Genomic DNA, 139,657 nt, shown 5'->3' with positions numbered 1-139,657 from the left:
GCATGTGTGTGTGTGAAAATTGTTGAAATCTTTACTCAATATACAGTTGGTCTTCTGTGTACAAGGTTAATTGAAAACTAATCTTAACTGGGAAGGGGAGAGAGAGGAGGAGGAGGGGTAGGAGTGTGGGTGGGAGGGCTGGTATGGTGGGGAGAATAACTATATTCCTAAAGTTGTACTTAGGAAATTTGTATTCCTTAAAAAATAAATAAAAAAAAAAAAAAAACAAGGCCACTCAGGATCAAGGTGACAAGGGGCTCAGGGCAGCGTGCGTGCCCCCAGCTCATATGCTGAGACCTCAGAGTGTGAGGGGAGACCGTGTTTAAGGAGATGGTCAGGCTACAAGAGGCGCAAGGTGGGCCCTCGGCCTGTGACGAGGGGGGAAGGGGCGGGTGCCAGGGAGCAGTGAGTGAAGCCGCCGTTTGCAATGCTGATGTCCCATGTCAGAGCACCAGGCCAAGCCCCAGCTGCTCCACTTCCGATCCAGCTCCCTGATAATGGGAAAGCAGTAGAGGATGGGCCCAGTGCTTGGGCCCCTGCACCACATGGGAGAGCTGGAGGAAGCTCCTGGCTCCCAGCTTTGGCCCGGCCCAGCCCCAGCTGTTGCAACCATTTGAAAACTGAACCCGCAGATGGAAGATATCTCTCCATGTCTCTCTAGCTCTACCTTTCAAATAAATAAATCTTTAAAAAATTTTTAAAAAAGCAATCCAGTTAAGAAATGGGCAAAGGACTTGAACAGGCATTTTTCAAGAGAAGAAATCCAAATGGCCAAGAGCTGTTGGAAAAATGCTCAGGATCATTAATGCACAAGACCACAGTGAGGTGTCACCTCACCCAGTCGAGTGGCTGTCTACAGAAATCAACCAACAACAGATGGTGAGGACGTGGGGGGAGGTGCCCTAATCCAGTGTTGGTGGGAATGTGAACTGGTGCAGCCACTGTGGAAGACAGCATAGAGATAGCTCGGAAATCGGAATCTAGGGCACCGTATGACCCAGCCATCCCACTCCAGGGAATTCTCCCAAAACAAAAGAAACCAGCCTACGAGAGTTACCTAGGCCCCCGTGTTCACTGCAGCACAATTCACAATAGCTAAGATACGGAATCAAACCAGATGCCCAACAACAGACGACTGGATGAAGAAATGATGGGCTATATACACTACGGAGCACCACTCAGCTGTGAAAAAAAAAAAAAAAAAGGAATCCTGTCTTTTGCAACAAGACGGATGCAACTGGAAACCATTACACTCAGTGAAATAAGCCAGTCCAGACAGACAGGTGCCATAGGCTTCCCTGACTCGAGGTAGCTATCAGAGCACCTGAAATGCAGTGTATCAGAGTGAAACGGACATTTTCAGATTCGTTGATTGCTCACGGCCCTTGTCTCCTCCGTTGAGGAACAGTGTTGTTTTCTTCATGCTGTCTGTTGAACTCTTCTTCTTAGTGTAGGGTTAACTTTATGATCATCAGATGAACTGAAATAGACCATTGTAAGAACTGGGAGTGGGAATGGGAGAGGGACAGGGAGGGGGGAAGTGACACTATGCTCCTAGATCTGTATTTAATACACGAAACTTGTATGACTTACGTAGAATTAAAAAGAAACACAGAGGTTGTGAGGGCACAGCCGCACACAGAGGGGCGACCCGGGGGGGACCCGGGCACAGCCTCAGGGGAAGCCGCTCAGCCTCCAGCCTGTGCGCTCCCGCTGACCCCACGGGGTTAGGACGGACACCCTGCCCACTCTGCCATGGGATCCACACCCGACCAAGGCCCAGCCAGAGGGGACAGAGGGCAGAGGGGGAGGGGGAGGCGTGGCTAGGGGCCCTCTCCTGGCACCAGGAGGGGCGGGTGAGGCGGGCCTTTCAGGAGCACTGCACCTGCGAGGCGCCGGGGATCTGCACTGTGCGGTGACTGTGGAGGGAGAGGCCAGTGCAGAGGGCGGCGGGTGCAGGGGCCTCCCACCCGGGGGACACCCAGTAACGTCCCTCACGCTTGGCCAGGGGCTGGGACATGGGACAGCACAGAGACCCCACGGGCTCCTCCTCCATCTCCTGCTACCAGGTGGGGCAGGGAGCAGGCTCCAGGCTGTCCTACAAGCTCTGGACGCTGACACCTGTGGGGTGCAGGAGGGAGGGAGCTCTGAGGACGCAGCCAAGGAGACTGAGCAGTGGGACCGCCCTGGGCCAGGGGTGTGGCCGGGCAACCCAACCTGTGCAGCTGCAGCCACCCCCAGCCTGGTGCTCTTCCCTGATGGACAGGACAGGACGAGCCAGGGCCTGCCGAGGGCGGCACTGCATTCCCCTGCAAGGAGCGGCCAACCCCCTGCCCGCCCGCCACAGCTCCGGGAAGTCAGCTCCCACCTGCTGCCCCCAGCTCACAGCTCACACAGGGACCCTGACCTCTGTCCCTGTCACACAGGGCTCCCTGACCTCTGGCCCTGTCCCTGTCACACAGGGCTCCCTGACCTCTGGCCCTGTCACACAGGGCTCCCTGACCTCTGACCTCTGTCCCTGTCACACAGGGCTCCCTGACCTCTGGCCCTGTCACACAAGGGCTCCCTGACCTCTGTCCCTGTCACACAGGGCTCCCTGACCTCTGACCTCTGTCCCTGTCACACAGGGCTCCCTGACCTCTGGCCCCTGCCCAGCCTCACAGGAGCTCCAGACCCTGACTGCACTGTTGGTGGGGGCAGCCATCGCTTGGGGGACAGACAGTGCACAGGCTCAGAAGAGTGGCCCCGTACATGTGGCCAGGCATAGACACTGGGGGCCATGCTAGGTATTCATCAGTGAGCGCCCCACTCTGGGCAGCTGGCATGACTCTGAGGCCGATGGAGAGGTGCTGGGTTCCACCTCCCACGTCCGCAGGCTGCTGGACCATCCATGGGCCCCACGCCACCACCACCTTGGGCTTCAGCATGCGCACCTGGGGAGCACAGGTATCCAGACCTGGGCACCTGCCACCGGGCGTCCCCTCTGTGCCGTGTGGGGACAGGAGGGGCTCAGGCCCCGGCAGACAGCAGCCCACCGGCCTCAGTGTCTGGGATGCCCATGTGATGGGGATGCCCAAGCTCACTCTCCGAGGGGCCGGCTCCACCTCCTGCAGGGCCTCCCCCCTCCCGGCCTCCCCTCTCCCCGCCTCTCCTCCTCCCCTCTCCCCCCCTCCCGGCCTCCCCGCCTCTCCTCCTCCCCTCTCCCCTCCTCCCTGCCTCTCCTCCTCCCCTCTCCCCGCCTCCCCTTCTTCCCTCTCCCCCCTCCCAGCCTCCCCCCTCCCCACCTCTCCTCCTCCCCTCTCCCCTCCTCCCTGCCTCTCCTCCTCCCCTCTCCCTCCCCCCCCGGCCTCCCCGCCTCTCCTCCTCCCCTCCTCCCTGTCTCCCCTCTCCCCGCCTCCCCTCTCCCCTCCAGCACACATTTCCAGGAGCAGAGGGACCTGGGCAGAGAATCTCTCAGGATTGACGGAGATGGCCTGTGTCCTCAGACCCCCAGCCTGCCCCGGCCAAGCAGCAGGCAGGGCGGCCCCAGGGCAGGTGCACCAGCGCCCCCGACACCCACCCCAGCACCTCGCTCTCCCCACCTGCTCCCAGGCTGCTCGGCCCCACCTCACACAGCCCGCGGGACCCTGGCACCCTGGAGCCAGGCGGCTCCGTGCTGACCCCACCCCCTGCCCACCCCAGGCCTCCAAGCCCCAGCGGAGCATGAGGCCCAGGCATGGACGCGCAGAGCCCAGCTCATGGCAAAGGGGTCTGAGGGTGCTCCTGACCACAGACGCAGGGCAGGGGCCTGAGCTGCAGAGCTCACGGCTGGTGGGCAGCCGGGCTGGGCGGCCACCTCGCCAAGCACAGGGCTGACTCGTGGCCCCTTCCTTGGGGGCCTCGCTCACAAGCCCTGTCCCCCAGCAGACACGGTACCCTGGGCGCCAGTCATCACCTCCGTGGGGCCTGGGAGGAACCCTGGGGCTCCCCCCCTGCCCTCACTTGTCTGGGAAGAAGCGCACTGAGGGACCCCATGAGCCGCAGCGCCTGACTCGCACCAGCGACACCCCAGGGAGGGCGCCCCGCCAGCCACACCTTCGCCATGCAGCAAGCTCCAGCGGCTGGGCCACGGACACCTGCGGGCGCCCCACGCCCTCAGCTCGCCGGCCAGTCCCACGTCCACTCGCCCTCCCTCCTGCGCAGCCTACAGCCTCGGCGGTCCGGGGCAGGGGCACGGTGGACCGTGTGAAAGAGGGGAGAGCTCAGAGCCCCCACAAAGCAAGTGTGAACAGAGAGGGCACACCCTCGTGGAGCCAACACCCCCCTCCAGCGTCCCCTGGAATGGACACATTGCCCACCCTGCCAGGCCCTCTCCCAGGCTTCCTGGGGTCCCCACCTGCACCCTCGTCCAGGCTAGGCTGGTGCTTTGTTACAAAGTTCCCCGTGTGCAGAGCGACCTGGGAAGCCCCGGGGGTGCCGCAGGGGGTGGGGGGCTCTGGGCAGGATCCCACCCTGGGAAGCCCCGGGGGTGCCGCAGGGGGTGGGGGGCGCTGGGCGGGAATCCCACCCTGGGAAGCCCTGGGGGAGCCGCGGGGGGGTGGGGGGCTCTGGGCAGGATCCCACCCTGGGAAGCCCCGGGGGAGCCGCAGGGGGTGGGGGGCTCTGGGCGGGATCCCACCCTGGGAAGCCCTGGGGGAGCCGCAGGAGGGTGGGGGGCGCTGGGCGGGAATCCCACCCTGTGTTTCTGCTCCTCGTGGCTGTGCGTCCTGGGCATCGCTCGGCGGTCCGCCCCAGACACAGGAAGCACACGCCCACCTCAGACCTGCACTCACTTCATACTCAGCTCTGCCACTTTGCAACCACGGCCAGCGAGTGGGTGCATGGGGGCCATCCACGTGGCCACACATGGCCCGGCAGGCAGCCCGGCGTGGATGAGCCCCAGACACGATGCCGCTCCCAGAGGCCCAACCCCGTGCGTTTCTGTTTGTACGAAACGTTCGGAACACAGCTGCGGTTGCCAGGGCCGGGCTGGGCACGGGGATTAACCGGACCGCGCTCAGGTGAAGGCAATGTTCCGGAAGTGGTGGCGACGGTGGCCGCCCGGCTTAGTCAGCTTCCTTAAAGCCACTGAATTATGCACCCGAAGCAGCTAAACCCTGGCGCAATAAAGACGCCCTAAAGAAACAGAAACCAAACGCGGTGCAGGGTGTGCCAGCAGGAGCCCCGCGGGGCTGGCCTGGCCGCCGCCTCCGGCCCGCGGGGTCCCCAGGAGCCAGAACACGGCTCTCACCTGGCCGCACACGGGGCTCCTTTCCCCGTACCTCCAACAGGAGGCACTCAGCAGACAAGCGACAGAGGTGGAGGCGGGGTATGTACCAGGCCCCTGGGGTGCACCTGCAGGTCCGAGGCTGCCACCCAGCACCCCCTGTGGACTGTGACCCAGCACCCTGCACCCTCACGGAGATTTTATTCAAGCTCTCCTTTGTTGCAGAAAGAGAGGGAAACAACGAGATCTTCCGTCTACTGGTTCAGTCCGCAGACGGCTGCAACGGCCCCAGCCAGGCCAGGCCCAACCCAGGAGCTCCATCCAGGGCTCTCATGTGTCCGGGCCACCCTCGGCCACTCGCCCGGGCCAGCGGCCCCACCCCCTGGCAGGTGGACAGCAGGGCCAGCGGAGTGTAGTGGTACTGCCCCCGCAGGTGGACAGCCACACGGGGCGGGCACACGCGCTCCTGCCACACGGGGTGGACATGCGCTCCTGCCACACGGCGGGCAGCCTCCTGCAGACTGCCCAGGCCCCCTGAAACAGGGGTCTGAGAGACGGTCCCAGCCAGGAGGGTCCTGGGGTATGGGGGCGGGAGGACTTGAAGCCGCATGGCATCCTGGGGGGATCCTGGCAGAGAGGGGCCGTCAAGGAGACCGAGGAGATCTGACTCAGGCTCGGGCTGCAGTGTGCGGCCGCGTGTGGATCCGTATCGATCGGTGGAACTGTCGTCAGAATGCAGACGGGGCGACGGGAAGTGACTGCGACCCTGACACCGTGCATGACGCGGCTCACTGAACAAGGGCAGCTCTGGCTGCTCTGCCGAGCCAGGGCGGGGCCTCCCTGAGCCCAGGGGTGAGAGGCAGGCCCCCAGTGGCCGAGGGAGGCCCAGCAGTGGGCAGAGGAGGGAACGGAAGCCCTGGGGGTGGGCAGTCCCGCGGGCTGAGGGAGGTGGACGGCCCTTCCGGGGGCCACAGCGTAGGGGCAGGGCAGGTGCAGCCCACGTGCAGGTGCTCCTGAGGACCGGACAGCCGGCGGCCAGGCTGCCTGGGGACGAGGGCACCCACGGGAGCAGGGGCCTCACACCACTTCCAGCACCCCCACTCACCGGCCCCACCCCCGCCCCCGCGCCCTGCAGGCCGGCCCTGAGCTGCCGGGTGCACCTCTGGCTCCGAGAGACGCCGGAGACCCCGGCGCCCCAGGCAGCCCCTGCGGGTGTTCCTCCGGCGGCACCAGCTGGCTGGGCAGTGGCCTTGGCACCGCTGCTGGTGTCCATCCGGCTGTTTTCAGCCAGGGCACAGGGAACAGGACGTACCCCTGGAGGCAGCGGGGGCCCCCCCGGAGGGGAGCGTCTGTGGGTGGGCCTGGCGTCACCCAGGGAAGGTCCCTGTGCACCTCGCGAGTGGGCAGCCGTGTGGGAGGAGGACATCGCCGTGTAGGACTCGACCACCGCCAGCACCACGGGGTGGGGTGTGCACCTCTGTGCCCCCTCCCACCTCCGTGAACTCCACCCGGCCTGGCCCCGACTCCAGGGCTGTGCAAGATTCCAGAAAGGCCCCCGGCCCTCTGTACAGCACGAAGAGGCCACCGCTGCTGCTGCCTGTGGGGAGCCTGCCCACCAGGTCCGGCCCACGGCCCCAAGACCCCAGGGGCCAGCCTGGGACAGCGTGAGGGGCAGCTGGGCACTTCCCCCTCACCCCAGAGCAGCCCCGGAGTCCAGGCGACCATAGCCGGCCTGGTGGGAGTGCTGCCTCCCCTGCAGAGGGGCGGGGCTGGGGCGTCTCCCCCCTCCCCCACCCCTGTCTGTCTCTCACAGAGCACAGGATTGTGGGAAGTCCACTCCCAGGGTTCTCCCCCACTGGAGTGCCTGTGGTTATGGCCATGACGCACGGCCGCAGTGGCCTCTTGGGGGCTGGCGGGGTTTGTGCTGTGCTGGGCTGAGGCCACCGGGAGGCCTGGCTGCCCGACTATTTGCAGATGGCCGGCGTGGGCAGTGCTGCCCAGCTGTCCACACTAAGCCCTGAGTCGCCCTGACAGGTGCGACCTTCTTAGAAAGTGGGGTGGGGCTGGAGGGCACGGCCCCCGGGGATCTGGGAGGGGTGGGGCGCAAGGGCTTCCACCTGCTGGGCTGGCTTGGGATAAGGACGTGCACTGGGGGTGCTGGGCGCCCACATCCCTTGTCAGGTGCCCGGGTTCAAGTCCAGGCTCCGCTTCCAACCCAGCTTCCTGCGCAGGCACCCTGGGAGGCGGCAGAAGATGGCTCAAGGACTTGGGTTCCTGCCATCCACAGGGAGAGCCTGACCAGCTCCTGGCTCCTGGCTGGAGGGCTTTTGGGAAGTGCCCGCCACAGTGGGGCAGGGGAGGGGTCTCGGTCCAGCGGGCACAGCAGCAGGTGCAGGACCAACAGCCTCACAGCTCCAGGTACACCGAGCTGGCAACGCCCACCACTCCTGTGACCACTGTGAAACGGTGCCCCAGGGTGGACCCTGGTCCCACCACTCCACCGCACCCTCGGCTGCTGGACGCCCCAGGGCCCGGGGCAGCCAGAGGCGCCCAGCACAAGAGCTTCTGGAACTCAGGGCAGGGAAGACCCACAGGCTGGGCTCTGCTCTCGGGAGGTCAGCTTGGGGGTGACCGGGCTCAGCCCTGGAGGGGTGGTGGATCCCCCGTGCCCCCCACTCGCGGCCGGGATCTCGGCACACACAAGCACACGTGTGCACACGGCGAGCATGCGCACACACGGCAGAGGGCCGACCACAGCAGCGAGCCCACACATCCCCACGGGCTCAATTTCCGACTTCAGGGTCGGGGGACCCTTCAGGACTCACAGCGGCCTCCCGGGCCAGGGATGGGGAAGGGGCGGGGCTCACAGCGAGCTGGGGGCAGGGCGCGATGCTGCACCTCTGTCAGCTCCCCTGCCTGCTGGTGATCGGCCGCCACCTGCTTTCTCGGAGGTCAGATTAGGACAGCGGCGCCCAGCGACGAACCTTGGCGCCAGGGACCTCATTTGGATTTCCCACGCGGCCTCCGGGGGCCTCGTACCGGCGCTGAGCCCAGAAGGCAGCCGCCGGCACTCTATCCAAGGTGTGCCTGGGCTCCCGGTGCGCTTCTCCCGGCAGGGAGGCAGATATGGGGCGGGGGGCTCAGGGGTGCGCAACACAGCCCGGTGCTGAGGACCGGGGTACAGCACAGAGCCCCTCCCCAAGGAAGACCGAGACCAGAGCTGGGGTGGCCGAGTACCCCGCGGGCCGCTGTGGACAGGGCAGGGTAGGAGCGCGGCAGGAGCCTGTGCCAGGGCGGCCCAGGGTGGGCCACAGGACAGCTGCAGCCTCTGCGACCCTGGCGCTCCCTGCCCTGCCCAGCCGCCCGCGCAGCCCCAGGAATTCACTACGGGGGCCGCACCCAGGCTTCCGTCCACGCCCTGGCCTTTGGCACCCAGGCCCCCTCGCCACGAGGGGAGGGGAGGGAAGGGGAGAGCAGCTGCCGTGGCCGCCCTGGCCTCGCAGAGTCTTCAGGGCCTGGGATCCCAGCAGGGCTGTCCACCCCTGGTCAGGGCCTCCCAGAAATGGCTCCACGGCGCCTGGCAACCTGCATCAGAAATCACTCACCAGGGGCCGGGGCTGTGGCTCAGGGGGTTACTCCTCTGCCTGGGGCGCTGCCACTCCACGTGGGCAGCAATGGGCGCCGGTTCGAGTCCCAGCTGCTCCTCTTCCAATCCAGCTCTCTGCTATGGCCTGGGAAAGCAGCAGAAGATGGCTCAAGTCCTTGGGCCCCTGCACCCACGTGGGAGACCTGGAAGAAGCTCCTGGTTCCTGGCTTCGCATCAGTGTAGCTCTACTCATGTGCATGGACAGCACATATACAAGGCACACCTGTGTCTGTGTGAGAGCAGTGCTGAGCTGGCCTGAGCCCTGCCTGCCCCTGGACACAGCCCCGTGGTGGTGGGAGGGGTGGGGTATGTGGGGCTGCCCCCTGCCCTCTGGCAGCTGCAGCAGAACGTGGCACCAGGCCGGAGGGCAGAGGTGCAGCAGGGGCAGGAGCCTCTCCAAACTGCCCCGGGCTCTGCCCCTACCGGCCCAGAGCCAGGGAGGGTGGTGGCGGCCGGCCTGGGAGGCCAGGGTGGGCGGCACCAGGACCCCTCTGTGCCTTCCCTGCAGCCCAGGCCCGGGAGTGGGTGGAATTCAGAAAGCCCCGTGGGAAGGAGAAGGCCTGGTCCTCACCGTACCCGGGGACCCTGAGGCATCTGCAGGGCCAGGCCCACCTGGGAGTCACCCAGACCCACCGCCCTGTGGCCAGATGGTGCCCGTGACGTAGCTGGAACACGGCCACCCACGCGTGTTCAACACACGACGCCCATGAGTGTAGAATGAGGGGCTGCGGTGGGGCGGAGGGCGGGGAGACCACCTGGGGCACACGGGAACCCTCAGGACTAGCACCGTCTGCTGCTGGGAGTTCTGCGCGTTCAAGTTCGGGTTCAGCCACTGCCCACTCTGTGGCCTTGACGCCACCTCTGGGCCGGCGACAGCAGTGGGTGCTGGGCTGTGCCGCTCTGCATAGCTCAGACAACCTCAGCCCCGCCGTGCAGCACCTCCTTGTGTTCAAGCCCCAGATGAGAACCGGGGGACGCACAGCCCAGCGAGGGCAGCCTGGGGCCACAGTGGAGAACCAGGGGACCCACAGCCCAGCGAGGGCAGCCTGGGGCCACCGTGGAGAACTGGGGGACGCACAGTCCAGCGAGGGCAGCCTGGGGCCACAGTGCCAGGGCTGGTGCTAGGACCGGGTCCACACTCCTGGGCTGCACCCGTGGGCGGGGGACGAGGCTGGCCACTCTGCTGAGTGTCTGGCTTCTTTCCCTTCCAGGGCCACGCTCAGCTGAGGTGGGCGTCCGAGAAGGGCTCGGCAGGTGCCGTCCTCGCTGGGGACAGGAGGAGCAGCCAGTGTGACCCCTGCTCAGGTCAGTAGAGCCTTCAGAGCAGTGTCAGCCCCCTCACTCGCCACCCCAGGGCCCATATGGTTCTGGACTCTGGGGAGGTGGCGCCTGGAGCCAAGATCCCTTCACAGAGCAGGGAAGCCTCGGCCCGAGGGGTGGGGCTCCCCTGTCCACGGAGCTCTGCTGGCCGGGCCGGGCCAGGCTGAGACCTTCAAAGCGAGCCACAGGCATCCCTGCTCTGACACCCCAGCCGCGGGTGAGGGCTGGCTCCCTCTGCTCAGGGACGCACTAACTGTGAAGCAAGACACCAGCCAGCTGTCCCGCGTGGGCAGCCCTGCCCTGGCCTGTCCATCTGCCGCCCTGGGGCTGGGCTGCAGGCCTCCACCGGGCAGTGGTCTGGGGCAGGAAGGGGCCTCCCGAAACGGTCTGGCTGAGCGGTGGGAGGGTGAGGTGGGGGAGAGCCACGTGCCACACACACCGTGGTGACCCCCGCCCTGCAGCTGTGCAGGGGAGGGGAGAAGCCCCCTTCTTGGGAGGGCAGCCCCCCCACTGGCTGCCGAGTGCAAGCTGAGCCCAGCTGGTTCTCGCAGGAGCTGGATTGATTTTCTGATCGATGCGTTTCCTGTGGGAAGGAGCGGGGGCTTTGGCAAACAGCCCCAGCTGTGGGCGGAGGTGGAGGCGGTGGGGGCGGCCTCTGCCGTCCTCTATGGGTACCCCAGCTGACCCTCACAGAGGGCACGGCCAGGAGCTTCTGGGAACCCCCAAGCTGGCAGTTTGGGGAAAACACACGGGTACAGAGCGCATGGCGGCACACGCGTGCACACACGGGTACAGAGCGCATGGCGGCACACGCGTGCACACACGGGTACAGAGCGCATGGCGGCACACGCGTGCACACACGGGTACAGAGCACATGGCGGCACACGCGTGCACACACGGGTACAGAGCACATGGCGGCACACGCGTGCACACACGGTAGGTCTGGAAAGGCCTGGAGCGGGGCGCCCCGTGGCTGGGCCTGGGCAGTGCTGAGCCAGTGGCCGGCGGATTCTTCTCACGGCCCCCGGACGCTGGAGGCCAGCCATGGAGGTCAGGTCAGTCCCAGCGAGTCAGGACAGCATCATCTCCAGGGCACAAGGGAGCAGACTCCCCCCCTAACTCTGCACAGCAAGGGAGGGGTCCCAGTGCAAACATGTGTGCCTGCATGTGTGTGCTGTGTGTGTGCTGGCACATGTGTGCATGTGTGTGCACAGTGCAAACATGGGTGTGCTGGCACATGTGTGTATGCCTGCATGTGTGTGCTATGTGTGTGCTGGTACATGTGTGTCTGCATGTGTGTGCTATATAAGTGCTGGCACATATGTGCTTGTGTGTGTGCACAGTACAAATATGGGTGTGCTGGCACATGTGTGTATGCCTGCGTGTGTGTGCACAGTACAAACTTGAGTGTGCTGGCACATGTGTGTTTGCCTGTGTATGTGCTGTGCGTGTGCTGGTACATGTGTGTCTGCATGCGTGTGCTGGCACATGTGTGTGCTGTGCATGTGTTGGCACATATGTGTGTGCCTGCGTGTGTGTGCACAGTACAAACATGGGTGTGCTGGCACATGTGTGTGTGCCTGCATGTGTGTGCACAGTACAAACTTGAGTGTGCTGGCACATGTGTGTGTGCCTATGTGTGGGTGCTGTGCATGTGCTGGCACATGTGTGTTTGCCTGCATGTATGTGCTGTGCATGTGCTGGTACATGTGTGCCTTCATGTGTGTGCTGTGTGTTGGCACATGTGTGTGCACAATACAAACATGGGTGTGCTGGCACGTGTGTGATGTGCACATGCTGACACATGTGTGTCTGCATGTGTGTGATGTGCATGTGCTGGCACATGTGTGTCTGCATGTGTGTGATGTGCATGTGCTGGCACATGTGTGTGTGTGTGTACCTGCGTGGGGTTGGAACTCCATAGGGAGGCAGAGCTGTGGTTGCCGGTTTCTGGGACAGGGCTGTGCCCTGCACACTGCTGATGTGGGGTGCGGTGCTGTCCCCTGCACAGGGACAGCGCATCAGCCAGGGCCCGCTGCCCCCTGAGCAGTGTCCCTGTGGCTCCAGCCACCACTGCTGCCTCTGCACAGCCCTCCCCCAGCCGCCTGCTCGCCGGCCAGCGGGCCCGCCTTCCTCCCGGGCAGCTCAGATCACCCGTATCAGTGCCCCTTCAGGACTGCGCCCGAGGACCGCCAGCCAGAGAACAGGGTGGTGTCGGCCCACCTCCCCTGGCCTCACTCCCAGTCCCGATGCCAGCACTGCTCCTGCGGCCCCACTCCCGGCTTCCTGCTCCTGTCACCTGTCCAGGTGCTCCCACCTGGCCCTCCCGGTGGCCTGCCCTGGGTCGTGTCTGAGCTCCAGGTGTTAGTGAGGGGTGTTTAAGGCCCTTGATGAGAGCCCTCACACCGTAGGGGAACAGGCTGGCGGCCCAGCAGGTCGGGAGGTGGCCTTGGCTTCAGGCCCCCTTCCCCAGCCATCCCAGACACGGTGGCAGGATGGACAGGCACAGAGGCCTTTGCCCATGGAGGGCATCGAACCCAAGCTTTCACCCAGGGCCAGGAGACACAGGCCCCAGGGATGACCCAGGCAGAGACTGACCACTCGACAGGAGTGACCAGGGAAGGGGCCTTGGGCGGGGCAGGGGGTGGGAGGTTCCGGAGAGTTGACAGCCAGCAAGGCCCAGGCGACTTCGGTCCAGCATGAGTTCCTGCCGGGCCAGGCCCGCACTCTCATCTGGGAGTGTCGGGAAGGGGCTCTGTGGCCAACCTCCATGGACGCAGCTGAGGCCGAGCCCTGGGTCCTCCCGCAGCCGCCCCCACCCCTCACCCTCCACACAGGCCCGCATGCAAGTCTTGGCTGGGTGGGAAGGGGCTCGGCCCTCTGTGCCCAGCCCTCGCTGGCCTCCTGCTGCAGCTGTGGGCTACTGGTTCCGAGGCCAAAGCCCACACCCCTGAGTTGAGGGTGCGCTCATGTGTGGGTGGCCAGTGGGCCTCGAGAGCAGGAGGAGCTGGGCAGGCAGGGGTGAGTGGGCAGGGGTGCTCAGCCAGCGGTGCCAGGCGGGGCCGTGGGCGAAGGGTCGGAGGGACGCCCCTGGGTCTCCTAGGCTGCTCGAGGCCAGGGCCCCGAGAACAGACCAGGAGCAAACTCCGGTGCCTGCACTCCTCGTCTGCACGTCGGGGCTGGGGTGGTCAGGGCTGCTGCCCGACTGCCCCCACCTAGGTGAGGCCTGGTGGCCAGGACAGGCTGCCCTGTGGGGGTGGGGGCCCCGGGATGCTCTCTCCTGTGGGGGGGGGGCAGGGTAGAAGCAGCTGGGCAGCTGTTACCAGTGCTGGGGCAGGGCCCACCTGGGCGTGAGGTCCCCAGCAGCCAGCAGGGACTCCAGGCAGCAGCTGCTGCAGGGCTGGCCTGTTCTCTCTGGAAGGTTCTGGGGCCACGGGCAGGAAGCCAGGGCAGCTGGCTGTCGGGGTCTCGGCAGAGGTCAGGGTCCAGGAGGGGAGGGGTCATGTCCCCCCTGTTGTGGGGCTGTCCCTGAGGCCCCGTCGCTCTGGGGACAAGGACACGGGGAAGGTCTGAGTGTGCACGCCTCTCCAGGAACATGCTGGCCCGGGAACCCCGTCCTCGGTGCTGGAAGCAGACCTGGGCAGCCTCTGGGGCCGTGACCCGGGGCAGCAGAGATGGCCGCAGAGCAGTGCGGGCCAGCCTGCCCTGCCGCCTCCACAGTCCCCGGGGAGCCGCTGCCGGGAGGAGCTTCCGTCAACACTCCGGCCAGAGCCTTCCTGGAACTGCCCAGGGAGGGGGCTCTGGCCGGGGCTGTGGGTGGCGCCTTGTCTGTCCCCAGGAGAGACATTTGGTCTTCCACAGACTCCCAGAGCAGGATACTTTGCTGATCTGAGTTCCAGAGTAAAGATCAAATTCAGGCCCTGCCCCGCGGGGGGTGGGGGTGGGCGTGGGGGCTGGTTCCTGCTGGGGCTCTGACCAGCTGATCAATACACCCGTTGTCTCAGGAGCTGCCGGCTGGGGTCCGCCCTCCCACTCCTGGCCACGCTGCCCCGTGGCTGAGAGGGGGTGGGGCTGGTCCCTGCTGGAGCCCACAGGGCATCGAGGCTGTGGGAGAAGGCGCTCCTGGCTAGGACAAGGTGTGCCTGGGTCCTGGCAGGGGCAGCTCCCGGGGGTCCCCGGCTCCGTCCTCCACGTGGCTCCAGTACCTGTTCCCCGTAGCCGCTGTTGTGTGGGCACTCAGGGGAGCTGGCCGGGGGCATCGGGCGGGCGGCTGAACTTCAGGACCAGAGGGGAGGCTGGGAGGAGCCTCGGGACGGAGGTCAGGTCGTAGGAGCGCAGGGCCCGCCCTCTCCAGCACAAAGCCTGGACCCTGGTTCTCAGGAGGAGTCCCCGTGGCCTCCACATGCGCTGTGTTGTGCCGGCTCAGAGGGCTGGGGTGGAAGGGGAGCGTCAGATGGCGATGGTATTGCGAGTGAGCGAGTCCCTGGGACAGCACCGTGGGCTAGGAGCTGCGAGGGTGTGGGTGTGTCAGTGAGGGAGCAGTGGGAGCGCCCAGCCGCAGAGGCCCTGGGGCAGCAGGGGCAGCAGGGGCGGGGGGCTCGGCTGCAGTGGGGATCCGGCCCTCACCTGGCGCGGACCTCCATCCAGACAGGCCTGCTCCCCAGTGACCGGAAGTCGGGCAGCCTGGGTGATGGCCTCCCCTCACCCTGGCTCTCCACTGTCCCGGTCACTCCGCCAGGCACCTGATTGGCAGGCGGTGACTGAGTGTGGCCAGTGCAGGCGCAGGTGGCCTCGTCACTGCTCCTGTCCCCCCGGGAAGCTGTTCCCGCACCTCCTCCCAGCGGCTCCAGGAATGGGAAGGGCCAGGCCCCGGGCTATCTGCTGTCCAGGGGCTCAGAGGTCCCCGGCCTGGAGTTATAAATGGACAAGAGTGGCCGGCACCAGTGTGCAGAGTGACAGCTCCCGGAGCTCTCTGAGCCGCGCCAAGAAGGCCCCCGGCAGTGGCCTTTCCAGGCTGTCCCAGCCAGCGCCCCTGCACTGGCCGCTCGCGCTGGCTGACGTCGTGATGGACGTCACCGCTCTCCTGTCCAGGAAGCTCTCCCGGGCTGGGCAGTCGGCCCCTCCTGCCATCCGGCCCACAGCACCTCCGACCTGGGGCGGGCCGGGGCCTGCTCCGAGAGTGGCCAGCGGAGGTGGACAGAGGCAGGGTGGGCACGGGGGCCGGGGGCCTGAGGGGCTGGGGGGTGCCCTGTGTCCCTCACCCACCTCTTGCTCCATCCAGGGCACCCCAGCACCCTCCCCCAGTCTGGGTGATTTTCTCAACCAGCAGTGGGATGGCCGTTGTGTGGGGCGTCCCCTGCCAGGACCGGACAGGGCAGTGTGGGCGGTGGGGCTGGGCAGAGGAGGTGAGGGGACACTGCTCACCCCGCGGCGCCCCCAAGATGAGGGCAGAGATGCAGATGTGGGTGCTCACCTCTGATGCCGCGTCTCCCAGCCGCGAGCGGGGGCAGCGCGGGCAGCCAGCTGGGAAGGCGGCAGCACCGCTACGTCGTGCACCGGCCGTGGGCGTGAGCGGGGCTTCTAACGTCCAGAATAACCGTGTGCTCTACTCGCCACAGCAGCGCCCAGCCGCAGTCAGGGCCAGCACAGGAGGCTTTTAGGGAAAGTGCGGCCCCGGCTGGAAGTCGCCGGGCGCTGCCGAGGGAAAGGAGAGGTGAGGCAAGGGAGAGACGTCGGCTCAGCTCTGTCCGAGTCACCCGATTCACCCCGCCACTCGTACGACCCGGCCGCCCCCGACAGGCTCACCCAGAAGTCCACCTTCCAGGCTGGGAGAGGTCTCCCATCTGCTGGTTCACTCCCCAAATGGCCGCAATGGCCGGAGCTGCGCCAATCCAAAGCCAGGAGCCAGGAGCCAGGAGCTTCTTCTGGGTCTCCCACGCAGGTGCAGGGGCCCAAGGACTTGGGCATCTTCCACTGCTTTCCCAGGCCGTAGCAGAGAGCTGGGTCGGAAGTAAGCAGCCGGGACTCGAACAGGCGCCCATGTGGGAGCCGGCATTGCAGGCAGCGGCTTTACCCGCTACGCCACAGCGCCAGCCCCGCAGTCCAGTTTTAAAAATGGGCCAGAAGTCTGAGAAGCTGCCCCACTAGAGGACACACAGATGGCACAGAAGTTGTTGGGAGACGCAGGTGAGAACCACAGGGAGCTCCCTGCCGTGGGCTGCTGGGGCGGCCAGAACGCACAGACGGCTCGTTCTGAGCGCTGACGAGGCTGCCGACGGGTCATCCCCCCCCCAATACGCGCGGCAGAGAGCGGTGTGGAAGTTTCCGTAAAAGACGTGCACCTGCCACGGTGCCCACCTACTTGAGCCTCAGAATGAAAGTGTGGATCCGCCCACACAGGGCTGTGCAGGGAGCGGGTGGTGGAGAGACGCACGTGAGATGCCTGTCCACGCCCAGCCGCACAGGGGACCCGGACAGCGGCCCTGCTGGGCACTCAGCGTTGGGATGGCCTGAAGGTGCAGACTCGTCCCCAGTGGCCGGAAGCAGAGTGTGGGCGTCTGGCCTCCCTGGAGGGGGTGGGGTGCGGGACAGGCAGGAGGCCCCGGGTGCCCCGAGGGAGCCTCGAGCCTCGGGCAGGCGCCCACTTTTTGTCTCTGGTGACAGTTTCGCCGTGTGTAGGAGATGTGTCAAGCTCAAAATGCAGCGACGAGGAGAGCCCCAGCAGGGGAGACCGCATCCCCTGGTGTCCCCAGTGTGCGTGCGGTGTACACGTGCACGCACACACACACACACTGTCTTGTGCGTCTGCATTGTCCAGGGTGTCCCCGTTTGGCACCAGGCCCAGCACAGAGCTGCATGTGTGTGTGCGTGGCGGGGGGCTCCGTGTGCTGCCCACAGGGCGCCTCTGTGCTGCTTTGCTCTCTCCGTGGCTCCGCCTCGGGCCCAGCTCTCCATCGTGCCTGGGGCACGTGCCCGGGAAGCAGCTCAGAGCCCCCGTCTGGCCCCTCCGTCTCCTCCCGCGCTCGTGTGGAAGGCCGGGGGTCTGGGCAGCGACACAGCACCAGGCAGCGCCGGGGTGGGCAGGGAGGTGGGAGGGGCCGAGGCAGCGTCCCCCCCGGCACCCAGGGGTGGGGTCAGCTCGCTGCTGCCTTCGCACACCCCCCAACGGCACTCAGCACAGACAGAGCATGGCCCTGTGGCCGAGGACAGAGGTGGCCTCTGGTCGTGACTGCGCTCGGCCTGCGGGGGGGCATCTGGGGTGCACGCACACGCTCACCTGCACACATGCAGGCACACACACACACGGCAGCACTTTGCACACTGCACAGGCCCCATTCATGTGCACACACCCTCCCTGTGCACACACACACACACACACACACACACTGCCCAGCAGCAGAGGATCCTGGGAGCAGGTCCGGTGCCCAGCAGAGGGCTCAGCTCTCCCCCACGCTCTCCCGTCTCCCTCCAGACTGCCAGGGCCACAGCTCCTCCTCAGGAGGCCTCGCAGGCCCCGGGGCCATGTTGGATCTGAACCGGCAAACATGAGAAGTGTGTCAGGGCGGGAGTGCCCCATGTCCCCTGAGAGTGTGTCAGGGCGGGAGTGCCCACGTCCCCTGAGAGTGTGTCAGGGTGGGAGTGCCCACGTCCCCTGAGAGGTGTGTCAGGGTGGGAGTGCCCACGTCCCCTGAGAGTGTGTCAGGGCAGGAGTGCCCACGTCCCCTGAGAGTGTGTCAGGGAGGGAGTGCCCCATGTCCCCTGAGAAGTGTGTCAGGGTGGAAGTGCCCACATCCCCTGAGAGGTGTGTCAGGGTGGAAGTGCCCACATCCCCTGAGACTTGTGTCAGGGTGGGAGTGCCCACGTCCCCTGAGAGTGTGTCAGGGCAGGAGTGCCCACGTCCCCTGAGAGTGTGTCAGGGAGGGAGTGCCCAATCCCCTGAGAGGTGTGTCAGGGCGGGAGTGCCCACGTCCCCTGAGAGGTGTGTCAGGGCAGGAGTGCCCTTCCCCTGAGAAGTGTGTCAGGGCGGGAGTGCCCAATCCCCTGAGAAGTGTGTCAGGGTGGGAGTGCCCACATCCCCTGAGAAGTGTGTCAGGGCGGGAGTGCCCAATCCCCTGAGGTGTGTCAGGGTGGGAGTGCCCAATCCCCTGAGAGGTGTGTCAGGGAGTGCCCACGTCCCCTGAGAGGTGTGTCAGGGAGGGAGTGCCCATGTCCCCTGAGAAGTGTGTCAGGGCGGGAGTGCCCCATGTCCCCTGAGAAGTGTGTCAGGGTGGAAGTGCCCACATCCCCTGAGAGGTGTGTCAGGGCGGGAGTGCCCACGTCCCCTGAGACGTGTGTCAGGGCAGGAGTGCCCACGTCCCCTGAGAGGTGTGTCAGGGCGGGAGTGCCCACGTCCCCTGAGAGGTGTGTCAGGGTGGGAGTGCCCACGTCTCCTGAGAGGTGTGTCAGGGTGGGATTGCCCACATCCCCTGAGAGGTGTGTCAGGGTGGGAGTGCCCACATCCCCTGAGAGGTGTGTCAGGGTGGGATTGCCCACATCCCCTGAGAGGTGTGTTAGGGCGGGAGTGCCCTTCCCCTGAGAGGTGTGTCAGGGCGGGAGTGCCCACGTCCCCACGTGTGGCAGGTCAAGTTGAAGCAGGCAGAAAGCAGACACTCAGCCCTCCAGGTTCCCAGGAAGAGCTGGGGCTTCTGGAAAACTCTAGGGACAGCTTTCTAGGAAGAGCAGGTCTCTGTGCCAGGGCCGCAGGCCAATCTCCAGGAAGGGGCGGGCTCAGGGACAGCCTGCAGGGGTCGGCGGAAGTCCCCCACTGGCCTCTGCCCCCTGCCACAGGCTTCTGCCAGAGCCAGTGACCTCAGAGCGGGCGTTCTGTGCGTCTCCCCACACAGGGCCAGGGCGGCCAGCCCTTCCCACCCAGCCAGGAGGCAACCGTGGACCTGTGTGCGCCCTGGGGCCACACTGACCGCGTCAGGGCGAGACGGCCACGGCTTCCCGGGCTGCAGCACAGGCCAGGCTCCTGGAACCTCCCCCTCCTCCCCTCTTCTGGCCCGACGAGCCGGGAACACACAAACCTTGTCCCAGCGTGGTGAGTCATCCACACCGGGGGAGCCACAGCCGCCAAAAACCAGCCAGCCCCGGGCAGCTCCTACACCTGGGCCGCTCTGACAGGCAGGGAAGCAGAGGCAGACCCTGAGGCCGAGCCAGGCAGGGGCGAGGGAGGCCGTCTCCCCGGGAGCTCACACAGTCGGCGCCTCTGGATGCACACACTAGCAAGGCCCGGACAGCGGCCCCGGGGGCCCAGCCTGCCCTCCCGCCGGAGCCGACTCTCCCGGGTCTGTGCTCCTTCCCCACACAGGAAACCCTCTGCTACGGGGAGCGTCTGCTCCCACCTGCCCGACACACCTCACCCTGGGTCTCCTCGGCTGCACGTGCCTGGGAGGCCACGGGGAGACCACGCAGGTAACGCCAGGCGCGGCATGTGCACACATCGCCTCAGGAAACGGCTTCAGTATCTCTGCTTTCCAAATCCCTGAACCTCCAGGCTCTGACCCCGACATGGATTCGCCGGGGTCCACTTGGCACACTTGGCAAGCCGCCAGGGGAGCCCTGTGAGGTCGGGGGAGGGGACCAGGGCGGGTCCCAGGAGCACTCGCTCACTGGTTTGCGTTGGCTCTTCCATCCCTCCCTCCTCCTCTGGCTCCCCCCGTTTTAAGTGTGGGTTGCACAGGTGCCACCTGCCTTGACGCACCTGGGTTTTTAGAGAGGTTCCGAGGAAGAGGAGAGGCCAAGGGACCGGCGAGAAGGGGGATGTGAGCCCCAGAGATGTGCACCCTGGAGCTGGTCACCTCCACGGGCAGCCGCGGTTCTGCCCCTGGGTCCCCGGAGGGGTCATCTACCCCAAGGCTGTCAGCAAGGGCACAGCCGCCCGCGCCCTGCTCAGCAGTGCTGGCCTGGTGGGGTGCAGGGACCCCAGCCTGGGGAGTGAAGAGGGGTGCAAGCCCCACGAGCACAGCTGCAGTGCAGTGCAGACAGCCTGGGGGCTGAGGCAGCAGAGGGGTCCGGGCCCGGACCTGCACACAGGGCCGACACTCCCAGGGTGCCGGGCTGCCACCCGTCCTTCTGGAAGACAGAGGGGGAGGCAGCAGAGATATCTGAGACAGGTCCACGCTGCCAGGCGCGGGCCTGAGGGGCTGGGGAGAGGGAGCCGAGACCCTGCATCCCGGGTCCCCCGCTAGGGTCTCAGGTCCGCACCTCGAGTGCTCAGGGTGTGCCTAGGACACGCAGGTGGATTTTAACAGGAGCCCAACGGAAAACACGAAGACCTGATGCCTCCCAAGGTCAAAGGTGAGGGTCGCTTTGGATCTTGCCTCCCGCGGGGTACAGCCTGCCACAACCCACAACACCCTGCTCCGAGAGCCAGGCGACCATCCCACCCGGGGGGAGGAGGGGTCTGGGGAAGCCCAGGTCACACTGGGGGCGCGCTTGCCTCCTCCGGGAGGGGCACAATGGCACAGCCTCTGAGGAGCTGAGCCCTAGCTGAGGGCCTGGGGCCTGGGGCCAAGCCTGGGAGGCTGGGAGGCCCTCTGCCACTGTCACACGGTGAATCCCGCAGAACAGGCGACAGACAGGTCCTGGGCTCCCCAGAAAGCCATGACCTGCAGACTCACTGCTCCAGGTGGCCTGCACGCCCCTCGGGCCCCGGGTAGCACGGATGCTGCCGCCCACCCCCTCTGCGGCCGTCGCGGGCTGAGGCCCCACGTGCTCTGGACAGGCAAAGGCCCCTAGTTCTGCTGTCCCTGCCCACGCGCCCACGGCAGCCCCTGGGGAGAGGCTACACCCTCCCCACACAGTTCTGGAGCCTCCTCTGGGGCGAGTGGCACAAAGTGCAGCCCAGACCAGAATGTTCTGGAAGGAGTTGGGAACAAGGAAGTGCCCGGAGCGTGGGCTGTACAGGTCCCGCCAGCTGCAGCCTGCCCTGGGCCCGCGGGGCCGGGGATTAACGCTGGGAGCAGGCGGCTTGGCCCAGAAATCCGTGTGACTAACGACAGGACAAACAGGAAACTTTCACCTGCCCAGACCGCAGTCAAGGCTTCCTGACACAACAGCACTGGGGCCCAGGGAGCGCAGGGGGCAGTGTAGGGGCCAGGGGAGCGCAGGGGGGCAGTGTCAGGGCCCGGGGAGCGCAGGGGGCAGTGTCGGGGCCAGGAGCGCAGGGGGGCAGTGTCGGGGCCTGGGGAGCGCAGGGGGCAGTGTCGGGGCCAGGGAGCGCAGGGGGGCAGTGCAGGGGCCCAGGGAGCGCAGGGGGCCAGTGTTAGGGCCGGGGGAGCGCAGGGGGCCAGTGTCGGGGCCCGGGGAGCGCAGGGGGCAGTGTCGGGGCCAGGGAGCGCAGGGGGGCAGTGCAGGGGCCCAGGGAGCGCAGGGGGGCAGTGTCGGGGCCAGGGAGTGCAGGGGGCAGCGCAGGGGCCCAGGGAGCGCAGGGGGGCAGTGCAGGGGCCCAGAGAGCGCAGGGGGGCAGTGCAGGGGCCCAGGGGGGCAGTGTCGGGCCCGGGGAGGTGGGGGGGGGCAGTGTTGGGGCCCAGGGAGTGCAGGGGGCAGTGTCGGGGCCCGGGGAGTGCAGGGGGGCAGTGTTGGGGCCCAGGGAGGCCGGGGGACAGCGTCGGGCCCAGGGAGCACAGGGGGGGCAGTATTGGGGCCCAGGGAGCGCAGAGGGACAGTATCAGGCCTGGGGAGGTGGGGTGGGGGGCAGTGTCGGGGCCCAGGGAGTGCAGGGGGCAGTGTCAGGGCCCGGGGAGCACAGGGGGGCAGTGTCGGGGCCCAGGGAGGCAGGGGGGCAGTGTTAGGGCCAGGGGAGGGCAGGGGGGCAGTGTCAGGGCCCAGGGAACGCAGGGGGGCAGTGTCAGGGCCGGGGAGCGCAGGGGGGCAGTGTTAGGGCCCAGGGAGCACAGGGGGCAGTGCCGGGGCCCGGGGAGCACACACAGTTTTGCTCCTTGCCCCAAGTCCCTCCTGCTGACACCGGTGGGGCACACGGCAGCGCCCAGGAACCTGGACAGATACATGGGAGCGGAAGTCGGTCAGCAGGCGTCTGGGCATCTCCCAAAGTCTGGCCCTGCTCCTGGACCTTGGCGGCCACTTCCTGGGTCCTGGGCGCTCCTAGCTGTGTCACCTCACGATGGAGCTGTTCTGACAACTTCCAGGAGCAGGAAGTGAAACGAGATCTTCAAAGGGGCTTCGGGCGCTGAGACAAGACCGGGACAGAGTGGGCAGCAAGGGCCAGGGGGTTCTGCCCGAGTCCCAGTCAGCCGGCTGCTGGCTGGTGACGCAGCGAGGAAGGCAAACCCGACAGACACTGAGCCAGGCCCTGGGGAGCAGCCGGTCCCACGTCTGGGCTCAGGCCCGCTGCTCTACAGCTGGGAACAGCTCACACGCCACTCGGCAGCACGCACCAGGGCAGGCAGCCTCTGGCCAGACACGGAGGCTGTCCAGCTGTGTCTCACATGTGGGGTTGTCCAGCTGTGTCACGCGTGTGGGGGTGTCCAGCTGTGTCACACGTGCGGGCGCGTCCAGCTGTGTCACACGTGTGGGGGCATCCATCTGTGTCCTGCATGAGGGGTTGTCCAGCTGTGTCACGTATGCGGGTGTGTCCAGGTGTGTCATGCAGGACGGGGGCGTCCAGCTGTGTCACGTGTGATGCGGGTGGCCGCTCAGCTGTGTCATGCGGGGGGCAGACAGCGAGCAGCCACGCTTACTGAACCCAGTCCAGCCCACACACTTGAGGCCCAACGTCCCCTAAAAAATCCTTAGCATGGAATTCTTTTTCCAAGATTTATTTATTTACTTGAACGGCACAGTTACGGAAAGAGGGAGAGAGAGAAAGACCTTCCATCTGCTTGTTCGCTCCCCAGACGTCAGTACCCCAGGGCTGGGCCAGGCTGAGGCCTCCGCCTGGGCCTCCCACACAGGTGGCAGGGACGTAAGCCTCCCCGGGGCACTAGCAGGAAGCTGGACAGGAAGTGACCCAGGCACTCCATTACGGGATGTAACCTGCTGAGCCACGACACCTGCCCCTGGGTCCACGCAGCAAACGTGGCTGTACCATGCAGTCTCCACCCAGGCCACAGGAGCAAGCGTGGCGGCGGGCCACTCCTCGTCCTGGCCTGAGGCGGAGACCACTGCCTCACGGGGGGACGTGAGAACGGTCATGTCCCCACACCACCTGACCCTGCAGGGCCCAAGTCCGGGGGAATCCCCTCCCGGGGGCTGCTCCTTCTCAGGGTTGTTCCACGCCTGCAGGTAAGTTCAGGTGCAGGCCTGTTGCGCGGCCACATCCCCAGCAGGACGTCACAGGGACGGGACGGGACAAGCCGGGAGACCAGAGTCAAGGCGAAGCTGCGCTTAGCATGTAAAGGGAGGCGTGACCGTCCTCAACACGCACACAGACACACACGCCAAATCCACCCACCCACTGACCTGCCACTGATGGCACCACAAGGGCTTCAACAGCACCCACGTGACTCAGGCAGAAGTGGGGCAGGCCTGGAGCTGCGGGGAGACCCCACGCGGGGTCTGCTCTGTGGTGAGGGACAGCCTCAGGGGCTCAAGGACAGAAGACCCTGTGCTCCTCAGCTCCTGGGCAGCCAGGAGCCCTGGTGGGGTGAGTTGGGCCCAGGCAGCAGAACAGGGGCCAGAGCCAGCCTGGGCATGGGTCAGGGTCCACAGTGAGCAAGGCCCAGGGCAAGGCCCCACTGCTCCTGAGCTCCAAGGGCACTCCCCACACACCCATCCCCACAAATACACACCCCCCGAACACCAGACATGCCCAGCCCCTAGTACAGACACCCCAACGCACCCCACCAATGCACACACCCAAAGACGGCACAGACATGCACAGTCCCCAACACACCTCACACACAACACACAACAGACATGTACAACCACCATGTACAACCTGACACCCCTAAAACACACACCCCAAAGACGGCAGACATGCACAGCCCCCAACACACCCCCAACACACCTCACACACAATAGACATGTACAACCTCCATGTGCAACCTGACACCCCTAAAACACACACCCCACCAATGCACACACCCCAAAGACGGCACAGACATGCACAGTCCCCAACACACCCCCAACACACCTCACACACAATAGACATGTACAACCGCCATGTGCAACCTGACACCCCTAAAACACACACCCCACCAATGCACACACCCCAAAGACGGCACAGACATGCACAGTCCCCAACAGACACCCCTCACATACACCTGCTCCACAAAACACACCCGAAACGTGCAGACATGCACATCGCCCAACACACCCCACACACAACAGACACGCACAACCTGACACCCCTGAAACACACACCCCACAAAAACACACACCCCCAAACATAGCAGACATGCGTATCCCTCAGCAGACACTAGCCCCTGAAACACAATCAAATGCAGCACATACACAGCACACACACACAGCACACACAGCACACATACACACAGGCTGTTGTCCCAGGAAGGATCACAGCTCCATGTTATCGCTCGGGTGCCACCCCCACGCCCTCCAGTCAAAGCTGAAGCAGGGTATGCAGCAGGGCCCAGGGACACACGAGCCCCCGGAACCTGGTACGCGGGGGCTGGAAACCTCATCAGTGGAGGAGCAGCCTCCGCTCCCCGAGGGGAGAGGTGTGCTCTAACGCAAGGCTCGGCGCTGAGGTCTGGAAAACACCCCGCCCTGGCACGGGGCGAGGAGGGAGGACACTGACTCACCCGCAGGGGCACAGTGTTCCGAGCACAGCGCACGCAGGCAGCCGGCGCGCGCCGTTTCTCACCGCGACTTGCGTCAAAGTGGCCTCACTCCAAAAGGCTCTCGGCCAGCTCCACGCCCGCCTGTCCTCAGCCACCTCTCCTGCAACGCCTCTCACCCACTCAGGAAACAAAGGAGGGTGGGCGTGTGGCTGCCTGGGCCGGCTGCACTGCTCTGCTCCCACCCGGCTTCCTGCCGACACACCCTGGAGGCAGCATGGGGCCTGTCCCCGTGAGGGAGGCCCGGCTCGGGCTTTGGGCTCCTGGATGTGGCCCGCTGCAGCCATTTTACGGGTATTTGGGGAGTGAATCAGCAGATGGAAGCTCTCTTCGCATCTGTCCCTCAAATAAAAATGAAATGAAATAGAAAATGCTTTAAAAAAGAAAGATCACAGCAGAGGGTGTCCCTCTCGCTTGGCCACCCCGGCCTGGTCACGCACCAGGCCTGCCTGCCTGGCCCCAGGGAAGGCCCCGACAGCTCCAAGCCCGGCCTGCCTGGCCCCAGGGAAGGCCCCGACAGCTCCAAGCCCGGCCCGGCCTGCCCCACAGGGAAGGCCCCGACAGCTCCAACCCCGGCCTGCCTGCCCCACAGGGAAGGCCCCGACAGCTCCAACCCCGGCCTGCCTGCCCCACAGGGAAGGCCCCAATAGTTCCAAGCCCAGCCAGGGCTGCCGCCGGCTTTCTGGCCCAGAGCAGAGGCAGAACTCAGGCTGGCCTCAGCTCCATGGGCTCTCTAAGAAACACCGCGAGAGGGGAACCCTCCATTTTCCTGGGTGACCTAGGAACAAGCAGCACTGGAGGCAGCCATGGACGTTAACTGACTGACTTTCAGACCCTGAACAGAACCTTTTAAAAACCTACACTCTCGATGATTGATTCCATCTGTCCCTGTTCCTAACCACAACCCTGTGACCAGCACACGGGAGCCCGTCTAGACACCGGTGTGCACCGGCAGCCACGCATGCCTTTCGACGCCAGAGTCCGGACTGCTGACCCCCAAGGTGCACAGACCCTGGGCCTCGGTGTGGACACACCTCCAGGGAGGGGAGCTGACAGCACGCTGCGGCCGAGGGTGAGCCCAGTGGGGCACAGGGGCTGGGTCAGGACTGCGGGGTGTTGTGGGGCCCCCTGTGGACTGTGCTGGGGTGCTGAATCCAGTGGCTGTGAGGACCGGGCTGAAGTGCAACCCCTGGAAAGCAACACCGTGTGCGGCCATGGGCTGCCGTCGGTGCGGAGCCTCCCCCACCCAGCAGGCAGGGTGCCAGGAAAGGCCCTCAGGCTGCAGCGCCTGGCACAGCACCGGGCCGCACGGGGCTGACCACCGTGGTCCAGTTCCGGGCGAAGGGTCCCTCCTGGAGAGACAAGGGCCCGGAGGGAGCCACAGCCCCAGAGACCGTACAGCGGGCAGAGGCGGCACAGGCACAGGCACAGGCACAGGCACCTGAAAGCCCGTTTCAAGGGAAGCAGCAGGCGTGCAGCTCACCCGGGAGAATCAGCCGCTGGTGCCAGCACCTGTGGGGAGGGCCAGGCGGCGCAAGCAGGCGCTTTCCTCGGGGCGTGTGGCCGTCCCCATGCTGTGCTGGGCAGGCGCGGCACCCAGTGAACTCGCACTGGGTCTCAGGTCTGCGTGTGGCTCCGGACCACGGGAGGCATGCTGGGAGACAGAGCCATGGGCTGGGACACTGGCTGCTTAGGCTGGGCAGGAAGTGACCCGACGGTCTCAAACACAGGACGTAACCAGAGCTGCTCCTGCCCCGGCCCAACACACGCAGTCTATCGTGGTGCCTCCCTCGGGCCCTGCCCACCCCGCCGTCCATGGGCACGCACAGGTCCTCGCATTCTCCCTGGCCTGGACTGTGCTTCTCCCAGGCACACGAATCTTCATATTTTGCATGAAAGCATTTACTCTGAATAGCTGGGCCTCAAACATGCCCTCGGCTTAGACACAGAGCAGATGACGAGCGGTGCTAAGCCCGGGACCCCGCCCGTGCCGTGACAGCAGGACGAGCAGCCCAGGCTGCTCCTCCAACGGCAGCATGGAGCTCAGCACGCGTGAACTGTTGAGTTTCAAAAGCCCCATTTTCACATGACAGGTACAAAACTCAACAAACAGTATTGAGAAAAATGTAAATCCATGAGCCAACGAGTGAAACTGGACCCTTACCTCACACCGTAGATAAAAACTAACCCAAAACGGATCAAAATGATCTCAAGAGGATACAGCTTAGGGGAAAGTCCATGACCACGGATGTGGCAGTGACTCCTCAGATAAGGTGCCAAAAGCAAGGTCAACAAAGAGAAAAACACAGATCAACTGGACTTGACCAGCGTTAAATCTCCTGTGTATCCAAGCACTAGCAAAGTGGAAGAGACAGCGCAGGGAACAGGCGTGAGTGCTGACAGCCGTAGGACTAACACGGGGTTAACACCCAGGACACACAGAGGGTGCCTGCTGCAAGCTGGGGAGGCATTCGACATCAAAGCCGCAGTGAGGCCCAGACGGCGCTTCACACCCACTGTCAGCGCCACGATCACTCAGACAGCACCGTGCTGGCGCGGAAGCTGGCAGCCGCAGCCTCCGCGGGAGCCGTGTGCAGTCCTCGGGCCCCACAGCTCCCACAAGCTGCACTCACCGCAGGGCCCAGGCGCAGCAAATGCACACAGGACGGGCTCCTGTGGCGGCACAGCTGCACCTGGACACCACGCTCAGGACAGGACAGGCCCAGGACAGCTGCTAGGTGACTCCAGTTCTGTGAGGTCCCCGGGGGGCCACAGCCAGAGAGACAGACGGCAGGGCAGGTGGGGATGGCGGTCTAACAGGGACAGAGTCAACGTGAGAAGGTGAGGCTGTGCCAGAAGCAGCGGCTGGGACGGCGCGACACCACAGAGCGCGATTTCCTGCCACTGCATCCTGCACCTCGAGTGCTCGACAGGTAAGCCTTTACGGTAGACCTACTGGTTAACATTCTTTCAATAATTACAAATTTTAAAAGACAAAGTCACACTTTCACAGCTCAGCACGCACTGGCACAGCGACTCCAACTTCCTGTGTCTGGAGCAGGGCCTCAGAGCGTGGCCAGCCAGTGTCTGTGGGGTGAAGCCTGCACAGACACACGAGCCAGGGTCCCCCACTCCTCCCTGAGTCGGGGCTTCTGAGCTCGCACATCCCCGTGGGATGCAGTACCCTATCCCAAACCCCAAACCTGAGGTCCTGCCCTGGCGGCAGAAGTCCTCTCAGAGCTAACTTCAAGTCAGGGCCTCCTGCGAAATGAGCCTCCCACCTCTCTCCACCCCTACTGATGTCACCAGAAAGCTATGGGGCATCCAGCATCAGGCACACTCACAGCCTTTATTAAAATCCCTCCGTTTTTAAAGATTTATTTTATTTCTTTGAAAGGCAGGGACCGGTGCTATGGAGCAGTGGGTTAATGCCCTGGCCTGAAGTGCCAGCATCCCATATGGGGTGCTGGTTCTAGTCCCGGCTGCTCCACTTCCAATCCAGCTCTCTGCTATGGCCTGGGAAATCAGTGGAAGATGGCCCGCGTGCTTGGGCCCCTGCACCCACGTGGGAGACCCAGAAGAAGCTCCTGGCTTCAAATTGGCACAGCTCCGGCCGTTGCGGCGTCCATCTAGGGAGTCAACCATCAGATGGAAGACCTCTCTCTCTCTCTCTCTCTCTGCCTCTCCTCTCTCTGTGTAACTCTCTCAGATAAATAAATAAATAATCTTTAAAAAAGAAAAAGAAAAAAAGAAAGGCAGAGTCAGAGAGGGGAAAGACAGAGATCTTCCATCCACTTCTTCACTCCCCAACGGCTGGGCCAGACTGAAGCCAGGAGTCAGAAACTCCACCCAGGTCTCCCACACGGGTGCAGGGGCCCAAGCACGCGGGCCATCACCTACTGCCTTCCCAGATGCGTCAGCAAGGAGCTGGATTGGAAATGGAGCAGCCAGGACTCGAACCCGCACTCACGTGGGATCCTGGCAACACAGGCAGCCCACTGCTCCCTAACACCAGTCCCTAAAATGGCTTCTCACTCACGGCCTGGCCCAGCCTTGGTCTAACGTTACTCAGGCCTCAGTCTTGTGATCTCATGCTTAGTACTTTAACTGTAAAAATACCGTGGATCAACGGAAGACATAGCTCTAGTCTTCTGCACGCAGAGCGCTAACTCTAGCTTCACCCCAAGTCACACACAAGGAGACCCAGTTCCCGAGGACGCCCACAGACCCCGCACCACCCTGCAGCTCAGACTACACAGCGAGCAGGCAGACGGCGAGCAAGCAGCAGGAGGCAGGGGCCTGCCCGGATGCACCTGGGCCAGGGAGGCCTGTGAGCAAAGCTGCCAGGCTTGGCTTCTGCACAAACTGACGGTGCCAAGGAGAACAAGAGCTTTTAATTTAATAGGTGTTCTTGGAAAATTAAATTTTAAAATGCTTGTCTCTGACTTCAAAACTCACAGCGCAGTCTCCGTTTCCGTAACTGTGAGTTCCTAAGCTGGTCTGCTGCAGACAAACTAGAAGAGCCCTCGTTCCCCACCGCCCTCACAGCAAGGGCACAGACAGCAGTGCAGGGCCCTGGCGCCGGCCTCACCCCTGTCCTGGGGTTGCTTCAGCGTGCACCTGCCACCACGCCTTCCCTGTGTCACTCATTCAGAATAGGCCCCTCACCCTCCTTACTGCGGCCCCTCGGCACCTCAGCACAGGAGCACATCCCGCGACGAGCCCGGCCCAGGCTCGCCCCTCTCCCGCCAGGCCCACTCAGGCCGGAGATCACCTGCAGCCCAGAGGCAGCCCAGACTCACTACACTGATTTACGGCGGGCACCCTCCTGTGCCAGCAGCCACGGAGAAGGGGGTCCCAGGCTGGAGTCGGTACGGCACGGCGTCCCGTCTGACCCCCACAGCCCCACCCAGCACAGACGGGCTGTTGCTGCCTCCAGGAATTTAAACTGTCTTACGACGCGGCTCTGGCTCTCAGGAGCTGGTGTGCACGAGAGGCTGCCTCATGACACCCAAGCCACTGTGCCTTCCTCCCCGCCCCTTCATTCAGCCCCAGCCACAAATCACATATCGCCTCTAGAAACCCGCCCACAAGAAAGAGGAAGTTATTCCAGGAGCCACACACAGCATAGACAGGGCCCGCGTGTCAGACACCGCCGACGGGGACACCTGCCTCTGCAGCTGCTCCTGCAGTGCTGAGCCCCAGGGCCTGAACAAGCGCGTGGAGGGGGAGCTGTTCCCATGGGGCTTTGGCAGCTGACTAAAGGGCGGCTCTCTCTCACACAGGCCCCAGCGTCTGCGGGGCACTGTGCCCAGGCACACTGGACAGAGAGTGACAGCGAGCAGGCCAGAGGCACCACCTGGTGGGGGCTGGGGCGCAAGCACACGGTGCGCAGGGCAGACATGGAGCCGCCCCGGGGAAGCCTGACCACCGCTCGTGTGCCAGCCCTTGGTGCTGTTTTCACGGCAAAGCTGGACGTCTAAGCTGACACAACGGGCTCCGGACAGGGCGAGGAGAGCTTTCTCCCAGCCAGAGGCACAAAGCAGACGGAAGGTACAGAGTTTCGGAGAGCGATGGCTGTGACGCAGTGACTTCCGATTTTCTTTATTCAAAAACAAGAGCACCAAAAATACAGAGCTAAAATGCCCACGTGGCCCCAGGCAGCAGGCGCCCGGGTCACGGGGGTGACCCTGCACGCTGAAGCGCCACCGCACTAGAGAGGGAGTGAACTGCTTTCTAAGGAAACGCATCCGGAACAAGCTGGCCGTTTCTCTGGACGCACCCACAGGTCGCAGGCGTGCACCAGGGCAAGCAGCCGCTCCGGGAGAGCCGTCGCCCAGGCAGCACCGGCACGGCCTTTCCGGAGTGGGGCTCTACTTGGGCCTCCCCTGGGGCAAAGCTAACGGACCGCCCACGAGCACGGTCACTTCCAGAAGGAGGTGGTGCGGGATACACATCAGTTCATGTCCATCTCTAGTCAGCTGCGCTTGGCCATCTCCAACACGGGGCAGGAGCGGTTTTGGAACAAAGTGAGAGACCTGGGGAGGAGAGGGGACACGGGCGTTTTCACCCAGCCCTGGCAGGGCGCACCTACACGTCACGCTCCAGGGCGCGCAGGTCTTCCAGCAGCTCCTGGGCCGCGGTCTGCAGGTGCGGGTTGCGGCTCCGGGACATTGCCAGGATGCGCTGCAGGGGCAGCGAGCTCCGGAGCTCGGAGGCCGTCTTGGAGAACACTTCCGGCTCCAGGACCACAGACTGGACGAGCCGCAGGACATGAAGGCACACCTCTGCGTCTGGATCTAGGGGAGGCAACACTCGTGGTTAGAGGAAACCTGCTGCCGGCGGCTAATCCAGAACACGGTCACGTCTGACGGAGAACTCAAGCACCGGCCAGCAGTAACCACCCGCCTTCAGTGCCAGCGCGAGGATGCAGTACTGAAGTGCTGAACCAGGAGCGCAGGGCCTCTCCGTGTCGGCTGTAACCTGTCTCACTCCAACCGCAGCGCATCCTCAGGAGCCACGGACAGAGCACCTGCTCAGGGCCCGTGAGCGCCACCGACCACAGTCACACCAAGTCCCGTCATCTGCCGTGGGATGCCCAGGAGTGCCCAGGAGTGCCCCGGCAATCACAGGACCTGGAAGCCCCGCTAAGTCGCAGCAGCAAGAACAAGGAACAGCCTGCCTCAAAGCTCCAAAGGGTAGCGGGTGGACCCAGCCTCATCATCACCTCTCTAGCGACACGCATTAATTCACTAACATGCATTAATTCAACTCCTGATCGCAAACTGTCACTGGGATCAGCTCAAAACCAGCACCTCATCCCAAGTACTGCATCTACTCAAAAGGACCTCTAAGTGACTACCAGAAGAAGAGCCGTTCCAAGAGCAAGCCCTGACCACAGGTGGTCCCCAAGGCTCAGACTGGTCACTACGCAGCCCAGCACGGAAGTCTGCTGTCCTGCACACAGCATCCACACTCAATCAGAAAAGACATCGGAGGACCTGGGTTCAACTCAGCTCACCTCCTGACTCTAACTTCCTGCTAATGGACTGCACCTGAAACAGAATATTATTTAAAAACATACTGTATTAAAGACTATTATAAACTCTAGAGCAGACATTAAAAGCTTTTCAAAGTAGAAGCTAGGGGCTGGCGCTGTGGCATAGCAGGTAAAGCCATCACCTGCAGTGCCGGCATCCCATCTGGGTGCTGGTTCAAGACCCAGCTGCTCTACCTCCGCTCTTCCAATCCAGCTCCCTGCTGTGGCCCGGGAACAGCAGCAGATGATGGTCCAAGTGCCTGGGCCCCTGCACCACGTGAGACCTCCAGAGGAAGCTCTGCCTCCTGGCTTTGGCATGGCACAGCCCTGGCCATTGTGGCCATGTAGGGAGTGAACCAGTGGACAGAAATACCTCTCCACCCCCCGCCACCTCCCTGCCCCCCATCTCTGTGTAACTCTGTCTTTCAAATAAATTTTAAAGTAAATCTCTTAAAAATAGTAAAAACATACTGAAGTATGCCATGCAAAGAGTCACTATAAGGCTGCAGTACCTGTATTACCACATTAGACACCCAGAACAATTTTATCAAGGAGAAAGAGGGCCACGGAATCGCTATAGCCAATGCACTGAAAGACAGAACACTTTCCCAACAACAGAGCTTCGAGAGACACAGCAGCCACAGGGCAAATAAATATTCACAATCAGAGTCAGGAACCCTGACAGCCTTATTCCTAGGGTCAGTTTGTGTGTGTGTGTATGTGTTTCAGGATTTGTTTATGTGAAAGGCAGAGTTAGAGAAAGGTCTTCCATCTACTGGTTCACTCCTCAATGGCCGCAGTGGCCTGCACTGGCCCAGGCTGAAGCAGGATCCTCTTCTGAGTCTCCTACGCGGATGGCAGGGGTCCAGGTTTTGGGCCATCAGCTGTTCCTCTCCCAGGTGCATTATCAGGGAGTCGGATCAAAAGCAGAGCAGCCAGGACGTGAGCCCTGCCGCCAGCCCCCTCAGCAGACGTTCAGAGAACACGCCCCAGCAACCACAGAAGACGCCTTCCCATGGCAGCACAGCAAAGACCTGCGTAGGGACGCACACCCGTGTGCAAGCGCACACACACACACACACGAATGGCAACAGCCAGGGACACACACACAGAATGGCTACAGCCAGGGATACACACACACATGAATGGCTACATCCGGGGACACATACACACCACAGAGAATAGCTGCAGCCAGGGACATACACACAGAATGGCTACAGCCGGGGACACACACACACACACACACACACACAGAATGGCTACAGCTGGGGACATACACACATACACAGAATGGCTACAGCCAAGGGGACCACACACACACACACACACACAGAATGGCTACAGCCAAGGGGAGACACACACACACACACACAGAATGGCTACAGCCAAGGGGACACACACACACATACACAGAATGGCTACAGCCAAGGGGACACACACACACACACACAGAATGGCTACAGCCAAGGGGACACACACACACACACACACACACAGAATGGCTACAGCCAAGGGGACACACACACACACACACACACACAGAATGGCTACAGCCAAGGGGACACACACACACACATACACAGAATGGCTACAGCTGGGGAGAGACACACACACACACACACACACTCACACTCACAGAAGGCTACAGTGGGGATGTGTGTGTGGTACAGCAGGGGACACTGCTTGGGACTCCCACATCCCACATCACAGCACCTGGGTTCAAGTCCTGGCTCTGCCCCTGATCCCAGCTTCCTGCTAGCGTGTGCTCCAGGAAGCAGCAGCACTGGCAAGAATGAGGAGTGAGTGGACTCTCCTAAGTCCCTGGCAGAAATGAAAAGTGGTACAGCCTCTGGGGAAGTTGGCAGTTCCTCTTAAATTCAGATTCATCATAACCCAGACAGATAAAACTGATGTGCACAAAGACCCCGTTTCTAGTGTCTGCACTCAGAACTGCCAACAGTTTCTGAGCCCAACACCCTCCAGCTGAGGAAAGCATACAGACTGTGGTCCACTGGCTGCAACGGAAAACATTCAGGAAGAAACACGCTGACAGCTGATGCAAACTCCAGCACCTCGCATCCCTAACGCATCCGTGTAAATGCCTACACGCTGTCCTACATCCTCTTCAGGAGCAGCAGACAGACCAGCAGCCGCCAGCGTGCGGCAGGGGAGGGCTGATCACAAAGGGGTGGAGCAGTCGTTGTCTGATTGTTGAAACTCACACTACCGCCTACTAGGAAGAGAAGGTCACCCTGTGCACGTCCCAACTCAATGCACCTGGCTTCCTGGACAAGCAGCTCTGCACTGCTGCCCCGCTCCTCGAGGACTGGAAATGACTTCCTGCAGAGCCCGGGCAGGGACGGGAGCCCGGACGGTGGTCCTGCTGGACAGGGTGGGGATGAGGCAACCACACTGCAGAGCCCGGGCAGGGACGGGAGCCCGGACGGTGGTCCTGCTGGACAGGGTGGGGACACACCAGCCACGCTGCAGAGCCCGGGCAGGGACGGGAGCCCCGGACGGTGGTCCTGCTGGACAGGGTGGGGACACACCAGCCACGCTGCAGAGCCCGGGCAGGGACGGGAGCCCGGGACGGTGGTCCTGCTGGACAGGTGGGGACGAGGCAGCCACACTGCAGAGCCCGGGCAGGGACGGGAGCCCGGGAAGGTGGTCCTGCTGGACAGGTGGGACGAGGCAGCCACACTACAGAGCCTGGGCAGGGACGGGAGCCCGGGACGGTGGTCCTGCTGGACAGGGTGGGGACAAGGCAGCCACACACACGCTCCCCCATTTCAGGAGCTGGCAGGCGGAAGACACCAGAAGCCTTCTTCAGACAGCGAGGGGAACCCCGGGGGACTCAGTCAAGGGCTGACCTGTGGTCCCCAACAGGTCACACCGCGGCCCACCTCCAATCAGCATCAAACATGGCCACACCGCACAGCACCAGACCCCTGAGAAAAGGTATCATTTCAAATGAAACAAGAGGAGGGAAAAGCAAGGAGCTTATGCGGCGAGAAGAAACGTTCCTCCTTGAATATGCATTTATTTATCTGAAAGGCAGAGTTAGAGGGAGAGACAGACAGGGAGGCGCTGCGCCTGCTGGTTCACTCCCCATGGCTGACACCAGTCAGGGCTGGGCCAGGCTGCAGCCAGGCCCGGGAGCTCCGCCCTGGTCCTCCCCTTGGGTAGCGCCGCCCTGGCCCAGGCACTTAAACCGCTGCTTCTCCCCACCTCCCAGGAGCATCAGCAGAGCAGCCAGAACTCCAACGAGCGCTCCAACGTGGGTGCCAGCTTACCCAGCTCTGCCGCGATGCCAGCCTGAGCTGTTTTTTTTTTTTTTAAGAGAGAGATTCTGAAAAGCACACACCAGAAGAATTACAAAGTAAATTCATGGTGGCAGAGAGGAAGACTTCAATAGAAGTATGGAAAATCTCTTGAAAGTAGAGCTACAAGACAGAGAAATGGGAATCGGGTCCGGGACGAACACACACCACAGAAGGGGGCACCAGGCCACCTCCAATATTCAAAGTAACGCAGAGATCTCTAGAATTGAAGACGCATCTTCCAACTTCCCAGGTCACACGGGACACACACAGGCACGTCACCATGAAGTCTCAGCTCAGAAAACGAACACGCGAGATTTGATACACTTACAAAAGCAGATCGAGTACAAAGAATCAGGAACCACAACTTCTCATCCGTACTGGACGTTAGCTCACAGAACGGGCCCTCTGCTCCCCGCGTCTGAGACAGCCACAGCTGCCCGTGCGTCTCCAGGACAGGACGGTGAAGGTCGGAGAGGACGGGCGTGGTCGCATCCGGTGCCTGATCCCCAGGGCTGCTTTTTAACCCCATCACTGACCCCACTCCCAGGCTCACGTTCCAGTGTGAGTCCACCCACAAGGGCCACGGCACGGTCAAGGCTGAGAACAGGAAGCTTATCCTCGATAGGAAAGTCACCACCAGCTCCCAGGAGCGAGATCCCGCCAGCATCAATGGGGTCGTGCTGGTGCCTCCCCCATGGAGACGGGCGGAGACAAACACGTCACCGCGCCTGCCCCCGCTGATGCCCTGCTTGTGACGGTGTGGCAGCTCCCTCAAGGTCATCAGCAACGCCTCCTGCACAACCAACTGCGCAGGCCCTCTGGCCACGGTCACCCACACAACCTTCACAGGCGTGCAGGGACTCACGGCCACAGTCCATGCCGCCACTGCCACCCACAACACCACGACGGCCCCTCCGGGAAGCTGGCCCGACAGCCACGGGCGGCCAGAACGTCATCCCTGCATCTACAGGCGCCGCCAAGCCCGCCACGCACGCCACGCACGCCACGCCGTGAGCAAGGCCGTCCCTGGGCTGAATGGGAAACACGGGCCTGGCTCCCCAGTGCCCATCCCCAACGTGTCAGTCATGGACCCGACGTGCCGCCCGGAGAGAGCGGGCATCCTGGGCCGCGCAAGCACCAGGCCGTCTCCTGCGCCTCCCACAGTGACACCCACTCCTCCACCTCAGATGCCAGGCCGGCACTGCCTCGGTGCCCACTTCATCAAGCTCGCTTCCCGCCACGACCATGAATTTAGTACAGCAACAGGGACGTGGACTTCATGGTCCACACGGGCTCCAAGGACTCAGAGCCACCTGAGCACCAGCCCCAGCAAGAGCACCAGAGGAACAGCGAGGCCTGCAGCCCCTGGGGAGTCCCTCCCCACTGAGCCCCGACACACTGAGAACCTCCCCGCTCCAGTTCCCACCCCAGAGCCCCTGGAGAAGGGGAGGGGCTTGGGGAGTCCTACCTGACCATCTTTACACTTCAAAATAAAATCTGTTCCAACTGGAGCATTCTGCCCAACCAGACGACGACAGGTGAGAGCATGCTTACCGTGTGTCAAATACAGAACATCTCCAAAGTCCCCTCCCACTCTCATCCTCCAGAGACCAGGGAGCAAGCCGAGAGGAGCGAGCCCGGATGTGGAGAGCAGACGGGGACAGAGAACCTGGGCAAACCGGGCTGTGGGGACGCCCAGCCGGCCAGGCCGCTCCAGGAGCGGCTTGGCGGCAACGTGGGCTCACGAGCACGCCTGCCTCAGGGGAGGGGGGACGGGCGCAGGGCTCAACGCCAACCTGAGGGTGAGCACAGAGCGCCGAGCACAATGAGGAAGGGCTTACCCACGGCTGAGCGGTGGGCAACGGCAGTGCTGGCCACGTAAGCACCGACATTCACTCGCCACTGGGCAGGCGGGAGAGGGGGATGTGCCGCAGGAGGGCGGCAGCGCAGCACGCCTCGCGGACGCCCGTCATCAGGGCAGTGCTTCCAGAACGTTCCACCCTGTCCGTGGGGCACATGGCGGTCAACTAGAGGGGATCAGGGTGGCCGTATGAGACCTCACGGGAAAACTTATTTCTAAATTGTGAATTAAAGTAAAATAAAATTCAAAGTACAAAATATTAAATAATGAATTTATACAAAGCTTTTAAACATAATACCTAATTCAAGAGAAACTTACTTACGTGAGCACACTCTTTTTGAAGGTGTATTTTATTTGAAAGGCAGAGTGACAAAGAGGGAGGGAGAGACACAGACACCTTCCACTGCTAACTCATTCCCCAGTGGCTGCACCAGTCAAAAAGCCGGGAGCCAAGAACTCCACGCAGGTCTCCCACGTGGGTGGCAGAAGCCACAGGACGTGGGCACCATCCTGCTCTCCCAGTGCACTGACAGGGAGCTGGGCTGTGAGCGGGGCAGCCCTCTGCTAAGGACGCCGGCAGTGCCGACAGCGGCTTTACCTGCTGTGCCACACGCCAGCCCCTTTACATTGGACTGAATGTTTCAAATGACTTGATACAATCCCTAATTGAGAATACGTGATAAATTTGTCATAAAAATCCTTGATAATCACTATAATGATAGTCTCCATTCAAACAGCAGTTGATAATTTAAAATTCTTTGTTTTAAAAAAAAGATTCATCTATTTATTTGAAACAACAGGAGGGAGGGCAGAAAGGGATGGGACAGTAGGGTGAGGGGTGGGGTCTTCATCTTCCAGTTCATTTCCCAAATGGCTGCACAGCCAGCACTGGGCCAGGCTGGCGCCAGGAGTTCCATTCAGGTCTCACGGGGTGCAGGGCCAAGCACTCGGCCGTCTCCTGAGGCCTTCCCTGGCACATCAGCAGAGAGCCGGATTGGAAGCAGAGCAGCCAGGACCCAAACCGACACTGATATGGGATGCAGGTATCACTAAGAGGCGGTTTATCCCTGCGCCACAATGCCAGCCCCTTAAAATTCTTTTCACAATCATTCAAATTGCTTAATAGCTGAAATTATATTTGAAGAATCCAGAAGACCTTCCTTGTCGCCCAGGAAGGCAACTCTGGGCTGCTGCCAATATGTTCCCAGTACAACTAGGCAGGAGCTCAGACTGCTGGTGAAGCTCCCAGGACGCGCCAAGCCCACCCCCTCCTGGGGCCCAGGAGACGCGGCTGGATTCTGAACCAAGCCTGGCCCACATCAGCAACCTCCTAGGCTGTGTGCCGTGCTTCCTGGGCGTGCTCCTGGGCACACAGCAACACAAGCCCCGGGATACAAACTTCAAAGAACAAGCAAGAAGGCAAGGAAATCCTCCTCCTTGACCTCATTGGACCCCCAGTTACTGCCCAGCTTTTGTTTCCCTTCTGGGAACATTCTAGAAGGAGCTGTTTGCTGCTGCTGTCAGCTGCCTCCTCCTCCCATCTCTCCTGAGCCTGCGAACACACCGCCTGCCCTCCCCGCTCCCTCAGCTGCCCTGTACTGCTCGGCTCTCCTGCCACAGCTGGTCACTCCCTCCGGGCGCTGGCTCGCACAACACCCTCATCAAGGTCCTTGTCCCTCTGCCCTCTGACGCGGCAGCACCCAGGATGACCCAGCCTCCCCCTTGCCCCGCTACACTTGGTGACCTCCACCACATCAGGCCTTCCGATCCCACGGATCTGTCGGTGACGCTCAACGCCATCCCTCCAACCCTCGTCTCTCCTGGAGCCCCAGGCTTCCACCGGTAAACACCCAGGAAAACCCACCCACCCCACGCCCCAGATCCCCGCAATCTGCTGCCAGCGCGTTTCCCAGGGCCCAGGGCCGACTCCTGATCCCCACCCTCCCTGGGTGACCACCCGAAGACACGGCGTGCGTACTGATCCCTCACGCAGCGGACAAGCACAGCCTGCAGCACAGGCTAAGCCGCGTCCCCAGGCTGAGCCATGCCACGCAGCCAGACCCTCCACGGCGCCCCGGGCCCCGCCCTGCCACTCCGACACCGGAGACTTCTGGAGGGGCCCCACAAGCCCTCCTGCGGACACAAGCCCCTGCGGCCCGGCCGCCTCCCGGCCGCTCACAGCCCTCCCCCCCGCTGCACCGGGCTGCACCGGCTCCTCGCCATGCCCGACAGCACAAGTGCTGCTGCCCACAGGACACTGCCCAGGCCATCCTCCTGTCCTCCTTGGCTGTGCTCCCTCCAACCTGCAGCTTGTCGGCGCCAGCCCATCCCGCCAGGACACGGAGGGCAGCCCCCCATCCTCACACAGAGACCAGTGACCACGCAGGCTCCAGCACCAGCTGCCCGCAGGCCCTGCTTCCCTGGAGGAGAGGCCTGGGCCGGCACCACCGGAACTTAGTGAGCCGACGCACTGCCGGGAGCTGAGAGTGCTACCACGAGCAGAGAACCCCTGGGGTCGCAGCCCTGGTGGGAACCCACCCTTGGGGTTGTGCTGCCAGGAGCTCCACCAGGTGCCCATGGTGAGGAAAGAAGGCCGTAGCCCTGGTGGCCATGCAGGGGACAGCCACCACGCCACAGTGCTGCCGGAGTCCCCCACAGGTCACTCACAGGAAGACTGACAGAGCCTGCGCCCACAGCAGACCCTCCTGCCATCCCCGACTAAGGGGGGTGGGAGACACTCTTGGGAAGGTCACAGCCCATGGGTACAGGCCACTGAAAGACCAAGGCTGCCATAAAATTGAGAGCGCCCTTCTCCCTCTACTCACCTCACCCACACCAAAGGTCTGTGACACCGTGACTCGCCAGGTCACAGCCGGAGAACTGCCAGACGAGATGCCGGCTGAGGAGCAGCTCTGAAGAAAGCCCACAACAGCAGTGTACGAGGGCAAGAAAGGGGCAGGAGACTGCGGCCCTCACCCTGAGTAGAGCCCAGCTCCAGGTCACACAGAAACCCAGAACCTCACAGGGGCGCGCATTTGGGGCAGTGGAAGAAGCTGCTTGGGACAGCTGCAGCACACGTCCAGTCCACTCAGATTCCAGCTGACCGCTCACCACAGCCTAGGGAGCGGCAGATGGTGGCTCTACCACATGGCTTCCTGTCACCCAGAGCAACCTGCAGGATCCTGGCTGCTGCCGGCACCTGGGGAGAGAGCCATCAGATGGAAGGGGTGTGTGTGTGTGTGTGTGTGTGTGAGAGAGAGCCATCAGATGGAAGGGGTGTGTGTGTGTGTGTGTGTGTGAGCCATCAGATGGAAGGGGTGTGAGTGTGTGTGTGTGTGTATGTGAGAGCCATCAGATGGAAGGTGTGTGGGTGTGTGTGTGTGTGTGTGTGTGAGAGCCATCAGATGGAAGGGGTGTGTGTGTGTGTGTGTGTGTGAGAGAGAGCCATCAGATGGAAGGGGTGTGAGTGTGTGTGTGTGTGTGAGAGAGAGCCATCAGATGGAAGGGGTGTGTGTGAGTGTGTGTGTGTGAGAGCCATCAGATGGAAGGGGTGTGAGTGTGTGTGTGTGTGTGTGAGCCATCAGATGGAAGGGGTGTGTGTGTGTGTGTGTGTGTGAGAGCCATCAGATGGAAGGGGTGTGAGTGTGTGCGTGTGTGTGTGTGAGCCATCAGATGGAAGGGGTGTGTGTGTGTGTGTGTGTGTGTGTGAGCCATCAGATGGAAGGGGTGTGAGTGTGTGCGTGTGTGTGTGTGTGAGAGCCATCAGATGGAAGGGGTGTGTGTGTGTGAGTGTGTGTGTGTGAGAGCCATCAGATGGAAGGGGTGTGTGTGTGTGAGTGTGTGTGTGTGAGAGCCATCAGATGGAAGGGGTGTGAGTGTGTGTGTGTGTGTGTGAGCCATCAGATGGAAGGGGTGTGAGTGTGTGTGTGTGTGTGTGAGCCATCAGATGGAAGGGGTGTGAGTGTGTGCGTGTGTGTGTGTGAGCCATCAGATGGAAGGGGTGTGAGTGTGTGTGTGTGTGTGTGTGAGCCATCAGATGGAAGGGGTGTGAGTGTGTGCGTGTGTGTGTGTGTGAGAGCCATCAGATGGAAGGGGTGTGTGTGTGTGAGTGTGTGTGTGTGAGAGCCATCAGATGGAAGGGGTGTGAGTGTGTGTGTGTGTGTGTGAGCCATCAGATGGAAGGGGTGTGTGTGTGTGTGTGTGTGTGTGGGAGAGAGAGCCATGAGATGGAAGGGGTGTGTGTGTGTGCACACGCACGTGCACACGTATGTCCACCTTTCAAAGGAAGAGACAAAAAGCGCTGAAACCCTCCCCGTGAAGGCCTCTTTCCCTCAGTTCCTCAGCAGACTGGGACTATCAGACCACCCACGTGCTGAGGTACCCATGCTGGCTGCTCAGGCTGCCAGGATAAAATGCCACAGGCGGCAGCTTAAGCCCCAGAGATGCACCTCCTGACAGCCCGCAGGCTGGCGTCCAAGATCGTGGGGCCAGCAGAGCCGGTTTCCTGAGGCCTCCGTGCCGCTCGTGGCGCCGGCCCCTGCTGCACTTCACGTGGTCATCCGTGGGTTCCAGTCTCGTCTCAGGAGGACACAGCCGTTCTGGATTGCCCTTACTGACCTCCTAAGTGCCTATCTCCAGGCATAGCCACATCCTAGGACGAGGGTTGGGGCTTCAACACAGGAATTTTGAGACACAATCCAGCCCATATCAGGTGCTAGCGGAAAACACACAGTGACAGATGAGCAACTTAAACGGAGAGGAGAACCCCAAGAAAGAACCCAATGTCCCCATAAATACGAGTATCCCCCAGGAAGGCCGATCACCCCCATCCATCAACCCATCTGATCTGACCTTCCTCTTCCCCACGACACCGAAGGCTCCATGAAGCAGGGCCCGAGGTCACACAGAAACGACCACACCAGGAGGGGCAGGAGGCAGCCCTGCCAGCAGTGGGGAGGCCTTGTTACTCCCCCCGAGCCCCCACCCTAATCTACAGCACTGAGAGTAAGATAAACGAAGGAAGAACTGTCGCAGGGCCAAGACCAACATGGCACAACAGGTGAGGAGACCTCAGGAGAGCCGGGTCACAGGGCGGGCGAGGGGCGGGCGGCCCCTCCAAAGGAGGGAGGCGGGAGAAACGCAGGCAGGGGCAGCCCAGCAGCACCCGCAGGGCCCAAAGGTCAGGGGAAGCAAACGGCACCCAGCAGACAGGGGAGCAGAACGAAGCCACGCCACTCGAGACGGAGCTCTGCAGACGGTCACGGCTCAGCACAGGCTGACAGGTGACGCCGTGTGACTGCCCCCAGCACAGAGACAGCGCGACCAGGCCTTCTCTGACAAGGGTGTGAAGCCAGCAACCCTGCTGGGAACACACGAAAAAATGCCACCCCCCCCAACCCCCCCCAAGAAACGGCACAACAGAGAGGTCGGGACTGAAGCACATCACACCTGAAACTTTAAAAATTCGGTGCAGACACAGTGGCGGGGACGAAGGGGAAAACATGTGTGAGCCGTGAGCCAGGACGAAACTCCCCAATCTGGTGACAGAAGAGCAGCCCAGGGAGGAGGGGCGGCGCGGTGAACTCCTGTGGGACCGCAGCCGACGCCTCACGCTCGCGTCATGGCGGCCCAGGAAGCAGAGGAGAAACAGCAGGGCTGAAAACTAAGACATAATGACCGAAGACAAAACCTGCAGGTTCACGAAGCTGCATGCGCACCGAGCAGGATAAACCTAAAGGCAGCCCAGGCCAAGTCACGGCACGGAGAGCCAAGCCTCTGAGAATCAGAGAATCCTGAAAGCAGCGAGAGGAGGAGCCCCGCTCACCCCCAGGAAGCAGCCCAGCGGTGCTGGGGTCTCCGCTCCAGCCACGGAGGCCAGAAACCATCGACCCCAGGACGCCTGGCCGGGAGAAACGGCCTTCAGCAGTGAAGGAGACGGGCCTGCCCGTGCCGGGGCCAGTGAAGCAGATGCCGGCATCCTGTGAGGGCGCAGTTCACGTCCTGGCTGCTCTGCTTTCGATCCAGCCCTCTGCTAATGCACCTGAGACAGCAGCAGCAGACGGCCCAAGCGCTTGGGCCCCTGTACCCACACGGGAGACCCGGATGGAGCTCCTGGCTCCCGGCTCCTGCCTGGCCCCGCCCCAGCTGCTGCTGCCATTTGGGGAGTGAACCAGCAGATGGAAGACCTCTGTCTCTCCTGTCTCTCTGCAGCTCTTTCAAATAAATAAACCTTTTTTAAAATAAAATAAAAAGGAAGAATTCAAGACATTCTCAGATGGGAGGAGGAGCAAGGGTGTCTGGGAAGGAAACAAGCAAAGGTGTCTGTGCCAGGAAACACAGCCCTGCACAGAGCGGGGGACTGGGGGTCAGGACGTGGACGGCGTCACGGCCTTGAGGCGTCCTTGACGGGACACACACTGCTCATCCAAACTCACCAGGAAAGAAGTCAAACAGAATACGGGTAGCAACTACACCTACAACTTCAGTAAAGCCAAAAGATCCCGTACTCAGGAAATGCAAATTCACACAACCTAACAGAGAACAGGCGGGATTTGAGTAGGATTCGACGAAAGAGGACGCCCTCGCTCCCTGTGAACACAGAGAATGTGCTCGGCCTCAGGGTCCTTGCAAGAAACGCAAGCAAAAGCCACAAGGCGAGAGCAGCCGGTCCCCTCACGTGGGTGTCCTGAGAGCGGAAAGCTCCGGGGTGCACGGGGTGTCGATCGGCACCTGCCTGCGTGAGCCCCGACACGGACCAGCACTCCCAGGCCCGGCGGGAAAGCAGTAGCACAGCCTCACGCAGGCGGCACCCCACACTGACTCTGGCCCGGGGCCCTGTGACGTCAGACACCTTCCTGCTGTCACGGTGCTGCTATGTGGGGGCAGACGCCAGGAGATGCCAAACACCCACCACGCACAGGCGGCCCCACAACAAAGGAGCAGCAGGCCACACGTCAGAGGTGCTGAGAAAGCCTGCAGGGTCGACATGAAAATGGAGGGCAGCTACGCAGGACCGCGGAGGAGCGGGTGAGCCCACTCACACCGCGTCCCCAACAGACACCCAGAGGAGCCACAGCGGCCAGTGGACGCGCAGGACTGCTGCTGAGGGTCACGTGCCCCCCCATCTCCATCCTGCCGTTCACTGCGCTTCTCCTGAATACGCTGAGCATGTCACTGGAAGGCTTCTGAGCTCAGAAATACGGCAAGTGAGCACCCGGGGAGAGACACCCAGAGGGGGTCTGCTGAAGCCCACTCAGGAGCTCCGGCCCCTCCGGGTCCTCCGGGTCCTGGACTCCCGCTCCTGTCCCTGGCTCCCAACCGTCCCCGCCAACACCCGTCCCCTCTCCTCTGGCTCCGTGCTCCATCGGGAGCCTGCTGCCTGCGGGCCAGTGAGGTGCTGCTTCCTGCGATTCCAAGGGCTCTCACACAGGATACAGGCCACACCAGGGGCTACAACAGCCGGGGGAGAGCAGAGCCGGCTGAGCCCAGAGGGCCGTCTGCCCACGCCTCCAGGGCACTCACGTCTGGTCCTGGATGCATTCCGGACGTAAACACCGGGCAGTATGTTTTCAAATAAACCCTGGACCTGCAGGCTCCCCAGCCAGGCAGCAAGCATCTAGCTGCTGCTGCCCTGCGGCCGGCCGCTCCTCTGGGCACACAAACAGGTGTCTGAGCACTGGCGCTCCCTCCACAGCACCACAGCCCCATTAAGACGGCAGGGGCCTGACTCCAATGGCGCCTGCACACCGCGGCCTGTGCCAGAGACAGCAGGCCTCCAAGAAGCTCCTCTCCCACCGGACTCTTCCCCATCCTCTCAGCCGACAGCAGTGCTCTGGTTCTGTGAGGGCCGCGGCACCCGGCCTTACCCGTGCGCTGCTCCCCAAAGAGCGGCTACCGCCCCAGTGCAGGCTCCCCGGGTCCTCGCACCTTAACCGCACTCTCCCGGCCACCCCACCACTGGCAGAACGAGCACTGGCATGGCCTTCCCAGCTCAGGAACCCTGGCCAGTCTTCTCTGGGGATCCAGCCCAACTGTCACTCCAGTCAGAGCCCCGGGCCCGCCTGACCCCACGGCCACGCTGCCCAAACTGTCGCAGGCCCTTCCCACTGCTGCTCCGGCCTGCAGCGCTCTGTGGCACAGCGTGGCTGGTTCTTCTCCCCACTGGGGTCTCCTCTCCAAAACCCAGAAGAGCAGCCCTGTCCCGCCCCCTCTAGCCCCCTCTCGCACCCCTGCACGTTCATTGTTAGCACTGTGTCACACATGACACTGCATCTGTTTACTGCCGTTTCCCAGGGAAAGAACTATCTCGCTGACTTCCGGGACTGCAGTTCCCAGAATGCTGTGAGGGGCATAGTGAGCACAAGGGGGAGGCTGGCCCCTTGCTGGGTTCTCCTGCCAGGGCAGGTGAGGCAGCCCGGCCCTGCAGCCCCGACCTGTGTGTGAGGCAGGAGACTCGGGTCTCTCCCTCCTGCCTGGTCGCAGGCTTTTTTTTTTTTTTTTTTTTTTTTTCCAAAAATTTTTTTTTTACAGGCAGAGTTAGACAGTGAGAGAGAGAGAGAGAGAGAGAGAGAGAAAGGTCTTCCTTCCGTTGGTTCACTCCCCTAATGGCCGCCACGGCCGGCGCTGCGCCAATCCGAAGCCAGGAGCCAGGTGCTTCTCCCCGTCTCCCATGAGGGTGCAGGGCCCAAGCACTTGGGCCATCCTCCACTGCACTCCCGGGCCACAGCAGAGAGATGGACTGGAAGAGGAGCAACCGGGACAGAATCCGGCGCCCCAACCGGGACTAGAACCCAGGGTGCTGGCGCCACAGGTGGAGGATTAGCCTAGTAAGCCGCGACGCCAGCCAAGTCGCAGGCTTTTCCATCAAACAGGTCCAGGCCACCAACAAGGGACAGAGCCGAAGGGACAGCTGTGAGGCCATGCGTAACAGCCATGCGGGACCCAGCAGGGGGACTCGAGTTCAGGACGCCTGGAGGGTGGCCTGGGAACACAGCGTATGTAAGCACTGGATGCCTGCGAGAGGGACCGGGAACCGTGTGTCACACGGCATCTGCCATGTCCTTCCCCCAGCCTCCCGGTGACGCTGGAACTCTCCGTCGGAGTCGCGTCCAGGCTTCTCCACTGGCCCGTCGGCTCCTGAGCTCCTCGCCTTCGCACTGCAGACAGGGGCTGCCAGGGTGTGGCCGAGCCCCGCCCGGAACGCGCTCCTTCTCTAAAGTGTACCTGTGTGCAGCCGGGCCAGCTCTGGCCCGTCGGCTCCTGAGCTCCTCGCCTTCGCACTGCAGACAGGGGGCTGCGTGGCCGGGCCCCGCCCGGAACGCGCTCCTTCTCTAAAGTGTACCTGTGTGCAGCCGGGCCAGCTCTGGCGTGCAAGCAGGCGGCATCACAACCCAGCCAGCCCACCGCAGCGCACCAAATGCACTGACTACAGGGGCGGCGGCCCCAGCGGAGATGCCCGGCAGGCACGGGCTTCTCAGAGCGGCACACGAGGCTCCCACTTCAAGCCCTGCAGCCTCACTGACGACTCGGCACGGCGTGGAGCACACACTCGGGCAGAGGCCTGGCCGTCGGGCGCAGGGCAGGAACGTCAACGTGCTCCTGCCTGACCAACCCGCTTCAGCCTGATGGGCCGGCTGTGGCCTAACCCACCAGCCTGGCTTCTGCCTGCCCGGCTGGCGCTGGCAAGGAAGGGAGTCACCCTGTCTGCCCCTGTGCCCCCATCACCAGGACAGAGTGCACCCCTCGGGAAGAGTGTTACACGGCGGCTGGCTAACACAGCGGGAGTCCATCCACAGCCAGGAGCAGCTTCCAGCCGCCGAGCTTCCCGCCACGAGCCCAGCCCGACCCACGGGCGACGGGCTCAGGGCTCCCTGTCAATGTCGACCTCACAAAAGCAGCGGAAGCGCGGAGGGAGGGAAGTGGCTGCAGAGGGCCTCACTAGTCAGCGTGGGCGCTTAGCAGTGTGGCACATGGATGTGCAGTTCTCAACCCAGAGACCACTGGGAGAAGCCTAACTACACAGAGCTGACGATGGAGAGGACACAGTCACACCACAGCACACCTGGGACTGAGGGGCTCGAAGGACGGGGCAGCAGGACCGCCCGCAAGACGACAGCTCCAGAGGCGGCGACTGCACAGCCGTCGCAGAGTGAAACGCCCGAAACACTCCGACTGGAAAGCAGAGCTTGTCGGATGAACGTTCAGATGTGCGAGGCCCTACCACGAGAAGGCCACTTCGCACACAGACATGGGTAGGTGAGCAGTAGAACGGTGGAAGTACACACGGTGGCCACGCTGACACCAGAGCAGACTACTGGGGGGAGGGGCGCTGTGTCCTCAAGGGACCAGTTCATCCAGAGGACACAGCCTCAAAGGCGCACGCACTTCCCAACAAGCTGCACACGCACGCAACAAGGCCTGACAGGAGCAACAAACCCACAGTAACAGCCCTCTCTCAACACCAGAGAGGACAGGCAGAGAGGAAGTGAGTGACGCTGCCCGAGAGCCACACCACACCGCCCAGGGACGTCACAGCGGGCGCACGCACGGAGCATCCCCGGGGACAGGGTACACACTCTCGGCAGGACAGACCAGTCTGGGCTATAGAACACATCTCAACAACGTAAACCAGGGATCACACACAGTATGTTCTCTGCCCACGGCAGAATTGTACTACAAGTCTATATCAGAACAGTATTTAGAAAACCTCCTCTTTGTTGTTGTTAAAGACTGATTTATTGGGGCCAGCGCTGTGGCCCAGCAGGCAAAGCCGCCACCTGCAGAGCCGGCATCTCATATGGGCGCCGGTTTGAGTCCCAGCTGCTCCTCTTCTGATCCAGCTCTCTGCTGTGGCCTGGGAAAGCAATAGAAGATGCCCAAGTCCTTGGGCCCCTAAACTCATGTGGGAGATCTGGAAGAAGCTCCAGGCTCCTGGCTTCAGATCGGCACAGCTCCAGCCATTGTGGCCAACTGGGGAGTGAACCAGCGGATGGAAGCTCTGTGTGTGTGTGTGTAACTCTGACTTTCCAATAAATAAATCTTAAAAAAAAAAAAAGACTGATTTATTTATTGGAAAGTCAGAGTTACAGAGAGAGGGATAAAGAGAATCTTCCATCCACTGGTTCACCTTCACCCCCAAAAAATGACTGCAATGGCCAAGCGCTCAGCCAGTCTGAAGCTAGGAGCCAGGAGCTTCACCCAAGTCTCCCTCCCACATGGTGGCAGGGCCCCAAACACCTAGAACATCTTCTGCTGCTTTTCCTAGGCCGGCGGCAGGGAGCTGGATAGGAAGTGGTGCAGCTGGGACACAAACCAGCACCCATAAGGGTATATGCAAACCAGCACTGCTGGTAGTGACATACGCTAAGCCACCACACCAGCCCCAGAAAACCTCCAAATATGTGGAAACTAAATACAGAAATTCAAATTAGAGTCTGCGCCATTCTGAACAAGCAAGCGTCACAGAGTGACCACCACACGCGTGCACGTACGCTGTACCAGCCACGTCACACCTATTAAAACCTGAAGCTATGTAACCACCACCCTCTAGTTAGATAGGGATCACCAAACGGTCACCCAGGTGCCATGCTGGCCCCTGAAACCCCACAGGCCTGGCCTCTGGCACCCACCACACTCCTCAGCCTGAGACCTGCGCGTGCCGACGGTGCCAACGCGCACTCCTCCCACGCAGCCTCCCCTGCTCTCTGGCCTGCTGCCGCTGCACCCCGCCAGGAGCTCCCTCCGCTCTGCGCCCCTCCAGCCGCACTCAGCCTGCACTTGGGCTGGCTTTCCCGTCCTCGCGCAGATGTTCCACGAGGCTCTTGCCCAGCTCCGCCCTCACCAGGGCCACTCCGCGTCCTTCACCGTCCAGCTTCCCTTCCCAGCCTCTCCACCTCCTGCACACAGGCTCGGGCTACCTGGAGAAATCACACATATCGCACACAGACTTCTCGGGGCAGGTGAGATGCCAGCCGGCACCCCTGTGTCCCACATCACAGCACCTGGGTTCAGTGCTCAGTTCTGACTCCCAACTCCAGACTTCCGCTCGCGTGCAGCCTGTGGGCAGGCGGCGAGTGATGCAGCAAGCAGCTGGGCCCTGCTGCCTCTGAGGTCCGGTTGCATTCCCGGCTCCCCGCCACACTCCAGCTGCTGTGCACATCTGGGGGAGTGGGCCAGCAGTTAGGGTGTCTCCTCCTTTCTCTGTGTCTCAAATAAATGGATTGAAAAGAAATGTAAGCGATTTCTCCCAAATGCACATTTTGGCTGGCTTCCCTCCTGAGTCCACATTCAGTAAGGAGCAGGCAAGAGCTGTGTGCAGAGGGACACAGCCCGCGGGACACACAGGGCTGGGATCCAAGGAGGAAGTGCACTCGGATCACGGCTCTGGGTCTTCTCCCAGGGCGAGCAGAGGCCAGTGGTGCGCGTGGCCCGGGAAGGCCCCTGCGGCAGCCACGAAAGCTGGGCTGGGGGACAGCAGGAGGCGGAGCGCCGGGAAGAGCCCGCAGTGTGAGCCGAGCGCCGGCCGCCCTGCTTCTGACCCAGCTCCCTGCTGCTGCTCCCAGAAGGGCAGCAGAGGGTGACCAAGTACTCGGGTCCCTGCCACGCGTGAGAGACCAGACGGAGCTCCAGGATCCTGGCTGTGGCCTGGCCCGACTCCAGCTGTTGTGGCCATCTGGGGAATGAATCCGCGGGTAGAAGACAGCACTCGCTGGCATGCACACTCTCTCAGTCTGCCTTCTGAATAAATAACTAAATCCTCAGAAAGGGAAGGAGGGAGGCAGGGAGGCGGGGAGGCGGGGAGGCAGGGAGGCAGGGAGGCAGGGAGGGAGGGAGGCAGGGGGGAGGGAGGCAGGGGGGAGGCAGGGGGGAGGGTTGCTGACTGCCTGGACCAAGCCAGAATATGGGGACAAGTGGAAGGGATATCACCCGCAGGATTCTGGGACGTGGCCAGCAGCTGCAATCAAAGGGCCATGCACAGTGAGAGGGGGAAGGCTGGGCCTGGTGGCAGTGGGCACCGTGGCCCTGCCACCAGGAGGGAGGTGAACACAGGCACAGACAGCATGGGAAGCCCAGCCTAGGCGCGTCTGTGTGTCCCAGTGGAGAGGACGACACGCAGGCTTTGGGCATGCCGGTCTACAGGGACGCCGAAAACTCCATGGCACATGAAATCAAGAGAAAAGTACAATCTGGTGCAACAACACCGAGACCCACGCCCAGTTTTTCACAATGGACACCTCCCACGGGCTGTCTGAGGACCCCACTAGCACTGGGCGCAGGGTCCGGGCTGCGGCCGCAGCTCCATCAGCCCGAGGGTGTGGAGGAAGACGGGCAGGGGCAGCCTGAGGAGACGAGGGGCGAGAAGCGGGTCAGGCAGAGAACACACCAAGTGCTCCCCACGCAGGGCAGAAGGGCGCTGTACACAGTGGTGCCTAACGACGTGCCCACGGGCCTCGGGGCAGCTCCCGCTGTCACCCACTCCGTGACCAAAGGATTTCAGGACAGCAGCAGCAAGCGGCCCGCCTGGCCCCGCCTGGCCCCGCCTGGCCCCGCCAGCGCCCCGCCTGGCCCCGCCTGGCCCCGCCTGGCCCCGCCTGGCCCCGCCTGGCCCCGCCAGCGCCCTCCCCAAGCCGGTAACTGACACAGTCCCGACCTCAGGCGAGGCGGCCCCGGGTGGGAGCACGCTCTCAATGCACGCCTTCCCGTGACCAAGCACCAGGAACAGGAAGCCCTGCAGCCTCCGAAGGCACTGGCACCCCGGCCTGGACGCTCCGAAACCCCCCGACTCTTCCCTGCATGCACAGCACGTCCACTGTCACTAGCTATCCAATTCTATAAACCGTGAGCCACGCGTGTTCCCAGTGGAGGACTTGACACTCGCAGAGCACGCGTTCTGCCCACAGTGCTCTCCACACCAACCCGGTGCTTCCCAGGCGTTCACTAAGCTTTCAGTGTGGACGAAGCCCTGAGCCCCTGCCACGGCCCGCACGGGGGAGCCAGCACGGCGCGCGGGGGCAGTCGGGGCGGGGGCAGTGCAGCGCCATCCCAGCCCCTGCTCACAGGCCCGGTAGGCCCGGTGGCCCCGGCAGACCCACCTTTCTAAGGAATTCCTCTGCGAGGAACTGGTAGTCTGAATGCACTTGAATGACTCCAGCACACTTTATTCTTTTTGACTTGACCCAAAGAAACACCAACAGCTCTCAAATATGTGCGTTTTCCCAGCACCGAGAACTGAAGCAAAGAAGGTTGTGGGGAAGAAATGCAAAGAAAACTGAGTGTTTGGGCTAGAGCATCGTCATTAGGGAAGATAATTGTAACTGCTGGTTTTCAAAAATCTGAATTGCGGCCGGCGCCGCGGCTCACTAGGCTAATCCTCCGCCTAGCGGCACTGGCACACCGGGTTCTAGTCCCAGTCGGGGCACCGGATTCTGTCCCGGTTGCCCCTCTTCCAGGCCAGCTCTCTGCTGTGGCCAGGGAGTTCAGTGGAGGATGGCCCAGGTGCTTGGGCCCTGCACCCCATGGGAGACCAGGAAAAGCACCTGGCTCCTGGCTCCTGCCATCGGATCAGCACGGTGCGCCGGCCGCAGCGCGCCGGCCGCGGCGGCCATTGGAGGGTGAACCAACGGCAAAGGAAGACCTTTCTCTCTGTCTCTCTCTCTCTCACTGTCCACTCTGCCTGTCAAAAAAAAAAAAAATCTGAATTGCAATGACAGGAAACGTTGACATGCTGTTTCAATTTTCAGCAGTAGAATGACCGTGTGGATGGATGAAGAAAACTAGAAAACTGGGAGGGAGGGAGGGAAGAAGGAAACAGAGCAGGGACCTGTCTGCAGACACAGGAACAGAGCTCTGGGCTACTCGAGACAGCGCCCTCCAGATGGTGTGTAAACGCGGAGGGGGCACTGGCTGGCCCCTGCCTCGGATCACAGCCAGGCCCTGAGCGGGGTGCAGGGCTCAGTCTCTGTTTGCACAGGGCACAGCACACAGGTGACGGCAGGCTCCCTGCTGGAGAAAAGACCAGACCGGGTGAACGGCAAGGGTGCCAGGCGCTGTCAGTGAAGGCACCTGGGCCTGGAAATGGCCACTGTGCTCGGAGCTGAGGACGACAGCCCAGACTTCTCGGGACTCTTCTGTCTCTAACTCATCACCTCCTCTCCTCTGCTGGGAGAAAGCCTGTGAGGTGGCCTGGTTTGTTCAGAACGTGGGCAGACGTGCCCTGGAGGGGGACAAGAGCACCCCAGGCACTAGCAACGACAGCCTTGTGTCAAGCCAGCAGACACTCAGTGTCTGACTGACAGGAGGAGGGCGCTTTTGGTATGAAGGCGATTACAGGACCCTAAACGGGGCAGGTGGCAGCCAGCCCACCGCCAACTGCCAGTATCCTGCCTCCCCAGAGGACAGCAGGGCCACCCCAGCACCCTTCCAGCCATGCCCTTACCTGTGAAGAAAGTGACAGCTGTACTGTACACTGGTCTGCTGCATGCCAGCTGGCTGCTCTGAAGGCGTCCAGCCAGCTGCCGCGGGCGGAGCTAACACCGCATTCTGAGCCTAGAAGCCACGTGCAACCGTGGTCAAAGCCACGAACCACTCCTCCCGCAGGCACACACGCCCTGAAGGGTGGGGAGGAAGCTGCCCGCCGCCTGGGCTCTGGTCTTGGTCCCCCGCTGCAGCTGCCGGCCTCCCCCTTCCCCAGCCTCCCTGCGGCTGCCGACAGCCCGCTCAGAGCTGCTCAGCTTCTCTGGATGAGGGGCAGCCAGGAGAGGCCAGCAGAGTGGCCGCAGGACACGCAGAGCTGAGCATACACCCTCCCTCCTTCAACGCCCAGGCCTGTCCGAGGCCACAGAGCCCATGGCACCTGCGAGGGAGCTGCTTCAGGGACTGGAACTGGTCCCTCCAAAGGGCATTTACAGTTCTGCTAACAGGTCTGCTACGTCGGCCCCAAAGAAACAGAATGCGCAGACACGATGCCTCTGGGTCGTGCACACACATCCGCAGGTGACAGCACCAGCTGCCACGGGGACACGTGGGTGGCTGATGTCAAGGCCGCACATGCCCACGCAGAAGCTGTGCACCTACTGCAGAACAGCGCGGCTCGGCTTTCAGACCCAGGGAGGAACCCGAGGCCACGCAGTGTCTCTCCAGCTGTGGGGCACCTGTGTGGTGGCCACCATCTGGAAGCCTGCTTGTTTCCGGATGACAGACTCACTGACATCTGACCTGCGCTGTACCATACGGTGTGCGTTCACACTCACTGCTGCCTGTGCCAAGTCAACAGGAAGCGTGTCTCACACACGCTGGCGCCAGCAACCACCACACCCTGCCACAGACAGACCATCTTCAGACGCAGTTTGCCAAGATTACAGCAAACTGAAGACACCAGTAGCTCCTAAGGCTATGTCAATCATAACCCAAAAGTCACATCCAAATCCCCACAGCAACAGCGGCATCCCACATGGGCGCCAGCTCGAGTCCCGGCTGCTCCGCTTCCCATCCAGCTCCCTGCCAATGGCCCGAGAAAGCAGTGGAAGATGCCCAAGTGCTTGGGTCCCAGCACCCGCGTGGGAGACTCAGATGGAGCTCCTGGCTTGTCTTCAGCCTGGTCCAGCCCAGGACATGGCAGCCATTCGGGGAGTGAAACAGCAGACGGAAACAATCTCTCTTCCTGTCTCCCCGCCCCCCCCCCATTTCTATAACCCTGCCTTTCAAAATAAACTAACAAAATCTTTAAAAAAATTTCCCAGCCACCCAGATCTCTCATCAGGGAGTTAATGAACAACACTCAGTATCTTTTCTGGAAGAGTAAAAGAGTAAAGCAGAATCAGACAGAAATGATTATGAAAACCATTCCAATATTTGTGGCCTATCATAAAACCATCAAAATTGGAGCAAATTTGAGTAACCCACTGCGACACCATAAAAGAAACCCCTGTAGAAACACGCACAGGAGGAGCTAACTCCTAGCCCGTGAAAACACTATGAAGGTCACAGTACACTTTCAAGTAAAATATACTCATTCTTACTTTTCTTTCTATTCCATTTTTTTTACAAAAAATTATTTTTTTGAATGGCAGAGTTACAGACAGAGAAGAAAAGACAGAGAAATCTTCCTTCCACTGGTTACTCCCTAAATAGGCACAATGGCCAGAGCTGGGCCAGGCTGAAGCCAGGAGCCAGGAGCCAGGAGCTTCATCCAGGTCTCCCACGTGGGTGCAGGGCCCAAAGACTTGAGCCATCCTCCACTGCTTCCCAGGTGCATTAGCAGGGAGCTGGATGGGAAGCGGAGCAGCTGGGACTTGAGCCGGAGCCCTTGAGGGACACTGGTGTCGCAGGTGGCTGCTTCGCCTTTTACGCCACAGTGCCGGTCTCAATTCTCTTCCATTTTTCATTGAAAACTGGAAATGAGACTCTGACTGCCCTCAAACACACAAGACGCTCCCTCCCTGACAGGCACAGGATCCTCAGCACCCTGAGCTCTGTCCTGTCTGACCACGTCCTCTACTGAAACCCCAGAGGCCGCCATCGAAGGCCCTTCTCTATCCTGAGCCCTGAGCGGAGTCTGGCTGAAGACCAACCAGTCCATCCTCAATTATTTTCTCTCCTATGAAACAGGATGCAGTGTTCCCACTTCTGTCCACTAAATTCCCCAGCAGGAACAGTGCTCGTACTCGGACATGCCACGCCTGAATGTCACGGAACTGCAGGGGCTCGCCCAGGGCCAGGCACTAGGAGCCCACAGGAGACGGGTGGGACTCCAGCCCAGGGCCCCCAGGTCCTCCTGCTGCCGGGCCCTGCAGCCTCACGACCCCCGTCCCCTGGCGCTTCTCCAGGAGTCGCTCCCCAGCCATGAACTCCAGGCTTCCCATCTTCAACGTTCTGTGTTTCTATTCGGATTATTTTTACTGGGACCTCAACCCACGCCAACCACAGCTTCCCGGGGGAGGCCACGCCCTCTCCAGCGGTGCCTGCGAGTCCGTCAGCTCCTAGACCACAGAGAGCCCAGGCTGCTCCCAGGCGCTGCACTGGACACAGAGCCCGGGATTTGCCAGTGTCTGCCACCAGGAGATGTCCTGAGCTGGCCCACTCCTGTCCACACTGTGGGACACATCGTATGGAAATCAAATCGCTGACATAAGGACACCGTCAAACCATCTGTGGGCACAGCCCCAAGCCCGTGCTCACTCCACACCGGCGGCCTCCGTGTGGACGGGTCTCCCAAAGAGCCAGTTTCCAGTCAGTAATGTTTGAGAGTGGTATTCTGTTTTTTTTTTTTTTTTTTTTTATCTTTTTATCTTTTTAAATTTTTTTATTTTTTTACAGGCAGAGTGGACAGTGAGAGAGAGAGACAGAGAAAGGTCTTCCTTTGCCGTTGGTTCACCCTCCAATGGCCGCCGCGGCCGGTGCTCTGTGGCTGGCACACCACGCTGACCTGATGGCAGGAGCCAGGTGCTTCTCCTGGTCTCCCATGGGGTGCAGGGCCCAAGCACCTGGGCCATCCTCCACTGCACTCCCTGGCCACAGCAGAGAGCTGGCCTGGAAGAGGGGCAACCGGGACAGAATCCGGCGCCTCGACCAGGACTAGAACCCAGTGTGCTGGCACCGCAAGGCGGAGGATTAGCCTATTGAGCCGCGGCGCCGGCCTTCTGTTTTGTTTTTTTTTGCCGGCCTTCTGTTTTTTTTGTTTGTTTTTTTAAGGCAAAAACCACGTTTGCAAGCCTCACAGGCTAGACACCAAGCCAACACAATGAAACATTACACTGAAAACCTGCCAGCAAAGACTTTCTGTGAAACGTTTTCATTTCTGTCAGATGGCTACCCATTGCTTGTGTAATGTGAAGTTAGCTGGTTAGACTCATTAACCGATTCTTATAATCCCACATATTTGGACTGAAAAGAATTACGAAGATAGGTAACTAAACTTCCACTAAATTGGGCCGGCGCTGTGGCGCAGTGGGTTACTCCCTAGCCTGAGGCGCCGGGCATCCCATATGGGTGCTGGTTCGAGTCCCGGCTGCTCCTCTTCCGATCCAGCTCTCTGCTGTGGCCTGGGAGAGCAGTGGAAGATGGCCCAAATCTTTGGGCCCCTGCACCCACGTGGGAGACCCAGAGAAAGCTCCTGGCTCCTGGCTTCGGATCGGCGCAGCTCCGGCCGTTGTGGCCCTCTGAGGAGTGAACGAGGGATGGAAGACCTCTCTCTGTCTCTGCCTCTCTGCGTAACTCTTTCAAATAAATAAAATAAAAATCTAAAAAAAAAAAAATAAAAAAATAAACTTCGACTAGTAACCAAGTCCCTCAGCCTTCCTCCCTGTTAGGCGACGTCATCAAGCTCTGAGCAGCAGCTCTGCTGTGCTGCCACAGCCGTGTCCAAACTGCAGGCTGCGCCTCGAGCACTGCTGTGCTGCAGGTGTCGGCCATCAGTGACCAGGGCCCCGCCCTGCCCCGACTGCCTCGCCCACCCAGCACGGTAGAGGTGAGCAGTGCCACTGGGAGACAGAGTCCTTATTAGGGGAGGGACGCGCTGCCCTCACTGAACGGAAGCGAGGCATCCACCAGCTTGGGAAAAGCACAAGGCGTCACTGACGGAAGACGCCAGTCTAACTCCGAATTTGAGACAAGGCTAAAGAGCCACGCTTGGGCAGGGGAGGGGTCCACGGCAGCCACAGGGCTCCTGCACCTCTGCCTCAGCTGCAGCGACGGAAAGCAGAGAGAGACCGGGACGGGCCTGCAGCCCCCTACCCCCACGGCCCACGAGTGCAGAACACAGCTCGAGCCACAAGAGCCCTGGAGAGAGGCTCTGGTCCAGCCCAGGGCAGGCACCGGCGTCCCACGGCCTGGCCCCACAGCCAGCGGTCAGTGCAGACGGTCTGCTACAGGACATGCAGGCCAGAGCAACGGCCCCAGAGAAACTAGGCCAAGCGCTGACTGCCAGGCCTGAGTCCAGTCGTGCCATCCACGGTAACTCAGGGAATCCAACCGCGATCTGGGCTGGTACAACAGCCCCCCAGGGCTCAACCTGGGATCAGCACCACCAGACGGGGCTGGGCCAGACCGCAGGCAGGCAGAATGGCAAGACGACCCAGGGGCCTGGAGAATGGCTTGGATTCAGAAGGTCCTCAGAGACCCCCGGGGCTGAGGTCAGGGAGGAATGGAACGCACGTGGACAGCCGAAGGCACACTGCGTCCAGGGGACTGTTAAAGGAAGGCAGAGACTGCTCCCTCCCGCTGCCACACGGTGCACCTGGGACAGCAGCTGAGGATGGGCACACACTCGGGATAAGGAAGCTATCGCTCAAAATTAAAAAGCGCCAATGAAGGAAACTGAAGCAAACATAAACAAATGAAAGAGATGCCATGTTCATGAACTGCAAGAATTAACACTGAAAATGTCCCGATATCCAAAACAACCTACAGATTCAAACGTAATTCCCATTAAAATATCACGGAAATTTTGTCACAGAAATCAGAAGAACAACTTTAAAATTTATATGGAACCGTGAAAGACCCCAAAGAGCCAAAGTGCTCCTGGGCAAGACAGACACGGCAGGAAACATTACGCTTTCCATCTCATTATATTACAAGGCCACAATAATCAAAACGGCATGGCACAGGCGTAAATACAGACACTGAGAGCGCAGAAGTAACTCACATACGTACAGACAGCCCATCTGACAATGGTGCCTGGGGTCACAGCGGCGAGAGGACAGTCTCTCAGCAGATCTCGCTGGGAAAACTGGATGTCCTGACACCTCAGGACGAGCTCTGTCCTTCACCTCACGCCAGTGTCAAATTCAACTCAAAATGCATTAAAGACATAAACCTCAAACCTGAAACTGCAAAAAAACAAAGGGAGAATTTCCTTGACATGGGCTTGGAAGTGATTTTTTTTAAGTTTATTTATTTTTTGAAAGGCAGAGTTACAGGGGGAGAGAGAGAGAGAAAGAACGAGAACCAGGAGCCAGGAGCTTCTTCCAGGTCTCCCACGTGGGTGCAGGGGCCCCAGGACTTGGGCATCTTCCACTGCTTTCCCAGGCCACAGCAGAGAGCTGGATGGGAAGTGGAGCAGCTGGGTCTCGAACCAGCACTGCAAGCGAGAGCTTTATCTGGTGCACCACAGCGCCAGCCTGGCAGTGATTTTTTTAGTATGACACCAAAATAAGAAAACAAAAACAAGTGGGAGTGCGCACAGCGAAGACAATAACAACATGAAATGGTGATCTATGGGGTGAGAGCGAGCATCTGCAAACCACTTGTCTAGTACGGGCCAGTATCCTAAAAAGTCATAAATCAGTAACAACACATAACCCAGTTAAAATAGAGACCAAAGATCTGAGTAGACACTCTCCACAGAAAACACGGAAGTGGCCCCACGTGTATGAAAGGGGCTCAACGTCACCAGGCCTCAGGGACACTGTGCGATACCGTCCCACCCCGCCAGGATGGCTGTCAACAACGCGGGGGGGGGGTGGGGGCGTCAACTGGCACAGGCCTCACGGAACACAGCGGAAGTTCTCAGAAAACTAAAGACAGCTACCACCAGACCCAGCAACCCCACTTCTGGACACGCACCCTAAAGAGCTGAACTCGGGATCTCGGGGCGCTATCTGCACCCCCAACTGCACTGCAGCGACATTCAGCAAAGCGGAGATGCGCGGCCATCCGGTGTCCGTCACCAGACTAGTGGAAAAGGAAACCGCAGTGCAGAGACAGGGTGAAACATTATCCAGTCCTCACAAAGAAGGACGTCCTGAAGTCCTGGGGCCGGCGCCGTGGCGCAGCGGGTAAAGCTGCTGACTGCAGAGCCGGAGCCCACAGGAGCTGTCCCTCAGGGAATGGGACACAGGGAGAGACCCCCGCACAAGCAGGGCAGCGGATGGCAGCTCCTGGGGGCATGAGCTGGGCTGAACCTGAGGAGACGGGCAGGAAGAGAGGTGGGAAGAGCGAGGGGATGTTCAAAGCTGTGGGGGAGCTGTGCAGAGCATGTGAGGAACCCAAGACCTGGGGAGAGGACGCCTCGCTAGCCCTGGCACACAGCACCTGCAGGGCACCAAGCTTCCAGGAGTCCCAGGAGCCCCACTGTGAAGACAGGACACGGTGTGTGACAGGGCCAGGATCGTCCTACAGCTACCAAGTTCAGGTCCAACAGGATGCAAGTCTGACCTCAAGGCTGTCAGCACTCCAGGCCCAGGCTCCTCCTCTCCAAGAGTCTGCGTGCTGATGTCCGACGGAGACTTGCCACACCCAACCAGAGGGAGGCGGTAATATCCAAGGGACACTGCTAGCAGAGGGGAGGCGGGGCAGTGTGTGCAGGGCAGCTGGCTAGCACAGGACCCCGATCCTGAGCTGATGCCCCAACAGTGTGCTGATGTTACACTGTTGTACCGCACAGCAACAACACCGGGTCACAGCACAACGCGCCTCTGAGCCCCGCCCACCTGCACCTCGCCGTGTCTCAGGCCACTGCTGCCCCCCCACGAGGCCACTGCTGGGGACTCTGCTGTCTTTGGTCTGCACTGCTTCTACAAGCCACGCCCACTCAGATGGCCGTTATCCAGTCCCCGCCCTCACCTGCGTCTCCCAGCTTTCCCCAGCTTTCCCCAGCCCCGAGCCCACCCTGCACGTGGTTTTCACTTGTCTGGAATGCCGCTATTTCTCGTCGTTCTTGGAAACATTTGGTGGCTTCACCGACTGTGCCACAGCTCTCACACGCACCCCACACTGGAGAGCTGGTGGGAGTCCTGGTGGCTCAGCCTCCAACGCAGCTCCCTGCCAATGCTCCTGGCAGCCGCAGATGACGGCCACAGCACTGGAGTCTCTGCCACCCACGAGACCCAGCTGGAGGCCCGGCTGTTGTGGACATGTGAAGAGGGAACTAGCAGACGGAAGACTGAGCTCCCTTTCTCCGCCCGCCTTCCAAATAAACACATACGTCTTTCAAAAGAACCGACTTGATGGGATGGCGGGGACAAGTTTCAGTTACTTCCTCTCGGCGTGAAGACACGAGCAGCCGCCGCCAAGGGGACACGCGTCGGTCTGAGTCGCTCCAGGGAAGGCGCGTCCTTCGCCTGCGGCCCCTGGAACCTCCTCCGTCTCCGAGCTCTGAGTTCCCGTCCCACCGTGTCTCAGCGCGTACTGCTCGGAGGGGGACGTCCGGCCACTACTCGGACGCCGCTTCCTTCCCGAGTGAGCAGCTAGCACAGCGAAGCTCCTGGTCTCCTCCGCCTCAGTCTCTCTCTGCTTCAGCCTGGATCACCTGCAGAAGGATTTCATCTCTTCAACGGCACACACAATCGCAGGTAAACCGCAACGAAGCTGCGCCTGCTCACTCACACGCCAACCCCTCCTCCTCTGCCTTCAGCACGTGAGACGGTTCCTTCGTGTTGGTCCGGTCATTCTGTCATCTGAAACCCTCTGCAGGTGCATGACGCGGGTCCGTCACGTGTGCCCCTCCTCACGCTTCCCAGACAGACGTGAGCGCAGACCCTGGAACGCCCTCTGGAGGAAGTCCGCGAGGGCTCGGCTGAAGTCAAGAACTCTCCGGAAGGATTCCCATCTCTAAACAGACTGCTGGCAGGCAGCGTCCTTCAGAGAACCGAACTGACGGACGTCAGGACGGACGGGTGAACAGAGACTGCATTCGGAATCGGCTCGTGCGACCGTGGAAGCCGAGGATTTCCAAGAACTGCAGTTGGCAAGCTGGAGCCCTAGGAGAGCTGACATATAGTTCCAGTCCAAAAGAAGAGCCGGTGTCTCTACCTGGGTCCACGGCAGGAACAGACCGGGGTTCCAGCCCAGGCAGCCAAGCAGGAGTCCCCTCCTCCCCGGCCTTTTGTTCTCGGGCCTGTAGCCGACTGGATGAGGCCCCACGTGGGGGAAGCCTCTGCCTCACGTGCATCTCACCCAGGATCTCCCTCCCAGGCTCAGCCAGAGTCACGGGTGAGCAGTGTCTGGGCTCCCGGTGGCCCAGCCAAGCTACCATAACATCAGCCAGACTCCAAACCCACATGAAACCAACACACAGTCGCTAAGTCTCAGCAGTGAGCTCCCCGAAACTGCTCCAATCAGATGTTTTCCTGCAGACTCCACGGACTGGGGGTTTCCTTAGTTGACCCTGACCCTGTGGGAGCTCCTGTTAGACTGAACAGCGGATGTGGAGCCCGGGCTCTGTCTCCTGTCCTGCTCCCTGTGAGCCCTGGAAACTGAAGGTCAAGTTTGACAAGTGCCCTCAAGGCAAAAGGCTCGGTTCTCCATCCTCTCACTTCCACCTGGCTTTTGTGCTGTGGGTATAATTATCTCTTTCCAGGTCCCAGGAATGCTTTTACACATTTTTTGCATCTCAGCCAGCATGCTGGGCTCTCCCTGCCAGCATGCTCACGGCTCCCAATTCACAGCCTGAAGATGAGCCATGCAGAGGCCTGGAAGCAGACCTCACGCAGCAGGGGCTCACACGCAGACAGGAGGGGAAGCTGGGACTGGCTGTGTGCTGGAGGTGGAGCCTTCAGGACCCCGACAGGGCAGTGTGCCTGTGAGAGGCAATAAGGGGTCCAGGATCACCGCAGGGTTATCCAGGTCTGAAAAACCAGGAAGTCAGAGGTGCGGCAGTGGTGCTGGGGGAGCTGCGGAGCTGCATCTGAACACAGCGGCGGGACGTCCTCCAGGGTTCCCGGGGGCTCAGGCAGAGTTCTGGGCTAAAACACTTGTAAGGTTTCAGATTTCTCAGCCCAGCAAGGACACGTGAGACGTGAGACGGGGAGTGGATGCTCCACCCTTCCCACACTACAGACACTGGCAGGAAGCACAGCCCGTTCCAAGCGTGCTCCGGCCCTGCCTGCACACAGCTCCCCAGCATGCGGCCCCTCCTGATCCACTCTGTGGTTCCAGGCCAGCTCTGCGGCTTAAGAGGAATGTGAAGAATCCGGAGGAAGCCTGGGAAAACGCCAGCCACGCAGCCGAATCACAGGAGGGAAGGAAATCAGCACAGGTTACAGGAAACTGGTCAGCGGCAAGGCCGTCCTCTGCCTGGGAAGCAGGGACACTGGAAAGGCAACGCACCAGCTTCTGGTCAAGCGAGACACATGGAGATGAGCTTCCACTGCAGAGAGATACCTAGAGAGAAAACGGAACCACCACCCATGTAACACCTGCCGTGTCAGGTGCTGTCCCAGGCACTACGCATTTAACACCCATGAAGACCCTACGGGTAGAAACCCCACGGGAGCAATCAGAAAAGCTTAGGTAAGTTCACAGGGAGGAAAACTGCGGCTCAAACCTGGGGCTAACGGGTCCCAAGACCACGTTCTACAGAACCGATCCAACTGAGACAAGCAACGACCAATGAGAATGCACCTGACAGGCCAGGCGGGCACCCAGCTCTGGGCTGGGAGCACAGTCGGCCTTCAGTCTGCCGCTCCAAAGGGGAGGGGCCCAGTTCTTCCCAGCCACCCCTTCTCCTGGGCAGAGGATTTGCTGGGAGTGAAATTAAGGAAGATCCCTCCCGAGGTTTTGCTGCCCAGCGTCATCAGACTGGGAGTCCACGTGGCACCTCAGAGAGGATTCTCCTGGGGTGCTTTCGGAGGGGCTTGGAGCACCTACAGAGTCACTGTGTGGGTGGGACGTTGTGGTGCAGACCACTGGCTGCTCCAGGCTGCCACACTCCTTTCCCAGGGTGCTCTGCTTCCCTCAGGCCCCTGTCACACACGTGGGCTCATGTCTGTGCCCTAACGGAATCAGGCCCTGGCTCCGTGAAGAAGCCAGCCCAGGACGGCCCAGAAGCAAAGCTGCACTCAGCTCACCTAACAGCCACCCGACTGCCCACGGCCCTTCTCAGCACGGGCAGGGAAAGTCCAGCCAAGTCTTCGCGGCACTCGGGCTCCCTATTTCTGACAGAGCCACACAGCAGGCCCACCCCGAGGAGCCGCTGGAGCAGCACAGCTAGGGAGGGCCAGGAGAAGTTGGCCTGCGCTCCCCCACAAGGAGAGCACACACCTGCAGGAGGCTGGCGCTGCGGGGTGACCGTGTCCGCGAGGAGGCAGGGACGCCCTCCCAGCGCCGGGGCAGGCCTCGCAGCCAGGCGGCTTCAACCCCAGGGGGGCGTCTACCAGGCAGAAGACCCTGGGCACGTTACTTCCCCTCTGCGCCTCAGCTCCTGCGTCCACAGGACAGGAACAAGACGTTCCCGTGTAAGCGAATGACAGAAACACACCAGTGGAGACGTAGTACACTACAGCAGTGTCTGGGTACCGCTTCACTACTCTCCCACCACCCCACCCTGCCACAAACTGGCGCTGTGTGCCCCACGTGGTTCCAGGCAACCAGGCTGGACGGTACTTCATGGGTCAGGCCCAGGAACCGCCTCTGCTCTATGCAGACCAAGGGAAACAAGCTGTGTGGTCAGGAATCCAACCCAGCTGGCTGAGCATTATCGCGAATGCAGACACAGCCCCCAGCGCCACCTCGAAACTGGAAGGCCTTGAGTGTGACAAATTAGCATGCCAGAGCCGGATGGGCGCTGGCAGAAGACACAGAGCCTGAGACAAAGAACTTCATTACTCAGAGTCAACAGCCACAGCCAGAGAACCGGCACGTGCCCTGGCTCGGGCCCAGTTCCACGGGGCACTGCAGGGGCTATGCTGCAGCACAGGAACGCCAAGCCCAGGGCGACAGGCAGTGAGCTGCTCCGGAGGGAAGCAGGACGCTGGAAGGGGGCAGTGTCTCCTCGCCCGGAGCTCACTCCAAGTGACGGAACAAGGTTCTTGTCCCCCTGCCTTCTTTCAAGAGGCCACTTCAGCCTCAACCTGTACTGCTCTCCAGGTTTGTATGGAGCAGCTCAGCCCCACCTGTGGACCCCACGCCCTCTCCCAGGCCACCTGCTGGGTCAGGGCCTCTGCCAGTTCAGTCTGTGTGTGCATGCTGGTAGCTGGTCGGCCTCTCCGAGTTTATTTTCTTTGAATAAAGTCAGTCTGGCTGTGAATTCGTATTCTGTCTCCTCTCCATTCTGCACCCCTTTTCTTACTGTGAGAAGATGGCCGGAAACAGAGATCATTCCACTGCCTGGAGCTGGGAGACACAGGTGCGATCCCCTGTGTACCAACAACAACTAAGTAAATGCAGACAAACGCCTGTGTCTGAATGGAAGAACAACACTGCTACAGCGCCGATTTGCCCCAAATTAAACTTAATTCAATACAATCACAGGAAAAATTCCAACACAATTTTTTTTGACAGAAAGTGACAAGCTAGGGGCTGGCGCTGTGTCACCACGGGTTAAAGCCCTGGCCTGAAGCACCGCCATCTCATATGGGCACTGGTTCTAGTCCCAGCCGCTCCTCTTCTGATCCAGCTCTCTGCTGTGGCCTGGGAAAGCAGTGGAGGATGGCACAAGTCCTTGGGCCCCTGCACCCACGTGGGAGACCCAGAAGAAGCTCCTGGCTCCTGGCTTCAGATCGGCGCAGTCTGGCCCTTGCAGCCATCTGGGGAGTGAACCAGCAGATGGAAGACCCCTCTCTCTACCTTTCTCTGTAACAGTCTTTCAAAAAATAAAGTAAAATCTTAAAAAAAAAAAAAAAAAAAAGAAGAAGTGACATGCTTATTCTCGAGGTCACCTGGAAAGGTAAAGGGCATAAAAGAACCAGAATAAACACTGGAAAAGAAGGGGACAGGAGGGCGTGCGCAACCCGAATCAAGGCTCTGCGTCAGCACGGCACTGGTGGAACGGCAGAAGAGGGTCAGCGGACAGAAGAGTCTGGAATCAGACCCTCACACACGGAAGACGTCTTCAGAACTTCATGGACAATGCATGTTATGAAAATCCTACGAGTGAATTTCAATTTTCGCACCAAAATCAACATTTTAATGCTTTTTCCACAAACTTTCTGAAGTACCCTTAAAGGCACAAAAGCAGTTCACTGGAGAATGAATCCTCAACAAAAGTGCCGGCCAACAGGGAGTCTAACAGCCACTGGGGGACCGAGACTGCTCCAGTCCATAAAGCCCATCTGTCAGATGAGACAGCGGAGACTCCAGACCCGGGACAGGCAGGGCCTGCGCTATGCCCTCATGAGCAGGAAGCAGCTACGGAAGGGGTGCTGATTCTGCACCCTCCGGCAGCCCTTAGGACTAGGGAATGGAGTCTCTGAGGGGGTGACGCAGGCAGGTAGGTAGGGGAAGACTGATTACACCTGTGAGCTGCAAGGCCACGCCTTCACCACGCCTTCACCACACCCCTGTGTGACCTCCAGCCCCAGCCTGACCCCACCTGTACGCCCACCTGCCAATCAGACTATGTAACCACCCCCTCTGGAAGTGGACAAAGGCCCAGCCCTGTGTCCCTGTTTTGTCATTACTGCCCTTTGCTGCCCTTGCTGCCTGAGCCTTCGGGGGCATGGCCTCTGGGCCGCAGGCTCCCTGCTCTCCGCCTGCACGCCTGCTGCACGCGGCTCCTGGCCTGCTCTCGGCTCAGTATGGACCCCAACTCCGTCTCTGGACTTTCCTTCTCCCTCAGATAGAGCCTTCACTCTCCCATGCCTCTCTCACTGAATAAAATCCTTAAAACTGAAAAATAAATAAAAACAAGGATGCCCAATGCAAAAGTCACAAAAACCTCGTCATACGTTTGAACATAAAGCCAATCAAACGTCTACATGAAAAATGCAGAACTACAGAGCTCTCGGGGAAACACACGAGAAACCTTAGTGACCCCGACGTCTGCAGGCAAAGACTGCCACCCCTCGAACGTGGCTCAGACAAGAGAGGATGGACACTGCCAAAATCAAGGTTTCTGCTGTTCAGATGTTCTTCACAGGATGAAGGACCAGGCACAAACGGAGGGAACCTTCTTCCCTCACCCGGAACAGACGTGCACAGAGACTGCGTCAGAACCCTCAACACTCTCCAACGGAAGAAACAACCGTCACCTTCGAAATGGGCAAAAGACCTGGGCAGACGCGCCAGCGAAGGAGAGGCAGGGATGGCAGCGCTCAGCGCCGCACCACAACCGCAGTGCGGAGGCGACCGCAGGGGTAGGGTCTGCCGTCCCAGAGCACGGCCCCACGGACGGGAGGCTGCGCCACAGCCGCACCGGGGAGCTCTGCTGGTGGGCCGGTGAAACGATGACCACTTTGGAACTGGTGTGGCTGTCTCCTAGGACAGGCACCTGCTCTGCGACCCGTCATCCCACGGCTGGCCGTCGGCCCAAGAGAAACGAAAGCACACATCCACACAGACACACACGAAACCAGCCCAGCGACTGCAGCTGCAGAGCCGGAGGCTGCGGCGAACCCGCTGGCAGCAGCTGAGACGCCCACGGCACGGCACGGCACATCCACCCCGTGCGATCCTGCTTGGCACTAAGAGGTGACGAACTAGAAAACACGCAACACAGACGGACTGCAGGACAATTATGCTGAGGGAAACACGCACGCCGCACGCCGCCACTTACACAGAACCATGAAGAGCACACTAAACCGCTCGCACGGTGGGCGCCGGGCCCCGGTACAGAGCCTGTGGGCAAGAGGCTGGCTCTGCTTCTGACTCGGGCAGGGATTTTAAAGGTTGGTATTTATATCAAAACTTACCAACTGTTCACGTTAAATACTGCAGCTTATTATATGTTATTCATATCTTGAAAAGTTATAGAACTGGGACCAGCGCTGTGGCATAATAAGTAAAGCCACTGCCTACAGTGCCAGCATCCCATATGGGTGCCAGTTCTAGTCCTGGCTGCTCCACTTCCCATCCAGCTCTCTGCTGTGGCCTGGGAAGGCAGTAGAAGATGGCCCAAGTCCTTGGGACCCTACACCCACGTGGGAGTCCCAGAAGAAGCTCCTGGCTCCTGGCGTCGGATCGGCGCAGCTCCGGCAGTTGCAGCCATTTGGGGAGTGAACCAATGGAAGGAAGACCTTTGTCTCTGTCTCTCTCTCTCTCACTGTCTGTAACTCTACCTCTCAAATAAAATAAGTAAAATCTTTTAAAAAAACTATGATGGGGGTCGGTACTGTGGCTCACTTGGCTAATCCTCCGCCTGCAGCACCAGCATCCCATATGGGCACTGGGTTCTAGTCCCAGCTGCTCCTCTTCCAGGCCAGCTCTCTGCTGTGGCCCAGAAAGGCAGTGGAGGATGCCCAGGTGCTTGGGCGCCTGCACCTGCGTTGGAGACCAGGAGGAAGCACCTGGCTCCTGGCTTTGGATTGGCATAGTTCCGGTCGTAGTGGCCATTTGGGGGGTGAACCAATGGAAGAAAGAGCTTTCTATCTGTGTCTCTCACTGCCTAACTCTATCTGTCAAAAAAAAAAAAAAAAAAAAAAAAACACCAGGGTGAAACTGAGACAAAACTTGAGGTTAAGCTGTGGCACGGGTCAGAGGGAGAGACAGAGGAGCTGCCAGCAGGGGCTGCACACGCGCACAGCACTTCAGAGCTGCACCGTCTCCCTGACTTCTCACCCACATCTTCAGGCTTGGGCCCCCTGCCTGCTCTTCAGAGCCACCCCCCAGCACGCGCCTGACCACGTGGTGTTCAGAGAAGGAACAGGCAGATGCTGCCCACCAGCTGTTCGCCGTGGCGGGGACTCACTGGTGAACTGTACCTCAACTGGAAGCCACACTTCAGAAACTACCACGAGCTTCCGACTGTTAGGAACTATCACCTGCGGCAAGCACTCCTCATGTCCAACCCTTTACCACTCCTCAGCGGCGGCGAACAGGCAGCACGAGCCGCACAGAGGCAGTGCGCCCAGGCCCCCTTACCGCCCAGAAGCCACCACAGCAAGGGGATGAATCCCGGGCTCTCGCTGATGTACTTCAGGCCTTTCAGGTTGATGCTCACGTTGTACAGGGACATCAGCATGAGCCTGCAATACAAAGGAAACGGGATGAGATGTGGGCCTGCCCAGCCCGCCTTTCACCCTGCGCACGTCTCCCACCAGGCCCAGCACATCAGGCGGTCTCCTAACACTTCAGAGAAGACCAGGGAACTCTGGCCATGACGTCACCTTCCGCAGACTCACCCACACAACCTAGAGACAAAGGCAGAGAGGGTCCGACAGGAGACCCACACGCCGCAGCCACTGCTCAGCAGCCTCTCAAAGTCCACCTCTCACCTAAAACCCAGCAGGGCCTTCTCCTGCAGTGAGCAGTACAGGCGACACCGAGTGATCCCGTCGGGCCACACACGCCGGCACGGCCCGCACAGTCCCTGACGGCCAGCAAAGCAGTCTCCAAGGGAAAGGGGTTTCACACCCTGGGCTGGGAGCCGGACCCCAGCTGGCAATGCAGAATCTGCTGAGGGAAGAAACTACAGGATTTTGCTTTCTGAAAATACTTCAAACTGCAGAGATCCTAATCACTCCACACTACAAAGCAACAACAACAAAAAGCCTGGACGTGTATTTTTGCAAAACATTTAAAATAGTGAAAGCGCTTGCAAGAAATGAAAACACCTCTGACTAGGACGCGGGGGAACACAAACTCTGCGGGGCTGAGCACACAGGACAACAGCAAGCAGAGGCCTGAGCGTCAGCGACAGAAAAGCTGCGGCAGACACAGACAGCGCTAGACCACAGACCCTGCACAAAACTGGAAGAGAGCGAACTCCCAAGCTGAACACCGCCTCACACTTTTGGCAGAAACAATTTTAATGTCAAGTACCAGGACAGGAGCTCCCCCAGGATCCTGGATGCTGAAAGGACCCTCCTCCTGGTCTTCAAGAACTCCAAGAACATGGAACTAATAAAGGTACATCTGTGGGGGCTGGCGCTGCGGCAAAGCAGGTAAAGTCGCTGCCTGCAGTGCCAGTGTACCACATGGGCGCCAGTTCAAGTCCCGGCTGCTCCACTTCTGATCCAGCTCTCTGCTGTGGCCTGGGAAAGCAGTGGAAGATGGCCCAAGTGCTTGGGCCCCTGCACCCACCTGGGAGACCCGGAAAAAGCTCCTGGCTCCTGGCTTCAGATCGGCGCAGCTCCAGCCATTGCAGCCATCTGAGTGAAGCAGCAGATGGAAGACCTCCCCACCCCTCTCTGCCTCTGCCTCTCTGTAACTGCCTTTCAAATAAAGTAAATATTTTTTTAAAAAATCTAAGTCTGTAATAAAAACCGCAGTAACACACATGAACTAGACTGTAAGCCTGCACCAAATCAACCACAGTGCAGAAGTCCTCAGGCACTACAGGTATCAGCTGCAGACAGAAAACACGTGTGTCTGATAGGCAGGAGTCGTCTTAAAAATATTTACTATTTAGGAGGCCGGCACTGGGGTAGCCGCCGCCTACTACCCCCACATTCCCCACCACCACCACCACCAGCCAGAAGTCCCTGGGCCGAGTGCCATTCCAGGCTGTGTCCACGGGGACCCACAGAGCAGTTACCGGGAGCGTCCGCACAGGCAGACAGGCCAGTCTTCTCTGGGTCTTCAAACCAAAGCTACCATCTGGGGACGACCACAACAGGGGCAAACTTCAGAACGTACGTCCAGCTGAAATTCTTCAGACTGCCATTTAGGGTTTTTTGTTATTATTTATTTGAAAGCTAGAGTTACAGAGAAAGAGGGAAAGACAAAGAGAGGTCTCCCACCTGCTGGTTCACTCCTCAAACGGTAGCAATGGCCAGGGCTGGGCCAGGCCAAAGCCAGGAGCTTCTTCCAGGGCTCCCACATGGGTTCAGGGGCCCAAGGCCCTGGGCCATCCTCTGCTGCTTTCCCAGGTGCATTAGCAGGGAGCTGGACAGGAAGTGCAGCTTGAATCGGTGCCCACAAAGGGTGCCGGCGCTGCAGGAGGCAGCTTAACCAGCTATGCCACAGTGCTGGCCCGCCATTTAGTGTTTTCTTTCTTTCTTTCTCTTTCTTTCTTTCTTTCTCTCTTTCTTTCTCTCTTTCTTTCTAACAGGCAGAGTTAGACAGTGAGAGACAGAGAGAAAGGTATTCCTTTTTCCGTTGGTTCACCCCCCAAATGGCCACTACAGCCAGCGCGCTGCGCCAATCCGAAGCCAGGAGCCAGGTGCCTCCTCCTGGTCTCCCATGCGGGTGCAGGGCCCAAGCACTTGGGCCATCCTCCACTGCACTCCCGGGCCACAGCAGAGAGCTGGACTGGAAGACAAGCAACCGGGACAGAATCCGGCGCTCTGACCAGGACTAGAACCCGGGGTGCTGGCACCACAGGCGGAGGATTAGCCAAGTGAACCGCGGCGCTGGCCTGCCATTTAGTTTTAATGTGATTAAAAACAACTCACAAACTGACAGACGTATTTAAAATCTTGTATTGGGTCAAAATCAGTCATCTTTAAGAAGTTAAATGGAACAAATGTAACTGTGATGTTGATGGTGTAACCTGAGACCTGTGTCACTGCAGGTTACAGCTCACAGAGCTCAGACTTCCAGGTCACACAGGGGTCAGCCGAGACAAACCTAGGATGGCTTTGCTTCCTATGCAAACACTCACTGACTCCGCATTTCTATCCCAATCAAATATTTCTAAATAATGTCTGCACGCCGGGTTCTAGTCCCGGTCGGGGCGCCGGATTCTGTCCCGGTTGCCCCTCTTCCAGGCCAGCTCTCTGCTGTGGCCCGGGAGTGCAGTGGAGGATGGCCCAAGTGCTTGGGCCCTGCACCCCATGGGAAACCAGGAGAAGTACCCGGCTCCTGGCTTCGGATCAGCGCGGTGCGCAGGCCACAGCATTCCAGCCGCAGCAGCCATTGGGGGGTGAACCAACGGGAAAAGAAGGAAGACCTTTCTCTCTGTCTCTCTCTCACTGTCCTCTCTGCCTCACCAAAAAAAAAAAAAAAGAAGAAGAAGAAGAAGAAGAAGTCATTTCTCAAAATAGTGTACTAGTGAGTCAGGCCTTTTCTTCCAATGACAAAAAGTGGGCAAATGCTGCCCACACCAAAACACTCAGCAGAAAGCCCACAGCACATGGGACTGAGGGGCTCGAAACTGCCACCCCCCTCTTGTTCATAACCTTGAGCATTAGGAACAAGCAACGTTGACACAAGGCCCGCCGCCGCAGAGTAAGTAGATACTGGTGACTCAAAATGCCAACAACACAGGCACCGCCCCTCGACCAAAAAGCTGCTCTTTCCTCCCAGACACAGGGAGTCAGAGTGCTCCACGCCTGCTCTCCTCCCAGACACAGGGAGTCAGAGTGCTCCACGCCTGCTCTCCTCCCAGACACAGGGAGTCAGAGTGCTCCACGCCTGCTCTCCTCCCAGACACAGGGAGTCAGAGTGCTCCACGCCTGCTCTCCTCCCAGACACAGGGAGTCAGAGTGCTCCACGCCTGCTCTCCTCCCAGACACAGGGAGTCAGAGTGCTCCACGCCTGCTCTCCTCCCAGACACAGGGAGTCAGAGAGTGCTCCACGCCTGCTCTCCTCCCAGACACAGGGAGTCAGAGTGCTCCACGCCTGCTCTCCTCCCAGACACAGGGAGTCAGAGTGCTCCACACCTGCTCTCCTCCCAGACACAGGGAGTCAGAGGGTGCTCCACGCCTGCTCTCCTCCCAGACACAGGGAGTCAGAGAGTGCTCCACACCTGCTCTCCTCCCAGACACAGGGAGTCAGAGTGCTCCACGCCTGCTCTCCTCCCAGACACAGGGAGTCAGAGGGTGCTCCACGCCTGCTCTCCTCCCAGACACAGGGAGTCAGAGGGTGCTCCACGCCTGCTCTCCTCCCAGACACAGGGAGTCAGAGTGCTCCACACCTGCTCTCCTCCCAGACACAGGGAGTCAGAGGGTGCTCCACGCCTGCTCTCCTCCCAGACACAGGGAGTCAGAGTGCTCCACGCCTGCTCTCCTCCCAGACACAGGGAGTCAGAGTGCTCCACGCCTGCTCTCCTCCCAGACACAGGGAGTCAGAGAGTGCTCCACGCCTGCTCTCCTCCCAGACACAGGGAGTCAGAGTGCTCCACGCCTGCTCTCCTCCCAGACACAGGGAGTCAGAGTGCTCCACGCCTGCTCTCCTCCCAGACACAGGGAGTCAGAGTGCTCCACACCTGCTCTCCTCCCAGACACAGGGAGTCAGAGGGTGCTCCACGCCTGCTCTCCTCCCAGACACAGGGAGTCAGAGTGCTCCACGCCTGCTCTCCTCCCAGACACAGGGAGTCAGAGTGCTCCACGCCTGCTCTCCTCCCAGACACAGGGAGTCAGAGGGTGCTCCACGCCTGCTCTCCTCCCAGACACAGGGAGTCAGAGAGTGCTCCACACCTGCTCTCCTCCCAGACACAGGGAGTCAGAGTGCTCCACACCTGCTCTCCTCCCAGACACAGGGAGTCAGAGTGCTCCACGCCTGCTCTCCTCCCAGACACAGGGAGTCAGAGGGTGCTCCACGCCTGCTCTCCTCCCAGACACAGGGAGTCAGAGTGCTCCACGCCTGCTCTCCTCCCAGACACAGGGAGTCAGAGGGTGCTCCACACCTGCTCTCCTCCCAGACACAGGGAGTCAGAGAGTGCTCCACACCTGCTCTCCTCCCAGACACAGGGAGTCAGAGTGCTCCACACCTGCTCTCCTCCCAGACACAGGGAGTCAGAGTGCTCCACGCCGGCTCTCCTCCCAGACACAGGGAGTCAGAGGGTGCTCCACGCCTGCTCTCCTCCCAGACACAGGGAGTCAGAGTGCTCCACGCCTGCTCTCCTCCCAGACACAGGGAGTCAGAGTGCTCCACGCCTGCTCTCCTCCCAGACACAGGGAGTCAGAGGTGCTCCACGCCTGCTCTCCTCCCAGACACAGGGAGTCAGAGGGTGCTCCACGCCTGCTCTCCTCCCAGACACAGGGAGTCAGAGTGCTCCACGCCTGCTCTCCTCCCAGACACAGGGAGTCAGAGTGCTCCACGCCTGCTCTCCTCCCAGACACAGGGAGTTAGAGGGTGCTCCACGCCTGCTCTCCTCCCAGACACAGGGAGTCAGAGAGTGCTCCACGCCTGCTCTCCTCCCAGACACAGGGAGTCAGAGTGCTCCACGCCTGCTCTCCTCCCAGACACAGGGAGTCAGAGGGTGCTCCACGCCTGCTCTCCTCCCAGACACAGGGAGTCAGAGAGTGCTCCACGCCTGCTCTCCTCCCAGACACAGGGAGTCAGAGTGCTCCACGCCTGCTCTCCTCCCAGACACAGGGAGTCAGAGTGCTCCACGCCTGCTCTCCTCCCAGACACAGGGAGTCAGAGAGTGCTCCACACCTGCTCTCCTCCCAGACACAGGGAGTCAGAGTGCTCCACGACCTGCTCTCCTCCCAGACACAGGGAGTCAGAGTGCTCCACGCCTGCTCTCCTCCCAGACACAGGGAGTCAGAGTGCTCCACGCCTGCTCTCCTCCCAGACACAGGGAGTCAGAGTGCTCCACGCCTGCTCTCCTCCCAGACACAGGGAGTCAGAGTGCTCCACGCCTGCTCTCCTCCCAGACACAGGGAGTCAGAGTGCTCCACGCCTGCTCTCCTCCCAGACACAGGGAGTCAGAGTGCTCCACGCCTGCTCTCCTCCCAGACACAGGGAGTCAGAGGTGCTCCACGCCTGCTCTCCTCCCAGACACAGGGAGTCAGAGTGCTCCACGCCTGCTCTCCTCCCAGACACAGGGAGTCAGAGTGCTCCACGCCTGCTCTCCTCCCAGACACAGGGAGTCAGAGTGCTCCACGCCTGCTCTCCTCCCAGACACAGGGAGTCAGAGTGCTCCACGCCTGCTCTCCTCCCAGACACAGGGAGTCAGAGTGCTCCACGCCTGCTCTCCTCCCAGACACAGGGAGTCAGAGGTGCTCCACGCCTGCTCTCCTCCCAGACACAGGGAGTCAGAGTGCTCCACGCCTGCTCTCCTCCCAGACACAGGGAGTCAGAGGTGCTCCACGCCTGCTCTCCTCCCAGACACAGGGAGTCAGAGGGTGCTCCACGCCTGCTCTCCTCCCAGACACAGGGAGTCAGAGGTGCTCCACGCCTGCTCTCCTCCCAGACACAGGGAGTCAGAGTGCTCCACGCCTGCTCTCCTCCCAGACACAGGGAGTCAGAGAGTGCTCCACGCCTGCTCTCCTCCCAGACACAGGGAGTCAGAGTGCTCCACACCTGCTCTCCTCCCAGACACAGGGAGTCAGAGTGCTCCACACCTGCTCTCCTCCCAGACACAGGGAGTCAGAGTGCTCCACGCCTGCTCTCCTCCCAGACACAGGGAGTCAGAGTGCTCCACGGCTGCTCTCCTCCCAGACACAGGGAGTCAGAGGGTGCTCCACGCCTGCTCTCCTCCCAGACACAGGGAGTCAGAGAGTGCTCCACGCCTGCTCTCCTCCCAGACACAGGGAGTCAGAGTGCTCCACGCCTGCTCTCCTCCCAGACACAGGGAGTCAGAGTGCTCCACGCCTGCTCTCCTCCCAGACACAGGGAGTCAGAGTGCTCCACGCCTGCTCTCCTCCCAGACACAGGGAGTCAGAGTGCTCCACGCCTGCTCTCCTCCCAGACACAGGGAGTCAGAGTGCTCCACGCCTGCTCTCCTCCCAGACACAGGGAGTCAGAGAGTGCTCCACGCCTGCTCTCCTCCCAGACACAGGGAGTCAGAGTGCTCCACGCCTGCTCTCCTCCCAGACACAGGGAGTCAGAGTGCTCCACGCCTGCTCTCCTCCCAGACACAGGGAGTCAGAGTGCTCCACGCCTGCTCTCCTCCCAGACACAGGGAGTCAGAGTGCTCCACGCCTGCTCTCCTCCCAGACACAGGGAGTCAGAGAGTGCTCCACGCCTGCTCTCCTCCCAGACACAGGGAGTCAGAGTGCTCCACGCCTGCTCTCCTCCCAGACACAGGGAGTCAGAGTGCTCCACGGCTGACATGTACAAGTCACTCAAGGAGAGAAGAAACTACCTTCCACCTCACCTGAGAAGAAAACCCACTGCGACACAGAAATAACAAAGGAAAACACGGCCAGTACGCCAGAGCAAACTAGCAACAATAAACAAGAAAAGAGAATGATTTCAAGTGACGTCCACCACCCAGAAACTAAAATCTGAAGGAGCCGAAAGATTACCATTAAGTAATTGTGAAGGACAGAAAATAGTAATTTTCACACACACACACACACACACACACAAACATGGGGTTTCAGAGAGAAGCAACGGGCACAATAATACAATCAGGTGTTTTCAGACCAAACAACCATTAACCAAGAACTCGCAGGGAGGAACACAACAACCAACTACGTAACACGCCTGGTGCTCTTCTTATTCTGTTTATCCATTCACTTTATTTACTTAAAGACAAAGAGATAGATCTTCCATCTGCTGGTTCATCCCCCAAACGTCTGCATAGCAGGGGCCAGGCCAGCAGCCCCAAGTCAGGAACTGCATCTGATGCCACGTGGGTGACAGGGGCTCCAGGGCTTGGGCCACCACTGCTGCCCCCCAGCCAGGTCGGCAGGAAGCCAGACCAGAAGCAGAGGCAGGCTCCACCCGGGCAACGGGACATGGGCATTCCAGGCCACAGCCTGACCTGTGCCACAACGCCCACCCCAGCATACCTGCTTCAGATTCTCAGTCCTCTCCACCCGAGTTAGAACGCAAACATCGGAAGGTCTGTACCAGCCGTGACGCTAATCAGAGCGCTGTCAGCTTCAGCTGGTACAGAGCACTGACTAGTGCAGAAAGCACTGGAGAACACGGCCACCTCCGGGGAGAATGGAAACGCGACCCCACGGTGGAACTCTCGTGAGCACCACCCGATGTGTACTTCAGGGAGCAGTGGCCACGGTCATCCCGATACCTGGAACAGCCACGCATTCTCCTCCTAAGATTTACTTATCTAGTTGAAAGGCAGAGTGACAGATCCTCCTCCTGTGGGTTCACTCCCGAAATGCCCATGACAGCCAGAGGCCAGGAGCTCCACTTGGGGCTCCCAGTGAGTGACCACTCCAGTCCAGGGCGCAGGAGTCCCGAGCACCGCTCAAGCCGAGCACAACACCTGCTCTGAGACAGGCCAGGTCTACACGCCCTAACCACGTGACGCCCAGAGCCGTGCAGCTGTGCGCTCCTGTGCGGCGGCAGCAGCTTCCACGCGTGTTCTTCCACACCACCTGGAGAGAACCCCTTCACTATCGTGTCCCCCGATCTAACCACAATTCACTTCTCTGTTCTCCAGCCACAGACGTGAGTTCATTTCCTCATCCGCGCTAGGACAACACAGCTGCCGTGTTTCCTGGGCAAGCATCCTGATGTTCCTACGCACAAGTGGACAGAAGAGGCCTGAGCCTCTGCCCCAGGACTGCGCGTCTCTCTGCTACCCTGCCAGCAGAGACACAGGAGAGCTCTACTGGGGCCTCCCGTCCAATCCAAAGCTTGGGACTGGTTTTTTTTTTTTTTTTCAACAAGATGGAATAAAAAGTTATCTCATTATGGTTATATGGTTATAATCTGCATTTTCCTGATTACTGTCAAGACCCTATTACGGGCAGGTGTTTGAAAGAGCAGTTACTTTGCTACTGGGACAGCACACCCCTTAGCACAGTGCCCAGGTTCAAGTCGGAGCCCCACTTCCAGCTCCAGCTTCCTGCCACTGTGCGGCCGCAGGAGGCCGCAGGGGACGCCAGCTCAGTACTCTGGTTCCTCCCAGACACAGGGACCTGTGACAGCCGCGTGGCATGTGGGCTCCCGGCCCAGGCCAGGCTGTTACGGCATTTGGAGATTGCAAATCAGTCACACTTGAAGATCCCGTTCAGTTGTCGTTAAGCCAGCCATGGCCGGCGCTGCGGCTCACTAGGCTAATCCTCCACCTGCGGCGCCAGCACACCAGGTTCTAGTCCCGGTCGGGGCGCCGGATTCTGTCCCGGTTGCTCCTCTTCCAGGCCAGCTCTCTGCTGTGGCCCGGGAGTGCAGTGGAGGATGGCCCAAGTGCTTGGGCCCTGCACCCCATGGGAGACCAGGAGAAGCACCTGGCTGCTGGCTTCAGATTGGGGAGTGAACCAGCAGACAAGAGATCTCTCTGACTTTCAAATAAAATGAAATTTAGATTTTTTTAAAAGTCAACCTTTTTTCTTTAAAAAAAAAAAAAAAAGGAAAGTTTATAGGGAATGAGAGACAAGCAAGGCACACCCTGCACACAGTGGACTCTAACACTCTCCACACTGACCTTGAAAATGCTGTCAATGCTTCAACTCATCTTGTGGAATTACTTCTAGAAGCAATCAAAAAGCACTCCAACTATCCCTGCTACGTTCTGTCTTGGGGGGGGGGGGGGCTGTGGGGGGTCAGATCTGCAGATCCAGCAGGTGGTCCCTCAGGGTGCCTGCTCCCTGAGGGTGCAGGTTTGGCCACACAGGTTTGCTCTCAGGGGTGAGCCGCTCCCTGCTCAGCTGGGGGTGAGCAGCCTTCTCCCTGGCAAAGTGGCTGGGATGAGGATAAAGCAGCAGCAACTCACTCAGGGGGCAGCAACCAGGAGAGGCCAAACCCCATGGCCTCTCCACACTCCTCCCATCTCACCCCCTGCCTGAACTAGAGCCAGCCCTGCGCAGCCCATCCTCCCCCGGCCCCTCCCTGGCAGCCCTCTCACCGTTCCTCTGGCCCTGACGGTGAACACGATGCCACTGGACAGCCCATGCCACAGCTCAGACCATGCCACAGCTCAGACCATGCCACAGGACAGCCCATGCCACTGGACAGCCCATGCCACAGGACAGCCCATGCCACAGGACAGCCCATACCACTGGACAGCCCATGCCACAGGACAGCCTGTGCCACAGGACAGCCCATGCCACTGGACAGCCCATGCCACAGGACAGCCCATGCCACTGGACAGCCCATGCCACAGCTCAGACCATGCCACTGGACAGCCCATGCCACAGCTCAGACCATGCCACTGGACAGCCCATGCCACTGGACAGCCCATGCCACAGGACAGCCCATACCACAGCTCAGACCATGCCACTGGCACACCCTCAGAGCTGAGGCAAGCCAGGAACACAGAATCAGATTCTGAATGAGTCATCCACAAAGATTTCAAGCTAGGGGCTGGCGCTGTGGCGTAGCCTGTAGTGCCTGTCTGCGGTGCTGGCATCCCACTGGGTGCCTGAGTCCGGGCTGCTCCACTCCCATCCAGCTCGCTGCTAATGCACCTGGGAAAGCGCAGAAGATGGCGCTAGTCCCTGGGCCCCGTACCCACGCAGGTACGGAAGCTCCTGGCTTCGGCCTGGCCTAGCCCTGACCATTACAGTCATTTGGGGAGTGAACTGATAAATGGACACCCCCCCCCCCACTCTGTGATTCTTTCAAGTAAATAAATAAATCTTTTTTAAAAAGAAGATATTCAGGGCTGGCGCTACGGCACAGCAGGCTACACCTCTGCTTGCAGCACTGGCTATGTGACCTGGCCCATATGGGCCCAGCTTGTGTCCCGCTGTTCCTCAGATCCACTCTCTGCTGTGGCCTGAGGAAGCAGCAGAAGATGGCCCAGTGCTTGGGCTCCGCACCCACATGAAGACCCAGGGGAAGCTCCTGGCTCCTGGCTCCAGACCGGCCCAGCTCCAGCCACTGGGAAGCAGACGGAGACCTCCCTCTCTGTCAGTCCTGTCTGAAACTCCACCTCTCACGGGAGCAGTTTCCCTTCAGTTTCAGATGAGACCCTGGCCTTTGGATGCTTGAACTGATGTTGGGCTAAGACCTGGGGACTTCGGGGCATGAAGTGAATGTGTGCTGCATTGTGTGATGGCCACAGTGGACACTACGGTGTCTCGAAGGCCCATGTGTTGGAGGCGTGGCCCCAGTCTTGTGTCAGCATGAGTGGATGAATGCTAGTGGCTGGTTCAATTACAGTGACTGGAAGGTGAGCCTAGTGGGGGGTCACGGGGTCACGGGGGGCCCTTGGAAGGCGGTTCTGGGAGAGGGTTCGCACAGCCTCTGCTCCCGCCTCTCCCTGGGGCCCTCCTGCGAGCATTCCGTCAGCTCACCAGCTGCCAGACCAGCAGCCGCCTATCTCGGAGCCACACTACGCCCTCCTTCAGGAGCGCAGGTGTTTTAGTTAACGCACAGGGAAGCTGGCCGACGCAGAGGCGAGTCTGCAGGAGGGGACGAGGAATGGCCTCCTAGAAACGGCCGCGAAGCCCTGCTTCCGAGTTCAGGCACCAAGTGCTGCAAGTAAGTAACGTTGACCACGCAGGTAATGGTGAAAGAGCAGTCCTCAGGAAAGAGGCAAGGAGAGGCCGAGGAGAAAAGGGGTTATTTATAGTATAAGAAGGTCCTGGAGTGGGCCGGCGCTGCGGCGTAGCGGGTAAGGACGCCGCCTGCAGTGCTCGCATCCCATATGAGCACCAGTTCAAGTCCCGGCTACTCCACTTCCAATCCAGCTCTCTGCTGTGGCCTGGGAAAGCAGTGGAGGACGACCCAAGTCCTTGGGACCCTATACCCATGTGGGAGACCTGGAAGAAGCTCCTGGCTCCTGGCTTCGGATCAGCACAGCTCCAGCCATTGCAGCCAACTGGGGAGTGAACTAGTGGATGGAAGATCTCTCTCTGCCTCTCTCTGTGTAACTCTTTCAAATAAATAAATAAAACTTCAAAAAAATAAAAAGAAATAGGCCGGCGCCGCGGCTCACTAGGCTAATCCTCCGCCTAGCGGCGCCGGCACACCGGGTTCTAGTCCCGGTCAGGGTGCCGGATTCTGTCCCGGTTGCCCCTCTTCCAGGCCAGCTCTCTGCTGTGGCCAGGGAGTGCAGTGGAGGATGGCCCAGGTGCTTGGGCCCTGCACTCCAAGGGAGACCAGGAGAAGCACCTGGCTCCTGCCATCAGATCAGCGCGGTGCGCCGGCCGCGACGGCCATTGGAGGGTGAACCAACGGCAAAGGAAGACCTTTCTCTCTGTCTCTCTCTCTCACTGTCCACTCTGCCTGTCAAAAAAATAAAAATAAAATAAAATAAAAAGAAATAAGAGAAAAGGAGGTCTCAGTTCCAGAGGATGACAGGCTGGGAGTCAGCATGAAGAGGACGGTGAGGAGACGAGACAGCAGTGCCTGAAGATGGGAAAGGCAACCAGCGTGCGAGTGTCAGCAAGCAGCCAAGGCCGACGGGAGGGGACTGGCTCCGGCCGACGGTGGGGACTGGCTCAGGCTGACGCGTGCTAAGACCCCAAGTGGGATTAGACACCAAACGGTCTTACACTGCTGTCAGATGGAAGACGAGAAAACACAACAGCTCTGAAGGCATTTCCCGCCCCCGGCCCCAGCACTCAGTAAGAGCTCCTTAGGACTGAAACGCACAGAGCCCGGGGACGAGAACCAGAGATGCGAGAAGAGACCCACCCTGCTCACAAGCCTCACCCTGGCACCGGGGAAGGGACTGGGTGGCCACCAACTCCGAGCTTGAACAGGCACAAGAAAAGAGCCTCAGCTTCGGGGTGCAATCGTATCTGGTGGAAGGTACACCAGCTCTTCATAGGATGTAACAAACAGGAAACTCTGATGGGGACGCAGGACACTGAGCACGGCAGGGGCAGGAGCAGGGGCAGGGGAGGGGAGGGGCAGGGGGGCAGGGCAGCAGAAGGGGTGGGGCAGGAGCAGGGCAGGGCAGTGGGAGGGGTGGGACAGGGGCAGGAGCAGGCAGGGGCAGGGGCAGGAGTGTGCAGGGGCAAGAGCAGGCAGGGCAGGGGCAGGAGCGGGCAGGGCAGGGCAGGGCAGGAGTGTGCAGGGCAGGGCAGGGCAGGAGTGTGCAGGGGCAGGAGTGTGTAGGGCAGGGGCAGGAGTGTGCAGGGGCAGGAGTGTGCAGGGCAGGGGCAGGAGTGTGCAGGGGCAGGAGTGTGCAGGGGCAGGAGTGTGCAGGGCAGGGGCAGGAGTGTGCAGGGCAGGAGCGGGCAGGGCACGGCAGGAGTGTGCAGGGCAGGAGCAGGAGAGGGCAGGGCAGGGGCAGGAGTGTGCAGGGGCAGCAGTGTGCAGGGCAGGGCAGGGGCACACCCGGGGGCCAGCTTGGCAGCACCTCAGACAACGGACGTCACAGCCTCCTCCTCCAGCGCCAGCCCTCGCCCAGGCGGGCAGGGAGCCGTGGTCAAGGACACAAGGACAGTCCCTGCAGCCTCGTGTCTACCGCGCAGAACCTGCACACAGCCTCGACGCCCGTCACGCAGGGAGAGGCCGAGCGCTGGCTCTGCTGGGACGCAGGAGGCTTACAAGGAGTCCGCAGAGCAGCACCACCCGCGCTCTGACCTCGTCACGTCTGCTGCCCACATACACGGTCAGACGACGCTGAAACGACAGTCTGGTTCCAGACAGGGGCGGGAACACACCTCGTCCTGCGCCGCCGGGAACGCTGCTATCACCTCCAGACGGAAGCCAGACAGCAGCCTTCCGAGGACTCTACAGGCGGGGGGGGACCAGAACCGGGGGAGCCAGCAACCCGCGGAGTCCATCCCTCACAACCCCAGGCACTCAGGGCGGCCAGGGTCCCCACAGACGGCACCCGCAGGCGTCTGGTTCAGGGTGGGAAGGGGGTCTCCGGCAGTGACCACAGTGGCATGGGACCTCCCAGGCCGTCAGCAGGAGAGGAGTGCCCCTCACACGCAAAGGCCTCCGAGCCCCTGAGCTGGCTGGGGGCAGAGTCACAGCAGGGATGACCGGCAGGGTACAAACTGACAGCTCAATGGAGGGACCCCAGTACCTGCTCACAGACCCCCGGACTCATGCCATGCACACGTGTGGGCCTGATCAGAAACAGCCTCCGCAGACTCAGAACTGAGGACACAGACCCCATCCTGGTCCCAACAGCCACGGCATGGCACACATGCCAGAGTTCTGCACTGGGACTGACAATGAAACCATAAAGACTGCCACCACGCACGGCCTCACCGCCGAGCCCACCGCCACCACGCACGGCCTCACCGCCGAGCCCACCGCCACCACGCACGGCCTCACCACCAAGAAGACTGCTACAAAAACAAAAAATCACAATGTCCCAAGGGGGCCAAACAGGACTCAGATTCTTACGATGTACATTCAAAACATTCAGGGAGGACCCTGAAGGACCTGGCACACCAAGCAACAGGAAATTCTCAACTCACACGAGGAAAGACAAGAAACACCAAGGCAGGATGGCCACAGATGCGGGAAAGATGTGGCCAAGACTAGAAAGAAGGAAGTGTAAGAAAGTGTTCCAAGAGGTGGGTGCTGGGCCCAGCAGGCAAACCCGGCTGACACCGCGCTCCACACCGGCCTGAGCCTGATTCATGGCTCCACGACCTGATTCTGGCGTCTGGCCAGTGCAGGCCCAGGAAGGCAGCAGTGACCATTCCAGTAACTGGGTTCCTGCCTCCCGTGTGGGAGACCTGGACTGGGCTCTCAGCTCCTGGCTTTGGCCTGGACTATTTCAGCCGCTGCGGACACTTGGGGAGTGAACCAGCATATGGAAGCTGTCCATCTCTCAAATCAATGAATTTTTTTAAAACCATGCTCCAAGAAGGAAAAGCCAGCCCTCAGAATGAGCAGTGTGACAGACAGAACTCTAAATGGCTCTCCACTAATTCCTTCCCCGACCCCTGGGACTACCAACGCATCACACCTGTTTCCGTTACCAGGCACCGGGAACGCTGCGGCTGACTGCACTAAGAGGCCGTTTATCAGCCGGTGCGTCCACCCTGAACACAGGGCCCACAGGAGCACAGCCTCTGCTGGCTGCTAGCAGACGACGCCCGAGGGAGGCCTCCTGGAGCTGCCCTGGCTGAAGACGTGGCCACCAGAGAGGGCGGATGCCCACCAGCAAGGACCAAGGCCTGGCAACACAAGACACTGGCTGCTGCCAACAGCCCGCAAGAAGATTCTCGCCCAGAGCCTCGAAAAAGACCCCAGAGAACCAGTCAAGCCTGCTCAGACACTGGAGCAGACATCAGTGTGGCCGCTGCGTCTGAGGAGGTTTCCACTCAACAATGAACACGAACACAGGTCTGGGCAGCTGGCGGTTGGGCACGGGCAGAACAATACCTGAGTCATTTGGAGATGAGGGCCCTGAGGCTAACACGACCCTGGAGCGTCACCACACAGCACCTGGCTCCCCAGGCACTCTAGGGCAGCAACACTGCTCCTGACACCACTTTCCCACGATGCTATTTAGGAGAAGTGCACACCTACACCTCCGGGCGGCCGTTCCTTCTCGTCTGCAGAACTGCTGCCAGGCTAACTGCCTTCACCTGAAGACAGGCGCAGTGTGCACGTTCTAACCCACGGGGAGACAGACTTTTTGGTACAGCCCACCGTACACTTTGAGTCTGGTGCACTGGCCCGGCTTCAGGTCTCCCAGGAGCTGCAGGATGGTGTCCAGGAGCACCCGGCTGGAGGTGACCAGGAATTCCCGACCACACGCTATGGCAGCAACATCTGCAAAACAAACAGCAACACAGCATCAGATCACTGCTGCTTCAGAATCTAGACCTTCCCAGGGCACAGTATTTGCTGCTGTTTCTCTCCTGAGATACCTAACGAAAACCCAGACAGCACAAGGGCACGCCCAAAAGCACGGCTGACAACCACAGGAGTTAGGAAAGTAGCGGGGATGTCGCACGTAGAGCAGACGCCTGTGCGGTAGGGCAGAGCACTGGGATCCGAGTGTGTCCAGCACCAGCACACTCCAGCGCGCCGGGCCAGCAGCTACAGGGAGCCCTCACGTAGGCACAGGCCCTGTCCTGGGGCCCGGCAGGAGTGCAGAGGTAGCTGTGCACGCAGCCAGCTGTCTCCAGATGTGGCCCACAGGCAGGCCGGGTGCTGGGCTCCCCTGTAACTGACAGCACGCAGCAGAGCTGACGCCAATGCCCAGGGCTGGGCAGGAAGCAGCGCCACGGCTTCCACCTTGGTCTCCGGCCACTGGCTCTGCCAGCCCTGGTCACCTGAGGCTGCCACGGCTAAAGGTGACACAGAAGGAGCACAGTGAAGCCTGAGACTACAGAGGGGAGGGCAGGGGAGAGAGAGGGAGGGGAGAGGGGGAGACCGGGAGACCCCTCCCTACCCCGGCCGCCCCACTGAGGCCTTGGGTGCTACGGGGAGCAGCGAACTGTCCCTGCTAAGCTCTGCCTGGACTGCAAACTCGCGAGCAGAGCCAGTGCTGCGGAAGCCTTCACATCCCCGGTGCTTTGTTGCTCAGCAACGGGTAGTGGAAACATCACTAACACGTGTCTGAAGGAAAAAATATCGGGGCCAACGCTGTGGCGTAGCAGGTAAAGCCACCGCCTGCAGTGCTGGCTCCCATATAGGCACTGGTTCGAGTCCCGGCTGCTCCACTTCCGATCCAGCTCTCTGCTGTGGCCTGGGAAAGCAGTGGAAGATGCCCCAAGTCCTTGGACCCCTGCACCCACATGGGAGACCGGGAAGAAGCTCCTGGCTTCAGATCAGCTCAGCTCCGGCCACCCCAGCCAATTGGGGAGTGAACCAGCAGAGGGAAGACCTCTCTCTCTGCTTTTTCCTTCTCTCTGTGTAACTCCTTCAAATAAATAAATAAATCTTAAAAAAAAAGAAAAGAAAAAAAATCAGCAAAAAATATGTTGTATCATAGCAGGTCAAAACAAAATCCAGGGGCCGGCGCTGTGGCGCAGCAGATTAAAGCCCTGGCCTGATGCACCAGCATCCCATATGGGCACCAGTTCAAGTCTCAGCTGCTCCACTTCCTATCCAGCTCTCTGCTGTGGCCTGGGAAAGCAGAGGAAGATGCCCCAAGTCCTTGGGCCCCTGCACCCATGTGGGAGACCCGGAAGAAGCTCCTGGCTCCTGGCTTTGGATTGGCACAGCTCCGGCTGTTGCAGCCATCTGGGGAGTGAACCAGCAGATGGAAGACTCTCTCTGTCTCTACCTCTCTATGTAATTTTGTCTCTCAAATAAATAAAATAAATCTTCAAAAAACAATCCAATACAGCAAGCTTACTGGTGGGTGAAGCCCATGTCATTATATACGGAACTGGAACAGCAACTGCCAGTTCTGCGTCTCATTTAGTATCAATGGCTCACGTGTAAGCTACAACGTGGAGCCAGTGTGAATGAGCCCAGCACCTGTCCGCCCTCACCTCTCACTCTCACTCTCACTGCAGTCTGCACTTCCCTCACTGACTCTTGGTGTACCTGGGGCACCTGGGAGTGGATCCAGGCTCAGAATGGACGTTGTTAGCACCCAGCGTGAGCAGACGGCCGCCTGGTTCCACTTTCTGTTACACTTTCCTCCATGTTCATTTCTCAGGGAACTGCTCCTAGGCTTTCCCAGAGGTAGCAGAGCAGTCACAAACTTTAAGAAATGAAGTAGTATCAATTACGTGTGCTGAGAAGGACACACAGACTGGGGACGTATTGTGAGACTTTTGCTTTGGAGTCTAACAAATTCAACTTATTTTCAGCAATAGAGATAACAACAGGGGTGGGTGTTTGGCACCGTGGCTAAGGCACCACATCCCACATCTGAGTGCCTGGGTTCAAGTCCCAGCTCCACTTCCAATCCAAGCTTCCTGCTAATGTGCACCCTGGGAGGCAGCAGGTGGCCCAAGTACTCGGGTCCCTGCCACCCACGTAGGAGACCAGACTGAGTTCTAGGCTCCCAGTTTCAGCCTAACCCTGAGAGCTGCAGGTATCTGGGGAGAGACCAGCAGACAGAAGTTCTCCATCTCTGTCTCTCTCACTCTTTCCATCTCTGCTTCCAAATAAAAATAAATCATTTTTAAATAATGATAAGCATAAGGACACAAAGATCAATGGTAGAACTGAGAGTCCAGAAATAAACCCTCACATTTATGGTCAGTTAATTTTCAAAGATGCCAAAATAATTTCGCAGGGGAGACATAAACAATCTTTTCAAGAAACGGGGTCAAGACAACTGAACATCCATACCTGAAGGGGTTACGTGGACTCCATACTGCACACCACTAGAAAATTAGCTCAAAACATGTAAGAGCTAAAACTATAAAATCCTTAAAACAAAACATAGTGTGAGAGGCCAGAGCCATGCCATGACAGGCTTCTCACAAGACAAAAAAACTGACTAGGCCCAGGATGGGCCTGGTGTGAGAAGAAGAAACCTGACACCGGGCAGTCCTTGGTCTGGTCCGCAGGACCAGGTGGAAGCAACCAATAAGGTGGGCCGTCCTTGTCCTGCAGGGCCAGGGGAAGGAAGGAATGCAGAGGTAATACTTGTTTGCCTGGGAACTATCCCCCCCCCCCCCCGGAGAACACAGAGAAGGGGGTCTTGGTCTCCCAGCACTACACGGAACGGGAGGTCAGGCCCCAGCATGCTGGACCTACAAATAAAGTCCCTTTGTTCTTTGCATTACGGTGAGTCTTGCTGGTTCTTTCTATCTGGGCAATCCGGAACACAACAATAGGAATAAATCCTCATGGACACGGAATGAGACAACGGCCTCTTAGACACAGGAAAAAATACAACTGAAGAAAAACAGATACAGTCTGGATATAATCAAGCTAAAATGTCTGTGCTTCAGGACACTATCAAGGAAGCAAACAACTCCTGGGGGAGATGAAATATTTGCAAATCATGTATCTGAGAAGAGACTGGAATCCAGAATACACAAAGAACTCGCAAAACTCAGTCATCCAGAACAACAGCTCAGTCAGAGCAGGCAACAAAACCTCCCTGGGCGGCACTCTGAAAATGCTCTCAGCACCCCAGGACACACACAGGGCAGAGAGCCGATGTGATCCAACCACGACTGCTGACGCCTGTGCAATCCACGCACCGCCCACAACCCAGAGTGATGAGTGAGCGGCCCAGCGAGGTGTGCGGAGGCCCCTCCAGGAGACGGCCTAAACCCCTCTGAAAGAGCAACCAAGATGTTCCACCGGGAGTTTACTTTCCACAAAGCTCCCACCACAGCAGCACTGGAAGAGGAAGCAGAAGGCCACGAGAGATGAAAAGGCAGCTGAAGAAGACACAGCAGACATTCTGCTAACAAAGTGAAATACTGGGGCTGGCGCTGTGGTGTAGCGAGTAAAGCCTCCATCCGCAGCGCCCGCATCCCATATGGGCACCGGTTGAAGTCCCGGCTGCTCCACTTCCGATCCAGCTCTCTGCTGTGGCCCTGGGAAAGCAGTGGAAGATGCCCAAGTGCTTGGGTCCCTGCACCTGCGTGGAAGACCCGGAAGCTCCTGGCTCCAGATCAGCACAGCTAAGGCCGCTGCAGCCATCTGGGGAGTGAACCAGCAGATGGAAGACTCCTCTCTCTCTCTCTGCCTTTCCTTCTCTATGTAACTCTTTCAAATAAATAAATAAATTATAAAAAAAAAAAAAAGAGTGAACTATTTTCCTGCAGCTCTGCAAGAACAAACTGTTACCGGAGAAATTGCAGCGTTCTTGTCTTCGCACAACAAAGAATTCAGGCGTGAGACAGAGAGTAGTGGGAGGTAAAACAGCAAGGTTTATTAGGGAAGAGACATCCGTAAGAATGGATGGGCACCTCTCCAGACAGAGCCTAAGAGAGTGTCCAGTCACTCGGACTGGGGGCGGGGGGCGGAGAGAAAGAGCAAAGTTACATGGTTGAGTGGAGAGATTACACCTGGGCAGACCAGGCGGCCAACTCAGCATAGAGGCAGAGGGCTGAGTGCGCAGTCTAGTTGAGGCTGGGGGTTTTTAAGGAGATGGGTCTTGCTTCCCCACCTCTGCTCCTCTTGGAACAAAGGGCTTTTTGGATGTAAATAGAAAAACTTCTATCTAAGTTTTCCCCTGAAGGTATCAGACAGGAGGAGCCTAGCTGGCGCCATCCTGGGTTCAGAGGAAGGGTGAGCAGGACCCCCTGGAGAATGGGGCTCCGGAGCAGGGTGTTTGAGATGCAGATACTGGGGTGCATCTGGGAGACTGTGGAAGATTTGTCAGGCAGAAGGGGCGGGGCCCCCACCTGGCAGGTCATCAGGTAGAAAGGGGCAGGGCAGGATGCGAATACCGGGCTGCCCCTGGAACATTGTCAGCAGATGCAGATGCTGGACATAGACGTCTTCTCTTTAGGCCTTTATGTCACACACACATAAGCTCATAACTGACTTCCTACCTAACAGCTGCGCCCACTCGGCCCTGTGGGCTCACTCCGCGGCGTTCGCACGCCACCTCCTCTTTATTGCGTTCATCTGGAAACCTCTAGGGCTGGTCAGGCTTCACTCCTCACTGAGAGAGGTCTGGAGGAAAAACGCCAATCCCATGAAACACCAATTTACCACATAGGCCATACTCCACCAACCAAAGGAAGGGAATTATCTAAAGAAACTTACACATTATCCAAGACCAACCACCAAAAGACAGAGTATCTGTGGTTGGGTACGGCGCTGTGGCGCAGTGGGTTAAAGCCCCGGTCTGCAGCGCCAGAATCCCATATGGGCGCCAGTTCTAGTCCCGACTGCTCCACTTCCGATCCAGCTCTCTGCTATGGCCTGGGAAAGCAGTGGAAGATGGTCTGAGTCCTTGGGCCCCCGCACCCACGTGGGAGACTGGGAAGAAGTTCCTGACTCCTGGCTTTGGATCAGCACAGCTCTGGCGGTTGCAGCCATCTGGGCAGTAAACCAGAAGATGGAAGACCTCTCTCTATCTCTACCTCTCTCTGTAACTCTATCTTTCAAATAAATAAATATTTAAAAAAAAAAAATCTGTGATGAACAGGATGTTGTAGAGAACAGATGTGCTGAATTAATTAAGACCACCGTGTGACTGGACAAAACCAAACGTCAGAATCCTGCAGTGACGTCAGACTCCTGCAGCGACGTCAGAGTCCTGCAGTGACGTCAGAATCCTGCAGTGACGTCAGAGTCCTGCAGTGACGTCAGAGTCCTGTGATGATGTCAAAACTCCCGCTGACCACCACCTCGAGTATCTTCAGGCACCACAAACCCTCTACGACATGCAGGAAAGGTCAGCCCATGCTCCAAGCAGTGGTTCTCAAACTGGCCAGGGGGGCCGAGCTCGGAGACACTCGTGGCTGCCACACCTGGTTGCTACCAACATCCTGGAGCAGAGGCCACAGATGCGGTCTGGCATCACACAGTGCACAGCAGCCCCTGAGCCAAGGCCCAGACACACTGCAGGGACAGGACCGCACGCACGGCAGGAGGACCCCTGCCTGTCTGAGCCTGCCCCTCAGTCCAGGCGTCAAGACTTAAAAGCTGCCTTGTCCAAAGCAACCACAGTGCAGCTGAGCTCAGCCAAGTCGGAGGCCTCGTGTGAGGGCACCACAAATGCACACGCCCTACTGCCAGCTACAAACAGTCCCCAGTGTACCAGCCCACTTAGACCCTGGCTTCTCTCCCTCCCACGTGACCCAGCACACGGCCCTGGGGTCAGTGTCCACGCGGTGACCTCTGACCACCAGCGAGCGTCCCTGTCCAGAGACGCCCTGGAAGACACTCATGCGGCGGAGCTGCCTGGGTCGAGGCAGCCCATCTTCCTTTCCACAGGCCTCCACTGACGCCTGGCTGCTACCTGCTGCCTACAGTCTGCTGCCTAGAGATGATCTGACATGATCCAGAGACAGCTCACAGTGCTCAGACTGGGAATCAGCTCTCCACGAAGCGACGCGACACCCCTGCCTCTGGGAGCTGCAGCGCCGTGACGAGCGCCCACCCGGGCTCTGAGGACGTGTCCTGCAGCTCAAGCCACCCAGAACCAAATGGTTCCAAGAACCAATACTTCCAGAAGAGTCTGTTCTGGACACGGGGAAAACAGCACCAGAACACCAAATGACGCAGCCACTGTGGGAAACACTGGAGGCAGCGCGAAAGCTCACCAGTCTCCACGGACCCTGGAGCACACGCCTGAGACCACACAGGTTCTCCTCAACTGGGGCGCCCCAACTCCCAGCAGGAGTGCGCCTACCAGCAGCCCCCACGCCTGCGCCGACTACCCCCCGGACGCCAGAAGACCTGCAGGACCAGGCTCAAACTGGCACCTTCCTTCCCCTCCACAGAACCACACAGACTAAACCATCATCTGGCACCAGATTCTTCCCAGAGGCCACAGGTGCAAGACTCCAGGGCCGCTCACGGCAGCAGGGCTGGACAGGGCGCCTCACTGCGACCCCTCCTCTTTGTGTGGGGGAGGGATGGGCAGCGGCCTGGAGGGCCAGGAGAGATGGTCCTGACACACAGAAGGCCGGGCTGGTTAGCTGTGTGCCCCCAGGAGGCCGTCAGGAGGCTATGCTGATCCAGTCCTACCTGTGTTCCCAACACCAAAGAGTAATTTCCACACTGCGTTACTCTCTAACATTACTTGGACACAGAAATCAGAAATAAGAGGCAAAGAGGGCCAGCGCCGCGGCTCACTAGGCTAATCCTCCACCTGCAGCACCGGCACCCCGGGTTCTAGTCCCGGTTGGGGCACCGGTTCTGTCCCGGTTGCTCCTCTTCCAGTTCAGCTCTCTGCTGTGGCCCAGGAAGGCAGTGGAGGATGGCCCAAGTGCTTCGGCCCTGTACCTGGGAGGCCAGGAGGAAGCACCTGGCTCCTGGCTTCAGCCTGGCTCAGCCCTGGCCCCTGCGGCCATTTGGAGAGTGAACCAGTGAATGGAAGACCTCTCTCTCTCTCCTCTCTAACTCTGACTTTCAAATAAATCTTTTAAAAAATTAGCTCAAATAATTTTTGTTTTGTTTTTAAATATTTATTTATTTATCTGAAAGTCACAGAGAAGGAGAGGCAAAGGCAGAGAAAGAGAGAGAGAGGTCTTCCATCCACTGGTTCACTCCCCAGATGGCAGCAACAGGCCAGGCCAAAGCCAGAAGCCAGGAGCTTCTTCCAGGTCTCCTATGTGGGCGCAGGGCCCAGGGCCTTAGGCCATCTTCTGCTGCTTTTCCCAGGAACATCAGCAGGGAGCTGAGCAGGAAATAGAGCAGCAGGGACTTGAACAGGCACCATGTGGGACTGCTGGCACTGCCGGTGGCAACCTTACCACCTACACCACAGCACTGGTGCTGGGATTTTAGTTACAGTAACAAAAAGCCAATTAGCACACATGGCTACATGCATTTGTCCAAACCCACAGAACTACAAAAAGGTAAATACACAACAATAAAGACCGTGTGTATGCAAGTTTTTAAAAAGAACAGTTCTAGGCCGGCGCCGCAGCTCACTAGGCTAATCCTCCGCCTGCGGCGCTGGCACACTGGGTTCTAGTCCCAGTCGGGGCACCAGATTCTGTCCAGGTTGCCACTCTTCCAGGCCAGCTCTCTGCTGTGGCCCGGGAGTGCAGTGGAGGATGGCCCAGGTGCTTGGGCCCTGCACCCCATGGGAGACCAGGAAAAGCACCTGGCTCCTGCCTTCGGATCAGCGCGGTGCGCCGACCGCAGCGGCCATTGGAGGGTGAACCAACGGCAAAGGAAGACCTTTCTCTCTGTCTCTCTCTCTCACTGTCCACTCTGCCTGTCAAAAAAATTAAAACAAAACAAAAAAAAAAAAAACAGCACCGGAAGGTACGCTTCCTCCCAAATTCACACATGTGCAAAACTGAGTACCCACTTCCCGCTCTTCACAAGGGCTCTCACCTAAGGCACATGGGCAGAAGACAAGGCCAGCCGGGCTGGAATGTGGGCCACACGCTGGCCTTGGCCGACAGCAAGTGCCTCTGCACTGCAGCAGGCAGCGCACGCTCACGCAGCGAATCACCAGCCCCGGGGGCCTTGCAGAGAGAAGCAGCCCAATCGCCAAGCTTGCTAACGCCTCTGTTAGAGACCACCTTCCAGCACTGAAACAGGAAGCACAGCAAGTCTGCTCCGACGACAGGCGCTGGGATGAACACAGACAGCCACCGAGAGACGAGACTGCCAGACGCGGCAGTCGGCTCCACCCACGCATCAGCAATTTTTAAGAGACTACGGAAAAAATATGTACGCGAGACCTGATGCACTGGGATGACACAGAACCACCATGAAGAAAACACCATCTTCCTCCCTCCAGTCGCAGAGAATGGCCGCACGAGGCGCACGGGGTACAGCAGAGAAAGACCATGGAGAAGGGAACATCACACAGTGGGTACGATTTTCTTAAGATTTTTATCTGAAAGGCGGAGTTAGAGATAGAGAGATCTTCCATCTACTGACTTGTTTCCCAAACGGCGGCGACAGAAGCCCGGAACTCCCCTGGGGTCTCCAACATGGTGTCAGGGATCCAAGCACTTGGACCACCTGCTGCTGCCTTCTCGGGTGCAATACAGGGAGCTGGATCAGAAGCATCCGGGACTCAAAATGGTGCTCCGTGGGGCCGGCGCTGTGGCGCAGCAGGTAAAACCATTACCTGCAGTGCCGGCATCCTATATGGGTACCAGTTCCAGTCCCAACTGCTCCGCCTCCAATCCAGCTCTCTTCTAAGGCCTGGGAAAGCAGTGGAAGATGGCTCAAGTCCTTGGGCCCTTGCACCCACATGGGAGACCTGGAAGAAGCTCCTGGCTCCTGGCTTCAGATCAGCGCAGCTTCGGCCGTTACAGCCAACTGGGGAGTGAACCAGCAAATGGAGGCCCCCCCCCACCTCCTCTCTCTCTGAAACTCTGACTTTCAAATAAATAAATAAATATTTAAAAATCAAAAAAAAAAAATATATATATATATATGGTGCTCCAACATGGGATGCTGGCAGGGCAGAAAGCGGCTTACACACCGGGCCATATGAGGCCCCGCAGGCAGCGGCCGGACCACCATGACTTCAGAACATCAGGCTCCCCCGAGGACACCACCTCCCAGCTGCCGAGAAATCACCCACCCCGGCTCCATCCCTGTCAGTCTGTCCGTGTTATCCTTACTCCGGGAAAGGTTTAACATCACAATCTCGCAGGAGCAATCTACTGAAGAGATCATGTCAGTCTTTGGAATTCCTTAATTATGATCCCAAAATGATAACAAGAGCTCAGTCTCAGCTTGGCCTGAGGCTGTCGCTTTAGCCAGACGTTAGCTAAAGGATGATGATCCAAAGGGCAGCTAGCTGACCTCAGAGCCTGTGTCCGTTTTCACTTCTGCCCATGCACATAAGCAAACAGCACCTACAACACTCACCCACGTTTCCCGCAGGTCGCTCTTCGTAACTGACACCAGATTCACCTGCAGTGACTTTCCGAACTATACACACCTGGTGCCACCCCCGAGCCAGGCTCAGGGTCTCCAGGGTGAGGCCTGCACAGCACATGATGCCCACAGACGCTGGCACACACCCCTGCCAGCGGTCCCCGTGCACAGAGCAGCCGTCACGCGCGGCGAGCAGTACTTACTTGTCACAATTCCAGCTAAAGCAAAGACAAACTGGTTTTCGTCAGAATCAAGCTCTTTGACATCTCCATCCAGGGACTTCACAAAACTCTCCATTGTCTGCCCAGTGATGCTGAAAAACTTCAAAGCCTTGTCCTGAAAGTTGAGAAATGACATGTCACACCTTCCCATAGTTATCCTGTTTCTAATCACGTAAGGTCACCCCATCGCCCCACAGCTTCCTCGTGTCATCCCCCTCTCTGTCAAAGGCAAACTCAGCCCCCGCTGCCTCCGAGCACCATTTCCACCTCCTCGAGCTTCCCTCCCTGCTCCTGCCATTTCTCCCTGCGTGAAACCCCTCCCGTACACCTGTCCACACACACAGATGCCTGTTTAGGAACACGTAACATCCAAAAAACTAAACAGTACATCACTGCACAAGCACGCTGCAACCCTGGTAAATGCAGGCACAAGGGCACTTCAAAGAGATAACAGAGGTAAGCTTATTTGGGGATGAGAAATTTTGAAATCCACGCATGGAAGACTTCAAGAAGTTCATGGAAAATGATTATGGAAAAATTATGATGGATTTCCCTGTTTTGCACCAAAATAATCTTTTGATTCTATTTCCCATGAAGGTCGTTCACGTCAGCAGTCACACAGTCGCAAGCACCCCAGGGGCTCTGGGAGAGAACATCTTGTGCAGAGGCTCCCAGAGCAGTGGGGTGCGGCGGAGCAGCCCCGCGGACGTCGGGGACCACGGGAGTGAACAGCAGACAGGCAGAGGGCCCCTTCAGTCTCCTCTCACTTCAGCGGCCCGATACACACTCAGAACACATCCAGGGGCGCACAGCACTGATCAGCAGTACTAGGTCGGCACTGGCCAGGCTTACTCCGCCCAGAATGGCTTTGACGACCTCCTCGCTGCTGGAGACGCCCCACAGGAGGGTGCAGGCCGCCGCCCCCATCTCCGTGCAGTACTCTGCCTGCTGCAGCAGCTGCTGCTTCGCCTCATTCAGCTGCTGCCGAAGAGCCAGTTTCTCCTGAAATCAAAACAAAGTGACCCTGGAGGAAGGACCGCCAGTGCTCCAAGTATCCCTCTCCTCTGTCACAGGGGTCTCCGCTGAAGAAGGAAACGCACTGTGGACGTCAGCAGGGACGGTGACATGGACAGTGCTTACAAACGGGGCTTTGGGGAGGTGACAGGCGTGGCCAGTCACAAGACACCACACCGACAGACATGCTCCCTCCACCGTGACGCCCCGTGCTGCCTCGGACTCTGCCGACGAGAATGCCATGATCGGAGTCCAAACCAACGAGGCCCCCTCAGTCTTTGGTTAGGAACCTCCAAGACAATGAACTGAAGTACACGTTCATTAAAAAAATTTATTTTACTTGAAAGGCAGAGTTGGCGGTTGAGGGGAGAGACAAAGAGAGAGGCCTTCATCCACTTGATCACTCCCCAAATGGCTGCAATGGCCAGAGCTGGGCCAATCCAAAGCCAGGAGCCAGGAGCTTCTTCTAGGGGCCTAAGGACTTGGGCCATCTTCCACTGCTTTCCCAGGCCACAGCAGAGAGCTGGATCAGAAGTGGAACAGCCAGGACTTGAAACAGCACCCACATAAGATGCCAGCACTGCAGGCGGCAGCTTTACCTGCTACGCCACAGCGCCAGCCCATCCAATAAGTAACCTTAAAAAAAAATGGAGCTGGCAGTGTGGCACAGCGGGTTAAAGCCCCGGTCTGCAGTGCCAGCTTCCATATGGGCTCCAGTTCCAGTCCCAGTTGTTCCACTTCCAATCCAGCTCTCTGCTGTGGCCTGGGAAAGCAGTGGAAGATGGCCCAAGTCCTTGGGCCCCTGCACCCACGTGGGAGACCCGGAGGAAGCTCCTGGCTGCCGGCTTTATCAGAACAGCTCCAGCAGTTGCGGCCAATTGGGGACTGAACCACTGAATGGAAGCTTGCTCACGCGCGCACGCTCTCTCTCTATCTCTCTCTCTCTAACTCTGACTTTCAAATAAATAAGTAAATCTTAAAAAAAAAAGAAAAGAGGGGGGCCAGCACTGTGGTGTAGAAGATGAAGCCACCAACTGGAGCACCAGCATCCTATATGGGTGCCAGTTTGAGTCCCGGCTGCTCCACTTCCGATCCAGCTCTCTGCCGTGGCCTGGGAGAGCAGTAGAAGATGCCCAAGTCCTTGGGCCCTGCACCCGCGTGGGAGACCTGGAGGAAGCCCTGGCTCCTGGCTCCTGGCTTCAGCTCAGTGGAGGTCCAGCTGTTGCAGCTATATAGGGAGTGAGCCAGCAGATAGAAGATCTCTCTCTCTCACCTCTCCCTCTCCCTCTCCCCACTCCTCTCTCCTCTCTCCCCACCCCCTCCACTTCTGCCTCTAACTCTGCTTTCAAGTAAATAAATAAATCGTTTAAAAAAAAAAAAAAGGTACACGATCTGTGAATACACACTGTAAGGCATTACTGAGAGAAACCAGAGCTCTAACACGTGGAGAGACACCTCATCCACGGACTGGAAAGCTGAGTACTGCTAAGACAGCGCCTCCCCTAAACCGATCCAGACTCGACTCAACGCCATCAGAATCTCGGCAGGCTCTTTGTACACAGTGATACTCTGCGTCTGAAAGAAGACTCAGGAGACCCGAACACGACTGACCAACGGCAGCCTCGGCAGCCCAACACTGCCGGACCGAGAAGCAGGGCTTCCTGTAAAGCCCAGAAGCAGGTCCGTGGGCACTGGCCCAGGAATGGACACTCAAAGCCACCTGAAACCCAGCTGCTGACGTTGACGAGGAAACCCCACGAAGGACAGTCTTCTCAACAACTGACGCTGAAGCTAGGCGTTTACGTGCACACCGAGACAACACACCGAGACACCCAACGCACACCAAGACAACCCAACGCACACCGAGACAATTCAATGCACACCCAATGCACACCGAGAGACACCCAACGCACACCGAGACAATCCAACGCACACCCAACGCACACCGAGACACCCAACGCACACCAAGACAACACACCAAGACACCCAACGCACACCAAGAGACACCCAATGCACACCGAGACAACACTGAGAGACACCCAACGCACACCGAGACACACCTAACGCACACCAAGACAACCCAACGCACACCGAGACACACCCAACCCACACCGAGACACACCCAACACACACCGAGACAACCCAACACATACCGAGACACACCCAACGTACAACTTCTCAAAGAAAACTATGAACAGATTACACAAGTGTTTCATATAACAACAAAACCATGATCCAATAAAGAATAGTAACAGGCCGGCGCCGCAGCTCACTAGGCTAAACCTCTGCCTGTGGCGCCGGCACACCGGGTTCTAGTCCTGGTCAGGGCGCCGGATTCTGTCCAGGTTGCCCCTCTTCCAGGCCAGCTCTCTGCTGTGGCCAGGGAGTGCAGTGAAGGATGGCCCAGGTGCTTGGGCCCTGCACCCCATGGGAGACCAGGAGAAGCACCTGGATCCTCACTTCGGATCAGCGCAGTGCGCCAGCCACAGTACGCCAGCCGCGGCGGCCATTGGAGGGTGAACCAACGGCAAAGGAAGACCTTTCTCTCTGTCTCTCTCTCTCACTGTCCACTCTGCCTGTCAAAAAAAAAAAAAAAAAGGAAGGACATGGGAGAGGCCCCTGGACTTCTTAAAACTTCTTGTGAATCTGCTAAGCAGTTCCAAAAAAACCAAAGTGGCTTGAGCTGCCTGGTGTACAGCTGTGTAGATATACCAGGATGATCCCAGGTGCACTGTCACAGTACAAGAATCTGCCGGCAGGGCCGGCGCTGTGGCGCAGCGGGTTAACACCTTGACCTGCAGTGCCGGCAACCCACATGAACACCGGTTTGAGTCCCGGCTGCTCCACTTCCGATCCAGCTCTCTGCTGGCCTAGGAAAGCACTGGAAGATGTCCTTGGGCTGCTGCACCTGCATGGGAGACACGAGGAGGCTCCTGGCTCCTGGCTTCAGATTGGCGCAGCTCCAGCCGTTGCAGCCAATTGGAAAGTGAACCAGCAGATGGAAGACCTCTCTCTCCCTCTCCTTTCTCTGTGTAACTCTTTCAAATAAATAATTAAATCTTTTAAAAAATAAAATAAAGTCAGCTCTGCGAGCCCTGCATCATAAGCTGCGCCGGAGACCACAGGAAAGGCGCAGGGAGACAGCGGGGAGGCAGGGGGGAGGCCGCGGGGAGACAGTGGGGGGGGCAGTGGGGAGGCAGCGGGGAGGCAGGGGGGAGGCAGGGGGGAGGCCGCGGGGAGACAGTGGGGGGGGGGCAGTGGGGAGGCAGCGGGGAGGCCCTGTCATCGGGGAGACAGCAGGGAGACAGCGGGGAGGCAGCGGGGAGGCCGCGGGGAGACAGTGGGGGGGGCAGTGGGGAGGCAGCGGGGAGGCAGGGGGGAGGCCGCGGGGAGACAGTGGGGGGGGGGCAGCGGGGAGGCAGCGGGGAGGCCCTGTCATCGGGGAGACAGCAGGGAGACAGCGGGGAGGCAGCGGGGAGGCCCTGTCCACCAGCACACAAGCTACGGCCTTGTTGTAGCAAACCCAAGGGGTTTCTATCTGCATTAAACTGGGTGGATTACTCAACAGGAAACTCAACTGGACACACAAGATAGTTTAAAATGTTCCCACACTTTAACTAAGGTCTTAGTACCAGGGCAATAAGCCAGGAGACAGGAACTCCCTGACACAGCCACTTCATCTCCTCTGAAAGTTACTGCAATGGCTTGTTTTTAAGCAACACAACTAAAATGCCAGCAAAAATATGCATTTTTCCTTGGGCTATCAATTTAAAAAGAAACAAAGGCTGGCGCCGCGGCTCACTAGGCTAATCCTCCGCCTGCGGCACCAGCACACCGGGTTCTAGTCCCGGTCGGGGCGCCGGATTCTGTCCCGGTTGCCCCTCTTCCAGGCCAGCCCTCTGCTGTGGCCAGGGAGTGCAGTGGAGGATGGCCCAAGTGCTTGGGCCCTGCACCCCATGGGAGACCAGGAGAAGCACCTGGCTCCTGCCTTCGGATGAGCGTGGTGCGCCGGCCGCGGCGGCCATTGGAGGGTGAACCAACGGCAAAGGAAGACCTTTCTCTCTGTCTCTCTCTCTCACTGTCCACTCTGCCTGTCAAAAAATAAAAATAAAGAAAAAGAAAAAGAAACAAAAATATAAGATTCTGTTCAATTGAAGCTTCAGTCTTACCGAAGAACCTCGGCAATCTAAGGCAGGCCCAGAGCAGCGGGCCGCACTCCCAGCTCCTACGAATCCTCTCCTGCTGCGCAACTCCAGGCCACGCACACTGAGGCCCAGAGCAACTCAGACTGCCACTTCTTTAAAAAGACTTAATTTATTTATTTGAAAGAGTTATAGAGAAATAGAGGGGGAGGGAGGGAGGCGGAGGAGAGGCCTTCAATCCACTGGCTCACTCCCCAAATGGCTCCAACGGCTACAGCTGAGCTGATCTGGAGCCAGGAGCGTCTCCTGGGTGTCCCATTACGGTGCAGGGCCTAAGGACGTGGGCCATCCTCAACTGCTCTCCCAGGCCGATTAGCAGGGAGCTGGATTGGAAGTGGAGCAGCCGGGACTCAAACCAGCATCCATGTAAGATGCCACACTGCAGGCCAGGACTTTAACCTACTGTGCCACAGTGCCAGCCCCCAGACAGCCACTTCTGTTTATTAAGATCTAACAGGGCTCTCTTGGCTCCTCTCATCTGCTCTCCTCCCTCCTCTCGTCTCCCTTCTCTCTGCTATACTCCTCCCCCCTCTCACTCCCCTCTCTCCTCTCCTCTCTCACTCCCCCCTCACTCCCCTCTCTCCTCTCCTCTCTCCTCCCCTCTCCTCCCTCACTCCCCTCTCTCACTCCCCCCTCTCCTCTCCTCTCTCTCTTGCCCTCTCTCCTCTTTCTCTCTCACTCCCCTCTCTCCTCTCCTCTCTCCTCTCCTCTCACTCTCCTCTCTCACTCCTCTCCTCTCTCCTCTTCTCTCTTACTCTGCTCTTCCCTCTTTGCCCCTTCCCCCTGGTCTGCTGGGTTTTCCCCAATAAACTCTTTCCCTCACTCCGGTGTTCAGTGTGCTTTGTGACGGATAACAGAAATATATAACACTGGTACGTTGGCCGGGAAAACCTTACGTTGGTGATCCAGCGTCCCCCAGTGACTCTGCTCCCGCTTTGGGGATCTCTGAGCTGCTCTGGGGTCCTGGATTTCTGCCAGTCACAAAACACACCCCAGAATTCCTTCCACGCCATCGAATGCGCTGCGATCTCCATCCATCTTTATCACTTCCGTGAGCATTTGGGAAAATGGAAGGAGACGCCATATGCTCAAGCTTTTCTATCTCTGACCTAAACCTCCTATGTGTACTGCTCTCTGGCCCAGGTCCTATTGGCCTCCAAAGTTTAAGCCAAAACCTCTGCCTTCCACGTGTGCAGCCCCAACTTTTCACTATCTCAGCTCACCATACCTCCCCCTCCCACCCAGGAATCAAAGTCTACTATACTACAGTGTCTGTTTAACTGTTCACAGCAGGTTATAATGGAACAAACGAAGGCCTTCAGCAACCAGGCGGTCAACCAAATGCTGCTACAGGGATGTACTCGGCTCCCCACCCAGAAGACAGCAGCCTGAGACATCGCCCCGTGCCAGCGAAGAGCACCTCGTCGCCCCATGTCAGCAGGAAGTAACTCTAAAGACAGATCACCGTCCCTCTACCCGTCCTGGACTTTTAGGACTAATGTAATCCCACAGAACTCCTGCTTTATAAAAAACAAAAGGGGGGAATGTTAGGAAACTGGCGAGTTGTAGCCCTCCGGCAAAGTTTTAAAAGGGCCTGTTCCTGAACACGTGGCTCCCTCTGCTCTCTCCTCTCATCTGCTCGCCCCTCTCCTCTCGTTTCCCCTCTCTCTGCTATATCTTCTCCCCTCCCCTCTCCTCTCTCCTCTTTCTCTCTTACTCTCCTCTTCCCTCTTTGCCCCTTCCCTTCGGTCTGCTGGGTTTTCCCCAATAAACCCTTTCCCTTTAAAAAAAAAAAAGATCTAAACAGGGCCCAGCACTGTGGCCTGTGGCACAGGTTAAACCTCCACCTGTAGCACCGGTATCTCATATGAGTTCTGGTTAGAGTCCCGGCTATGCCACTTCTTTTTTATTAATTATTTTTTTAAAGATTTATTTATGCATTTGAGAAGTAGATTTACAGACAGTGAGAGAGAGAGAGACAGAAAGAAAGGTCTTCCATCCGTTGGTTCACTCTCCAAATGGTCACAACGACCAGACCTGAGCTGATCCGAAGCCAGGAGCCAGGAGCTTCTTCCAGGTCTCCCACGTGGGTGCAGGGGCCCAAGGACCTGGGCCATCTTCCACTGCTTTCCCGGCCACAGCAGAGAGCTGGATCAGAAGAGGAGCCGCTGGGACTTGAACCAGCATCAATATGGGATGCCAGCACTGCAGGCCAGGGCTTTAACCCGCTGCACCACAGTGTAGGCCCCTCTTCCACTTCTTTTTGTTTTTCTTTCCTTTTTTTAATATTTTATTTATTTATTTGAGAGGTAGAGTTACAGACAGTGAGAGAGTGAGAGAGAGAGAGTGAGTGAGAGAGAGAGGTCTTCCATCTGCTAGTTCACTCCCCAGATGGCTGCAATGGCCGGAGCTGTGCCAAACTGAAGCCAGGTGCCAGGAGCTTCTTCCAGGTCTCCCACGTGGGGGCAGGGGCCCCAGCACTTGGGCCATCTTCTACTGCTTTCCCAGGCCATAGCAGAGAGCCAGATTGGAAGAGGGGCAGCTGGGACTCGAACCAGCGCCCATACGGGCTGCCAGCGCCGCAAGCGGAGGATGAACCTACTGCAGCACAGCATTGGCCCCTGCTATTGCGCCTGGGAAAGCAGAAGTTGGCCTGGGTTCTTGGGCCCCTGCACCCACGTGGGAGACCCAGAAAGAAGCTCCTGGCTCCTGGCTTCCGATCAGCCCAGGTCTAGCCACTGCAGCCATTTGGGGAGTGAACCAGCAGATAGAAGACCACTGTCTAACTTTGCCTCTCAAATAAATAAAAAAAAATAACATCTAACCAGAATGTGAGAAAACTAAAAATTTCAACATTAAATATAGGGTATTTAATCTAACTCTGACTTAAGAACAAAACTATTATTTACTACTTTCTCTATATTAAAATCTGTACAAAGCCCACTTGGGACTGGCACTGTGGCACAGAGAGTTAAGAGGCCACTTTGATGCTGCCAGCACCCCGCATGAGCGCTGGTCTGAGTCCCGCCTGCTCCACTTCCAGTCCAGTCCCTGCTAATGCGCCTGGGAAAGCAGCACATGACGGCCCAGGTACGTGGACCCCTACCACCCTTGCCAGACACTTGGATGGAGTTCCAGGCTCCTGGATTTGGTCTGGCCCAGCCCAGGCTGTTGTGGCCATTTGGAAAGTAAACCAGAAGATGGAAGAGAGAGCTCTCTCTCCTCCTTTCAATTTGTGTGTGTGTGTGTGTGTGTGTGTGTGTCCTTCTCTCCTTGTAACTCTGCTTTTCAAATAAATAATTCTTTAAAAAATAAAACACTGGTTGAGGAAAACCTCTGCTGCAGCCACAAACGTGTGGAAGCCCTGCGAGTGAGGAGGCAGCAGGCAACACAGCTGAGCACACAAGCATCGTGACCCTGGACAGCAGCTCACCTTCCTAGGCGTGTGCCTGCTGATACACCTGTGCTGGGAGACTCATGTGATGTGCAGACAGCTGCTGATGGCCTGTTTCCACACAGCAAACATCTGATACAGCGTGGCTGCTATTAGTAACGTTATTATTGTCTTATTAACCAAAAACAAAAACAGGTCCAAGCCCCAAAGTTTGCGAGAAGAGGCAGAACAGTTCTGGGTTTACAGAAGAATAAACAATTTATCCATCAAAAAATAAATAAAGACACATATTAAAAATATTATTATGGCCTATAAAATTGGTTATTTCTAGAACGTCAGTAATCTCCAAATCAGTTACAAACACTTCGAGGTAACGAATCCATCCCCAGGTACAAGTCATTATGTGCATTTTATTCCCCCTGAGACTCCTGTTAGGAATGCTTGCACTTTGGAGTGTACCTTCTTTTTAAGATTCATTTACTTATTTGAAAGGCAGAGTTAGAGACAGAGACAGAGAGAGAGAGAGAGAGAGGCAGAGGCACAGAGAGAGAGAGAGAGAGAGGTCTTCCATCCGCTGGTTCACTCCCCAGATGGATGCAACGGACGGAGCTTTGCCAATCCAAAGCCAAAAGCCAGAGCTTTCTCCAGGTCTCCCATGTGGGTGCAGGGACCCAAGCACTTGGGCATCTTCTACTGCTTTCCCAGGCCACAGCAGAGAGCTGGATCGGAAGAGGAGCAGGCAGGACTCAAACCAGCACCTATACAGCATGCGGCACTGCAGTCGGCAGCTTCACCAGCTACGCCACAGCGCTGGCCTCATCCTCTTTAAGGATGAAAATTAAAAGGCCTCAAGTGAATAGTCTTCATGGTAAATCGCTGTGGACTCCAACTGTTCTCCTGCCTTGCAACCCACTCAGAATCCCACCCTGTGAAATACCACCTCTGGAGGATGAAGGTGGACACCAGGAGCCGCTGCTCAGGAGGAGTGAGAGGCAGAGTGGGTGCCCGGCTCCGTACCTTCCTCTCCCGCACGCCGTCAGCCTGCACGGTCTCCAGCCGGGATTTAAAGTGCTCGCAGTCCATTCTCAGCTGCTCTAATTCTTGCTCTTTCCTTTCCAGGTCTACAGGAGACAGACATGAAAATACTCAAGATGTTTCAAATCACTGATCGCCCCTAAGCACCTGCTCAGCCCAGCCTTGTGCTGCAGAGTCTGTAGGGACTCCCTAAGTCAGAACTCCCCGTTGACCTCTAAGCAGCCCACATGGACCAGCACCCAAAGGCCTGGCTTTTTAAGTCCCTATCAGCTTTTAGCCCGCAGCAGAAAGGACCTCCGCGTCTTTGTGTTTTGCGTCTGAAGGCCTCGCTGTGCTGTCAGACGTGTACTCCAGGCTGCAAGCACGTGTGTTATTTAAAGCACTGGAGGCGGAGCTGAGAAGCCCGCCCGTCTCGAGGCACAGACTCGTCTCTGCTCCACGAGCAGCAGGAGGCCCGGCGCGCAGGCGGTGCCAGCACGCGCTGACTCACACAGCCAGCTCGCCAGCTGGCCGCCGGACTCAATGGGAACAACTGCAGTAGTAGTCAATGGAGGCGGGAGAGGGACGGAGGCCAAGACAAGGGCCCCGTGACGCCTCCTCCCCCCACATTCATTTCATTGATGCGTCAGATGGCAACAAAAACCCCAAAAGACAGCCATGGCAATTAATCAGAAGTGTTACCAAATGCAAATTTAAAATGTCACGCTACTGAATTACTGACATTCAAAAAATCAAATATGCAACTCAAAATTGTGAGTGCTCCATCCACAGGGCTGAGAAGGGTCGGGTTTTGTGCTACCGTACCCCCAGGTCTGCAGGCAGAGCTAAGCAAGGCTGTGCAACTTCTCCGATCGAAGCAGCAACACCACACAACAGTGATTTTCCAACACTCGTGCGCCTCAGAATCCGGATGCTTTGACAAAACCCACAGGGCTGACCATCCCTGCAGGCTTCGAGCAGGCTGGGGTGGCCCTGAGAAGCCACATTTCTAACCCACGCCCAGAGAGGTGGAGGCTGCTTGTCTGGGGGCCACACTTTGAGAACGACGGCTTCAGGATGACGGCAGATGAAATGCAAGGACACGCGCTGGCAGCAGCCACAGGAACAGGAGGGCAGAGGGCAGAGGGCAGAGGGCAGAGGGCAAAGGGCAGGGACGGCAGCCTGAAGACAGAGCCCTGCTGTACTTGCAGGGCCCACGCTCAGCACAGTCCACTCTGGAGGGCAAGGAGGAGCCACGGGGGTTCCTGGAGCTCTGGGGGAAGAAACAGGGGAGACCACCCGCTCCAGAGAGAACTACAGGTGAATATTCAGACCAGCTGGAGATCCCATCGCTGGCTGGCAAAGCCTCTCTCAGACCAGTGAGGCAACGTGGGCTATCAGAGCTCTCTCCTCCACACTGCGCACAACGTGACCGGACTGGCAGGCTTTCTTCTGTGCCACCCAGGAGTCAAAGCCGACCTACCACTCCGCGTGTAAAGCTGCACATGGTAACGGTGCTAATGGAGAGATACTACTGTTACACACGCACCACAAGCTTTATAATCAGGATGAAATACACACCAGACAGAAACGAAATGAAATGAAGTCAGAACAGCGGTGAGATTATCAGTGAATTAAACATGTTCCCTTGTAGTTAACTCAGATTTCTATTATTAAATATTCAACCACGATAATGAAAATAGGAAGTTACGTTTCTACAAACCTCAGCAGGTGTAAACACCTGCAGGAACTCACTGTGAACGCCAGACTGCCTGTCCTTGTGGCAATTTCACAATCCCTGCTCTGCGTGGTATGTGACCTTCAAGAAAGTTAACACCCCACACAGGCACAGCCCTACCACTCCAGCAGGCTGCTCAGAGGCCACACCCAGCCACAGCAGCCCCCAAGCAGCAGGTGCCTTTCTGCTGTGTGAGGCCGCCGCCCTGTGGCCAGACAGGAGCACTGCTCAGCCTCCTAACGACCACCTTGCAGCTTGCACCTGGGCTCGCTGCATGGGCCCTTGAACCACCACGGGGACGGGTTTTCCTCAGTCTGTCTCACGCCACAGCCCCAACGTGCAGAAGAGTATATGGAATGCAGAGGCACTTCACCATTATCTGTCACAACAATGAATTTCACTTCATACATTTCTTCTCCCTTTGAAGTTTATTTATTCATTTGACAGAGTCAGAGAGAGAAGGAGAGACAGAGACATCTTCCATCTGCTGGTTCACTCCCCAGATGGCCACAATGGCCAGTGCTGAGCCAGGCCGAAGCCAGGAGCTTCGTCCAGGTCTCTCACATGGGTGGCAGGGCCATCTTGTATTGCTTTTCCCAGGCCGTTAGCAGGGAGCTGGACCGGAAGTGGAACGGGCAGCACATGAACCAGCACCCACGTGGGATGCCAGCAGCGCAGGCAGCAGCTCTTCACCTGCCACACCACAACGCCAGCTGCCTCCTCCCGACTCTTGACTGGAAGAAGGCACAGTGACTTCGGCCACCTGCATGTCTCACGCATCTGTAAGGACAGTATAATGCTTCTGCAAAGACTCTGAAGAACCAGGGACAGAAATAAGTCCGGGAGCGATACGTTACCTGTCATCAACACAGTGTCTCACTCAGCCTTGGCATCAGAACAGGGCGGGCCGCCACCTGGCCCAGCCTGCATTGTCACTGCTCATCCTTAGCGATCTTACGACGGCAACAGCATGAAAGGACGGCGAGGCCGACACGAACACCTGGCACGGACGCTTCCACCTCAACCTCTCCTGAAACGGCATCTCCTAGCTTTAACACTGCTGACACCGCGAGAATGACTTACCTCCAGATCACTCCACAGGCAAGACAGAACTGTCCTGAAAAGTAGGGCTTCTAAACACCGACGAAAGAAATGAAAGGACCCCAAAGGGCCAGTGTGCCTGCCTGTACCCCCAGCCTGCCCACTGTCCATGTGTTCGCAGGTGTGCTGACCTCCGCAAACACGTACCAAAATAAAGGTTTCAAGAGTCACTAACTGTTAACTCCCTTGCTCTGAGACACTTAGCGAAGAGTTCAGTCAGCGCCGATGGCCTGCTCCTGGCCTGCAGCTGCCATCTGGGTCACATGTCAGATTTCTGCAACTGCAGGAAACAGTGCCACAGCCAGATGGCTGAGGACAGACCTGCGCGGTCTCACACGCCTGCTGCCAGAGCCAGCGTGAGGGTCTGCAGGGATGCCCCTCGCTTCCCCAGCCCCTCCTCCCAGGTGGCAGCATCATTCCAAGCCCTGCCTCCACCCTCACATGTTCTCTCTGTCTCTTCCAGCGTATTTCTCCACGTCACACTCCTGCCAACTCACAACACGAATCATTGCACAGCTTCCTGGGGCTTCATCGAGCTCCGACACATGACAATCAGGGCTGTGTGGGACCCACAACAGTTTCCATTCCAAGGCCCTCCTAGCCCATGGCTCCCCATGCACACAGCCCAACCTCCAAGATGACTCTGGATCCTTCCGAGGCCCCAACTAGCAGGAGTGGGGGTGGGTGGATAGCTCCCAAACGGAAGAACACCCAGATCTACGCCCACTCACAGTCGAAGGCCCTGATACACCGCACATTCGGAGACGCAGCCACCACAGAAGGCGTCAGCACCTCAGAGCTCACGGGGGTGATTCAGAGCCCCCCGGGGGCCACCCATCAGCTCTGACACCCGTGCCGAGCACCAATCTTAGAGCCAACAAGACCCACAACCGCAGGATGGGCCGATTCTGCACTGCAGGAGCAGGATTCTACAAGCCGAAACAGAATTCTCCTCAGTGCCCGACTGACACCCGTGTGGTTTCCCATGTTGGCACGTGTCTACCCTCTGCTGCCTAGGAGGCTCTTCACCCACCTCCTAGTCCCCACTCCTCCACCAGGTCCTCCCGGACCCCCGAGGCCTTCCCCGCACTCACCCCGTCACCGTGGGTGGGCCTCGTGTCCCCCTCCTACCAAGTCCCTGGAGGACTCCGATCATCTCACAGAGATGTACGGGTGCCTTCAGGAACCAGGACGGAAAAGCCAAGTCCACGGTCAGACCTCACGGGACCATCTCTGCTAAGGCTCTCTCAACTGCCCATTCTCTCCTAGGGCTCTGCTTCGGGGTGCAGTCCCCGGCAGGCCCCTCAAACAGCAAGGTCCTCACCATGAAGGGGCAGAGACCTACAGAGCACTCCCACTCACGGACTCAGCCCACGGAAACGCAGAGCCCAGTGTGGTGCCCCTCCGCCAGCTCACGGAACTCCACAGACCCTCCTTCCACAAAGAACCCTCGGCGCCCTCCGACCTGCTGAAGAGATGGTGCCCAGGAGGCTGTCACGGAGTGCCTGTGTCAGGCAGATCTCCCAACTCAGCGACGCCCCAGGGCGCTCTTCCCATGTGCCAAAAACTAAGTCCAAAAAGTAAAATGAACAGGCCAGAGTAGCAATGAGCAGGTTAAGCTGCCGCCTGCAACACCAGCATCCGTTATCAGAGCACTGGTCCAAGTCCCAGCTGCGCCACTTCCAAACCAGCTCCCGGCTAACGGGCCTGAGAAAGAAGGCCAAGTGCTCGGGCCCCTGCCGCCCACACGGGAGACCCCAGCCCAGCCCTGGCTGCTGCGGTCATTTGAGGAGTGACCCAGCAACAGAAGATCTCTCTCTACCTCACTCTCTCCCTCCCTCTCATCACTCAGCCTTTCAAATAAATTAATTTTTTAAAAAAAGAAATAGTACTTTTAAAGAAATCAGAACATTCCAGGATTCATTAAAAAAATTAAAGAACATAAATGCATTTGAAGTCCTAGCTCCCATTCTAAGCCAGCCAAACACCATTTTAATCAGCTGTCAAAACGTTAAACCAAAGGAAGGAGAGGAAAACTGGAGCCAGAACACAGAAATAGCATTTTGATTTCCTGACAAAAATCTGCTTCCAAATACACTGGCGGAATCTTCCGTGAGATGGAGAAAGTGTGTGACTAACGGGCATTCGGCGGCTGCCGGCACTGCCAGCATCCCTGGCACTGGCCCACGCCACCACCGCCATCTGCACCCCAGAGCTCCCAGCCCACGGCAAACTTCCGAAGGAGAGGCTCAGCTCCTGCCTTCCTCATCCCACGACACCCGGCAGTGCCTGACAAACTGCCAGGCATGTAACAGCGCCCACCTGGTTAGCACCCAGCCCACAAAGCCACGCCAGCCTCCCGGCACTCGAGCGAGGCCTGCCCAAGCGTCTCCCACACCACAGTCGAGGCACCTGCTTTCCATTCCTGACACGCCAGCCACAAGGACGCCGTGGGCCAGGAGTGACGCGCCCCCCCCCCACCGCGTGGCCAAGAGTGACGCGCCCCAGCCTGTCTGCCCACAGGCCCCTTTCCGCCCGCTTCTAGCTTCACACTCCCGTGTCAGGGACACTCCCCATGTGCCTCAGGGACTCTGCACCCTGCTTTGTGCTCCAAAAGGCTGACACCCACCTGACACCCACGTCTGCAGCCACTGGGCTCCCCGTCCTGTAGCTTCCTGCTGGGTACAGCAGGCAGCAGGGCCGGCAGGACCCTGGGGGATGAGACGGGCTAAGGCTCACTGACTGCTCCACTCTCCTTACCCTCCCTTGCGGCTGAAGCCAAGGGTACTGTCAATCACCTCCCAGTCACGCCCCTCACCAAGGCCGATGACCCCTCCTGCTCCTGGCCCCGAGCAGGCCACGGCGCACCACACTTGTGATCTCCTGGGCACTTCGCTCCACGTGCTGTCCCTCAGCCCTGCCCCTCCTGCGAGCCACCTGTCCACCATGCTCTCTGCACTCTGCCAGCTCAGAGCACGACACGCTGCGCAGGCTCCTGCCCGGGCCGTAGCAAAAGCCACATCAAGCTCAGCCCCTCACCATGCTCACTCTCGGGCCGTCTCCACGGTCCCCCCACTCCCAGAGCCCGAGCGCCCTCTCTTCTCACCAACACCAAACTCCCAGGAAATGAATCTCAGAGGCTTCGGGGTCCCACGGCAGAGCCTGCGCGCCCGGAATCGCTCCAGTTCCGCCGCCTTCTGACGGCCATCTCCACTCCATGCTATGCTTCCTGAACGCTCTACTGGGAAGCAGTTTCACACTCACAAATGTTTCATGGGAAAAACACAAAGAATGCCCGTCCACGCGCGCGCGCACTCGGACACACCGAGAACCAGCACAGCTACCACGGCCCTTTCCCTAAGCAGTCCGAACGCCTCCCGGGGAGAGGCGCCGCCCGGCGCCAGCACACACTCACCACCCCGGGAGGCGAGGCTGACACCTTACCTAACCCAGCCTGGCATCCTGCACCTGACCCCGTGCTGCCCTCGGCGGCATTTTTTTTCCTTCAAGCACAGAACCCCGTCTGGGGTACTGTCACACCTCAAGCATCTCTAGCCCCGGTTAATCTGAAACATCTCCAAGGCCTGTCCTTTGTAGTGACACAATACATTTCTCTCTCTCTCTTTTTTTTTTTTTTTTTTGTAAAAGGTATTTTTTGAACTTTTTTTTAATATTTATTTATTTATTTAAAACAGAGTTGGCCGGCGCCATGGCTCACTAGGCTAATCCTCCGCCTGCGGTGCCGGCACACCGGGTTCTAGTCCCGGTCGGGGCGCCGGATTCTGTCCCGGTTGCCCCTCTTCCAGGCCAGCTCTCTGCTGTGGCCCGGGAGTGCAGTGGAGGATGGCCCAAGTGCTTGGGCCCTGCACCCCATGGGAGACCAGGAGAGCACCCGGCTCCTGGCTTCGGATAGGCACAGCGCCGGCTGTAGCAGCCATTTGGGGGGGTGAACCAACAGAGGGAAGTCCTTTCTGTCTCTCTCTCTCACTGTCTAACTCTGCCTGTCAAAAAAAATCAAAAACAAACAAACAAACACACAGAGTTATAGAGAGGCAGAGAGCGAGTGAGGTCTTCCATCAGCTGGTTCACTCACCAAATGACCGCAGTGGCCAGAGCTGGCCCGACCCAAAGCCAGGAGCCAGGAGCAGCGCCAGCATCCCACTGGGCGCCGGTTTGAGTCCGAGCTGTTCCTCTTCCGATCCAGCTCTCTGCTATGGCCTGGGAAAGCAGTCTCGCAGTCTCTCAGTCTCTCTGTCTGTCTCTCTCTCTGCCTAACTCTGCCTTTCAAATAAATAAATAAATTTTTAAAAACGGAAACACGTGTGCAGAAGGATGCGCCCCATCAGACCCACTCGGTAAGCAGCACGGAAGAGGAAGAGGCGCGGGCCCAGGCCCGCCCTGGTGGCCGGCTCCAGCACACCCAGCTCTCGCTGGACTGCCTCCCAGGACGAGGCCGGCTGGGACTAAGGTGGAAGCCAGCCCAGGGTCAGCGCAGCCCTGATGGACGAAGACAGCCTCCACCCAACTCCTGCAGACTGACCTGGCCAGAGAGAGAATGAACCAAAAGCAGCCGCAGAGCGCACCGGCGTCCAGCGCCTCTCGCTGCTGACGCCCACTGACAGGGGCTAAGCTCGGGCCTCGCGCTCAGATGGCCACACCCCGTATCCGAGTGCCACTCCCGAGTCCAGCTGCCCGCTCGTGAAGACCCTGCGGGCAGCAGCGATAAGTGGTAGTCCCCACCCTGAGGGGACCTGGACTGGGTTCCCAGAGCCGGACTCTGACCAGGCCCAGCGGCCGGGGAGTGAACCCGTGTACGGGACACTCTCGCTCCTCTAAGTAAACAGATAAATACACATAAACAAACACCACAGGTGTTTCTAAGTCTGTTATTCAATACAGAATTACTAAATCTACGAAGACGGAAAAGACACACTAGAAACAGACCCAAAGGTGAGTCGGATTTACCAGAAACTAAAGTTTGTTCCAGGTGCCGGCGCTGTGGCGCAGAGGGTTAACGCCCTGGCCTGAAGCACCGGAATCCCATGTGGGCACGGGTTCTAGTCCCGGCTGCTCCTCTTCCCATCCAGCTCTCTGCTGTGGCTGGGACAGCAGTAGAAGATGCCCAAGTCCTTGGGCCCTGCACCCACGTGAAGAAGTTCCTGGCTCCTGCTTCAGATCAGCACACTTCTGGCCTTTGCGGCCAATTGGGGAGAGAACCACTGGGTGGAAGATCTCTCTCCGCCTCTCCTCTCTGTGTAACTCTGACTTTCAAATAAATAAGTCTTCAAAAAAAATAAATAAAGTATGTTCCAGAACATGGGTAACAAGAAAGTTCATCAGAAAACAAGAACTTAAAACAGCCAAGCTGAGGCCAGCGTTGGTGCAGTGGGTTGGGCCACCATCTGCAAGCCTCAAAATCCCGCATAGAGCGCTGGGCAAGTCCCAGCTGCTGCACTTCCAACCCAGCTCCCTAACCGCACAGGCAAGCGGAGGAAGACGGCACCACTGTCACCCACAGGGAGACCCGGGCAGAGTTTCCGGCTCCCGGCTTCAGCCAGCTCCAGGCCACCTGGGGCCACCCGGGGCCACCTGGGCAGTGAACCAGCAGACGGGAGACCAGTTCGTCTGCTTCTCTCTCTCTGTCACTGCCTTTCAAGAAATAAATACATCTTTGAAAAGAAAGCCAAGCGCCGGCACCGCAGCTCACTAGGCTAATCCTCCGCCTACGGCGCCGGCACACCGGGTTCTAGTCCCGGTCGGGGTGCCGGATTCTGTCCCGGTTGCCCCTCTTCCAGGCCAGCTCTCTGTTGTGGCCCGGGAGTGCAGTGGAGGATGGCCCAGGTCCTTGGGCCCTGCACCCCATGGGAGACCAGGATAAGTACCTGGCTCCTGGCTTCGGATCAGTGTGGTGCGCCGGCCACGGCGGCCATTGGAGGGTGAACCAACGGCAAAAGGAAGAACTTTCTCTCTGTCTCTCTCTCTCTCACTGTCCACTCTGTAAAAAAAAAAAAAAAAAAAAAAAAAAAAAAGACAGCCAGATGGAAAACCAATTATCAAAGTAAAACGTACTAAAACATTAAATTCATAATACTTGGAACCCTCAGGACCCAGCCTCAGCCCCAGCCACACGGCCACTTACAGCAGGGCGGGGCCAGCAGCACGCAGGAGGGCAGGCTGCCCCCGGGGAGCGGGGCCAGGTCCTGACCAGATGGGGCCAGCGGCTGTTTAAAGCCGGACAGACGTCTGAGGCTGACGGCGACCGGGTGCTGACACCTGCTGGCCGCTCCGGCCGCTGCAGACGGGAGCCGCCTCGCCCGCCCGCGCGCACCAGCAGTTAAATGTCCGTGTTCACGCAAGCGCTGAAATCACTGGGGCCGGCACTGGGACTCAGGAGGCGAAGCCACTGCCTGCGACACCGAGTCCCTAGGGGCGCCGGTTCCAATCCGGCTCTCTGCCGCGGCCTGGGGCAGCAGTGGACGACGGCCCACGTGGGAGACCCGGACGGAGCTGCTGGCTTTGGCCTGGCCCAGCCTGGCCACTGCAGCCGGCGGCAGTGAACCCGCAGGTGGAGATTCTCTGTACCTCTCAGAATAAACTAGCACGTCCTTAAATAACAGTAGATCGCTAGAATCACCCGACGTCAGGAGCAGGGTGAAGTCTGCTTGCGGCCACGCTCAGACGTGACTCCGAGCAGGCCCCGCTCGGCCGGCGAGGACCGGGAGCCGCCCCGTCCACACCGCCAGGCCCCGCTCAGCCGACCCGTCCACACCGGCAGGCCCCGCTCAGCCGGCCCGTCCACACCGCCAGGCCCCGCTCAGCCGGCGAGGACCGGGAGCCCACCCGCCCGACCGCCCCGTCCACACCGCCAGGCCCCGCTCAGCCGGCCAGGACCAGGAGCCGCCCCGTCCACACCGCAAGGCCCGCTCAGCCGGCGAGGACCAGGAGCCCACCCGCCCGACCGCCCCGTCCACACCGCTAGGCCCCGCTCAGCCGACCCGTCCACACCGCCAGGCCCTGCTCAGCCGGCCAGGACCAGGAGCCCACCCGCCCGACCGCCCCGTCCACACCGCCAGGCCCGCTCAGCCGACTCGTCCACACCGCCAGGCCCCGCTCAGCCGGCGAGGACCGGGAGCCCACCCGCCCGACCGCCCCGTCCACACCGCCAGGCCCCGCTCAGCCGGCGAGGACCAGGAGCCGACCCTCCACACCGCCAGGCCCCGCTCAGCCGGCCAGGACCAGGAGCCCACCCGCCCCGTCCACACCGCCAGGCCCGCTCAGCCGGCGAGGACCAGCAGCCCACCCGTCCACACCGCCAGGCCCCGCTCAGCCGGCGAGGACCAGGAGCCCACCCGCCCCGTCCACACCGCCAGGCCCGCTCAGCCGGCGAGGACCAGCAGCCCACCCGTCCACACCGCCAGGCCCCGCTCAGCCGGCGAGGACCAGGAGCCCACCCGCCCCGTCCACACCGCCAGGCCCCGCTCAGCCGGCCAGGACCAGGAGCCCACCCGCCCCGTCCACACCGCCAGGCCCGCTCAGCCGGCGAGGACCAGCAGCCCACCCGTCCACACCGCCAGGCCCCGCTCAGCCGGCCAGGACCAGGAGCCCACCCGCCCCGTCCACACCGCCAGGCCCGCTCAGCCGGCGAGGACCAGCAGCCCACCCGTCCACACCGCCAGGCCCCGCTCAGCCGGCCAGGACCGGCAGCCGCCCCGTCCACACCGCCCCGTCCACACCGCCAGGCCCGCTCAGCCCCGCCGGGGGGGAGGGGGGGGCGTGGCAGTCGCCCCGTCCACACTCGCGGGACTCACTCTTCTCCACCATCTGGAGCTTCCGGAAGCTCTCCAGCACCTCCCCGTCCAGGATGCGGGGCAGGAAGTCGCGGATCTGCATCACCTCCGTGGTCAGGCGCTCCAGGTCCTTCCTCCGCACCTTCACGAACTCCTCCTTGGGCCCCATGCGCTGCGGGCGGGAGCGGAGCCCGCGTTACGGGCCTCGCGCCCGGCCAACGCCCGCAGCAGGCCGGCAGAGGCTGCCCGCCGCGGCCTCGCCGCCTCCCGCGGGAGCCGGGCCTTCGCAGGACGCGCCGCCGCCCCCGCCCGCGCGGGCGCTCCCCGGCGCCCTGCGGCCTCCCGGGCGGGTGCCCACCCCGCGGTGCCCCGGGCGGACGCGAACGCCGAGCCCACGGCCGCCCCACTGACCCAGCACTCCTCCTCAGGGCCGCCGGCCTCGCCCATGGCCGCCGGGGCCTCGGCTCCGTGCGCCTGCGCGGCGCCCTCTGACCCCTCGCTCGCTGGAAAACGCGGGAAGGCGTCCACGCTGCGCGGAACGGAGACCCACGAGGCTCAAACCGCGCGCCGTTCGCGCAGCTTCCGGGCCTGCGGAGGGCGGCGGCCGCGGTGCGGGCTGGCTTCGCCCGGCCGTCCACGCGAGAACTGCAACAGAGGAGCGATCAGGACGTGAGAGACCGACCTCGGGGCGCAGGGCCGCGGGCGGGCGCGGTGTCCGCAGGCTCGGCCCGGCTCCTGGCCGCGGGAGTCCGCAGGGCGCCGCAGGGCCTGCTCCTCCCTCCACAGCCCTGCACCTGCGCAGGGACCCCCCAGGGCCTGCTCCTCCCTCCACAGCCCTGCACCTGCGCAGGGACCCCCCAGGGCCTGCTCCTCCCTCCACAGCCCTGCACCTGCACAGGGACCCCGCAGGGGCTGCTCCTCCCTCCTCCACAGCCCTGCACCTGCGCAGGGACCCCCCAGGGCCTGCTCCTCCCTCCACAGCCCTGCACCTGCACAGGGACCCCGCAGGGCCTGCTCCTCCCTCCACAGCCCTGCACCTGCGCAGGGACCCCGCAGGGCCTGCTCCTCCCTCCACAGCCCTGCACCTGCACAGGGACCCCGCAGGGCCTGCTCCTCCCTCCACAGCCCTGCACCTGCGCAGGGACCCCGCAGGGCCTGCTCCTCCCTCCTCCACAGTCCTGCTCCTGCACAGGGACCCCGCAGGGCCTGCTCCTCCCTCCCTCCACAGCCCTGCACCTGCGCAGGGACCCCGCAGGGCCTGCTCCTCCCTCCACAGCCCTGCACCTGCGCAGGGACCTCACAGGGCCTGCTCCTCCCTCCCTCCACAGCCCTGCACCTGCGCAGGGACCCCGCAGGGCCTGCTCCTCCCTCCACAGCCCTGCACCTGCGCAGGGACCCCGCAGGGCCTGCTCCTCCCTCCACAGCCCTGCACCTGCGCAGGGACCCCGCAGGGCCTGCTCCTCCCTCCACAGCCCTGCACCTGCGCAGGGACCCCGCAGGGCCTGCTCCTCCCTCCCTCCACAGCCCTGCACCTGCGCAGGGACCCCCCCAGGGCCTGCTCCTCCCTCCACAGCCCTGCACCTGCACAGGGACCCCGCAGGGCCTGCTCCTCTCTCCTCTACAGCCCTGCACCTGCGCAGGGACCCCCCAGGGCCTGCTCCTCTCTCCTCTACAGCCCTGCACCTGCACAGGGCCCTCCACAGGGCCTGCTCCTCCCTCCACAGCCCTGCACCTGCGCAGGGACCCCGCAGGGCCTGCTCCTCCCTCCACAGCCCTGCACCTGCGCAGGGACCCCGCAGGGCCTGCTCCTCCCTCCACAGCCCTGCACCTGCGCAGGGACCCCGCAGGGCCTGCTCCTCCCTCCCTCCACAGCCCTGCACCTGCGCAGGGACCCCCCAGGGCCTGCTCCTCCCTCCACAGCCCTGCACCTGCACAGGGACCCCGCAGGGACTTCTCCCTCCTCCACAGTCCTGCACCTGCGCAGGGACCCCGCAGGGCCTGCTCCTCCCTCCACAGCCCTGCACCTGCGCAGGGACCCCGCAGGGCCTGCTCCTCCCTCCACAGCCCTGCACCTGCGCAGGGACCCCGCAGGGCCTGCTCCTCCCTCCACAGCCCTGCACCTGCGCAGGGACCCCGCAGGGCCTGCTCCTCCCTCCACAGCCCTGCACCTGCGCAGGGACCCCGCAGGGACTTCTCCCTCCTCCACAGTCCTGCACCTGCGCAGGGACCCCGCAGGGCCTGCTCCTCCCTCCACAGTCCTGCACCTGCGCAGGGACCCCGCAGGGACTTCTCCCTCCTCCACAGCCCTGCACCTGCGCAGGGACCCCGCAGGGACTTCTCCCTCCTCCACAGTCCTGCACCTGCGCAGGGACCCCGCAGCCCTGCACCTGCACTGTGGGCTGGCCCTTCGAGGCCCCTGCACGTGTTACCAGAGATTGATGCTCCCAGGTTCATGGGGGCCTTTGGCGTGTTCTCCCCACCCCCAAGATTATGGGTTACTCCTCTTAGGGAACCATTTTATGCAGCTGGGTAGGCATTAGCAATGTGTGTACGAGAGCCAAAGAAAACGGGAAAATCTTGAAGAAAACTCGGAATTTCTGTGTGAGGCCAGGAGGAAGCAAGCCTTGGAAGCAAACCAGCATTTACGTATCAGTCTTGTTACTTGTTATGGTTCAGGAACTGGTTGGCCAACCCTCTCCAGAGGCAGCTTAGAAGAAGGCTCCGTTCAGAAGTCCTGGGACGGGGCTGGCGCTGTGGCGTAGCAGGAAAAGCCGCCGCCTGCAGGGCTGGCGTCCCATGTGGGCGCCGGTTCCAGTCTTGGCTGCTCCACTTCCTTTTTTTTTTTTTTTTTTTTTGTCTTTTTTTAAAAGATTTATTTATTTATTTGAAAGAGTTACAGAGAGGAGAGAAAGAGAGAGAAAGAGAATCTCCCATCCGCTGGTTCACTCCCAAATTGGCCACAGCAGCTGGAGCTGTGCCAATCAGGAGCCAGGAGCTTCTTCCGGGTCTCCCACGTGGGTGCAGGGGCCCAAGGACTTGGGCATCGTCCACTGCTTTCCCAGGTCATAGCAGAGAGTGGATCGGAAGTGGAGCAGCCGGGACTCAAACCGGTGCCAGTATGGGATTCCAGGACTGCAGGCAGCAGCTTTACCCAGTGCGCCACAGGGTCGTCCCCGCTGCTCCCCTTCCCATCCAGCTCTCTGCTATGGCCTGGGAAAGCAGTAGAAGATGCCCAAGTCCTTGGGCCCCTGCACCCGCGTGGGAGACCTGGAGGAAGCTCCTGGCTTCGGATCGGTGCAGCTCGGGCCATTGCGGCCAACTGGGGAGTGAACCAGCGGATGGAAGACCTGTGTGTGTGTGTGTGTGTGTGTGTGTGTGTGTGTGTAACTCTGACTTTCAAATAAATAAATAAGTATTTTAAAAAATTTTAAGTTCTGGGAGGAATTTTAGGAGTTTCTCCACCCAGCAAGGTCCCAGAACGGACGTGGGAGGAGGAGGATGGGAGGGCCTGCCCCCAAAACCCATTACCACGCCGGCGCGAAGGCAGCCTGGGCCGGCAGGTGCACTGCGCATTACCCGCGGCCAGCACGCGGGGGACCGCTGCACCTGCAGCGCCAGGCGCGGGGTCCCGGCCGGAGCCCAGCACGCCGCAGTGACCGCCCGCGCGTCCCGATCCCGGCCGCAGCCCAGCGCGCGGCGCCCGGCGAGACCCTCCCCGGCTAACCTCGCCGTCAGCAGCCCCGACGGCGCCGGCGCGCGTCGCTCGGGCCCGCGGCCCCGCCCGCTGCCAGGCACGCGGCGCGACGGCCCAGAACGCGCCGCCCGGCGCCGCCTTTGTGACGTCATCGGCGCGCGCCGGCGGCTCTGCGCACGCGCGGCGGCCGGGGCTGCCCCAGTGGGCGCGATGGCCCCCGCCATGCAGCCGGCCGAGATGCAGTTTGCTCAGCGGCTGGCGTCCCACGAGAAGGGCGTCCGGGAGCGCGCGGTGAAGAAGCTGCGCCAGTACCTCAGCGTGAAGACGCAGAGGGAGGCAGGTGGGCGGCCGCGCGGCCCGAGCCACATGGCGGCCGGGCCGGGGGGTCGGGACCGGGGCCAGGGGGCGGGGCGGGGCTGGTTGGGGCCGGGGGCCGGTCGGGGCCGGGGCCGGTCGGGGCCGGCCGGGGCTGGGGGCCGGGGACGGGAGCTGGGGGCCGGTCGGGGCTGGGGGCCGGGGCCGGGGACCGGGGACGGGGCCGGGGCCAGGGGGCGGGCCCGGTCGGGGCCGGCCGGGGCTGGGGGCCGGGGCCGGGGACGGGAGCTGGGGGCTGGGGGCTGGGGGCCGGGGCCGGGCCGGGGGCTGGGGGCTGGGGCCGGGCCGGGCCGGGGCGGGGGCGGGGCGAGGCCAGTCGGGTCGGGGCCGCCCACCCGGCGCGCACAGGGCCTGGGAAGCTGTTGTCCACGTGGTCGTGTGGCGACTGACACCACGGAGTGCGCGAGGCCGTTTTCAGTGGGGGGAAGCGGGACCCCGGGGTCCCAGCGAGCGGGGAGGCCGGGCGGGCTCGGCTCTGCCCGACCCCCGAGCCCGCGGCCGAGTTCCCGCCCCGCGCCAACCGACACCTGCGGGTGCCCGGGGCGGCGGGAGGAGGAGGCGGCGAGGGCGGGCAGGGGTGGCGGCGTGGTCCCGCCTGCCGTGGGATGTCACTCGGCGAGGTGAGCGCAGAGCGGGGGTGCTGCCCGCTGGGGGTTCCCGCGGGTCTGCCCCACGGGGCCCCACGTCAGCCTCGTGGCCGCCCGCCTGTGTCCCTGGCTCGGCGGGGCAGTTTTGGCGCCGCCGCCGCAGGCTCTCTGGACCGGGGCTTGGAGAAGCACGGCTGGGGCTGTAGCTCCCGGCTGGGGGCTCCCTCGCCGGCCTTCCTCTGCTGGAACCTCCCGGTGCCGCTGTCCGTTCACTCACGGAGACCCAGGAGGCCAGCAAGGCTGGGTGCCTGCCCTGGCCCTCTCCGAGCTCGGCCGGCGAAAGGCCGGAGGGCGGGGGGTGCTGATGCTTGCATTGAAAACATGTTTTGGAAAGGAGACGGGAGAGTGGAGGATGGACGGGGACGCCCACCTGTTGCCGTGTTCACGGCCCTTGGCTGGCAGAGGGACCAGGTGACCGCCTCCTGGCGCTGCGTGGGAGGCAGCAGCTGGGGCTGTTCCTGTGCACTTCCTGTCCCCTGGGGCCGGCGTGGCGCCGCGTCCCCTCTGCCGAGAGAGCGCTGGCTCTCCGTGCAGGCTCCCTCAGCCGCCGGCGCCTGTGCCTCCCTGCCCAGAGCTCACGGCGCGTCGGCTTGTCACGTGCCGCCAGCTCGGCGCTTCCGGGAACCGGCTGGAGATACCTGAACACGTGGGGTTTGCTTGGTTTTTTTGTTTTTCTTTACCTTTGATAGCGCGTGAGCTCCCGTCCGCTCGCGCACCCCTCACGTGCCCACCGTAGCGACAGCTGCTGGGTCAGCCAAGTCTGGGAGCCGGGAACTCCACCCAGGTCTCCCACGGGGCTGAGCCTTGGCAGCTTGCTCCAGGCCGAGAGCCCAGGCGCTCTGCTGAGAGGGGGCGGGCATTCGGCCAGCGGCTTGCCTTTTTTGTTTTGTTTCTTTTAAGTTTTGTTTATTTATTCAAGTTACACAGAGGTGGAGGCAGAGAGAGAGAGAGAGGTCTTCGAACTGCTGGTTCACTCCCCAAATGGCCAGAGCTGGGCCAGTCCGAAGCCAGGTGCTAGGAACTCCTTCCGGGTCTCCCACGCAGGTGCAGGGGCCAAGGACTTGGGCATCTTCCACTGCTCTCCCAGGCCACAGCAGAGAGCTGGGTCGGAAGTGGAGCAGCCGGGACTCAAACTGGTGCCCATATGGGATGCTGGCGTTGCAGGCGGCAGCTTTACCCGCTACGCCACAGCGCTGGCCCCTCAGCCAGCATCTTAACCCCCAGGCCAAACACACGCACACGCACACACCCCGTGCCATTCTTAGTGAGAAAGGCCGGAACGCCGAGTGTGGCCCAGCCTCACTGTCACACATTTTCTTCACATGTACTGGTCTGTAGTGCACCAGGAAGGCCCGGAGGAAACCGTCGGCAGGGGTGGGGGTGAGGAGAGCAAGGCGTGCTGGTGGCCGTGGGACTCTCCATGGTATTGCGTGGGCGGTGCTCACAGCGCGCTGTTACTAGTTAGCGAGACAGGACATCCGGGCCACACGAGTGTCGGCGAAAAGAAGCCCAGGTTCGTGCAGGTTCAGCCGGTGGCACCAGGCCCCGCCTCTCACCGTCACAGACCCTGCTCCCTGGGCAGTGCACTCACTCTCAGACGGGCTCCCACGTGCAGCTGGCTGAGCCGTGGTTCTCGTGGTTTCTCTGCGGTGGGTCGTGTGTGCTGAGCCCACCTGCGGCCCACGTCCCCCACTGGATTCCTGTGACACCCTCTGCGCACGTCTCTGACACCACGCCCCCGTCCTCTCCTCGGTGCAGGCAGGCCTCCCTGGTGAAGCACAGTCCGTCTGTCTGTCCGCCCTCCCCTCGGTGCAGGCAGGCCTCCTCGCTGTCGGGGCCTCTGGCCTGCAGCTTGCACATCTGAGCTGTGGCTGCACTGTGGTCTCACTGCAGGCCTCCTCCGTCCCTTCCTATGCGGGGCATAGCTTGTTCCTTTGTTTTGCGGGAACACTTACCAGGCGCTGCTTTGTTCTTCCTCTGTGTGACCCCGCCACCTCCCAGCCCTGGCCTGGATCACTGGCTGACCAGGGCAGCGTGCCCGTGGCTGGCTTCCTGACTGGGGCGGTGTGCCCCCCGCGAGTGCCGGGAGCGTGCCCGTGGCTGGCTTCCTGACCAGGGCGGCGTGCCCCCGCGAGTGCCGGGAGCGTGCCCGTGGCCGGCTTCCTGACCAGGGCGGCGTGCCCCCGCGAGTGCCGGGAGCGTGCCCGTGGCCGGCTCACTGCTGGGGTTTTACCGCTCTGCTGTACTTGGTGCCAAGCGGCCGGCCCCCAGGCATGACGCTCGGCACAGGATTCAAGAAACCCAACTGACAATTTTTTTAAGATTTATTTTATGTATTTATCTGAAAGGCAGAGTTACAAAGAAGCGGGGAGAAACAGAGAGGTCTTCCGTCCACTGCTTCACTCCCCAAGTGGCCGGCATGGCTGGGGCTGGGCCCGACGAAGCCAGGAGCCTGGAGCTCCATTTGGGTCTCCCATATGGGTGCAGGGGCCCAAGCGCTCGGGCCGTCTTCCCCTGGTTTCTCAGGCTCATTAGCAGGGAGCTGCATGGGAAGTGGAGCAGCTGGGACTCAACCCAGTGCCCATATGGGACGCTGGCACTCTAGGCAGTGGCTTCACCCGCTACACCGCAGTGCCAGCCCACTCTGTGCAATTTTTTTTTTTAAGATTTATTTATTTTTTTGAAAGAGTTACACAGAGAGAAGGAGGGGCAGACAGAGAGAGAGGTCTTCCCTCTGTTGGTTCACTCCCCAACTGGCCACAATAGCCAGAGCTGCACCAGTCCAGAGTCAGGAGCCTCCCCTGGGTCTCCCATGCACATGCAGGGACCCAAGAACTTGGCCATCTTCTCCTGCTTTCCCAGGCCACAGCAGGGAGCTGGATCAGAAGTGGAACAGCCGGGACTCAAGCCAGTTGCCAATAGGGGTCGCTGGCACTGCTGGCGGTGGCTTTACCCACTACACCACACCGCCCACCCCATATGTGCAATCTTGGGAAACTAATGTTACCGCAGCTTCTGATAGCTTGGTTTTACCTGGGAAACTATCACAAAAGAATGGAAAAGTGTTGCAGTGAGAAAGGTCTTTGGCAACTTGGAAACCAGTAGCTGAAGCAGGATGAGCTAACGTGGTGTCCATCCGCCAGGAGGAATCTTTCTGTCACTTGTTAGTTACCTTTTGCAGCACAGATCCCGTCTCCAAACACATGCCCGTCTGCATTCGGCTAGTTTACGCCTCTTACTCTCCCAGGGAGTTCTCCTGGTAGCTCTTGTGACAGTTAACAGGGCTGAGGGTGCCGTCTGTCCCCCGATCCCGGGTCCGTGGGCGCCTGCGTTATTGCTTGGGTTCCTGTGTGTTTCCTGACTGCTGGGCCCCAGACACGAGGCACAGACTCTCTGAGGCTGGTGGGTTGTGGCAGGCGGAGCCCTGAAGTAACGAGGCGGAGAGCAGGGAGACCAGCAAGCAGCCCTTGCGGGGCAGCCAGGCCACGCTTAACCGGGCCGGCTCCTCAGGCGCAGGTCTGTGCAGCTCCTCGACCGCGTCCGTCGCCTGGGGTCTTTCCTAGTCCTGGGACCCTCGGGTCCCCAGTGCAAGGCTCCTGCTGCTTCCGCCCGCTGGCTTCGCGTGACGTGCGTGTGACCTGAGCAAATCCGGTCACTTCTTTGGGGTGTGCAAGCTGCCCAAGACCTGTGACGGGCGGTGCTGGCTGGGTCACAGCCGGGAGGGGAGTCGCTGGTAGGGGGCACTGCTGGTGGGGGCGGTCGCCCGGAGGAGGACCCGCCCCCCGCAGCCTGCCGTGCCCCTGACGAGCTGCTGTGGCGCCTGGGAGACGCGTGGAGGCGCAAGGTGGACCTCCCCGCTCCTGTAAGGCTCAGGGGAGCCTCGTGCTGTTTGTCTCCAGGAGGCTTCAGCCGGGAAGAGCTGCTGAAGATCTGGAGGGGGCTCTTCTGCTGCATGTGGGTGCAGGAGGAGCCGCGGCTGCAGGTAGGCCGGCCGCCCGGGTCGCGCCCAGGCCTCGCGCGGGGTGGGGAGACTCGGCCGGGCACGCCCAGGCCCCAACTCCCAGGGGCCGCAGAGGGCACGCGGCCTCGGAGCACTGGAAAACAGCTCCGAGAGGCTGCCATTCGTTCCTGCCACAGCCTCAGAGGTGCCGGGGCAGGCTCACTGCTTACCTGAAGTTTCCGCGTCACCTCTGTCCGTCCTTTGACCTGCTAGCTGGAGCTGCTTCCTTAAATCGTGCCCTCCAGACGGTCTCCACGGGAACCAGGGACGGCTCCTTTGGTGGCCCTTCTAGCCGCCCAGGCCTCCCGAGCAGGGGTGGCAGGGGCAGCACACAGCCGCAACCACGTGGTGACCCCGTGTGTCTTCCAACCCCCCTTTGCAGGAGGAGCTAGCCGACTCTATTTCCCAGCTCGTCCACGTCATCAACAACTTGGAGGCCCGTGAGTCCTGGCGCCTTCGGGTGCCTGCCGGGGAAACCGAGTCAGCGCGCAGCGCGGTTAGAGGGTGGAGGAGGTGTCGTGTAGAGAAGCTGCTTTGCAGTTTAGAAAGCGCACATTTTATGGCCGAGGTGCGTGTGCTGTCACTCGCCCAGGTGACGCCCAGCGTCAGACTCCAGGCCGAGCTTCCTCCAAGGGCCCCAGGGTGCTCAGTGCGGGCTGGGGGCGGGGCAGCCCAGGGCGGTGCCCAGAGGACCCTGTGCCCCTGCAGAGCACCTGTTCATTGAGACCTTCTGGCGGACCATGACCCGGGAGTGGAAGGGGATAGACGGGCCACGCGTGGGCAAGTACTGCACGGTAAGAGCCGCGGGGCCCGTCCCGGGAGACCGTGAGCCTGCGGCAGCCGCGCTCTGCTGATGCGCCCGTCTCTCGGCAGCTGGCCCGCCTGGTCCTGAGGCAGTCCTTGGAGGCTCTGAAGCGGAACGGCTGGGAGCCAAGGTCGGTGACCTGGCGGGGTGCTGGGTGCCCGCTGTGGGGCGAGCGCCAGCGGGCCGTGTCTGACAGGAAGCGCGTGTGCTTCCTCTTAGTTGCGTCCAGCTGTTCCTGGATGGGCTGGTGAAGGAGGTCCTGCGCCCCGAGAGCCCGTCTCCTGACGGAGTGAGGGCCCACTTCATTGACATGTACCTGGACGAGCTCTCCAAAGTGGGCGGGGGAGAGGTAAGGCTCCTTCGTCGCGGTGCCGGCAGCACCAGGGCCCCAGGCGGTGCCGGAGCTGTCCTTGGAACACTGTTGACGCTGGCTGGGGCCAGCGACAGTAGCAGCATCAATTCAGCCCCCTCTTTTTTAAGATTTATTTATTTGGAAGAGTTACAGCAAGAGGGGGAGAGACAGGGAGAGAGAAGGATCTTCCATCGTCTGTTTCACTCCCCAAATGGCTGTAACAACCAGAGCTGGGCCGGGTGGGAGCCAGGAGCTTCTTCCAGGTCTCCCACTTGGGTGCAGGGGCCAAGCACTTGGGCATCTTCTACTGCTTTCCCAGGGGAATTAGCAGGGAGCTGGATCAGAAGTGTAGCAGCCGGGACTCGAACCAGCGCCCATGTGAGGTGCAGGTGCTGCAGGCGGCGGCTTAGCCTGTTGCACCATAGCGCCGGCCCCTCAGCCCCTCTTAACACGTCGTTCCCCGTCTGCTACTGTGTCCTGAGCAGCTCGTGGGACGTGCGGAGGTCTGTGCACTGAGACCGTCCTGCTTACAGACGGAAATTCCTTGCACAGTGTGTGGGCCATCTTGCTTACAAAGCCAAATCGGGAGCAGCCTGCAGAGGCCGCTGAAGGATCCCGTGATGTGAGAGATTAGAGAGACAGAAATCCCATCCACTGGCTCACTCCCACAGATGCCCTTCCTGGGGCTGGGCCAGGACCAAGCCAGCAGCCAGAAACCCAGTGCGGTCCCCACGTGGGCAGCAAGGGCCTACTGCTTGAGCCATCACTGCTGCCTCCCAGGGCCTGCATTAGCAGGGAGCTGGTGTGGGGCCCAGGCGTTCCCGTATGGGACGTGGGACATGGGTGTCGCGACGTCTGGCACCTTCACTGCCAGACCAGATGCCCAACCCCTGTTAGTTTTGAACCAAAAGAAAATGTGAATGCTGTGTCAGAGGCAGTCGCTTCGTCCTGGAAGTGAGCCCCGCGGGGATTCCTGGGCACAGCCACGGCTCCGGGCTGGCTCGGGGCCCTGCTCCCCGTCTGCCTCAGCCTCCGTGGGGGCGCCTGCAGGAGGAAGCGGGGTGCGGGGGGGAGGCTCTTTCTCATTTTTCCCATTGTGTTCCTGATTGACAGCTTTTGGCAGATCAGAATCTGAAGTTTATTGACCCGTTCTGCAGGATTGCTGCCAGGACCAAGGAGTAAGTGGCTCGCGCTGGCTCCCCCAGCCTCTCAGGGCGGGCGGGCGGGCTTGTTCCTGCCGTGGAGGTGCTTCAGGGGCCAGGGCTGGGGGCACAGCGCAGAGCGCCCGAGTTTCCGCCCAGCACCTGAGCCACGGGGAGTGGCGGGGAGGCCCCGTCACACGCGCTTGGGGGCTCCTCCCAGCCGTGCTGGTGGCGCGGGACTTGTGTTGGGGATCCGGGTGCCTGCTGACGAGCGCCAGGCACTCGGGGCCCTGGGCCGACGGCAGTTCTGTGGGGTGCTCCCTCTGTCCCCCCCCGCCCCGTGCTAGGTGCACTCCCCCGTTTTAATCCCGTTCTCCACTGTGCTTTCCCCTCAGCCACACGCTGGTACAGACTATAGCTAGGGGTGTTTTTGAAGTCATTGTAGATCAGTCTCCCTTTGTACCCGAGAGTGGCGGGGACCTCTCTGAAGAAGAGACTGCCGGGAACAAGGAGGTGTGGACGGAAGCCGCCAGGAGGAGGCCAGGTACGAGGACGCCCAGACGGGCTGCCTGTCTCAGGTGAACTCCTCACCAGACAAGCACTAGAACACGCTGCTGGCGTCTCGGGGCGCAGTGCTGCCTGGGACCCCACCCAGAAACAGCAGGGCATCTGGGAAAGCCAGAGCCAGGCAGGGAGCTGAGGTCTTTGAGGGGTCGTCTCTCGTCGCCTCTGCCAGGCCCGGGTTCCCTGGCTGCTCCGTGGTTCTGTTCAGTTTGGCGTGTCCCTCAGCCCACAGCCTCCTTCCAGCAAAACTCTGGGCAGAGGCTGGTGTGTGTTTGTGTGTGTGTGTATGCTTGTGTTTGTTTTATTTTTATTTGAGAGGTAGAGTTACAGACAGTGAGAGGGAGACAGAGAGAAAGGTCTTCCACTGGTTCACTCCCCGAATGGCCGCAACGGCCGGAGTTGCACCAATCAGAAGCCAGGAGCTTCTTCCTGGTCTCCCATGCGGGTGCAGGGGCTCAAACACTTGGACCACCTTCTACTGCTTTCCCAGGCCACAGCAGAGAGCTGGACTGGAAGTGGAGCAGCCAGGACTAGAACTGGCACCCACATGGGATGCCGGCGCTGCAGGTGGAAGATTAACCTACTGCGCCACGGCGCCGGCCCCAAGGCTGGTTTGTTTTCAAGCTGTATTCACTTATCTCAAACGCTGAGTCGCAGAGAATGACAGAGACAGCATCTTCCTTCCATTGAGTCACTCCCTAAGTGGCAAAAACTCCATCCGGGTCTCCCACGCGGGTGCAGGGGCCCAAACACTGGGCCTTCTGCTTCCCAGACGCAGGGGCAGGAAGTGGAGCAGCCAGGACTCAAACCTGAGCTCAGGGATGCTGGGCAGGTAGCAGCTTAACCCGTGGTACCACAGTGCTGGCCCCTTGGGTTTGGTTTTGTTTTAAACCTTTATTCATGGGAGTCTGGAAAAACAGAGGAGAAGGTGGGTAGCAGTGGCGGCAGAGTGCTGCGGCGGGGCGAGGTTAGCATCCCGCGCCTGTGGATTTTCCCTGTGGCTCTGGGCCTCCCCGTGCCCCTGCACAGCCCCGCAGGAAACGCGGAATCCGTGTGTCCGTGACGTGTCCTGGGAGAAAAAGCAACATGTTTGCCTTCCAGAGCCGTCTTTGTCCTGAGCCATGTGGCTGCCGGCGGCTCCGTGGGCTGCACTTGGTGCATTGGGGGTGTCGTCTGTTTTCCTAGCACTGGGCAAATCCCCCTCGAGGAAAGATGGAACCTGTGACCAGAGAGAGAGGGACACCCGTGGGGCCCTGGAGGACGCTGGGCCTCCTCTCCAGGTGGGTGGCAGGTGTTGCTGTCTATACAGTACGGATTCCTGGGTGGGGGCCTGGCTGTGGAATTAGGGTCAAGGCTAGGGAAGCCGCAAGGCCTGGTGTGTAAAGTCCTGTTAATCCATCTGCCACTGATGTCGTCTTCCACAGACCAAACTTACTGGAGACCAAAAAACCAAGTCTACTGGAATTTTGAAACATAAAATGAGTCCTGGTTTTCAGTAGCTGCAGAGTCGGCTCCGGTTCTGTGTCACCGAGTAGTGACTGGCAACCTGGACTCAACACCAGTGGCTCACCCTCGCCTGTGCCTCGCCCGTGCCTGCGGGGACCGTCCTGGGGTGGACGCGGCCCGGCGCCCCCCAGCGGCACGCCCCGAGCTGCCGGGAGTGTGGTGCAGCCCCAGGCTCACGCGCGGTTTCTCTGGTCTCACAGTTTGACTACAGGGCTGTCGCGGATCGGCTGCTGGAAGTGACCAACAAGAAAAACACCCCTCCCTTCAACAGGAAGCACCTCTGCAGGCTCATCAGGAAGTGGGTGCTGGGCGAGAGGGCGGGGACCGGAAGTGGGTGCCGGGCGAGGGGGCGGGGACTGAGGTGCTCTGTGAGGCAGACCCCGCCCCCAGACCCCGAGTCCCTTTCTCCCTGTGCGGCCATGCTTGTCCCCGCCGTTTCCGGTGCTGGGAAGTTTCAGACCTGTTGACGTCTAAAATTGTGGGTCGAGCAGTTGCCACCATCCGGCTGCCGTGTGGGGTGCTCTCGTGTGCTCTCAAGACAGGCAGGGCTTGGTGACCCATCCATGTCTCACGCCGGAAGTGTTCCGTGACCCAGCAGTGAGTGTGGGGGCCGTGGCCCCTGCGTCTTGTGATTCATGGATGATTAATCGTACTCTTCCGTGCCGGCCGCTTGCCATGTATTAGGCTATTTCATGAGGCAGGCGTCTGCTTAGCAGCTCCGGGGCCCTGGTCCGTGTCGGAGTGCCTGGACTTAGCGCCTGACTCCGGCTTCCTGCTCCTGCACGTGCCGGGAGCAGCAGTGCCGGCGCAGGTGGTGGCCCCCGCCAGCCATGTGCGAGGCCTGGACTGAATTCCTGCCCCTCCAGCCACTGTGGCGGACATCCAGGGACTGAGTCAGCTAATGAGAGTTTCACTCTGCCCTCTGTCTCCCTGCCTCGCAGAGACAGAGTGTTTGCTTCTAAGAAAAGAACCCCAAAGGGCCAGCGCGGTGGCCTAGCAGGCAAAACCATCACCTGCAGTGCCAGTATCCCACATGGGCGCCAGTTCTAGTCCCGGCTGCTCCACTTCCAATCCAGCTCTCTGCTGTGGCCTGGGAAAGCAGTGGATGATGGCCCAAGTCCTTGGGCCCTGCACCCACATGGGGGACCTGGGAGAAGCTCCTGGCTCCTGACTTCGGATCAGCTCAGCTCCAGCCGTTGTGGTTATCTGGGGAGTGAACCAGCAGAGAGAAAACCTCTCTCTCTCTCCCCCTCTCCCTCCCTCTCTCCCTTCTCTCTCTCTCTCTCTCTCTCTCTCTCTCTCTCTGCTTCTCTCTCTGCCTCCCCCCCCTGCTTCTCCTCTCTCTCTCTCCCCCTCTCTCCCTCCCTCTCTCTTTCCCTTCTCTCTCTCTCTCTCTCCCTCTCCCTCTCCCTCTCCCTCTCTCTGCTTCTCCTTTATCTGACTTTCAAGTAAATAAATCTTTAAAAAAAAAAAGCCCGAGGGTAGCTCCTGTGACTCCGCATTCTCCTGGGTGGTGTCCTCGGTGCTGGGGCCGTCATCCACGCACCTCCTGCCCCCACACAGCCCCTGGACGCCGCCTCTTTGTCCGGGTGCCGCGGAGGGTTGAAGGGACGCGCGGAGGCCTAAGCCAGCTCTGCCTTCAGAGACAGGGAAGAGGAAACCAGGCGACCTGGCTTTGAGCCCACGTCCCCACCTTCCTCAGGGAGCGCCCCTGCTCCAGGAAGGAAGACACCCAGCATTGCTGGTGTGTTTGGGGTTCGCTTTGCTTTTAAGATTTACTTGTGTATTTATTTGAAAGCCAGAGTGACGGAGAAAGAGGAGCGAGGAGATGGCTCTTCCGTGCGCTGGTTCGTCCCCAGAAGCCCCTGGAGCCAGGAGCGCCATCTGGGTCTCCCACGTGGTGGCAGGGGCCTCAGGGCTGGAAGTGTCGCAGCTGGAAGGCGCTGGTCGGCGAGGGGCCGCCAGGGTCCACCCTGGCACCCGAGCAGTAGCTCGACCACTGCCCGCGATGCCCGCCCCACGGTGTTTGAGTTCAGTACAAAGCGAGACTTTTTTCTTCTTTTCTCATTTAGTTATTTTATAAGAGGTAGGCAGGAAGAGCTTCCACTGGCCAGCCTACTCCCCATACTTCTGCAGTGGCCGGCGCTGGGCCAGGCCAGGAGGCAGGCCTCAGCACGGGTCCCCACCCGTGACTTGAGCCATCACCCCGTCCCCAGGGCCCGTGTAGGCAGGAGCCGAGCCATGTCCCCTGAAGCAGGACACGGCTGTCCCAGCGCTGGGCTAAGTGCCTGCTCTCTGTCACTTTCCGTTTCAGGTTCCGGGACCTCTCTGAAGGTGAGTCGGAGGCCGTGGCCCGTGTGCTCTGACGTGAATGTGGCCCCGGCTGGGGGCGCCGTGTGCTGTATCGGAGGAGGTGGGGAAGCGCGTGCCCTGTGGTGCGGCCCGGCCGCCCCCCTCACTGGGCTCGCCCACAAAGGCGAGGCGGAGGGGCTGCCCTCGCGCGTGGGTGCTGTGGGTTTGGGTTGCGTTCGCCGCATGGGAAGATTCCAGGTCGACCCTGAAGCAGCAGCAGCCGCTGACCCCAAGGTTCCTTCCGCACTCTCAGGGTTGGTTGTCCCTCGGGGGAAAGGCGGTAGCCCAAGTTGCACCCGAGCGAGGCCGTGAGCTCGCTCTCCTGGGCCAGGGGCCACAGAGAATCAGGAAGAGCCCCACGCCCCCCACCCACCCACCCAGGGCTGAGCAGCAGGACGTGTGCCCCTGCCCTCCCTTGGAACGGCACTGGTGAGGCAGAAGTCAGGCGTAAAACCCAGCCTCGGTGCCGGCGGGGCAGGCGGCGGGGTCACTTCGTGGCCAGTGGGAGATGTGTCTGCTGATGGAGATGACCAGGTCCTCAGTCAAGGACAGCTTAGGAGAAAAGGAGATAAACTTCCAGAGAGGGCGCAGGGCTGCGGGGCTCGGGGCAGGCGGGAGCGGGCGTGGCTCTGCCCTGGGTGCCCGTGGGCGTTCCGCACAGCACAGAGCTGGGGGGCTGCAAGGCCGAGGTCTCCCCAGCGCTGGCAGAGGCGGGGTGCAGGCCTGGTGGCACACGCCACCCTCTGAGGCAGGCTTCCACCACATGGCCCCCAGGTAACAGGTCTGCGGAGGTTTCTGCTTGCTTTGAAGTGGACAGCGGGGGCTCCTGGGCACAGCTAGGAATGGAGGAACTGGGGCTGCTGGCGGAGCCAGGGGCACCAAGAGCTCCCAGGAGTCCCCCTCCCCGTGGGGGACTCCAGGGAGCCTGGCCTTGGTCCCCAGCCAGGCTGTGGGGCACGCTGGCCTTGGGGTGCTTCTTGACGAGCGTGTGTGTTTAGGGACTGGAGTCGTGGCTGTGGAAGAGGACGGTGGAGGCGGCGTTCCCGAGAGCAGACGCAAGAGGAAGAACCCCCTCCCGCCTCAAGCGTCCAGTCCTGAGGCCGCGGCTGTGTCCCTGCGGCAGAACGGGGCAGAGGCCGCGGCGGGCAGCCCTGGGGAGGAGAGTGGCTCGGAGCATCTCCCCGTCAGCCCCTCCCCCAGTAAGAGGAAGCGGCTGAAGAAGAGCCTGCAGGCCCAGCGAGAGGTCTGGCCATCGGGGTCCCCGCTGCAGGACTTGGCCCAGAGTGGCCCGGGCGCCACCAGAGGCTCCCCCGAAGGCAGAGCCCAGGCCCTGAAAAGGAAGCGGAAACTCGGGGCGCTCCTGGTCAAGGGCAGCAGCCTGCTCACGCTGGCCTGGCCTGCAGCGAGCCCAGCGGAGGCGGGGGCTGACCGGGCTGCCCTCCCCCGGTGCGAGAAGTCGCAGAACAGGAAGTCTGGGCCGGGCAGCCTCGACGTGCAGGGCCTGGCCCGGCAGAAGAGCGCCATCTTGAAGAAGCGGAGGAAAAGGAGGATGTCGGACCTGCTGGGGCCCGAAGGCAGGCCGACCTCGGCTCTGGTAAGGTGGGGGGGTGGGCTGCAGCGTCGGCGGGGGAGGGGCTGGCCAGTCAGACACGGGGTTTGTCGCAGCCTTTCCCCGCCAGGAGGTGACGGGCGCAGGTCTCGTGGCCAAGCACTTCCACACTCGGGAAGGGGTCGCCGCTGAGCTGGGAAAAGCCCTGTGTGCAGGCTGACAGTGCCCCCGTCTCCTGCCGTCTCCTGCCGGTGCAGGAGGGAGCCCCGCCCCTTGTGCTGGGTTCTGCGGAGCCAGGCAGGGCCAGGCGCTGGCCGTGTCCTCCACACCATGGCCTGCAGGTGGCAGCGACCCCCAGCCACCGAGCCAGACCAGCTCCTCGGGACCCTCGTCCAGCGCCAATGCTCGCGCACGGCTCCGCGGTGGCCGTGACCGTGGGCCCAGCGCCGAGTGGGGAGTGGGTGACAGTGTGGTCCTTGGGACCTGGGGCGGGGAAGGCAGAGGAAGACGGGTACGCTGAGACCTTCCCTCCATCTACCTGCACGGGGCCTCCCGGGTGCTCCCGGCAGGAGCGTCCTGTCCCTGTGGCTGGTGGCAGCAGGGGTGGCACCGGGCCCCAGGGCTGCCCTTCCCCGGGCGCAGGCACACCAGGAACCTGCCGAAACCACCCACGCGGCGCTGGCTGCGCGGCCTCTTAGCGCCTCAGATCCAGAACCACTGCAGGTGCCCCACTGCCCAGCGGGGACTGGGGTGGGCAGGTGGGAAAACAGGAGAGTTGAGCGCACAGGCCTGCGCAGGGAGGAGGAGCGAGGGTCCCCGGACGAGGGTCGCCGGACGATTGACACCCTATGGGTGCAGCGTGAGTGGGGCTCTGACAGAGGGAGCCGGGGCCACTCCGCGCTGCCCGGGGCGCTGTCCCGGTTTCACTTCCTGTGCACAGCCTGGCAGGAGGCCCAGCGATGCCATCCCTGCCTGTGCCTCTCGCCCCTAGGGAGGCCGCGGGCCCCTCAGCCCCGTGAAGAAGCTGCTGAGGACCGAGAGCGACTTTGTGAAGTTCGACACGTCCCTCTCGCCAAAGCCCCTGTTCTTCAGGAAAGCAAAGAGCAGCCCCACGACCTGCCCGCCACGTCCTGCCGTCCAGGTACGGGCCCCGCGGCCGTCGGAGCCCTGCACTCAGGCCCCAGCTCCCGCCTGAGACAGGTGCCTGTTCTAGGGCCCGGTTGCTTCTGGAGTGGTCAGCCGCCTGGCGCCGTGGGGAGCCACCGTGTAGCCACTCACCCCGTCCTGCCTCAGCCCCAGGGCTCTCACTGGCAGGGCCTGCTCACTGCCGCGCATCTGCTGTCAGGGCACAGGTGGAGAACTGGGAGTGCGGCTGCACCAGAGGCCCAGGGTTCTCGGGGGCCGGGGTGCTGTGACGCCCAGGGGACCCACTTCTAGGCGCATCGCTGTCCAGGTAGCCCAGTCTTGCACGTGAACAGCAGGCAGTTTCGCACCTGTTGCCCCCTGAAGTTCAAGTCCACCAGGGGTGTGGTCTCGGCAGCGCCGTGCAGCCTGCAGCTTGGAGTGGGGACCCTGGTCATGGCTGGTGCCGAGCGTCTCCTGTCGGCCGGGCTGTCATCGACGTCCTGGCTGGGGTTTGCTTCCTTCAGAACACGCTGGGTGGCCTGCGCAGCCTGACAGACCCGAGCGCTGGGACGTGTAGTCGAGGCTGCACCCGTGTGCCGGGGGCCTCCCCGCTGGGCAGGGTCTCCAGCGAGAGCCGGCAGCCCGGTCAGTGTCGCCCCCTCGTGCTGTTTCTTCCCCAGCTGAACAGGACGCCGTCCAGCGCCAAGAGGGTCACCTTCGGGCTGAGCAGAAACACGACCGCAGGCAAGTCGGGGAGGCTGGGAGCCGGTGGGCATGGGGTCAGGAGCCGTCCCGGGGGCCCGTGGGCGTGGGCCTCCCGAGAGCCGGTTTCCCGGGCAGCTCCCCAGCTGCTTGGAGCTGGGCCCCCGAGAGGCCGTCGGGGCCCAGCAGTCCCCAGCCCGGCTGCCTCTGCTGAGGCTCGGGCCCCCGTGCGTGGTGTGCAGAGGAGAGGCCTGCCGGGCACTCCCGCCTCGTGCAGAACTGGGGACAGGCTCCGCCTCGGCCCTGGCCGGGGGGCTGGGGGCTGGGGGCTGCGGCCCGGGGTCGTCCCCTCACCTCGGGCCTTCCGTTCCCTTGCAGAGTTCAAGAAGACGGACAAGAGCATCTTAGTCAGTCCCACGGGCCCCTCCCGCGTGGCCTTCAACCCTGAGCAGAGACCCCTCCACGGAGTGCTGAAGACGCCCACGAGCTCGCCGGCCGGCACGCCCCTGGTGGCCAAGAAGCCGCTGGCTGCCACCCCAAAGAAGAGGCCGACGGCCATGGATTTCTTCTGAGGCGCGGGGGCCCCTTTTGGAAGACTGCTTTTGTACAGAGTATTCTATAAATTATAACTTTCTAAATGCCCGGCCTTTTCTATTAAAATTCCCGTGTGCGCGGGGTTCTGAATGTCGCCTGCTTCCCGCCAGGCTAGGGGAGCCCCCAGGGCTCTGGGCAGCTCTGAGCCGACGTTGGCGCGGGTGAGGATGGCCGGCGTCTCCCCACCAGGCAGCCGGGCACCGCGGCCCCCGCCCAGCCCCGCGTGTTCTTACGTGGAGCACACTCCTCACCCAGGCCAGTGCTTCCGGTCCTCTCTGTGCACGTGTGTGAGCCGAGGGCCCAGGTGGCTGCGTCCCCAGAAGCAGCGTCCCTGTCTCGGGGTGAGCCCCGCTGAGGGGCAGCGTCAGCGTCTGGACCCAGGCTCTCGGAAGCCAGGAAGTGGGCGCTGAAGCACCTGCCTGTGTCTGCGCACAGTTGCCCTGGCGAGCCACGGTTTTTATGTGGTCTTCAGGGTGTCCCCAGCAGCTGGGCGGGGACACAGGGCTGAGGGGGGTCCTCAGGGAGTCCAACAGGGCTGGGGCGGGGACACAGGGCTGAGGGGGGCCCTCGGGGAGTGTGTACAGGGCTGGGGCGGGGGGCCCAGGGGTAGGGGAAGTTGCATTGTGCCACTGTCTCCATTCACCCTCTTGCTGCGCTTGCCAAAGGAAGCCCCCGTCAGCCTGAGGTTCCGAATCCACCGGCCGCTGAGGGCGCCCGAGGCCGAGCTCCCCGGCTTGCAGGCTGTGAGCCGTGCAGATCCACAGTGCTCGGAGCCCAGGCTGTCCAACGCCCAGGCCAGCTCCTGGTCCACCACGCCTCCCCAGCAGAGCACCCCAAGTTGCTGTCCGACGCCCAGGCCGGCTCCTGGTCCACCACGCCTCCCCAAGTTGCCTTGGGGGCCGGGCCTGGCTCTGGCTGATAGAGGCGTCTGGGGAGTGAACCAGTGGATGCAAGACCTCTCGCTCGCTCGCTCTCTCACTCGCTCTCTCTGTTGCTCTGCCTTTCAAATAAGTAACTGTATAAAGTGTGTTTGTAAAAGCTAAGAATCCTGGCTGGTGCCGCGGCTCACTAGGCTAATCCTCCGCCTAACGGCGCCGGCACACCGGGTTCTAGTCCTGGTTGGGGCGCCGGATTCTGTCCCGGTTGCCCCTCTTCCAGGCCAGCTCTCTGCTGTGGCCCGGGACTGCAGTGGAGGATGGCCCAGGTGCTTGGGCCCTGCACCCCATGGGAGACAGCACCTGGCTCCTGGCTCCTGCCATGGGATCAGCGCGATGCGCCGGCCGCAGTGCGCCGGCTGCGGCGGCCATTGGAGGGTGAACCAACAGTAAAGGAAGACCTTTCTCTCTGTCTCTCTCTCTCACTGTCCACTCTGCCTGTCAAAAAAAAAAAAAAAAAAAAAAAAAAAAAAAGCTAAGAATCCTGGTACTGCGAGGCTCTAGCAGGTGGAGCGCGTGGAGCCCGCTGGCGAGTCTTTCAGTGACTGTGGATCTGAGCGGCGAAACCGTCAACCAGACGGAGCAGCCTGGGAGACACAGGACGCCTGGCCCCCGCACCGGCGCGTCCCGGGTGAGGAGAGGGCAGGATCCAAGAGGAGCGGCTGAAAACCCCAGAGTGGCCCAGCGTCAGCGTCACACGGGTGGGGATCAGCACGCTGCCACCGAAGGTCAAGCCAGAGCGCAGCGCACCTGCCAGAAAGCCGGCAGCCCGGAGAGCTCACGGGCGCTGGGGCGCCCAGGACGGCTCAGCGCTGACTCCGAGGCCTGGAGAGCCGACGCGGCGCAGGCCCAGTTCACTCGGTCCAGCTGCCAGTCCGTGCCCTGGGAGGCAGCAGGCTCAGCTCAAGTCCTTGGGTCCCTGTCAGCCTTGGAAGAGCCAGGGCGGGTTCCAGGTTCCAGCTGCTGGGGAAAGCTGGGGAATGAGCCAGGGGGTGGAAGACCTCCGCTGTCTGCCTGCCTGTCTGCCTCTCACATGTGAAACGGGCTGGGAGAAGGGGGCTCTAACTGAGCTGAGTTCACGTAGCGTGAACCACTTCAGACTCACACCGTTCCGTGGCATTTTATCCACGCACAGAGCTGTGCCACGGCCACATGGCCTCGAGAGCCCTGTGCACCTCCCCCCGCACCAGACCCCCACAGGTGGCTTTGTGTCTGTGGGTGGGCCTGGTCCAGAGACCCCCGCAAATGCAGCCGCACGCGTGGGTCGTGTTCTGGGTGAGGGAGCATGCGGTGTTGGGCTGTACAGGGGTGTTCCCCAGCACCCACCCAGCAGCCCCGCCCCTCCTGCCCCAGCACCCAGCCCCGTGATAGCAATGAAGGAGAAGTCTTTTTGTTTAAGAATTTTTCTGGGCTGGCACTGCGGCATAGCTGGCAAAGCTGCTGCCTTCGACACCGGCATCCCATGTGGGCGCCAGTCCTGGCTGCTCCACTTCCGATCCAGCTCCCTGCTACTGCACTTGGGAGAGCACTGGGAGGCGGCCCAAGTCCTCAGACCTGCATTCACGTGGAGACCCAGAGGAGGTTTCAGGCTCCCGGCTTCGGCCTGGCCCAGCCCTGGTCATTGTGGCCACTTGGGGAGTGAACCAGTGGATGAAGATTTCGCTCTGTCTCTCCTCTCTGTAAACTCTGTCTTTCAAATAAATAAATCGGGGCCAGCACTGTGGTGTAGCGGACTAAGCCTCTGCCTGCAGTGCCGGCATCCCATGGGGCACTGGTTCTAGTCCCGGCTGCTCCACTTCCCATCCAGCTCTGCTGTGGCCTGAGAAAGCAGTGGAAGATGCCCGAGTCCTTGGGCCCTGCACCCGCATGGGAGACCCGGAAGAAGCTCCTGGCTCCTGGCTTCTGGCTTCAGAGAGGCTCAGCTCCTGCTGTTGCAGCCATCTGGGGAGTGAACCAGTGGATGGAAGACCTCTCTCTCTCTCTCTCTCTCTCTCTCTGCTTCTGCATCTCTGTAACTGCCTTTCAAATAAATAAGTATTTAATTTTTTTTTTAATTTGAAAGAGTCACAGGCTGGCGCCATGGCTCACTAGTCTAATCCTCCGCCTGCGGCGCTGGCACCCTGGCTTCTAGTCCCACTTGGGGCGCTGGGTTCTAGTCCCGGCTGCTCCTCTTCCAGGCCAGCTCTCTGCTGTGGCCCGGGAGTGCAGTGGAGGATGGCCCAGGTGCTTGAGCCCTGCATCCCATGGGAGACCAGGAGAAGCTCCTGGCTCCTGGCTTCAGATCAGCGCAGTGCTGACCATAGCGGCCATTGGAGGGTGAACCAACAGAGGGAAGACCTTTCTCTCTGTCTCTCACTGTCTACAACTCTACCTAATAAAAAAAAAAGAGAGAGAGAGAGCGAGGTCTTCCATCCACCGGTTCACAACAGCTGGGGGCCGGGCCAGCCTGGATCCACCCCGAGCATTTGGGCCGTGTTCCACTGCTTTCCCGGGTCATTCGCAGGGAGTCGGCGCAGCCGGGAGTGGAGCCGGTGCTCCTGGGATGCTGGTGCTGCAGGCCACGGCTTAACCGGCTGGACCACAATGCCAGCCACGCCGCCTCGGTGGTTGGGCGGGGCTCAGCACACAGCTGACTGCAGCCCCCGGGGTGGGAGAGGGAGAAGTGGGGGGTGGGCTTCTCGGGCGCCTCCCTGTCGGCCACACTGCGTAGGAGGTCCTGTGCCTCCTCCTCGCAGGTCTCAGACACGCAGGGAGCCCGGCCCACGAGTCCCGCTCCTTGCCCAGGCCTTGGCTCACAAGCGCCCAGTCGGCCCGACGGTTGCCATGGCAACTCCAGCTTCTCCCGGAAACTGATGGGGGGGGGTGTTGTCTTCAGCTCTCAAACAGTGCGATTCTCAGCGCAGCCTCAGGACCCGAATCCAGGGCCACAGTGTCCCTGCACACCCCAAGGAGGCCTGGTCCCGGGGACGGTGGGGACACGGCTGACCCGACGAGGCCCTGCTGCTTCATCTCCCAGCCGGGGCTCGGAGCCCCAGCTCGCACTCGGAGCCCCAGCTCGCACGGGGTTAGCACAGCGGGGACACCGCCCTGCCGGGCGGCAGGACTCAACCAGCCCAGGATCACATTTCCGTCAGTGACGCACGGGCCAACCCAAGTTTTGTTTAAAAACAACACCAAAGGCACAAAAGCATTTGGACTTGGCCTTGTTTTCTGAGCCTACAGACCCTGGAACCAGGACACCGCGTTCCGGGGGAGAGAGGGTGTGTGGGAGGGGTTGCCCCGCCAGGGCCGGCGGCAGCCAGCACTGCACAAGCTGTGCCCCACGCCCTGCTGTGTGCCCGGCCAGGGCCGGCACCAGGATGTAGCCGGGACAGACCAGGCTCCAGGGAGCAGAGGCACAGGGGTGGAGGTGGGCAAACCGCAGCACCACGTGAGCCCCAAGCACCAGCCACGGCCGTAGCTCGACTTCCTGGTAGATGCGTTTTAGCACAGGAGAGGGGAGCCAGCGCTCAGCCTGGCATCAGGACGCGCAGGTCCCCGCCAGCGCCTGGCCCCGCTCCCTGGGAGGCGGCAGGTGCTGCTTCCGGCCGGCCCGCGTCCCCCGTCCCCCGGGAGACTTGCAGTCAATGATGTTGCAGGCATTTGGGGAGTGAGCCATGAATGGAAGCACTCTCTCCCTCTTCTCTCTGCCTCCCAAATAATTAAAAAAAGAAAAAAAAAAACTGGTGAAACCAATTCTAGTAATACAGTTAGGGGTCGGCACTGCTGTGTCTGGGAAAGCAGTGGAGGATGGCCTAAGTCCTTGGGCCCCTGCACCTGCGTGGGAGACTGGGAAGAAGCTCCTGGCTCCTGGCTCCCGCCTGGCCCAGCCCTGGACATGGGGGTCACTTGGGGAGTGAACCAGCAGATGGACGACCTCTCTCTCTTTCTCTCCCTCCCTAACTCTGACCTTCGAATAAGAAAATAACTCTTTAAAAGATGACAATAATGATGCACTTAATTTATCCCAAAAACCGCCTGGGGACTTTGCCGCCTTTGTTCTGTAGCTGCCGCCCCCACCACCACCACCCAGCTCCAGGGGGGCCAGGCCTGGAGATGAGCAGGAGCCTTCGGGGTGGGGCCCGGGCCGAGGGAGCCTCCGGGGGCAGAGGCTCGCGGGAAGAGAGTAGGGGGCATTAGGGTCCCAGCTTCGTCCTGGGGGACCTGAGGAGTGGTCCAGGGGAGGAAGCGGTGGGTCATTGGCTGGAGGGCCGGCTTGGCTTGAGGCTGCGCCCCCCGCAACTCAGCAGGGCCCCCCGGGTGCATGGACAGCCCCCTGCTGCCCCCAGCTGGGCCGCGACCCCAGAACTGGGGAGCCGGTGGCAGGCGGGCTTCCGACCTCACAGCCCACGTGGGAACAGGCCCGGCGGTGGAGAGGGCGGCCGGGGCGGCCGGAGGGTCGCGGGGCGGCCCGGGCCTCCTCGCAGCACGACGGGCAGAGGGGGCGCGGGACCGCCACACCCAGCCCGCCGCCCCCCGCCTGTCAGGTTTGCCGGAGAAAATGCGGCCGTCGTGCGCGACGGGCGGTCCCGCGAGGCCGACCTGCGGGGAACGCGAAGCGGGAGGGGCCGCCGTTCCCGCCGCAGTGCCCCGGGGGCCGGGACGAGGACGCGCGGGCGCCCACGGCGGGCGGAGGCTGAGGCAGCGGTGAATGGGGACGGGTAGTGCAGAGCGCCCCCTACAGACGGAGCCGGGCCCTGCGCACGGAGCCCGCGGCCCGGGACCCCACAGACGGCACAGCGACCCCACAGACAGCCCAGCGCCCCCACAGACGGAGCCCGCGCCCTGCACACGGAGCCCGCGGCCCGGGACCCCACAGACAGAGCCCGCCCCCGACGCCCCCCACAGACGGAGCCCGCAGCCGAGGACCCCACAGACGGCCCAGCGCCCCCACGGACGGCCCAGCGACCCCACAGACAGCCCAGCGACCCCACAGACGGAGCCCGCGCAATGCACACGGAGCCCACAGCCCAGGACCCCACAGATGGCCCAGCGCCCCCACAGACGGAGCCCGCGCAATGCACACGGAGCCCACAGCCCAGGACCCCACAGATGGCCCAGCGCCCCCACAGACGGAGCCCGCCCCCGACGCCCCTCACAGACGGAGCCCGCGGCCCAGGACCCCACAGAGGAAGCCCGCACCCCACAGACGGAGCCTTTGCCTTCAGAACCTCTGGCCGCCGCCCTCTGAACCGCACAGCCGCCCACTGCCCCGGGACACGCGCTCCAGGGCTGCCGGACCCGTGGCTGCAGCCCGGCGCCCACGGTGGCCATGTCCGGAGGGGCCTTTGGGAGGGGTCTTCGTAGGAGGCGCCCTGTGGAAGGGGCAAAATGGCAGCCGTGGGCCCGGCACCAAGAGAGCCCGCTCGGCACCCGGCGAGGGCCCGCGTCCTGCGTTGTCCACGGCTGTGTCCTCGCGCGGCCTCCGCACAGCGCGGGGAGGAGGGGTCACTCTGGAGCCGGGACACTGTGCCCCCTCCCACCCTCGCACGGGGGTGAGCCCTGGACAAGGGCCGCAAACCTGGGACGCAGCGGTGGTGTGAGCCGGGTCGGCCGTGAGCGCGTCCAGCGGCCCAGGCTGCACGCACAGCGGCCGGGCCGGGCGCAGGTGCTGACCGTGAGGGGTCCAGGCACCTGTGCCGCCTTCCCGGCTGTCCCAGGTGCATTCGCGGGGGGTGGATGGGAA

General features: G+C 60.6%; 2 protein-coding genes and 1 long non-coding RNA gene across 12 annotated transcripts; 1 reads left to right on the top strand and 2 right to left on the bottom strand.

Annotated features, from left to right (window-relative positions):
• Positions 1-30,587: 30,587 nt before the first annotated feature.
• On the bottom strand, positions 30,588-117,409 carry HSF2BP (heat shock transcription factor 2 binding protein). Of its 9 annotated transcripts, XM_051830138.2 has the most exons (10): positions 117,315-117,409; positions 114,002-114,235; positions 113,612-113,762; positions 102,968-103,071; positions 94,193-94,342; positions 93,323-93,455; positions 83,372-83,489; positions 67,962-68,065; positions 37,213-37,398; positions 30,588-31,308 (listed from the first exon to the last, which is right to left on the bottom strand). In XM_051830138.2, exons 2-10 carry the CDS (start codon positions 114,035-114,037, stop codon positions 31,100-31,102), a joined length of 1,191 nt encoding a protein of 396 aa, XP_051686098.2. In that variant the 5' UTR covers positions 114,038-114,235; positions 117,315-117,409; the 3' UTR covers positions 30,588-31,099. The 9 variants fall into 9 exon arrangements, with proteins under 9 accessions (XP_051686098.2, XP_051686100.1, XP_051686099.2 ...); XM_051830140.2 differs by lacking the exon at positions 37,213-37,398; XM_051830139.2 differs by lacking the exon at positions 94,193-94,342.
• On the bottom strand, positions 86,797-93,316 carry LOC138849224 (uncharacterized). Its single transcript, XR_011387674.1, has 2 exons — positions 88,359-93,316; positions 86,797-88,265 (listed from the first exon to the last, which is right to left on the bottom strand). It is a non-coding gene; the product is annotated as an uncharacterized lncRNA (long non-coding RNA).
• A 30-nt stretch (positions 117,410-117,439) lies between the features above and the next one.
• On the top strand, positions 117,440-133,041 carry RRP1B (ribosomal RNA processing 1B). 2 transcript variants are annotated; one of them, XM_051830137.2, is made up of 15 exons: positions 117,440-117,624; positions 122,206-122,288; positions 122,689-122,746; positions 123,015-123,100; positions 123,180-123,241; positions 123,331-123,460; positions 124,577-124,641; positions 125,001-125,149; positions 126,355-126,449; positions 126,876-126,973; positions 128,990-129,009; positions 130,026-130,621; positions 131,568-131,717; positions 132,382-132,445; positions 132,782-133,041. In XM_051830137.2, exons 1-15 carry the CDS (start codon positions 117,495-117,497, stop codon positions 132,973-132,975), a joined length of 1,980 nt encoding a protein of 659 aa, XP_051686097.2. In that variant the 5' UTR covers positions 117,440-117,494; the 3' UTR covers positions 132,976-133,041. The 2 variants fall into 2 exon arrangements, with proteins under 2 accessions (XP_051686097.2, XP_069927879.1); XM_070071778.1 differs by lacking the exon at positions 128,990-129,009 and having other exon boundaries at positions 126,876-126,977; positions 130,013-130,621.
• Positions 133,042-139,657: the final 6,616 nt, after the last annotated feature.

The sequence above is a fragment of the Oryctolagus cuniculus genome, chromosome 4 (assembly GCF_964237555.1).
Source record: "Oryctolagus cuniculus chromosome 4, mOryCun1.1, whole genome shotgun sequence".
NCBI lineage: Eukaryota > Metazoa > Chordata > Mammalia > Lagomorpha > Leporidae > Oryctolagus > Oryctolagus cuniculus.
The sequence above is the reverse complement of the archived record's forward strand: the minus strand, read 5'-3'. Positions and strand labels throughout refer to the sequence as shown.

Excerpts from the sequence above, each read along its gene's own strand:
- HSF2BP (XM_051830138.2), bottom strand. The coding sequence starts at position 114,037 with ATGGGCGAGGCCGGCGGCCCTGAGGAGGAGTGCTGG. Across the intron at positions 113,763-114,001 it reads GCCCTGAGGAGGAGTGCTGG|CGCATGGGGCCCAAGGAGGA; the intron begins GTCAGTGGGGCG and ends TCCCGCCCGCAG. Across the intron at positions 94,343-102,967 it reads ACGGCGTGCGGGAGAGGAAG|GAGAAACTGGCTCTTCGGCA; the intron begins GTACGGAGCCGG and ends TTTTGATTTCAG.
- RRP1B (XM_051830137.2), top strand. The coding sequence starts at position 117,495 with ATGGCCCCCGCCATGCAGCCGGCCGAGATGCAGTTTGCTCAGCGGCTG. Across the intron at positions 123,461-124,576 it reads CCAAAGTGGGCGGGGGAGAG|CTTTTGGCAGATCAGAATCT; the intron begins GTAAGGCTCCTT and ends CCTGATTGACAG. Across the intron at positions 126,450-126,875 it reads ACGCTGGGCCTCCTCTCCAG|TTTGACTACAGGGCTGTCGC; the intron begins GTGGGTGGCAGG and ends CTGGTCTCACAG.